Raw genomic sequence first — 107,767 nt, 5'->3', positions numbered from 1 at the left:
GACCAAAATGGTTTTTGGGGGGGGGGGGGGGGGGTCGGGGCTGTCCTGTGCCCTGCAGGACGTTTAGCAGCACCCTTGCTGCTCCTCCAGCCACTAGAGGCCAGCAGCGCACACCCTCACCCCCAAGCAAGGTCATCGAAAATGTCTCTAGAGATTTCCAAGTGGCCTCTAGGGGACAAAACCACCTTCCTGAGAACCACTGGTTTAGACAAAGCAGCAGACCTTCCACAGCGGGTAAAGAACCGAAGTGAGTTTGGCACAGTCATAACTGCAAAGTTTCCTCTGAGCACAGCAACGAGAGACAGGGAAGACAGGGGCCATGGGACCCGGGGCGGAAAAGGAGATCCTCCAGGAAAGAGCAAAGCAGGGATTCCTGAAAAGCTGTCACTGGAGAAGACACTTCCTCAGATGGTGCTGGCCTCAGTGGTGCGAAGAATTAGTCAGAAGTCAGAAAGTCCACCCTTCTGGAACCTGCCAGGGAAGACCTAGTCTTCATCTAAATTTGGCTCAAGGATGGCGTCCAAAGACCGTGGGAGTGTCTCTTTAATGAGCCTACATCACAGCTCTGCTTCCTGAAGGCAAAGTCTGGTCTTTTCCCCCAGGATGTGGCAAGGCAGAGGGAGGAAGAGTCACTTCCACTGCCTGCTTAGAGTTCTGTTCCTCGCCCAGCCCCCAAAAAAGCCCATACAAAATTTCATTCAAAAAAGAAATTGAACAACATTAAATACTGTAAAAAGGCAAAGTAGGCAGGCTCTGCTGTATAAAAAAGAACAGTCTGAATGAGAGAAAGAAGGCATAAAATGTGTGAAGAAGAAACGAGATGTGTGAGCTAAGAGCTTTATAAAACAAAATTTGTAAAGTCTGTATATTCTCTTACACACCCCACCCCTCAAAATAAGCCCGTAACCAAACCCCACACAAAGGCCCACAGTAGGACTCCCTCATCGACGTCCTATCACTGCACTTTCTTAAGAAATAACAAAATTTGTAAAGCCTCCCCCAATAAGTCCAACATATCAAAAACTGTTTTTCATAAAGATGAGAAGTTCAAGGCACTATGTCTCTTTGGGATACAAGAAGAGTATATTGCAGTTAAAAACAAAATATAAAATTTTCTTTGCAAAAGAAAGAAAAAAGTTCTTTTGATCTCCTTGAATGCAGCGCACACAAAAAGGGACGGCTGCCCCGGGCGCCCGGCTCCCCGGGGAATGGAGGAAGAAGCAGAGAGCAGGAGTGCAGAGCTTTCGTTCTCCAGGCCCAGGCCTGTGAAAAACGCTGCCCATGCGTTAGTCCTTCGCAGGGCCCACGGCAGGGCCCACGGCGGGTCAGCCCTCCGGAGTTCGGGAGCATCAGCCTCTCCAACGATCCGTCTGCCCAGGCACACCTCAGGGACCTTGCGGGCTCGGCTCCAGAGCGCTGCAACGAAGCAAACGTCACAATCAAGTCAGATGAACTTTCCGGTTCCCCAGTGCACACAAAGTATGCTTACACTATGCTGTAGCCTATTAAGTGTGCGACAGCAGTAGGTTTAAAAAAATAACATGCAGACCTCAATTCACAAATACTTTATTGCAGAAACTGTGAACTATCACCTGAACTTTCAGCAAGTCAGTCACTGATCACAGATCACCACGAATGCAATAAAAAAATCTGACATATATTTTTTAAGATTTTATTTATTTGAGAGAGAGAGAGAGCAGGGGGAGGGGCAGAGGGAGAACTGACTCCCCACTGAGCAGGGAGCCGGATGTGGGGTTCGATCCCAGGATCCTGAGATCAGAACCTGAGCTGAAGATCATGACGCTTAACCGACTGAGCCGCCTAGGCGCCCCAGAATTTGACATATTTTGAGAATCACCCAAATGTGACACAGAGACACGAAGTGAGTAAATGCCACTGGCACTGACAGACTTGCTCAAAGCAGGAAAAGCAGGGCTGCCACAAACCTTCAATTTGTTTAAAAAAAAAAAAAAAAAGGCAATATTTGCAAAGCTCAGTAAAGTAAAGCACAAGAAAAAGAGGGATGCCTGTAGTCTGCAGAGATGGGGAGGGAACCCCGGAGGAGGCGGAACCGGGGGCGGGGCACGACCACACGGAACCGTCTGGCGTCGGCGGCGTCCGCGGCGGCTCTTACCGCGGCTACTTGCTGAACTGGAACGAGTAGAGCCCGTGGTCCGAGGCGGCGTCCACCGGCACCTGAGTCTGCGGGCCGCCGCTCTCCTGCAGCACAGCCGAGGCGGGGGTCAGCCGGGCGCTCCTCTCGTCCCTTCCCACCGACGCGGCAGCCGCCCGGCGAGGCGCCCAGCCCGCCGGCACCACCGCGCGAGTGCGCGCACGCGCACGGCATCACCGCCCCGACACGCCAGCCCGCACCGGCACCACGGGCCGCCTGGCCGCAGGTGCGGAAGGGCCTCGTTCAAGGACACGCCAAGGACACAGTCGAGGTCGTTCCGTCCTGCCTTCATTCGCGTACCTGCCCGCTGACTGCGAGCACAGCGGGCACCCCCGTCAGAGGAAGACCCCGATGGGGCTACCTCCGCTCACTCTCCTAGCTCCGTCCGGGGACGAGCAAGCGCTTACCTCGGCGGCGACAGCGGAAGGAGGCACGGGGGTGTACGGGGACAGGTAAGCTCCCGGCACGGGGGCGGCCGCCGGCACGTACTAGAAAGCAAGCCATCCACGGCTCAGGGCGGTGGTGGGACCCCGGCCACGCCGACAGCACCCCCGGCAGCCTAGCTTGCATCCCCAGAGAGGCGAGTTTCATCGCCTTCCCCAGAGAGCCGCCGGGCTCCGAAGCACGCGGGCTGCGGGCTTCGACACACGTCAGCCTCCGGGGCTTCCCGTCCGTCCGTCCGTCCGTCCTGCCGCTTCCCTCCCAGCCACCGCGGCAGGCCTACGAGGGCCCTGCGGCGCGCGTCCGTTCTTCGCGTCAGCACGGTGTGAGGCTTTCTGGGCAGTGTGTGTGAGCTCCCGGGAAGCTGCGGTGTGGACAGCAGCACTACTGAGTCTCCTGAGCAGGACTCGGGTGGAAGGAGTGAGCTGGGCAGCGGAACGGCCAGACTGTTTACCTATTCTGAGCGCGCCTTCCACGACACTGAGGGGACCGACACCCTCACGCACAAGCTTCTACGCCGAAGAGCACCGCGTAGGTACTCCTCGCTCGCTCCGAGTCTAAAATCAGAACACCCCGCTTTACCGTGCCTGTGCTGCTGAGGGAGAGGTGCCCCAGTTGCTGGGTAAGAGGTCCCATCATGGAGGCCGGCTGCAGAGAAATGGGCTGATCCATCGCTGGCGGCAGCACGGAACCCTGGAGGCAGCAACAAAGGACAGGGTTCGCTGGCGCACCCGGCTAAGCCGCGGGGGTTCACGCCCACCAGGGCCGCGGCAGACAGACGCTTCCAAATCCTGGGAGCTGCCAGGCGAGTAGCAACCCGGCTATGCAACAGAAACAGGTGCTCTGCCATCCGTACGGAGGGCCGCCGCCGGGTTGCACAAGGGACTGAGCCAGAACTCACACCCACATCGTCTATCGTCAGGTGCCATTGTTTTTCTTTACATCGAACTGCCTCTTTGGCTCTTGCCCACGTGTGAACACTCACCGAAGGCTGCATGAGGTAGGACGGGTGGTGCGTCCAAGACGGGTTAGGCACTTGTAGAGGAGACGTCTGAGTTACTCTCTAAGGCGAACAAAAGAAACAGACACATCAACTGCCTAGAAACTACTGTTTCTCCCAGTGATCTGATGATGTGCAGCAAAACCCCAAAAAGGCTGGAGTGCCCCCTCACAAAATAGAAACATTAAGAATAAAATCCTTAAAAAAATATTAGCAACTCATTGATGTCAACAAATAACCCAATTTAAACATGGGCAAAAGATAGGAACAGATACTTCTCTAAGAAGATCCACAAATGGCCAGTAAGCACATGAGAGAGGCTCCCCGTCTTAGTCACCAGGGAAACGCAAATCAAAACCACGATGAGATACTACTTGACACCCACCAGGATGACTGTAGTTAGACGGACAGAGTAGGGGCACCTGGGGGGCTCAGGAGGTTAAGTGTCCGACTTTTGATTTCGGCTCAGGTCTTGCAGGGTCGTGGGATCCAGCCCCGCATCAGGCGCCTCAGTCAGCAGGGAGTCTGCTGGAGATTCTCTCTCCCCTTCTGCCTCCCCCTCCCCAACTCTCTCTCTTTCTCTCTAGAAAATAAATACATCTTAAAAAAAAAAAAAAAAAAGAGGACAGAATAACAAGTATCATACACCGTGGGCGGGAATGGAAAATGGTGCAGCAGCTCTGGAAAACAGTTTGGCATTTCCTCAGAAAGTTAAACACAGAGCTCCTCTGTAACCCAGCAAGTCCACTGGGGGTGTGCGCCCAAGAGAAACTCACACATGTGTTGACACAAAAATTGTACACAAATATTCAAAGCAGCATTATTCTAACAGCCAAAAGGTGCAAACAACTCAAAAGGCCATCAACTACTAAGTGGAGAACAAACGGGTATCGTCATACAATGGCAGGTGACTGACTCAGTCATAAAAAAGAATCAAGTACTGCCACGTGCTGCGACATGGGTAAACCGTGAAAGCCTGCTGAGTGAAAGGACCCCAAGAGATATACCTCATGCTTCCGTTTATACAAAGTATCCAGAGTAGGTAAATCTATAGCCATAGAAAGTATGTCAGTGGTTGCCAGGGGGTGGGGGTGAGGGAGAGTGGGCAAGGACTGCTAATGGGTACACAGCTTCTTCCCGAGGTAATAAAAATGTTCTGGAATTAGATAATGGTAATAGCTACATAACTCTGGAAAATATACTTGAAACTACTGACTTGTATACTTAAAGTAGGTGAATTTTATGGTATGTGAATTATCTCAATTTTTAAAAATTTATTTATTTTAGATTTTATTTATTTATTAGAGAGAGTACAAACAGGGGGAGCAGCAGAGGGAGAGGAAGAGAGAGAAGCAGAGTCTCCGCTGAGCAGGGAGCCTGATGTGGGGCTCAATCCCAGGACCCTGGGCTCATGACCTGAACCGAAGGCAGATGCTTAACCGACTGAGCCCCCCAGGCACCCCTGAATTATCTCAATTTTAAAATGAAAAAAACAAAAAAAAGAGCAATGAGAAGCTAGAAATAAACAAGCAGGTTTATTTCATAAATGTGAAGATTGTTCAAGATCAGAAACTCTATAAACATAAGTCAAAATTGAAGGAAAAAGCCATAATCTAATATGAGATGCCAAAGACATTGATAAAATCCAGCAGCAATTTATGGGGAAAACAACAACAAAAAAAAACCCAGTAAAATAAAGTCTAGAAAGAAACTACTTACATATATTAAAGGCTAGTACCAAAACCTAGCTGTTAACATTAACCCAAACAAAGAAATATTAAAGCCACTGCATTTATGATAATAATATGATAGTACGATCAAACAAATACAATTAGATAAGAATACAATTGGCATAAAATTGGAAAGGAAGAGAAAACTATGATTTTTGCACTGATGATATAACTATATGCCTAGAACACTTAAAAGACTCAGTAAAAAAAAAAATGCTAGTAGTAATAAGGACTTGGTACGTTAGCTGCATGCAAGATAGAGGAACAGAAAGCCACAGTTTTTCTTCAGTGTATCCACAGCATCTCAATCTTGGAGGCCATATGCATAATACAGGGACTGGGAAGACCTTTTGAATTAGGAAATTCAAAAGCTTTAGTGGAAAAGCAGACATATTTAACTATACTCAAATTTTAAACTTTGTAGTATTTTTTTTGTGGTGAAAATGAGCGATTCCCCAAGTCTGGTCCCTGGCCTGGCAGCAGGAGCATCGGGAAGGAGAAATACAGATCCTCGCCTCCTAGCCTAGACGTACGGAATCAGAAAGTCTCTGTGTGGTGCCCAATAGTTGGGGTTTGATAAGCTTCCCAAGTGATTCTGACAGACAGCTCAAGTTTGAGGACCACAACCCAGAGTCGACGGACACAAACTGAATCTGGGAAGAAATATGTGTAAGAAAGGTAACAGTCAGGGGCGCCTGGGTGGCACAGCGGTTAAGCGTCTGCCTTCAGCTCAGGGCGTGATCCCGGCGTTATGGGATCGAGCCCCACATCAGGCTCCTCCACTATGAGCCTGCTTCTTCCTCTCCCACCCCCCCTGCTTGTGTTCCCTCTCTCGCTGGCTGTCTCTATCTCTGTCGAATAAATAAATAAAATCTTAAAAAAAAAAAAAAGAAAGGTAACAGTCAGAGGGTGACTCCTTTCATAAGATGCAAATGCTTTTTGCAAGTTGATGGGAAATGAATAACCAAGCAGAAAAATGGGCCGAGCGTATGAAGAGCAGTCAGAGAAGAGTGAATCAAAACGACACCCATCAAAAGACACGCTTAAACTCAGCTGCAATCAGGGAAGTGCAAATTACACCTATGGAGACAGGAAAAACTTACAAAGACCAATGTCACTTATGGCTGGAGGGAAATGGCCCCAGAGAGTGCTAGTGGAAATGTGAGCTCACACAGCCTTTGCGGAAAGTAATTCGGCAACAACTGCACAACTCAAGGTCCAGATATCATCCAACCCAGCACTCCTTGGACTCTAGCCCCCGGAAATAACAGTACTCACATTTACGCACGTAGACATAAGAATCTTTACATATGCATGGTTTTATTTCTAGGAACTAGAGTCCAAGGAATAGGACTACTAGGTTGAATAATATACGGATGGAAGTATTATTTGTACCAGAAAACCCCTGAAATCCAACTGACAAGCCCTTCACGGAGGAAGGGTAGAAGAATTCTGGTCTTTCTGCAGCATGAAATAGAATGCAACTATTTAAAAAAAAGAAACAATTAAAACAAAAAATCTCAACATTAGCTACATCAGAATCACCTGGAGGGCTTGTTAAAAAACTCAGGTTGCTGTGGGGCGGGGAGGCACAGGAGGGTTGAAACAGGAGGGGATTAAGAGGTACAGAGTAGCAGGCAGAAGATACGTGAGTCACAGGGATGGAAAGCACCCCAGAGGGAAAACAGTCAATACCACTACAACAACTTTGTATGGTGACAGATGGTGACTACAAAAAAACAAAAAACAAAACAAAAAACAGATTGCTGGGACCCATCCCCAGAGTTTCTAATTCAGCAAATCTGGGGTGGAATCCAAGAATTTATGTTTTTGAAATTCCCAGGTGATACTGCTTGTCCAGGCACCAAACTTTGAGATTCACTGGTTTAAGATACTGTTAAGTGAGAGGAGTGAAGTGTAAGAAATATATTTAATCTGGCCAGATTTTTGTAAAATAAACAATGACTTCCAAAACCATATACATATGTATATATGCACATGAAGAAAAATCTGGAACTTTCTGAAATATATGGAATAATAGGAAATTAAAAATATAACACAGGTTTATTGGTGGGGTGGTAGACGGAGAGTAAGAGGGTGCTAGCACAACAGTCTGTATATATCATGTGATCACATGTTATGCTTTCATGTAAAATTATTTGTGAGCAGTACGTATAAGGAAAAACTAAAAAATAAGGAGTTTCCAGCCTTCTACTCCTTTACCTGAAGCACAGTGACAGGGAAAACCACCACACCCTTTTGCGGGCACAAACATACCTGATAGGTAGACACAGGAGATGGAAGGTACGGGGAGAGTGCAGACTGAGCAAGCATCCTGTTGGGGGTGATGTTGTAAGGAGCCGGGTAAAACCTGGAGGAAGGAACCTCATCAGTAAGTAAGGAGCCACAGGAAACCACAAGGTAAGGGCCCCACTGACAGACACAGCCACTTCCCACTAACTGCTGTTTAAAAATCAAGATGAAACGTCCCAGTGCCTGGACAGGCCGCTGTCATTGTCAGGGAGCCCAATTCTAGAAAACACCCTTACCCATTCTGAAGAGCCGTGGTGGGGTCATAGGTCAAGGCCATACCACCCTATAAAGGAAGAACACAGTGTTCATATTGCGAGCCTTTGGGGGAGAACAGGAGGAAGCCCCGAGTGTCCAGACTGGGATGTATCTGATTCAACAGATTAGAGTGAAGTCTGGACGTCCTACTACATCTGTTCCAGAATTTTTCTGGTTGTGCAGGCTGCAAAATCCCACGGGAGACCTACACTGGTGATCGTGTTAAGCAGCAGGCATCTCTCGGTTACTTACTGTAATTCTCAAGCTTGCCACTTAAACTCACAGAAATCAGGCCATGGTAATTTCCATTCCACGTCAATGTCCCTAGTACTCCTGTCTCCTCAGAGGTCCTCTCACCATATCTCCATTCCTTGGCCAGGCCCGTCCATTTTGCATATATTTCCCTTGATTCTGTCGTTTCTTTGGACCACCATCAGCAAATTTGCAAAGCAAGGGATCAGATGGGGCTGCCAAGAAAGAAAGCAAAGAGACAGCTGAGTCTCACCTCACTTAGTCCACTCACAGTCATGCAAAGCGCCTCCAGAATCTTCACTGGAAGTTAACAACCTACGGCTCCCTCAGCCTGATTCCCAGATGCCTCACCTGGTACTCCAGCAGGTGTCTTAATATATTTTCCATTAAAGTGGGTGATGATGGCTTCACACTTCTCTGTGGACTCCATCCTAAGGAGCACAAGAGGGGTTAGGCTCTAGCTTCTCCAGGGTCTGTGCTCCCCCTACATTCAAAGAGAAAGCTCTAAGTTCCCAGCCCACAAATGCTCCAAAAGTTGTGACTACAGAAACACAGTTTCCTCCACACAAATCCAAGGTATCTTGAAGAGGCAACCCTAGCTTCTAATGGAAATTCCCTCGACCGACTCCTGTAGGGCTCCTGCAACGGAAAATGAAGCTATGACTATTCCAAAGACACTGACGGATGGCCTACTATTAGGTCTGATTCATAAACAAGAAACAAGAACACAATAAACAGCGCCTGTCATCACCCTCGTCGTCATCATCGTTATTTTTTTAAGTAAGTTCTACGCCCAGTGTAGGGTTTGAACTCATGACTGAGATCAAGAGTCGCTCTACTCACTGAGCCAGCCAGGTGTCCCATGTCACCATTACTTTTTATTACAGAGTTCCTCATGGAAATTGTTCCCTCACTCCAATAAAACTGCACAGGCCAAGAACCTGCCAATGTTTAGTTTTTGCTTCTTATGAAACAAATTGTTATGATTATCAAGGTCTAATTACTACTGATAATATTAAGATTTCATTAAACTGTAGGAGAAAAGAGTAATAAGACAGTTCATGGTCTACAGTGATAGAAACAACAATTTTGGGAACTACGGAGTTAAAGTTATCTGGTTGGGGAAAGACAACTGAGTAAGGAATCAGAAAATCTAGATTCTTGCGCCAGGTCACTACACAAAATTCTGTGAGTCAGGACCCGCACAAAACCCGGCAGACCACCCCTCATTTCTGCCTTAGACGTAACACCCATCTACCCTGCTACAGATCAAATGAGACAATGTATTTTTATGTGTTCTAAAAATTTTAAGGGTCTGTAGGACATAAGTACAGTATCTTCCCCTCCTTCCTTATTTTATTTATTTATTTTTAAAAGATTTTATTTATTTACTTGAGAGAAAGAGAGCGCATGAGAGAGAGCGCACAAGCTGGGGGGAGTGGCAGAGGGAGAGGGGGAAGCAGACTCCCCACTGAGCAGGGAGCCCAAGAGGGGGCTCAATCCCAGGACCCCGGGATCATAACCTAAGCCAAAGGCACATGCTTAACCCACTGAGCCACCCAGGCACCCCTTCCTCCTTCCATATTTAAATAAATTCTCATTATATTTTCTATGCCAATAACCACTAAAAATATGAACCGGTCCTATGAAAGTGGCCACTAAAAAAAGGCCTCAAATGGTACCTTTCAGGGAAAACCCATGAGCCAGGTATCCCAGGGCAGCAGTCTTAGTTGGGTTACTTCTACTCCTTAATCTTCCACGGGGGTGAGCAGGCATGGGGACTTTTAAGAGAATTGCTTGCAGAGCCTCCACTTCCTCATAAGCTCCTTCCTAAAACCGGCTTGAGGACAGCTCGTGCTCCCCGAGGGCCCGGGGCCCTCTCACAGCCACTGCTCTGCCCTTCTTTCTCACGTACCCCAAACTCAACATGACGCAATGATGCCTGATTTTAAAGCTTTTTCTAGTTCTTTCAGCAAGCTGGACGACTCAGCAGGTTGTTAACGGACACATAAAAAAATCAATTTTGACCGATCAATCACCTTGGTTCTTGGCTTGTAATTGAGAAGGAGTTCAAAGAACGCCTATTTTAACAAAACTCTTCCCATTCCCATTTACTTACTTATGTGAACAAGGTTTCTCAGCATGAAAACAAAACACAGGAACAGAATTGATATTACAGCAATAAACAACAGTCATGGACGGCTACACGACCTAGTCAGAAAAAGTCCGCAAGACAAAACATCCATGCCGTAGGAGTAAGCTTTTCCAATAAAACTTACGTTATGTGTACAGTCTCGTACCCCAGGGAAAGGTCTCATTTATTGTATACACATATTTTTGTTGCAGAGAAGTACGACAGAATGATCCATAAAAAGACTTTCAACTATAAAAACATTCTATACTAGACTGCAATTCTGTACGGATATGAATGGAAATACAAGGTCAAGACCGAGAAAGGAACACTCTAATAACGGTGAGATGAGTTATGACTATTAAAAAAGAAATGCCCAAGGGGCGCCTGGGTAGCACAGTCGTTAAGCGTCTGCGTTCGGCTCAGGGCGTGATCCTGGCGTTCCGGGATCGAGTCCCACATCGGGCTCCTCGGCTGGGAGCCTGCTTCTTCCTCTCCCACTCCCCCTGCTTGTGTTCCCTCTCTCGCTGGCTGTCTCTCTGTCACATAAATAAATAAAATCTTTAAAAAAAAAAAAAAAAGAAATGCCCTGAGTATTTTTTTTAAAGTAGGCTCCACCCCCAGCTTGGAGCCCTACACAGGGCTTGAACTAACGACCCTGAGATCACTAAGTATTTTTAAATGGATGACTGTGTATTGAATTGCTACGACATTTCGATCTATTTGGATACATTTACGAATGACACGACAGTTTTATTTAAAATGTCAATATTTGTAATTTGCTGGAAATTAGGCTTCACGAGATCTAAATGTATGAAGAAAATGTGTAGATGGTAGCATAGGAACATGCAAGAGATTTCACGGGTTTTCAAGTCTTCAAAGCCACAGTTTCCAAACTGGGCTCTGACGCGCCCCGTGCCACTGGGGTGAGCTCACAGACGTACATGTAGGGGACTTTTTGAACTCTGGGAAGAAAATACAGCAACATCTATTGCATACTGTCTGGACTACTAACTCTTAAACAGGTCACCATTTCAACGCTGGATCACCCTACGATCCTTTTAATAACGTACTTTTGCAAAGCTGGTTTTTCCACAGTTGCCACAACAAAAGCAAATACCGTAAGAAAACAATGTGTGACAGGAAATGAGGGTGTAAGTGTCCAATCTGATTCCAAGGTTCGAGAAACTGTGCAGTGTTCAACAGGTGCACATCCCATTAGTAAGTTAGTAAGTATAGTTATTTAAGAATAGAATAAAAATCTTTTTCTTTCTTCTTTTTTTTTTTAAGATGTTTTTCATTTATTTACTTAAAACATGAGCGAGCGAGCAAGCGGGGGGAGGAGCAGAGGAAGAGGGACAAGTAGACTCTGTGCTGAGCACAGAGCCCGACATGGGGCCTGATCTCACAACCCTGAGATCATGACTTGAGCCGAAATCAAGAGTTGGATGCTTAACCGACTGAGCCACCCAGGTGCCCCCCCTTTTATTTTTTAAGTAAACTCTACTCCCAGTGTGGGACTTGAACTCAGGACCCCAGGATCAAGAGTCACATGCTCTACCAACTGAGCCAGCCAGGTGCCCCTTAAGTATTTCTTTTGGTCTAGAGAAAAAAAAAAAAATTATTGACACAACTTAAGGTGCCATGAACTGGAAAAGGTTGAGAACCTCTACTTTAAGAGAGTGTGGGAGCCAAACACAGTGAACTGAAGGAGCACCTGCACCCCAATACTTATAGCAGCAATGTCCACGACAGCCAAGATGTGGAAAGAGCCCAGATGTCCATCGACAGGTGAATGGATAAAGATGTGGTAAATATATACAATGGAACATGACTCAGCCATCAAAAAATGCAATCTTGCCATTTACAACAATGTGGATGGAACTAGAGGGTATTATGCTAAACAAAATAAGTCAATCAGAGAAAGACAATTACATGATCTCACTCATATGTGAAATTTAAGAAGAAAACAGAGGATCATAGGAGAAGGGAGGGAAAAATAAAACAAGACAAAATCAGAGAGGGAGGGAAACCATAAGAGACATTTAACTACAGGAAACAAACTGAGGGTTGCTAGAGGGGAGGTGGGGGGGATGGGGTAACTGGGTGATGGGCATTAAGGAGGGCACGTGATGTAATGAGCACTAGGTTTTATATGCAACTGATGAATCACTAAACTCTACCCCTGGAACTAATAATATAATATATGTTAATTAATTGAATTTAAATTTTAAAAAAAAGTGGGAGCCAAAACAGTTCGACAACCATACCCTAGGAACTCTCTTTTAGTTATACTTGGCATTGCCAGTAGGTGGTGCTGCCAGGCGTTGGCTAGGGAAGAGGCATATTCCTTGTTCCCAAGATCTGGAGAAACACTCCAGACAGAGTAAGAGAGTGTTCCTGGACCAGACAAGGTATTATAAAACAAAATGGGACCTTCGGATCACTTATTCCAATAGTTTTCAAACTTTCAGAAAAAGCAATAAATCTCCTTCCAAACAAAATCTTAAAGTACACCACGGCTCAGAAAGGTCTGATATCGGGGCGCCTGGGTGGCACAGCGGTTAAGCTTCTGCCTTCGGCTCAGGGCGTGATCCCGGCGATCTGGGATCGAGCCCCACATCAGGCTCTTCTGGTATGAGCCTGCTTCTTCCTCTCCCACTCCCCCTGCTTGTGTTCCCTCTCTCGCTGGCTGTCTCTATCTCTGTCAAATAAATAAAAAAAAAATCTTAAAAAAAAAAAAAAAAAAAGAAAGGTCTGATATCATAGGGGCAGTTAGTGGCAGGGTTGGTTCCAGAATCTAAGTCTCTCAACAGAACTGAAAAGGAAGACCAAATCTTCTACTTCATCCCACTGATCTTGAAGCCAGAAGGATTAGGGTTCTGTTCTACCACCCACTGCTGGGGGACCCTGGGCAAATCACTTCACAGTGGAGACTCTGGTTTCATTATCTATATAAAAAGATACAGAATTATTTTATTCTGCTTGGGTCTGCATCAAAGGAACAAACGCTAGAGTAGCAAGAAATAGTGGGGAAAGGATAAAGATTTGAGGGCAAATGGGTCTTTAAGTATTGTGACCTAATATTTATTATTTTTTTTTTAAGATTTTATTTATTTGAGAGAGAGAGAGAGGGAGGAAGGGAGGGAACACAGCAGGTGGAGTGGGAGAGGGAGAAGCAAGCTCCCCACCAAGCAGGGAGCCCCATGCAGGGCTCAATCCCAGGACCCTGGGATCATGACCTGAGGCAGACGCTCTGAGCCACCCAGGTGCCCCTGTGACCTATAGTTTAAATGAACTTCTGATTCACTGTCAAGTACTTTAGGCCAACAGTTTGGTCCCTTGAGGGAGGGGGCACAGATTTTCTCAGTAACCTTCTAAGGGACATTCTTCACTAGCCTCATCATTTCCCATTCTGGCATCCCTCACCTTGCAAAGCCAACTCCTCTGCTGGTCCCTCTGGTGTCTCGGAGGATTCGAGTGGAGATAACCTGGCCAAAGGGCTTCAGCATCCCCTCCAGTTCTTGCTCGTCCATTGACAGTGGAAGGTTTGATATGTATAAATTTGTGGGGTCCTGCTCCTGTTGCTATGGAGAAAAAGTGAGGCAGTGAAGCTCACATCTCTTATCCCTCCACCACCCTCAGCCCTCGTCACAGAATGGCATCTCAGAGAAGACATTGTAGGAAGGGGCCCACATAAACAAAGGGAATCTTAACTATTTAGAACACCTAGTCCCACTACCATGGATTGTACGTTGAGTCCAGGACAAAACAAAAAAGGCAGACTTAATATTTCTAGTACTTTACAAGCCCACTGATGAAGTTCTGGCTGTGTCTTTAAGAGCGCGGCAGAGCCCCGCTCCTCCCTCGCCGCCAACAGCCTATTCCCGGGCTGGATTCGCAGACCGCCGCTCCCCTGCTGGACGGATTGAAGTAACCCCCCTGCCTCCTCTTGGGCCGCGGCGGAAGCCTCGGAGTAGGAATGGCTGTGCGCTCCCCGGTGCACAGGAGGCAGGAACAGGGAGACCGGCAAAGGGCAGGCGACGGGGGCGGGCCCGCGCTGGGGGCCAGACTGGAGTCACTGGGTCACCACGCAGCCCGGAGAGCTCTCGTCTCATGGGAACTCTGGGGGCCCCTAAACTCCATCGTCAGGCTTTCCTCCAGAAAGAAGAGGCGGCAGAACCCCGCCAGGCGGCAGAATGCGCAAAATGGCCGTAATTCCCAGGGCTGTATTCTGAAGAACGGGAGCCGTCACTGCCCTAGACAGCGGCTCACCAGCAAGCTCAACCCCTCTCCTGCTCTTCCTCTCAGGACTTGGTCTCTCACCGGACGGCGAAGGGGGACTGGCAGGCCTGCCTCCTCAGCTCTACAAGTATTCACTACGACTCCAGGAAGGCCAGAGGGCGGGCCCACCTCAAAGAAGGGACGGAAGAGCCGCGAGTTTTCTGGTAGTTTGGATTAAAATAAAAGCTCCAGGAGATCTGACAAGGAGGGACGGTTTCCTTCCTAGCTGTGGCTTCCATCTCCCCGCCCAACAACTCTCCTACCTACCTCCCCCACCCTCCGAACCGGCGGCGGGGAGAAGCGCGGCGGCGGAGAGAAGCGGGCGGCGGGGAGAAGCGGGCGGCGGGGAGAAGCACGGGGAGGCGGCCGCACGTCTGAGTCGCACAGCCGCCTTCCGCAGAGGGTGCTGCAGAACTACCCGGCTGTCTGGAAGACAGGGAAGCGCGGCCAGGGCGGACACGGGGAAAGCGCGAGAGGAAGGGCAGCCTCTTGACCCTCTTACCTGATTCTATTACAGTACTTGATGAGAGGAACAGAGGCCTCAGAGCTACCTGCCACGGATTCCGGAGAACACTTCCCTCTGGCAGCCAAGGGGTGCTCAGTGGGACCCTGGCCCAGCCTGACTTTGGCCAGATAGAGTCAAAGTACCGTAGACAGCCCTTGCCCATCGAATTCATGGCCTTCACCCCTCTGGAAGCCTTAGAACTCGACCTCTGGTGCTAACCACAATCCCTCTGAGGAGCAGACACGGCCCGAAGCCTTACCTTTGCCATCTGTGCCTGTACACCACTGGCTTTCAGGGCCGTGACGGCTTTCTGTGCGGCTGAAGGACTGTCGAAGTCCACAAAGCCATAGCCTGGAACAGGGAAACAGCATCACTGGGAGGTGGGGGTGTAAGGGAGGTAGGAGGCCCAGGCTTTTCAGGAGACAGAGGAAGAGTTATGATCCATGGAACAGAAGTGGTAGGGAGAGAAAGAAATTAAGAGGTTTCAGGTGGTTATCCGTGTGCTCCTCAAACCCCATGAGACTTGGTCTGTTTTACAGCTAAGAATGCCAAGGGCAATGAAGTCCTTGTGTTCTTGCCTTTTTCCCTCCCCCCTAAGAAATGGGAGATTTCAGAAATTAGGCTCTTTTAACAATGTGCCCCCCAACAGAACTCCTTCCTGTTTTCTAGCCACATCCCAGGAATGCTAGGCATGTAGGGAATACAGCCTCTCCACGGCAGATAACCAGCTGCCTGGAAGAAGCCCTGCTCCACCCCAGCAGATCGTCCTTTCCCTCCTTCCACTCTTCATCCCCCCCACAGCTGCTCAAAATCTCAACAAAGCTATTCAAAGTAATACCCACTGCGTCACCCCACCACTGTCACCACCACAAGGCATTTACAAGGCTTTACTAAGTAGAAATAATCTTAACTACCCATACCAACCCTCCAAACTGGGGAATCTTCGTGGAAACATGAAGTCTAAAGTAAGCTCAAGGGACTCCCAGGCACTCTGCAGGCTTCTAGCCTTGGGTCCCCAAAATAGCATTTTCAGCTCTGGCTGTCTGGTCCCCAAACAACCTAAATATCTACTCGTCTTTTAAGCCTGAAAACCTTAGAGACTCCTCCCCAGCCCTGGGCCCTCGGAGCACTGCGCGGTACAGAGCAGAGGCAAGGGGTGGCCTCACTCGCAGTTGCTCTCCATCACCAAAGACAGCTGTTCTCTCACCTTTGCATTTGTTCGTGCTCTTGTCCAGTATGGCCTTAGTAGAGACAATCTTGCCATATCTAAGGGAAAAGAAAACGCAGGGATAATGTGGGGGCAGGGATTTGGAACAGGACAGAGACTGAGACATCTAGATGAACCCACGCCCTTTCTTCACAACTGTTCCCACTTAAACTTCATAAAAACAAGAAGAAATGAATTTAAAATGTCATACTTAACATACAAACCTATTCTCCAAAGGTGCCTACAAGAAATCAGGTAACTGTAGTCCTTACAAAAGCAACACATTTTTCTCTTCTTCCCCACCTAAGACTCAGATACGAGTTGGAAAGAGACTACTGTCTTCTGGGAAAGAAGCTTGGTGGTGTCCACATAGCAGAGTGTGTACGTGCAAAGCTCTGGCTGGAATTCCTTGCAGACTAACTATAATCATTAATAATTACTTATCTTCTTCTGGAGAAACACCATTCCTCCTAGGAAAAACCTTATAGACATTTCTCTTCTCCGACACCCCATTCCCCACCCCTGGGAGAAGGCTGACCTGAGCCAAACTGCGTTTGTTCAAACCCCGGTTCTGTCACTTTGTAGTTATCCGCCATCTTGGACAAGTCATTTAACCTTCCCGGGCCTCAGTCTCATCATCTGCAGAGACCGCATTGTTGGGAATATGAAATGAATTCATGAGTATAAAGCACTAATGTCTACCATACAGTAAACACTTGGAAGTTCTTAACTGATAGTATTATTGTTATTATATTCAAGGAAAATGCAAGCGATTCTCTCTTCTGCTTTACTTTATTCTAAGACTTCTATTTCTCACTGTCAAGACTTGAGCATGTTAAGGAGGCAAGTGGGCATAAGACCAGGTGCAACAACAGTCTTAGGAAAACTACCCAAAACATGATGATAAGACAAAATGAAGACTGCGCATCCTTTCAATGTCATTCTGGAACACTGTCTAAAATATATTTCATTATTTAGGGGGATTTTTCTTTGTTTAACTTACTATTTACTACTGATTAGTGTTCAGACCTTGCAAAAATACATATTAACTTGTAGATTTTGTCCAGTAGAAATGCAAATAGTATTTTTTTTTTAATTTTTAAAAAAGATTGTATTTATTTGGAGTGGGCCGAGAGAGAGGGATGAGTAGACTCCGTGGTGAGCATAGGGACCGATATAGGGCTCGATCCCACAGACATCGAGACCATAACCTGAGCCAAAATCTAGAGTCGGATAATCAACTGACTGAGCCACCCAGGTGCCCCAGTGCCAATAATTTCTGTCCAGGAGAAAAGAGAATCCCAAAGGTCACTGTTTTACAATGTCCTGTAGGATATGAACTAGTTTTGTATATAACTTAGCAATCTTATTCCAACATTCTTTCTTCAGTACCTACACTCAACCCCTCAAATGCTCTTCGAACCCATTTTACCATCCTGTCGGTTCCCTTATTAATGAATGAAATAAATCCTGAGCGTGTGTTTACCCATATTTGTAGGAGTCATGTTTCTCAACTTTTTGAAAATTATACTTTGGCAGCAGAGTCATGTGGAATTCCCCAAACTTGAGCAGTGCAGTATCACAGCTCAGGACTATTCTAGAAGTGTTCCACTAGAAAGAAGTCTCTATATTCCACTCTAGGAAAGTGAAAATATTAAAGATACAGGACAGAAATCACTAACAGAATCAGAAGTACAGGATTTAACTGAAAACAGCTGGCAGGGACTGAATACGAGACAAATACCCCAAACAAGTGTTGTTTTTCTCCCCCACCCCTCATCCCTAAAGAACATATGATGATTGATACGTTTGTTTTGCTCCGTGGCAGCCTCTCACGGACTTTTTCGGTGGGGCTCCTGTCACCCAATGGATTAGACGGAATAAGCCAAGCAGTGGTCTGGAGGTTGGGAAAAGAACACATTAAAAGGGGGGTGGAGATGAGTGTGGCGATCCCAGCCCTTCAGGGCTACCTATTTGGATTCTTTCCCAGATGTAGGCAAGAGAAGGGATACATGACACCGGCGGGAGGACACACACGCTGCTGTCCTTATCAAGGCCCCACGGTGGAGCCTGCCGTGGTCTGAGCGGCTTGAGCCTTAGAGCCCAGAGTTTCCAGCGCAGCTGGCACCAGCTGGGTTGCTGCTGCTTCCTCCTCAGCGGAAGGAGCCCCTCCAAGACAACCAGGGGTTCCAGTCTCAGACTCCATGCCTTTCCTGCCTGCCTAGCAGGGTTTAGCATCCAGCAACATTCACCTCCTCTACAACCCGAGACACAATTGGGACAAAAACAGAAGTCCCTCCATGCATGGTAAACACCCTTCCTAGAAGGTTCCAGCTCCAGGATGCTCGCAGCATCCATAAGGGTTCCAGCCAACTGATCTTCTGTCGTAATTCATCTGGCACCTAGTCTTTCCCTGCCTCATTTCTACCTCTCCGTGGTCCCCTCTCGGGCTGCTAGTTCTAGCCCGTATGATGACGCTGACTACTCTCCTCCCTTCAGACAACAAGTAAGGCAACTGTTGGGAAGAGCAAAATGAAAGTCTAAAAGTATAGTGAAGCAGAACGGAGGTTCTGTCTGTCTCGCAGAGTGAGAGGATTTTTGTAGTACATTATATTTAGTACAAGAAACAGACGGTACAGATATGATAGCCTTTTTCCTCATAAATCAACATTTCCGCCAATTTCCATTCCCCTCAAAAATTACTAGTCCTAGACTAAGTCCCCTCACTTCCATTTAAATACTTTTCTAGCAGGGTGAGCTGAGGAAAAGAAACCAGTTTTACACATATGCTGAGCCTTCAGAGACAGTTTCTGCAGCCCAGTGTGCGCAAAAATCCGTATGGTCTGCATGGACCAAATGTCAGAAGAATAAGGGACGTACAAAATATCTCCGAAGACTCCTACAACTACATTTTGGGGGCAGAATGTCCTGCCTTTCCAGGATTTGGAACAGCTGGAATTTACATACATATACTGTTATGGGAGTCTGAATTAGTTTAACCACTTCGGAAAATCATTTAGTAGTATCTGCAGAAGCTGAACGTATGTCTATCCTGTGACTCAGCAACCTTACTGCTAGGCACATACCCAACACAGACGTGCACACGTAGGTACCAGAAGCCACGCACAAGCGCATGGCGGCACTATTCACACTGATAACAGTCACAGACCGGAAACAATTCAGATGTCCAACATCAGACGACAGTAGAATGGGTAAATAAACGATGGCGTATGCCTGTGGAGGAATTCTATAAAGCAGTAAGAACACACAAAGTTTCAGGACATGCGCTGACTTGGAGCCATCTCACACATAACATGCGGCAGAAGCCGGAAGGGCACGTACAGCCCAGCACCGTCTTTACGTGAGGTTCAAACAAACCACACCAACCAATTGTTTAGAATCCAAACGGCAGACTGGTTGGGGGTAGCGGGGATAGAAACTGAGAGGTGGGCTTCAAAAGAGCTGGTAATGTTCTATTTCTTGACCTGGTTACAAGGGGCCGTTACGAGGGTACGTTCACTTTGTGAAGTCGCTGCTGTGTACACACTTAGGATTTGTACACTTTCCAATATGTTTGTTATATGCCAAGAAAAAGTTTTAAAAGATGGTAATTACACAGTGTAAGGTTCCTATTTCTACCACTCACTTACCCAAACTCAATGTTCCCCCTCCCCACCCCCAGACTTCTTCCTTTAACCATTCCCCCAAATATATCATTTGAAACACATATTTTTCTGCCAAACAGAATTGAGTTGGCATCTTTGGACTCTTGCAATTTTTCCAGCATTCCCAACGCGGCTGATTCCATGCTAGTTATCTCCACCTCGTGACTCAAATCTCCTGTGAAGAACCCCGAGGTCTGTAGGGGTAGATGCAGAGCGACGGCCTCCTTCTCCACCTTCTCCTTTATCCACTAATGCGAGAGCTCCTCTGGTTCACTGGGATTCTCTCCATCAGCAGAAACTCTCCTAAGCGTACGATTCGATTGGCTAGTCCCACTTCCTTCTATCCCCACTGCCAGCTCTCACTGCCTTCGAATCCATATCTTTAGGGATACTGAGCATTTCTATTTGAGGTGTAAGGACAGGAATCTTTCCACAAAGACCATCAGTTCTGGGAGCACGCTGGCAACAGTCACATACTAGGCTTCAAAGGCCAGCCCCACCCTGACTTTCCTCAGAGAAACACACAGTTTTTATATATCAGTAGCAGGTAGGATTTCTTTAAGAGGGGCTGCTAAGAAGTCTTGTTACAAAGAGGATTGCATTTCAGGACACGAGTATCTGGCAAGAAGCCAGTATCACCAAATCTGTAGTGGCCCTTGAAGCCTACCCACATGTCCCCCCACTTACGACTGGCACAATTTGACAAGGTCCTGGTCAGTAGTGCCTGGTTGCAATCCCCGGATATAGAGGTTGGTTTTGCTCAACTGGTCATTTCCATTGCTCCCACTGCTGCTGTTCGGGGTACTGTTGCTCGGACTTGGTGGTGCCATCTGCTGAGACAATGACACATATGGCTGCGGAGAGACATGAGGAATAGCAGGTCAGAAGATTATACATTTACATACTGGAGAGTGAGGAAGATCCTGGCTCCTTGGAAAGAACGACTCCAAACTTTAACAGCAATTAACTCAATAGAGAGTAAAAACAAAACTAACTAAAGGAATTCCTCTCTGCCATAGAATAAGAACATATATAACTGTCTTACTTATCTTTCATGAATAATGAGAGGCCAAAATAAGCTTGTTAAAGGTTTTGGAAAAAGGTAGTTTGTTATAGTAGAATGTTTTTATCACACTAATAGTGGAGAACACAGTGTATGCCTCTTAAGTAACCTATGTAATGAGACAGGGCTAATAAAGCCTAAGTTCTATTTAAAAATGATGATGATGAAATAATAAAACTTTATCAAATCATGAAGGTATGAATAAGTTTAACACAGATGACTCAAAACACTATAGAATGTGAGAACTGCAAAATCCCTGCAGGAGCTTGGACATTACTGTAAACTTAGACAAATAAAATGAAACACTAAAGACCTTGTAAAAATACTAATTACCAGTAAAAACTGAAATTTGTTACCATACTAATAGGGATTTAGTCCTAAGTTACTTGCAAATTTTTAAAAGTTTAAGTGAATGAATAATAGATACATTATGGTCAAGAAAACCCAAGATTTGGGACAAAGCATCCCTCATCTTTCACTACTGATACCAGGACAGGCAACCAGACTCTGCTACGTTTTTAGGGTACTTCTGTTAGAGGCAAATACCAAGTAGGCTGGAACACAGATCCATTCTTCATGGATGTTTTAAATCCTTTTGTTATAATCAGGCTTTTAGTGTTTACATTTATATTGGGTTCATAATACTCGAAATTTGCATAGTTACCTATAATATAATGCATTTTCCTACAGCATACTCATATCCCAGTTCTCCCTAGGCACAAAGCACTTTGTAATATTAATCTATTTGGAATTACTTCCCTCTCAAATGCTAGTTTGATCTCCAGGCTTTTCCCCCCTCTTTCTCTTTTTGGTGGTGGTATTGAGGGCAAGCAGTAGTAACAGAAGAAAAAGAGAGGCAATCTTCCCCCACAAAGAATCTTAATTAATGTGAAATGTGCCTCTTCAATCACTATACACAATAAAAACGTACACCCACTTGCATGCAGTTTATCCCTTGGCTCTATACTGCAGCAAAGAGACCCAAGACCACATTCTGAGATGGCCCAAAGACTCATGACCTACTACAGCTCCACACACCCGTTATATTTCCCATCCCTATCCCCCTTCTCTTTGCTAGCACTTATACTAGGATTTCCCACACAAAACAATCCATGTGCCGGCGGTGATAATGATCAGCCATGTGATGATGGTGACAGTCACATGATACAGTCAATAAGGGCAGGATGGTGCATGGGGCATGTATGTATTTTTAAGCAACTTTCAGACAAGACAAAAATAGGGCAAATAAACCTAAAAGTCATACATTCAGCTCTAGAAATGGCAGTACTTATTGTAAGAATGACATTGAAGGGGCACCTTTGTGGCTCAGTCTGTTAAGACTTTGGCTCAGGTCATAATCTCAGGGTTCTGGGATCGAGCCTCCACTCCCTGCTCAGTGGGGAGTCTGCTTCTCCCTCAGCCTCTGCTCCTCCCCCCAACTCGTGCCCGCTCTCTGTCTCAAATAAATAAATAAATAATCAATCAATCTTAGGGGAAAAAAAGAATGACACTGAAATCTCCACTGAATGACCAGATCTGCAATAACAATCAAATACCAGCAGGTCCAGGACGCTCCGTGATCATTACTATCATAACTGCAGCAGCTGATTTAAAGTACGGTCAAGACTGTGACCTATATTCTAATCATGACTGTTCCCAAGGTCAGAATAAGATTACTGCTGAGGATCTTTCAATAATGTATGTCTGTCCTTGTCTCCAAGGAATTACTATTATTTACCCTTGGCTGAGAAAGCCAAACTTTTTCTCCTGAATAAGAGATTGTAGGCCTGGGGTGATGACGTCAGCAGCAACAGTGACAGAAAAACCATCTCCAGTAGCATGAGACCATTTGCCTGAGTTTATCTATCCCCTTTCCCAATGGGAGAGAACATCTTTTTTTTTTTTTTTTAAGATTTTATTTATTTATTTGAGAGAGAGAGAGCGAGCGAGCACAAGCAGGGGGAGAGGGAGAAGCAGGCTCTCCGCTGAGCTGGGAGCCTGACGTAGGACTCAATCCCAGGACCCCGGGATCATGACCTGAGCCAAAGGCAGACGCTTCACTGACTGAGCCACCCAGGCGCCCCGAGAGAACATCTCTAAGAGAAAGTTTCAAAGATGCCAGGACTATCCAAACAAGAACACAAAGGTTACTGAGGAAAGAGAGAAACTAAAAAGACGTTACTGGTTTGCTACATAGCAATAACCTTGGTTTTAACACTAAGGTCTCAGCTATTAACTTAAAAATATGACTTAGTTGATAATAAACTCACTGCAAGGCCAGAAAAATTCCTAGGAAAAAAGATATGATTCAAAAAAACCCAAAAAAATCTTTTTTTTTTTTTTTTAAGATTTTATTTATTTGACAGAGAGAGAGCCAGTGAGAGAGGGAACACAAGGAGGGGGAGTGGAAGAGGAAGAAGCAGGCTCCCAGCAGAGGAGCCTGATGCGGGGCTCGATTCCAGAACTCCAGGATCACGCCCTGAGCCGAAGGCAGAAGCTTAACGACTGAGCCACCCAGGAGCCCCAAAAATCTTTTATCTCTTGATATTCCTATGTAGCTTCTGAAATTGCCACATAGGTTTGGCTCCAAAGAGAAATGGTAAAAATTAATTAATTAATTAATTAATAAAAAACTTGAGAAAGCCCCTAAGTAAAGCCTATCTGGCTTCACAAAAGAAACTATTTGGACAGACATAATAACTAATGTAAACTAAAAATCCATGTTTACCTATGTATGTAAGAGAGAAAAGGGTAGTATGTACAATGGTACAGAGAACTGAGATAGTTTTATGGGGGGGAAGGATAGTGTAGTATTGTCTCTCTTAACTCCTACGGAAATGGTTCTCTGAGGTCACTGGTCCTCTGTCAGGGCCTAGGCTAGAAACTGAAGAGCAAGATATTTCCTTAATCCTGCCGTCCTGTGGTAGATTTCATAAACCAAAGTTGACTCTAAATCTTAAAGCTAATTTGCTTTAATCACTTTGTCCTAAAAAATGTCATTTTCCTGTGAGGATCAAATCCAGGGTTATTAGAGAAGTTGAACTGGCTGAGTTATTACTACACGAGGTTTCTTTCAGGAAGGGACAGAAATCTATTACAGTATCTATCAGTTAACTACATCCCTTTGAATGCCATGTAGTTTTGTTTTGCTCCTAGAAGAAAAAGAAAAACTGGCAGGCTTTTACTGATAGCCTTGGTTCATCTTCACGCAGGTGGAACTCCTGAAGCCATCTGGATTCGTGGCCATTGCGGACAGGACTTGGAGGGCGCCTGGGTGGCTCAGTAGGTTAAGCATCTGCCTTCGGCTCAGGTCATGATCCTGGGGTCCTGGGATCCAGGTCCGTGTTGGGCTCCCTGCTCAGCGTGGAGTTGTCTTCTCCCTCTCTCTTTGCTCCTCCCTTTGCTCATGTGCGCACGCACGCGCGCTCTCTCTCCCTTTCAAATAAATAAATAAAATCTTTAAAAGAAAAAAAAAAGGACAAGACTTGGAACTGTACTATGGCCCATAATTCCAACATGTGAACTCTAAATAAGGGCCCTCACATTCGGCCTAGAATCCTAGATGCCTGAGATTAGTATATTTGCCTTCAGAAATCAAGGACAGTAGCATATTATGTATCAAAGGAAAATGGAAAGTGATCTCGTGGAAGAGCATACAGGTAAAGGTGCTCTTATGAAGGAGCTTTACTTCTGGGAGTGAATGGGAAACATTAATGGGTTTACAAGCAGAGAAATGATATCACATATCTCAGCTGCATTATCAAAGCTGGTTCAGAGAAGTGGGAGACCAGAGGTGGTGAGACTAGTTAGGAAATATTACACATGAAGGGAGGTAAAGAAAAAGCCTAAAGATTGGCGGGACAGTGTTTAAAGGATGCGCAGAGAATACACTGTGATATATCCCATAAGAATATCTGGGGATAACTAACTGTGTAATTCCTTCACCTTCATTCAGGAAAAAAAAAAAAATCAAACTCCCCTCTTTGCTGAGGCAGGAATTTTAGGTTTCCTGTCTTGCTGAGTTATAGGAAACTGGGAGACACGATAGTGTCCTTCCTTTTGTTCTCTTTCAAGAGATCATAATGGCAGAAATGACATAATGCCGACTTCCCAATCACTAAATTTTTATCAGATCTTTAAAAGAATGATCCAGTCAAATAAGCTACTTGTTAATTAAATTATAATGTAATAAAACATTATCTTTATTCTGAAAATTAGATTCTTTTTTTTTAAAGATATAATTTATTCATTTGAGGGAGAGAGAGAACACAAGCAGAGGGGAGAGGCAGAGGGAGAGGGAGAAGCAGGCTTCCCACCGAGCAGGGAGCCCGATGAGGGGCTCAAACCCAGGACCCTGAAATCATGACCTGAGCTAAAGGTAGATAGATGCTCAACCATTTGAGCCCCCCAGACACCCCTGAAAATTAGATTCTGAGCAAGTGTGCATTTTGCGCGGTTTAATAAAATTCAAAAATCCCGTATCTATTCATTTGTCATCAAAGTCATCCCCATCCTGGGCCCTTAACTTAATGTATTATCATCGGAGCAGGAGAAAACCCCATCCCACGCCTAGTGCTGAGCTAGCTAAGCTCCTGGCACATAGCATACAGTCATGGATATTTGCTAAAAGGGGTAAAACAAACTCAGGGGATATGCTAATTGTGTACCATTTTAATAAACCCCTAAAAAACTCACACATATACAATCCAGTGGCCTGACATCAAAATTCCTCTTCCAATTGGAGATGGATGATCTATAAGACATGTTCTGGGAGCCGGTGGTCTCTAGGACATACAACATATCAGAACTTTTTTTTTTTTTTTTTTAAGTAAACTCTACTCCACACATGGGGCTCAAACTCACAACCCCAAGATCAAGAGCTGCATGCTCTTCTGACTGAGCCAGCCAGGCGTCCCCATATCTGAACATTTTTGTCTAAAATACATTATTTCCCTGGTTTTATCACAATATCTCCTAATAAGAGAAAGTCCACTTTCCCTGAGAAATAACAGACCCCTTAATAATCACTCACGAGACCCTCTGCACTATTTGAGTCATTCAATCAATATCTGAATACCAACTATGTGCAAGCCCTATGTGATGCAGTGGGGACTCATAAATGCATAAGAGTGTGAGTGAAATATTTCATAATAAATTTAAACACACACCCACAGGAGCCATTAAGGGATCCACTAACCAGCGCTTACAATTTGGATAACTAGAAGAATGAAATATGTGTGCTAATGGGGATCCAAGCAAAATTGTATAAGCGTATGAAAGAAAAGACAGTTAATTCCTGCGGAGAAAGTTTCTCAAAAAAGACGGTTGTATCTTGAAGGATGTGTAGGATATTAAACTTTTAATGGGGAGCCATAGGGAAATGCAAATCAAAATCATAACGAGATACCATTTCATATCCACTAGGATGACTATAATAAAAAGATTATGGTTTCAAATCAAAATTGAATGCTATAATCAACAATAACAAGTGTTGGCAAGAATGTGAAGAATCTGGAACCCTTCTACGCTGCTGGAGGGCACGTAAAATGATATAGCTGCTTTGAAAAACAGCTTGACGGTTCCTAAAATGGTTAAACACACAGTTATCATATGGCCCAGCAATCCCACTCCTAAGAATACACCCAGGAGAACTGAAAACATGTGCCCACACAAAACCTGCACACAAATTTCACAGCAGCCTTATTTCTAATCGCCCAAAGTGGAAACAACACAAATGTCTATCAGCCGATGAACGGATCGAGAGTAGTACAGCCACACAGGAAACTCCTATTCAGCTGTAAGAAGGAATGAAGTACAGACCCCTGCCATAGCATCGGTGCACCTTCAAAACATGCAAAGTGGAAGAAAGTCACAAAGGAGCACATATTGTATGGTTCCATTCACATGAAATGTCTAGAACAGGCAAGTCTATAGAGACAGAAAGTAGATTAGTGACTACCTATGACTGGGAGCAGTGAGTACGGAGAGAATGGTGGTAGGGGAGTGGAAGGGGGTGGTGGCTAAGTTGGTGGGGTTTTTTTGGGGGGGTAATGGAAATATCCTAAAATTGATTATGATAATGGATACAAACTCTGTGAATACACTAAAAGCCACTGAATTGTACACTTTTCTTTAAAAAATATTTAACATATTTATTTGAGATACAGCAGGAGAGAGAGCACAAGGCAGGGGGAGTGGGCAGAGGGAGAGGGAAAAGCAGACTCCCCCCCCCCCCAATCAGGAAGCCTGATCCCAGCACCCTGGGATCATGACCCAAGCTGAAGGCAGATGCTTAACCGACTAAGCCACTTCCGCGCCCCTGAACTGTATACTCTCAATGGGGGAACTGTACGGTATGTGAGTTCTACTTCAATAAAACTGCTATAAAAATTTGATGGGGAGGTGCCTGGGCGGCTCAGTCAGTTAAGCGTCTGCCTTCAGCTCAGGTCATGATCTCAGGGTCCTGGGATCAAGTCCCACATCGGGATCCCTGCTCATTGGGGAGCGTGTTTCTCCCTCTCCCTCTGCCGCTCCCCCCCAATGTTCTCACTGGCTCTGCTCTAATAAAGAAATAAAAAATCTTTTTACAAAATTTGATGGGGATGGATGGAGAGAAGAGGGCATTCCAACCAGTGAAAACATCTTAAGCTATCAGGCAACCACAGGCTATTGGCATCAGCCTATTTCATTTCCAGACAGAAAAGTCCTGAGATTAATATATGTTCTTGACATTCCAGTGGAAATATAGATTAACCATAAATCATATCAGAGCAAGAAAGGGATATTTCCAGGGCGCCTGGCTGGCTCAGTCGAAAGACCATGCGGATCTCAGGGTTGTGAGTCCAAACCCCATGTTGGGTGTAGAGATTACTTAAAAAAAAAAAAAAAAAAAAAAAGCTTTAAAAAAAAGGGGGGGGATATTTCCTACAACCCGCATTTCCTAAAAAAATAAACACTAACAATATTAACAGCAAAACAGGACAAAAAGGCATCTCTGGAAAACGCAGAGCCTGACCCAGAGAACACATACCATGTGTCGGCCATGGCTACTTTTAAAAGCGGACTCAGCACTTTCTACTCTTTCCTCTTCAGTAAACCTGACACCATCTCCAGCTCATCTCCTCCTCTTCTTTCATGACTCTTCCTATGATAATAGCAATGTTTCCCGCATCCCTTGAATACCAAGACGGTAACAGTAAAGTGCACCAACCACACGGCCTCCAGAGAGTTACTTATGTTTATACCAGGTGGTGCTCTGACTGGGTCTGCAGTATACGGCTGATATTTAAAAACCCTCAGCCACAATAACTACAGAATCCTCAGTCAGGCATAAAGCCGCAGCATACTGCCCAGGAAACCACTTGCCTTTCCAGATCCGCTCACCACTCTTGCCCACCCCGCTTCGTGCACCAGGAAGCTGACCATATAGAGGCCACGCACAGGCTCCCTTGCCCTCTGGCTTCCAGCGGCATTTGGCTCAGCAGATGTACAGCAGTAGATTGAAGGGCAGGAGGAGAATGAGATCAGAGTATTTATTTCCCTAGCTCCTGCCAAAGCACCACGACTTGGCTGCATACTACTGAAGCCCACAGTCTTTCCATACAGCTACTCTCAGATTCTGAGGTAATCTCTCTCACTACTTTGCTTTATTAGATCTAGAGATAATGAGGTAATGTAGGCTCTGTAACTGCTGGCCATAGGGCACTCTGCTCTCTCTCACTGGTTTCCTGAAACCCCCTTGTAAATAGTCTCTTTATTAAATCTTTCTCAAATTACTCAATTTGGATATGCCATCTGTTTCCTTTTGGGACCCTGAATGATGAACCAACCATCCTACCTTGAAGACTCGGCTAGAAGATTTGTGTCAGAAGCTCTTGAGAAACTCTGCTTTCTTCAAAGCCGAATAAAACACCTCACAGTGCAAAAATCCTCAAGACACAACACAGAATTCTGTTCTCCATTGATTTGTCTAAACTTTATCAGTGTCCTAATTCTTTCACATTTATGATTTCATTTGATCTTCCTAACAACTCTGTGAGGTCGAACACGGGATGTGTTATTCTCTTTTGAAACTTAGAAACTGAGACTCAGGGGCGCCTGGGTGGCACAGCGGTTGGGCGTCTGCCTTCGGCTCAGGGCGTGATCCTGGCGTTGTGGGATCGAGCCCCACATCGGGCTCCTCCGCTATGAGCCTGCTTCTTCCTCTCCCACTCCCCCTGCTTGTGTTCCCTCTCTCGCTGGCTGTCTCTATCTCTGTCAAATAAATAAATAAATAAAATCTTTAAAAAAAGAAAAGAAAAGAAAAGAAACTGAGACTCAGTCTTATTTCACCATTCCCTCAATGTTATATCACTTTGCTTTTTGTTAAGCAGAACCAAGGTACAGAAAAGCCAAATACTGAAAGTACCTAAGCCAGTGCAAACCGCTGAATAAACACATAAAGCGGCCTTTTACATGACCTAATTCCTTTGTTTCTCTCCCTTCTGGAAAGAGAACAGTTCTAAGTTCCCAGGCAATAGGTAATGTCTAATCAGTGTAGAACATTTAAGGAACAAAGGTATTTGAACTGTGACTCAACTACACTAGAGGAAAATCTCTTATATAGACTGGTGCTTACAGAAACCAACTACAGCAAGAGCCCTCGACTGAAGTATATGGGCAATTCTATGGTGGGCAGAGCCCTTTTAGACACAGTGGCTTTAGGGAGCACAAGCCCATGCCTGCAACCCAAGTAATAACCAACCATGTCACCAGTTTGTGGGTACGTGTCAGTGTGGCAATACCTCGTATGCACCAGGAAACATACAGCAGAGAGTTTAATAACGTCTCAGGGTGACAGAAGAATCTTTAAAGGTTAAGCAGCTGAAGTCAGAACACGACAGCCAACTGCTTGGGAAGAAGAGGTGTGGGACACAACTGAGCCCCCGCTGAGTGTTACTCTGCATTACCGAACACCTCCACGATTCCGCTTGGCTGGTGGGTCGTCTGTGTTCAGGAGAATATACGGCCGGGGAAGGAACCGCTGAGTGAACAAGAACAGCAGCATCATTAGAGCTCCATGGCTCCAAGAGAAGTGTAGCTGCCTCTTCCACAATACAGCTGTTTCAGACAGAGAAAGGACAGGAAAAGAGAACGCCTGCCTACAGTCTGTTTTACCCTACCTCATCATTTACCACATTTTCATCTTTTGACATAATTTCATTTTAGACAGAAATAGATCAGAAACCCACAGGAAGTCAGGAAACACCAGCACTCCTCTCTTCCACCCTCACACTACCTGTTCAAAGAATACCCAGATTGGTAGATTGGGGCTCTGGTCTTTTTAAGACTCAAAGTCATGAAAAGATTCTGCTCATCTGGTCATTATAGATTTTTTTTCATTATAGAAATACTTCTGATTCACTAAATAATAAATATGGGCAATACTACATACCTGAAGGAACTGGCCTAACCCAATGATATGAAAGTCTATTTCCAGATCAAAATAAAAAGTATATATGAAACCAGCCAGCAATACACCAGGTATATCAAGTCCTTATCCTTGCTCTAGCCTGCTTTTTACAAGTCACAAAGACCTCACAACATCTAATATGTGTACAAGTTATCTCTAAAAAGATACAAGAGAAACAGTTGATAATTAAGGCTACTAGAAAGGAACTAGGCATATGGAGGACAGGGTGACAACACAGACTTTTTCTATATTTCTTTAATACCCATTTGAACCTATTGGGGTTTGGGGGGGGTTTGGGGGGGTCTTTAATTTTTTTTAAATTTAAATTCAATTAATTAGCATATAACGTATTATTAGTTTCAGAGGTAGAGCTCAGTGACTAATCAGTCTTATATAATATCCAGTGCTCAGGGGTGCCTGGGTGGCTCAGTTGGTTAAGCATTTGCCTTTGGCTCAGGTCATGGTCCCAGGGTCCTGGGATCAAGCCCCTCATCGGGCTCCTTGCTCAATGGGGACCCTGCTTCTCCCTCTCCCTCTCCCTGCCACTCCCCCTGCTTGTGCTCTCTCTTGCTATCTCTCTAATAAATAAATAAAATCTTAAAAAAAAAAATGCCCAGTGCTCATTCCATACAGTGCCCTCCTTAATCCCCATCACCCAGTTACCCCATCCCCTCACCCCCTCCCCTCCAGCAAGCCTCAGTCTGTTTCGTATGATTAAGAGTCTCTTATGGTTTGTCTCCCTCTCTGATTTTGTCTTGTTTTACTTTTCCCAGGTTTGTTTCTTTTACCAACTAGAATCATGCTGTACATATTATACTTTGATGTGCTTGTTGGAGATGGTCTCAGTCTAGAACACTCCTTTTATCCGTTATATATTCCACAGAAGTAGTGTCACTATTTGGGTTGCTTCATTCTGCTGTTATAATTAGGCCCACTTTTGTACACAAACTTGAGCACAGGGGCTGGAATTTGAGGGGAAGACTGTCAGTTTGATCTGAGCTGAAGGCATGTTGACTTGGCATTGAGCAGGTGGCAGGCCGTGCATGCTGACTCGGGCAGGAGGGCGGCTGGACTATGAATTTGGGATCCACGGGCCGATGGCATCGTGTGTGATGGGGACGTGGCTGGTTTTGCTCCTGGTCATGAATTCCTTTAACTTTTTTCTGGGAAATTCTCTCTCCCCTTCTATTCTGAATGAAAGCCTTGCTGGATAGAGTATTCTTGGCTGTAGATTTTCTTCCTTTTAGCACTTTGAATATATCATGCTGCTCCCTTCTGGCCTGAAAAGTTTCTGCTGAAAAATCCACTGATAGCCTTATGGGGTTTCCCTTGTATGTAACTGCTTTCCTTTCTCTTGCTGATTTTAAGATTCTCTCTTTATCACTTACTTTTGGCTGTCTTATTTACTTTGTGTCTGGGTGCAGACCTCTTTGGGTTGGTTTTGTTGGGGGATCTCTGTGCCTCCTAGATCTGGATTTCTCTTTCCTTCCCAGATTCAGTAAGTTTTCAGCTATCGTTTCTTCAAATAAATCTTCTGCCCCCTTTTCTCACTCTTCTCCTTCTGGGACCCCTATCACGCAACTGTTATGCTTGACAGTGTCGCTGAGTTCCCTGGGTCTATTCTCATTTTGCATATTTTCCCCCTCTCATCCGCTCAGCTTGATTACTTTCCATTACTCAGTACTCCAGGTGGCTGATCCATTCTTCTACTTCCTCTTGTTTGCTATTTATTCCAGGTGGTCTGTTTTTATTCTCATTTAGTGAGTTCATTATCTCTAGTTGGTTCTTTTTTAGGTCTCCTATCTCTTGGTGGAGGGCCTCATGGAGGTCCTGCACTCCTTTCTCAATTCTAGTGAGTATCTTTATGAGCATTACTTTAAATTCACCATCAGACATATTACTTCTCTCCACTTTGTTTAGGTCCCTTGCTATGATTTTGCTCCACTCTTTCATTTGGGACATATTCCTCTGTGTCATTTTGTCTGTTGCCGCGTCTGTTTCTATGTGTTAGGAAAGTCAGCTATGTCTCCAGCACTTGAAAGTAGTGGCTTTATGAAGAAGAGGTCCTGCAGTGCCCCACGGTGCAATGCCTCCTTTTCACCAGAAAATGATGCTTCACGGGCGTCTCCTTGTGTGTTATGTGCACCCTCCTATTGTGGCTGGGATGTGTTTGCCTTCAGTCCAGTCACAATGGCTCTCTTTGCCTGCTGCAGAGTCTGGTGCCTGCGGAGTTAGTGGGCCAGTCCAGGGCAGCCTTGGGCTTGAGTTGAGTCAGACCAGGTGTTCACCAGAGATGAAGTAGTACCAAACTGCAGGGCACTTCCACTGTGTTGTTCCCTGAGAGCTTTTATTGGTGGTGGCGGGGTGGGGGGTGGGGGGGGGAGGACCTGCAGTGAGACCAGGTACCTGCCCCCAGCCCACTGCTGGGGTCACAGTCAGACTGGTGTGTGCTTATCTTCCCCTCCCCCTGGAGCAGGACTCACTTCGGAGTGCTGTTGGCCCTTGACTGGGCTGCGAGCACACTGCCAGGCTTGTGGAACTGCTTTGATGGGATCTTGCCAAGAGCTTATCAGAGTGGGTGGATCTGCTTCGCTGTGGCCTCTTGTCTATGTCAGGCTGCGGAGAGTCTGTCCTGCCAGTCTTCAGGTTGCTTTCTGGGCTATTTATGCCAATGTGGGTGTTCTCTAGGTGGCCATGTGACAAGAGGTGAGCCCAGGGTCTTCCTACTCTGCCATCTTCCCAGCAGCCTCTGCCTGAACCTTTTGTTTTATACCAAGTCCATACATCTATTATCTATTTAAAAACAAATAAAAGTTGGGGCGCCTGGCTGGCTCAGTCAGTAGAGCATCCAACTCCTGATCTCAGGTCAAGAGTTTGGGCCCCACACTGGGTGTAGAGATTTTTTTTTAAAGTTTATTTTTTTAGTAATCTCTACACCCAACGTGGGGCTCGAACCCAAGACCTCAAGATCAAGAGTCAGATGCTCTTGTGATTGAGCCAGCCAGGTACCCCATGATTACTTTAAAATAAATAAATAAAACTCTCTTAAAAATCTGACATACTAGGGGTGCCTGGGTGGCTCAGTTGGTTGGGTGTCTGCCTTCAGCTCAGGTCATGATCCCAGGGTTCTGGGATCAAGCCTGGCATCGGGCTTCCTGCTGGACATGGAGTCTGCTTCTCGTTCTCCCTCTGCAGCTTCCCTGCTTATCCTCTCTCTGTCTCTCCCTCTCTCTCAAATAAATAAAATCTTCTAAAAAATCTGACATGCTATTTTTTTCAAAGTAGGATAGAATATTGGGGTACCTGGTGGCTCAGTCAGTTAAACATCTGCCTTCAGCTCAGGGTCCTGGGATCAAGCCCCACATTGGGCTCCTTGCTCAGCAGGGAGCCTGCTTCTCCCTCTCCCTGCCCCTCCCCCTGCTTGTACTCTCTCTGTCAAATAAATAAAATCTTTTTTAAAAAAGTCTCTTATGGTTTGCCTCCCTCTCTGTTTTTATCTTATTTCCTTTTTCCTCCCTTCCCCTATGTTCATCTGTTTTGTTTCTTAAATTCCACATATGAGTGAAATCATATGGTATTTGTCTTTCTCTGAATGAGAAAGTTCTATGCACTTCGTGGATAGCAATGTGTAAGATTATGGAAGGATTTCTGCAAGGTCGAGTATCCACAGTCACAAAAATATATACTATGTACATGACAGCTACAATATAGTAGCATCTATACGGAATACAGAAAAAGGGAAAATCCTTACTCCATTAAGCTGATATATTAAAACAAAACAGCTATTTTTCTTTTTCCTTATTACAAAATAATTTTGACAGAACTTATAGAACAGAATCTCCAGTTCCTACTTACCTACTAAAGGTGTCATTTGGAGGTGAAATTAGAAAAAAATTTAGAATGAGACTAAGGGACTTACACTTTAAGGCAAACTTCTACTGTCCCTGACTTCTTTCCTTTTCTCTAGTCTCCCTCTTCTCTCTTACTCCCTTTCTTACTCCATTTTTCCCCTTCTTTTCTACCTTTGCTAAGGCTTATTCCTGACAGTTTTGTTCAGTGATATCCTTAAGTAATAAGTAGCCTGGTTGTGGTATTAAAGTTGCTCACATCCTACCTATTAAAAAAAAAGAAGATGACACTCCTGGCAGACGACAGGAAGCAAAGTTTAATAATGAGAACTTTTTTTTTACGTTTTATAACAGAACATACATACAAAAGTAAACAAAAGAGTATAATGAGTCCTTACATACCTATCCTTTAGCTTCAACAATTATTCACGGACAAACTGCTTCATCTGTAGCTCTACGTATTTACCCTCCTCCCCTATGACTTCAAAGCAAATACTAAATATATCACGTCATTCTAAAATATTTCAGCAATGTAACCTGGAAAAAAAATATTTTTTTAAAGTTTATTTATTTACTTAAGCAATCTTTACACCCAATGTGGGGCTCAAACTCATAATCCTGAGACCAAGAGTTACATGCTCTTCAAACTGAGACAGCCAGGTGGCCCTGAAAAAACTATATTGTTTTTTATAAAACAAAGCACAGTATCATTATATCACCTAAAAAATTAGTAATTTCTGGGGTGCCTGGCAGGCACAGGTGGTAGAGCATAAGACGTTGATCCTAGGGTTTTAAGTTTGAACCCACACTGGGCACAGAGCTTACTAAAACACACACACACACACACACACACAAAAAGAAAAACTTTCAATTGTCTAATACATGTCAAATTTTTTGTTTTGTTTCATCTTGCAGTTTACTTGTTTGAAAATAGGATCCAAAGGATCCAAATAAGGTCCACATATTATGACTGGTTGCCACATCTGACAACTCTTAATTAATAGGCTCCCTATTCATTCTTTTTTTTTTTTTTTGCAATTTATTTATTAAGGAAATTGTGTTGGTCGGATATGTAGCAGTATAAATATTAAATCATTCAAAAAACATTTTTTTTAAAGATTTTATTTATTTGACAGAGAGACAGCCAGCAAGAGAGGGAACACAAGCAGGGGGAGTGGGAGAGGAAGAAGCAGGCTCCCAGCAGAGGAGCCTGATGTGGGGCTTGGTCCCAGGATCCTGGGATCACGCCCTGAGCCGAAGGCAGACGCTTAACGACTGAGCCACCCGGGTGCCCCTCAAAAAACATTTCTTAAGTGCCTACTATTTGGAGAATAAAACAAGCTATAACTGAAGAACTGGGGTGCCTGAGTGGCTCCGTTAGCTAAATGTCCAACTCTTGATTTTAACCCAGGTCATGATCTCAGGGTAGTGAGATAGAGCCCGAGCCCTTCATCGGGCTCTGTGCTTGGCATGGAGCCTGCTTAAAATTCTCTCTCTCCCTTCCTCTAACTCTGCCCCTCCCCCCTCTCTAAAAAAATAAATAATAAATATACATAACTGAACAATTATTGCTGTATCTTATGTACATGTAACATGTGGAGATGTTATGAAGAAATGCAAAATAAGAAAAGATTGGCCTTCAACGGGCATAAAATGTAACGCAAAAACAGAACAATGACATTAAAAAAAATCAAAACAAAAACTCATAATGACAATGTAAAAATGCCCCTGACCTAGGCTCTCAAAAGTGACTACTGAAGTTAATCTCAAAAAAAAAAAAAAAAGAAAGAAAGAAAGAAAGAAAGAAAAGAAAAAGAAAAAACACAACAAACAAAACTGGAAAAGTAAATACGAGAAAGTTGCAACTGACCGATTATTTTATTATCTTTTTGTCAGGCAAAGAGAAGGCAAAATAACATTTGCTGGCTATCTACCATATTCCAAGCCCTAGAGGATTTTGTTATCTAATATAATCCTTACAAAGAAGATAATAAGACAAGTATTATTTCCATTTTGGTTGTTATTGATTCAGAAACTGAGAATCAGACGTTTGTTGCTTCCCCAAGTTCACATAATTAATAAATAGTAGAACCTTATTCTTAACTCAGGATCACCTGGCTCACACACCCACAGCCTTTCCATTGCTGTTTCTTTGAAAAAGCAATGGCTTTCACAAACTATAAGCAAGGTCAACAATTAACCCCAATTATTAAAAAAAGAAAAATCAATTTCTAAAACGTCTTTAAGGGATGACCTGGGTGGCTCAACTGGTTAAGCATCTGCCTTTGGCTCAGGTCATGACTCCAGAGTCCTGGGATTGAGCCCCACATTGGAGCAGTGAGCCTGCTTCTTCCTCTGCCTGCCGCTCCCCACTGCTCATGCTGTCTCTCTCTCTCTCTCTGACAAATAAATAAATGAAGTATTTTTTAAAATACCCCATCCCCCTACCCCTTTCCCCTTTGATGTCGTTTTTTGACTCTTCATTTAAAGACATTTTATTTATTTATTTGAAAGCCTAAGGAGAGGGAGAGAGATGGGGGAAGAGCCAATGAAGCAGTCAGATCACACACACACAGCATTTATCAATTAAGTTCACCAACTTATATGGGTTCATGGCACCCAAAACAATTAAAATAGTAACATCAAAGGTCACTGATCACAGATTACCATAAACAATATAACAATTCAAAAAATTTGAAATATTGCAAGGATTACCAAAATGACACGAAGTGTTTGCTACTGGAAAAATGGAGCCAACTTGCTTAACACAGGGCTGCCACAAATTTTCAATTTGTAAAAAACACGATACCTGCAGAGTACAATACAGTGAAACACAACAGGATGAGGTACGCCTATACACATTCAGCTTTGCCACTCCACAATGGTTAAGTTTTTGGTTGTGTTTTGAGAGAGAGAGAGAGCACGAGTGGGGGGAGGGGCAAAGGGAGAGGGGGAGAGAGAATCCCAAGCAGGTTCCACACTCATTGAAGAGCCCAAGATGGGGATTGATCTCAAGACCCTGAGATCATGACCTGAGCGGAAACCAAGAGTCAGTCAGTTACCGGACTGTGCCACCCAGGTGCCCCTCCACACTGGTTAAGCTTTAAAGGGATGAGCCACCAGATGGGGAAGTCCACAGCTTTCCATTTGCTTTTTTTAATCATTGCTGTATCTAGGTAGATAAATCTGTCAATTCTGGGGTAGTATTAGAAACATACAGGCCCACAGATATAAGCTACCTTCTTGAATATTAGTTTTATTAATAATAAAGGTATTGTTTTTATTTCTAGCTCTCAAACTTTCTTATTTCTCATGTGGATTGGAGGAAGAGGAATGCGTCAAACTGAAACCCCTCAAACCTCAACATTCTTTAAGGGCAAGGCAAGTGTTATATTTGGTAGTTGAAATGAGAGGGGGAGGGGTAAAATATTAGCATGCCTGGCCCTCCCAGTTTGCAAATTCTATAATTATAAAATAATGATTTAATAATAATTCAACTTGGGTTAACAAAAAAAATCATTTTCTTTCCTTTATTTTACAAATGAGGAAAAATCAAATTCAGTTTTTACATAGGCACTCAATTATTCACTATTCATTTAGGAATTAAGTAGGCAACAAATCAATGTTCACTAAGTATTTTTTCAAAACTATCTTTCTTGATTATAGATCCCACTAACTAGCAGAAAGTGGTTAAAACAGGCTCAAAAATTACAAAGACTCAGGTTTAATTCTGGTGTGGCCATGTACTAGTGTGTGACTCTGGATAAGCTGTCTGACCTTACTTGTAAAATGAGGACAGTAACAGCACATGTGAAATAGAATTGTTATGGAGATGAAAATAAATACATGTAAAGCTCTTATAATAGCTCCTGAGATATAAAAAGAGTTCACATCCATTTATTCAACAAATATAGAATGACTGCTTTAGAGCACCTGGCAAGGACAGGTACCAAGGACAAAATGCTGAGCTACATGCACCAGAGATAGTCTTGGTCCTAGCATTTAGCGGAGATAAAGAGATTACTCAAATAATCATAAAGTAATTGCATAATTACCCACCATGATAAATGGGCTAGAAAGAAAAAGAACAGACAGCTGTGACCTACTTTAGTTAGTCTGATCAAAAGGTGATATTTAAGTGAAACTTCAAGGATGAGAAGAAACTAGCCATTCAGAGAATGAAAGAGATCATTTCAGAAAGAAGGAATGTGGGCAAAAGATATAAGGTGGGACTTTTTTTTTTTTAAGATTTTATTTATTTGACAGAGAGAGAGAGTGCAAGCACAAGCAGGGGGAGCTGCCGGCAGAGAGGGAGAAGCAGGCTCCCACTGACGACGAGGGGCTCGATCCCAGGACCTTGGGATCATGACCTGAGCAGAAGGCAGATGCTTAACTGACTGAGCCACCCAGGCGCCCCATAAGGTGGGACTTTCAAATGAATCTAAAAGGAACAGAAGGCCAGTGAAGCTGCAGTATAATGAAGGAAGGAGAGGGATGCAGAACTTTCTGGCCTGTGTTGCAAGTACTTGGTTTTCATTCTGAACGCATTAGAGAGTCAGTGAATAATTTTATGTAAGAAAGAAGTTATAAGATCTGATCAATGTTTTGAAAATATTACTGTGGCTACTATGGGAAGAACAAATTAGAGTGAGGCAGGAGTTGAAATGGGAAGATCAATTAGGCAGTCACTATAGTACCCAGACAAGAAACAATGCAGTCTATAACTGGAGAGATGGCAGTAAAGATTTTTAAAAAAAGAAAGTGGAAAGCTCTGAGAGTTAGTTTATAGGTAGAATCAATAGGACTAGTTAACAGACTGGGTGTAGGCAAGGACAGTGTCTAGCTTGAGTAACTGGATGGATGGCAGTATCTTTATAACATTGTAGAGATTAGGAGAGGGCAATTTGAGGACTACAAAGAAAGCATTACATTTTGAATATGTTAAATTTGAGGGGCACCTGGCTGGCTCAGTCAGTAGAACATCTGACTCTTGATCTCAGGGTCATGGGTTCGAGCCCCACACTGGGCCTAGAGCTTATGTAAAAAAAAACAAAAAACACAAAAACAAAACAAAACAACCAAACAAAAACAAAAACTTGAATAACCTGTGAGATTTCCAGGAAAAAAGTATCAATTAGGCAGTTGGATACACAGAGGAGAGGTCTGGTCTAGCAATTATAATCTGTAAATCTGTTAGCATAGTAGTAACTAAAATCTAGAAGAAAGTGTATTTAGACAGAAGGTAAGGCCTAAAGAACTCTAAATAATCAGAAACTGAATAAAGTAACTGACCAAAAGAGACCAAAAGAGAAGGACCAAAAGTGCAAGACCTAAAGTGGTTGTGCAACTGGAGGCAAGGAAAGAGAGTATTTCAAGAAATGGAGAATAGGGGCGCCTGGGTGGCACAGCGGTTAAGCGTCTGCCTTCGGCTCAGGGCGTGATCCCGGCGTTCTGGGATCGAGCCCCACATCAGGCTCCTCCGCTGTGAGCCTGCTTCTTCCTCTCCCACTCCCCCTGCTTGTGTTCCCTCTCTCGCTGGCTGTCTCTCTGTGTCAAATAAATAAATAAAATCTTAAAAAAAAAAAAAAAAAGAAATGGAGAATAGTCCCTAGCAAATGCTGCTAAGAGATTATGTAAATTGAAATCTCAAAACAAAACAAAAAAAACCTAGCAGGATCTGGCAACTTAAAAGTACCTTATGGACTAGATCAAACAAATGAATCAGTAAGCCTGAACAGTGATCATTTGAAATTAACCAGTCAGAAGAGAAAAAAGGAAAAAAGAGAATGAAAAGGAATGAAGAAAGCTTATGGAACTTATGGGACACAGTAACAGAAACAATTTATGCATCCCTAAAATCCCAGAAGGAGAAGAGAAAGGGGTAAAAGTTTATTCAAAGAAATAAAGCCTGAGAACTTCCCAAACTTGGAGATAGTTTTGCACATCCAATTCATGAAAGTCAAAGTACACCCAAAAATTCCAATCCAAAACAATCTTCTCCAAGATACACTATAAGAAAACTAAAATCAAAGACAAAGAGAGAATTTAAGGGGCTCCTGTGTGGCTCAGTCAGTTAAGCGTCTGACTCTTGACCTCAGCTCAGGTCTTGACCTCAGGGTCAAGAGTTAAAGCCATGCGCTGGGCTCCACACTGGGCATGGAGCCTACTTTAAAAAAAAGAGAGAGAATTTAATTCTTTTTAAAGTAAACTCTATTCCAATATGGGTTTGAACTCACGACCCTGAAATCAGGAATTGCATGCTCTACAGACTGCGCCAGCAAGGCGTCCTACAAAGAGAGAATTTTAAAATCAACAAGAAGGGGCACCTGGATGGCTCAGTTGGAAGAGTATGCAACTCTTGATCTGATGGTCATGAGTTCGAGCCCCACACTGGGTGTAGAGATTACTTAAATAAATAAAATTTTATTATTATTTTAAAAGATTTTATCCACTTATTTGACAGAGAGAGCGAGCGAGAGAGCGAGCACAAGCAGGGGAAGTGGCAGGCAGAGGGAGAGGGAGAAGCAGGCCCCCCACTAAGCAAAAAGCCTGATGCAAGACTCAATCTCAGGACTCTAGAATCATGTGAGACCCAAGCCAAAGACAGATGCCCAACGAACTGAGCCACCCAGGCACCCCTTAAACAAATAAAATTTTTAAATAAATAAATAAATTTTTAAAATCAGTAAAAAAAAAAAAAAAAAATTCTCTCATACAAGAAAGCCTCCATAAGGCTATTAGTAGATGTTTTAGCAGAAACCTTGCAGTCCAGGAGACAATGGGATCACATATTCAAAATGATGAAGAAAAAAGAAAAATGCCAACCAAGAATAATTTACCCAGAAAAGTGGTTCTTCAGAAATAAAGGTGAGAAACACTTTCCCTAACAAAGAAAATTCATCACCATTCAACCTAACTTATAAATGCTGGAGTTCCCTGAACTGAAATGAAAGGATGCTAACTGGCAGTATAAAAACATATGAAATACACAACACACTGGCAAAGCTAAACACATAATCAGATTCAGAATATTCTAATACTGTAATGTAGTCGTGTTAATCACTTAACTCTAGCATAAAGGTTAAAGAACAAAAGTACTGGGGTATCTGGCTGGCTCGGTCAATAAAGCATGGCGATTCTTGATCTTGGGGTCCTGAGTTCAAGCCCCATATTGGGTGTGGAGCCTACTTAAAAAAAATAAAAGTACTAAAAATAGCTATGGCTACAATAATTTGTCAATGGATACACAACATAAAAGATGCAAACTGTGATATAAAAACATAAAATGTCAGGGGGAGGGTAAAAGGGTAGGTTTTGTATCCAATCAAAGTCAAGCGTTATCAGCTTAAAAAAGACTTTTATGTATAAGATGTTTCAAATCTGAAGGTAACCACAACACAAAAACCTATAGTAAATACACATAAGATAAAGAGAAGCGAATCAAAGTATACCACTACAGAAAATCATCAATGCACAAAAAAAGACAGGAAGAAAGAAAGGAAGAAAAGAACTGTAAGACAGCCTGGCTGTCTCAGGGCGCCTGGCTGGCTCCACTGGTAGAGCAAGCGACCCTTGATTCTGAGGTTGTGAGTTCAAGCCCCATGTTGGCAGGTAGAGTTACTTACGGAGGGGAAGAAAAAAAAAAAAAAAGACAGCCAGAAACAATTAACAAGATGCCAATAAGAAGTCCTTACCTAGCAATAATTACTTTGAATGTAAAGGATCAAATTCTCTAATCAAAATGCACAGACTGGCTGAATGGATAAAAAAGCAAGACCCAACTCATATGTTGCTTACAAAAGACTCATAAAAACAAAGTGAAGGGCTGGAAAAAGATATTCCATGCAAATGGAAACCAAAAGAGAGCAAGATAACTACACTTACATCAGAAAAAATAGACATTCAGTAAAAAACTATAACAAGAGACAAAGATCATTATATAATGATAAAGCAGTCAATTCATCCAAAGGATATAAAAATTGTAAATATATATACACCCAACATCAAAGCACCTAAATATATTAAGCTAATACTAACAGATCGAAGAGAAAAATACACAACAGTACAATAACAGTAGGGGACTTCAATACCCTACTTTCAACAATGAATATTACCCAGCAGAAAATCAATACAGAAATGCAGGACTCAAACTGTACGTTAGACCAAATGGCCCTACCAGACACATATAAGATATTCCATCCAAGAGCAGAATACACATTCTTTTCAAGTACACATGGAACATACTCCAGGACAGAGCATGTATTAAATATCAAAATAAATCTTTACAAATTCAAAAATACTGAAATCATACCAAGTATCTTTTCTGGCCAAAATGGTATGAAACTAGAAATCTGTAACAGGAAGAAAATTAGAAAATTAACAAATAATGTGGAAATTAAACAATACACTCCTGAACAGCCTAATGAGTCAAAGATGAAATTTTTAAAGTGCTGAAGCAAATAAAAATGGTAATGTAACCTACCAAAATTCATGATATGCAGCAAAAATAATGCAAAGAGGGAAGTTTATAGCAATAAATGCCTACATTGAGAAACAAAAATCTCAAAAAACCTCAAGGAATTATTGAGAGAATGAAGATCAGAGCAGAAATAGAGAATAGACAAACAAGTGCTGGTTTTTTGAAAAGATAAACAAAATTGACCACACATTAGCTAGACTTACCAAGAAAAAGAGACCTCAAAATTATACATAAGAGACATTACAACTGACACCACAGAAATACAAAGGATCGTAAGAGATTGCCATGAACCATTATACACCACCAAATTCGATAACCTAGAAGAAATAGATAAATTCCTAGAAACATATAACCTACCAAGTCTTAATCATAAAAACAGACAAAATACACAGAAAATCTGAATAGACCAGTAACAACTGAGGAGACTGAATTAGTAATCAAACACCCCTCAACAAAGAAAAGCCCAGGACCACACAGCTTCATGGGAGAATTCTATCAAATACTGAAAGAAGAATTAACACCACTTCTTCTCAACTCTTCCAAAAACTGAAGAGGAGGAAACATTCCCAAACTCATTTTGTGAGGCCAGCATTACACTGATATCAAAGTCGGATGAGGACACTATGAGAAAACAACAGACCGGGGCGCCTGGGTGGCACAGCGGTTAAGCGTCTGCCTTCGGCTCAGGGCGTGATCCCGGCGTTATGGGATCGAGCCCCACATCAGGCTCCTCTGCTATGAGCCTGCTTCTTCCTCTCCCACTCCCCCTGCTTGTGTTCCCTCTCTCGCTGGCTGTCTCTCTGTCACATAAATAAATAAAATCTTTAAAAAAAAAAAAAAAAAAAAAAAACAGACCAAAATCCCTGATGAGTAAAGAAATAAAAATTCTCAACAAGATTCTAGCAAAATAAATTCAACAGCACATTAAAAAGACCATACACCATGATCAAGTCAGCTTTACTCCCAAGATGCAAGGATGTTTCAACATATAGGAATCAATAAATGTGATATATCGGGGCACCTGGGTGGCACAGCGGTTAAGCGTCTGCCTTCGGCTCAGGGCGTGATCCCGGCGTTATGGGATCGAGCCCCACATCAGGCTCCTCCACTATGAGCCTGCTTCTTCCTCTCCCACTCCCCCTGCTTGTGTTCCCTCTCTCGCTGGCTGTCTCTATCTCTGTCGAATAAAAAAAAAAAATCTTTAAAAAAATAAATAAACGTGATATATCACATTAATAGAATGAAAAACAAAAATCATACGATCATCTTGAGACAGGAAAAGAAACTGACAAGATTCAACTTCCTTTCATGATAAAAATGTTCAACAAATTGGATATAGAAGGAACATAACTCAACATAATAAAGGCCATATATGAACTGGACATCTACATGCAAAAAAAATTAAAGTGGACCACTTTCTTATACCCATACACAAAAATAAATTCAAAATGGATTAAAGATCTAAATGCGAGACATGAAACCATAAAACTCCTAGAAGAAAACATAGGCGGTAATTTCTTTGATATCAGCCTTAGCAGCATTTTTTTTTTTAAACATACTTAATCCTGAGGCAAGGAAAACAAAAGTAAAAATAAACTTTTGGGTCTACGTTAAAATAAAAAGCTTTTACACAGAGAAGGAAACCATCAACAAAATGAAAAGGCAACCTACTGAATGAAAGAAATATTTGCAAACTATATAGTTGATGAGGAGTTGGCATACAAAATATAAAAGGAACTCATACAAATCGATAGCAAAAAAATCCAATTAAAAAATGGGCAGAAAACTTAAATAGACATTTTTCCAAAGAATACATACAAATGGTCAACAGCTACATAAAAAAGTCCTCGATGTCACTAATCCTTAGGGAAACACCAATCAAAATCACTACAAGACATCACCTCACACCTGTTAGAATGACTATCATAAAAACAAGAGAGAACAAATGCTGGCAAGGATGAGGAGGAAAGGGAACTCTGGTGCACCACCGGTAGAAATGTAAATTAGTACATATGGAAAACAGTATGGAGGTTTCTCAGAAAATTAAAAATAGGGGCGCCTGGGTGGCTCATTCGGTTAAGCATCTGCCTTCGGCTCAGGTTATGGTCTCAGAGTCCTGGGATTGAGTTCCGCATCCGGCTCCTTGCTCAGCAGAGAGCCTGCTTGTCCCTCTGCCTGCTGCTCCCCCTGCTTATGTGCTCTCTCTCTCTTTCTCTCTGACAAATAAAATCTTTAAAATAATAAAAATTAAAAGAAAGAAAATTAAAAATAGAAATCCATGGAGCACCTGGGTGGCTCAGCCCATTGAGCATCTGACTCTTGGTTTCAGCTAGTTCATGAACTCAGGGTTGTGGGATCAAGCCCCCATTGGTCTCCACGGTCAGTGTGGAGTCTGCTTGAGATTCTTACCCTCTCCTTCTCCCTTTACCCTCCTCCCTCCCTGCTCACATGCGAGCACGCTCTCTCTCTCGTTCTCTGAAATAAACAAATAAAATCCTTAAAAGAAAGAAAGAAAGAAATCCATTAGATCTAGCAATCCCACTTCTGGATATATATCCAAAGGAGATAAAATCACTTTCTCAAAGAGATATCTGGAGTCCCATGTTCACTGAAACATCACTCACAATAGCCAACACATGGGACCAATCTAAGTGTCCACTGATGGATGAATGAACAAAAGGTTGTATACATACACAAAGGAATATTATTCAGCCATAAAAAGGTAATTCTGCTATTTGTGAAAACACGGACAGACTTGTACAGCATTATGCTAAGTGAAATAAGTCAGAGAGAGAAAGACAAATACTGTATGATCTCAGTTATATGTGGAATCTAAAAAACATCAAACTCATAGGAGCAGAGAGGAGAACGGTGGTTGCCAAGGGTTGAGGGGAGGAGCAAATAGGGAGCTACTGGTCAAAGGGTACAAACTTCCAGTTAGGAGACGAGCAAGTTCCAGGGATCTAATGTACAGCATGACGACTGTAGTTTAAAACTACTGTACTGTGTACTTCAAAGCTGCGAGGACAGTAGTGCTTTCATGTGCTCGTGGTAATAACAAAACGGTAATTATGTGAGGTGAAGGATATATTAACTAACTTTGGTGTGGCAAACCTTTGCAAAACAAATGTGTATCAAATCATCACGTTTTATACATTAAACTTACAGAATGTTATACGTCAATGATATCTCAATAAAACTGGGGTGGGGGGAAGCACCTGACAACTATGATGACCTACTTTAGAGCGGCAAAAGCTAGACTGAGGGGAATGAAGCATGAATAGAAGATTCTGAATTGAATGTATGTAATCATCTCTAGAGCCTCCCAAATCCCACTAAAATTATTGTAAAGGTTTAAAAAAGACACAGGGGTGCCTCTCGGTCAGAAGAGCATGTGACTCTTGGGGCGCCTGGGTGGCTCAGTCCTTAAGCGTCTGCCTTCGGCTCAGGGCGTGATCCTGGCGTTCTGGGATCGAGCCCCGCATCGGGCTCCTCCGCTGGGAGCCTGCTTCTTCCTCTCCCACTCCCCCTGCTTGTGTTCCCTCTCTCCCTGGCTGTCTCTATCTCTGTCAAATAAATAAATAAAATCTTAAAAAAAAAAAAAAAGAGCATGTGACTCTTGATTTCAGAGTCGTGAGTTCAAGGTCCACGTTGGGTGTAGAGATTAGTAAAAAAATAAATTAAAACTTTAAATAAATAAATTAATGAAAAATTTCAAAGGACATAGAAAACAGATAATCCCAACATTTTAGACCCTGGACACCAGATAGATAAGTGACATATAACTTAGAGGAGCAAAGAAAGCTAAAACCTTATAGGAAGCAAACTAGGAGAACGGTAATTCTGTAAAATTCCACAAACACTCAAAAACTAGAGGCACCAAGTACCTAAAAAGACAGAGGTGTTAGCCACACAATCAGGCTACCACTACCCCACTTCTATCTCTCCTCCACAAGACAACCAGTTTATTCTTTGGGGAGGTTGAACCAGAGGGACTCTGGTTTCATAGCCACCAAACAGAGCTGGGTGGGAATAAATAGAAAAATGAAAACATGAGGATTAAGCAATATTGTCAGCCATTTCTCCAACCCCACCCTTCTTAGGAGACTGGAGTATTTCCCTCTGGGGAAACACACCACCACAATAGAAAAGCTCTATAAATGATGATATTCAGGCCCCTCCCTATGCAACAGCTTTTATCACCTATAGTGAAGTCTACAATTTGGTAAGGTTTTCCCATGCCAACAGCATTTCCATCTGGTCTTTTAATGCCTTTCACTTAAACAGCCAAAAATCATAAGACATCTAAAGAAAACCTCTGAAGTCAAAGACTAAAACGAAAAAGAAACTCAAAAGAAAAAGAGACAAAAGAAGAAAACTTAATGAACAGTCTTAAGAGATTCAAACAAAACTTTTTTATCTATGAAGCGAAAACAGATTTCGACAGAAAAAGGAACATACAAATACAAAAAAAGTTCTTAGAAATTAACAGTATGACAGAAGATAACAAAAAAATCCATAGAAGGGCTAGAAGATAAACAGAAGATAGAGGAAATATCCCAGAAAATAAAGCTTTAAAAAAAAAAGGAAAATATTAAAGAAAATAGAAGGAAAATACTGATGTGGGAAGTCCTATACAAAAACAGGGCTTCAGGGGCACCTGGCTGGCTCAGTTGGTGGAGCATGGGACTCTTGATCTTGGGGTCATGACTGCGAGCCCCATGTTATGTGTTGAGATTACTTTAAAAAAATTTTTTTAATGTTATTTGTTATAAAAACAGAACAAAACAAAAAACAGGACTTCAAAAAGAACACACAGAGCAAAATGAAGGGAATAAATTACAACAAAAAACCCTAAAACCAAAGGATATGTATTTCCAGGTTGAAATTAGTATACAACTCTAAATAAATAAAACCCATACAAGGTTCATCATCATGAAATTTTTTAAACACTGGGCTAAAGATCCTAAAACCCTTGCAAGGGAAAGGAAAAGGTAGGTTTCTAACAAAAACAAAAACAAAACCAAAACCAATCAAATCCTTATCTTCTACAGCAGGAAGGCAATATACATCTAAAATTGGACAACTGGGTGGCTCAGTTGGTTAAACGTCTGCCTTCGGCTCAGGTCATGATCCCAGGGTCGTAGGATTGAGTCCCACATTGGCTCCTTGCTCAGCTGGGAGCCTGCTTCTCCCTCTGCCACCCCGCCCCCCTTGCTTGTGAGCTCTCTCTCTCTGACAAATAAATAAATAAAATCTTAAAAAAAGAAACAAAGAAAGAAACCAACCAACCAACCAACCAACCCTTGGACATATGGTCAAAGGATTTCAAGAAGAGTGCCAAGACCATTCAATGGGGAACGGACAGTCTTAAATAAATGACATTGGGAAAACTGAATATCCACCTGCAAAAGAATGAAGGTGGACCATTACTTAATACCATATATAAAGTTAACTTAAAATAGATCAAACACCTAAACGTAGAGTTAAAATTATAAAACTCTTAGAAAAAAACCTAGGAGGAGCACCTGGATGGCTCAGTTGGTTAATTAAGCATCTGCCTTCGACTCAGGTCATGATCTCAGGGTCCTGGGTTCCAGACCACTGTTGAGCCCCCTGCTCAGTGGAGAGTCTGCTTCTCCCGTTGCCCCTCCCCCTGCTCATGCTCTCTCTCTCTCTCCCTCAAATAAATAAAATCTTAAAAGAAGGAGAAGGAGAAAGAGGAGGAGGAGGAGGGATGGGGGGAAGGAGGAAGAGGAGGAAACATAGGAGAAAAGCCTCATGAAATTGGATTTAGCAATTTCTTGCCAAAAACACACACACCAAAAAGACAAACAGAAGTAAAAAACAAAAGAAAAAATAGATGAGTTGGACTATATCAAAATTAAAAACTTCTGTGCTTCAAAGGACACAATCAACAGAGTCAAAAGGCAGCCTACAGAATAAGAGAAAATATTTGCAAATCATATATCTAATAAGGAGTTAATATCCAAACTACAACTCATCAACAAAAAAATAATCCCATTTAAAAAATAGGCAAAAGACTCAGGCATTTCTCCAAAGAAGATATGCAACCAACCAACAAACACATGAAAAGATGTTCAATATCACTAATCATTAAAGAAATGTAAATCAAAACCATTACAAGAGGTGCCTGGTTGACTTAGTACAGCATGCAACCCTTGATATCCAGGTTCTTGATATCTAGGTTGTGAGTTCAAGCCCCACACTGGGCATAGGGCTCACCAAACAACAACAACAACAACAACAACAACAACAACAACAACACAATGAGATACCATCTTACACGCATTAGTAGCTACTATGAAAAAAACAGAAAGTAAGTGTTGGCAAAGATGTAAAGAAATCAGAACCCTTGTGTACTGTTGGTGCGAATGTAAAATGGTACAACTGCTATGGAAAACAACATGTTGATTCCACAAAAAATTAAAAATAGAATTACCATATGATCCAGCAATTCCACTTCTGGTAATATACCCAAGAAAACTGAAAGCAGAGTCTTGAAGAGATCTTTGTACACCCATGTTCACGTACCTTATCCATAATAGCCAAAAGATGGAAGGAACCCAAGTGTCCCTCACTTGGGTTGAATGGATAAATGGATGAACCACAACATGTGGTATATATATGATGAAATATTATTCAACCTTAAAAAGCAAGGAAATTCTACATTTTTTTCTAAAGATTTTTACTCATCTATTAGAGAGAGAGAAAGAGCACAGAGGGAAAGTGAGAGGGAGAAGGAGACTCCCTGCTGAGCAGAGAGCTTGATGCAGGGCAGGATTTCAAGACCCTGAGATCATGACCTGAGCTGAAGGCAGACACTTAAATGACTGAGCCACCCAGGTGCCCCAAAAGCAAGGAAATTCTGACATACGTTTCAACACAGATGAATCTTGAGGACACTATGTTAAGTGAAATAAGCCAATCACAAAAAGATAAATACTGTGTGATTCCACTTCTTTGAGATACTTAGAGAATTCATAGAGACACAAAGTAGAACAGTGTGTGCCAGGGACTGGAAGGAGGAGAGAATGGGAAATTGTTTAATGGGTACAGACTTTCAGTTCTGCAAGATGAAAAGAATTCTCAGATTGGTTGCACAATGATGTAATAAATTATTATTACATACTGTATACTTAAAAAATGGGTAAGATGGTAAATTTTGTTATATATATTGTACCATACCACAGTTAAAAATAAAAAATACAAAAATAAGAAAATGAGTGAGAAGTAAGGAAATGAAGACTTCATAGGAACTACTCTTTCAATAAGTTGTTTTTTTTTTTTAAGTAATCTCCACACCCAACATGGGGCTTGAACTCAAGACCCTGAGATCAAGGGTCACATGCTCTACCTACCGAGCCAGCCAGGCACTCCAGGAAGTTTGATTATGAAAGAGATCAGAGAAATGGGCAGTACTGGCAGGAGACATGGGATCAAAGCAGGGTATGGTTGCTTTGGGGTTGCTTTTGTTTGTTTAAGATGGGAAAAATTATAAGCTTGTTTATATGCAGATAGGAATAGGGGCACATGGCTGGGTCATTCAGTGGAGCATGTGACTCTCAATCTTGGAGTTGTAAATTTGAGTCCCATGTTGGGTGCAGAAATTACTTAAAAATAAAATCTTAAAAACAAAAGTTTTTGAACAAACTGAGGGTTGACGGAGGGGAGATGGGTGGGGGGTAGGCTAAATGAGTGATGTGTATTAAGGAAGGCACTTGTGTTGAGCATTGGGTGTTATATGTAAGTGATGAATCACTAAATTCTATTCCTAAATAAAAATTTAGGGGGAAAAAAAGTTTTTCATATGCAGATAGGAATAGAGAGAAGGGGACCATATTTTCCATGGATAGTTTGTTATAATTGCTAACTTTAATGATAATTTACTATGTACCAGGCATTAATTACTAACAGTCCAATAAAATAGGTACTAGTATTACACTATTAGACATGGGGCTGTATGAGAAAGAGAGAAGTATAACTCAAGCTTTTTGGCTGAGCACCTGAGAAAATGAAGTCACCATTTACGGAGATAGAGAAGATATTGAGGACAGTTTGGCAGGAAGATAGAAAGCAGGGAGGAGCTCTGTTTTAGCCATGTTAAGTTTGAAATGTCCAATAAACATCTAAGTGGAGATGTCAAGGATGATAATAGATATATGAATCTGGAATGCAAGAAGGCAGTCTAGGTCGGAAACACAATTTGAGAGTTCCCATGATATGAATGGTATTTAAAGCTATGAGACTGCATGAAGTTATGAAGGGAGAAGTAAAGACAGAAAAGAAACTCAAGGGGTGCCTAGGTGGCTCAGCAGATTAAGCATCCGACTCTTGATTTCGGCTCAGGTCATGATCTCAGCATCGTTAAGATCAAGCCCTATGTCAGGACCGTGGTGTCTGCTTAAGATTTTCTCCCTCTGCTCCTCCCCACCACTCCTCCTGTGGGCACACACGCACCTGCACGCATGCTCTCTTTCTCTTAAAAAAAAAAAAAAATTAAATTAAATTTTAAAAAGAAGAAAAAAGAAACTCAAGGACTGAATCCTGGGGAACTGCAGGGTTTAAAGATGAGAATAAAGTGGAACAAGCAAAGGAGCTTTAAGAGGAGAGGCCACAGGTACTAGAGGAACAGGAGAAATTGGTGTTCTGTAAAACAAATGAAGAAAGTGTTTCAAGGAATAGGGTGATCAACTGTGTCCATTTTGACAACAGATTAAATAAGATGAGGACACGAACTGACCATTCAAGAACATGAAAGTCACTCCAGACCTTTTTTTTTCCCTTTTTTTCTTTTTTTTTTAAGATTTTATTTATTTGAGAGAGAGAGCATGAGGGGGAAGGCAGAGTGAGAGGCAGGAGCAGACTCCCCGCCAAGCAGGGAGCCCAGTGCGGGACTTGATCCCAGGACCCTGGGACAATGACCTGAGCCAAAGCAGACGCTTAACCGACTGAGCCACCCAGGCACCCCTCACAGCAGACCTTCTTAAGAGCAGTTCTGGTAGAATGGCGGGAGTAAAAGCCTAATTAGATTAGGTTTAATAGAGAATGAACAAGTAGAGAGGATGGGAATCTACAATAAATTTTACAGAATGTGGAGAGGAACAAATCAGATACACTTGGAAAGCAATTTAGCATTACCTTTTTAAGGTGAATATTCACATACCTTATGACTCAGCAATCCAACTCCTGGGTACAAACACAAGAGAAATTCTTACACCAATGTACTACAAATATGAGAATGTTCAGTGCAGCAATGTTAGTAATAACAAACCTGGAAACAATCCAAAAACTCATTGGCAGGAGAATGGATAAATCATGGTATATTCACAAAATGAAATATCATACAGCATTGAAGAATGAATAAATCGTAGCTGTACAGAACATGAATCATGAAAATGTAATACAGAAGGGGGGGGGAAGGCCAGAGGACTATGTATTGCAATAAGGCAGTATGGTAGTGGTTGACATCATAGACTAGGAGCCAGACTATCTGAGTTCAAATCCTAACTGGGCTGTTCACTAGTAATGTGATTATTAAACTCTCTGTACCTGATTTTTTTTCTCATCTGTAAAATAGGGATAATAATGATGAAACAGTTATACGGATTAAGTGAGATAATATAAACAATTATACAACTATACACATAAAGTATTTAGAATAATGTAAACAAGCAGATTAAACATGATTTTTAACTATGTTTTTAAAAAGCAACAGAATGATAAATATAAAATTTAGGAGAATGGCTACCTCTAGAGGGGAGGTAGGCGAAGGGACAGGGAGATACTCATTAAGTATATGAGATTTATAGAAAATGATTCTAGTTCTTAAATTGGAAGGTGGGCTTACAGGTATTCATCTTTTTATTATGCTTTATAATTGCATGTAATCTTTTGTATTATCAAGTAATATATTAAAGATAATAAAAGAGGGGCGCCTGGGTGGCACAGTCTGTTAAGCGTCTGCCTTTGGCTCAGGTTCTGGGGTCCGGGTCCTGCCCCTGCCCCACACAGCACAGCATCTGGCTCCTCGCTCAATGGGGAGCCTGCTTTTCCCTCTTCCTCTGCCTGCCACTTCCCCTGTGTTTGTGCTCTATTAAATAATAAATTAACTAAATATTTCAAATAAATAAATGATAATAAAAGAAAAATAATGCAAGGAAATTAATGAGAGCAAGTATATACAACTCTTGAATAAACAACTCTTTCAAGATATTCTACTGTAAAGAGAAGAGAAATGGGGCAGCAGCTGGAGGAAGAAGTGGCATCAAGAAAAAAGGCTTTTTTTGATAAAAGAAATAACAGTTGGGGAGCCTAGCTGGCTCAAGTCAGTAGAACATGCGACTCTTAATCTTGGAGTCATGAGTTCAAGCCCCACGTTGGGCGTAGAGCTTATTAAAGAAAGAAAAGAAAAGAAAAGAAAAGAAAAGAAAAGAAAAGAAAAGAAAAGAAAAGAAAAGAAAAGAAAAGAAAAAAGAGAAGAGAAGAGAAGAGAAGAAAAGGAGAAGGAGAAGGGAGGGAGGGAGGGAGGGAAGAGAAGAGAAATAATAAGTCTATTTATCCACGCTGATGCAGGATTATAAATATTATCAAATATTACCGATTCTCAAAATAACCAATAAAGTATATCTGCACTTTAAGATGAAGAACTCAAGGTCAGAGAGCCTAAGAAACTTGCAACTAGTCACACAGCTAATAATGACAAAAGCCGCAATTAAATTCAGATCTAACTCCATATTTCATGATTTCATGAAATCAGATCTAACTCCATATTTCATGATAGAATATACATGCTGCTTTCTTTCATTTAACCTTAATTTAATGCCTAACATCAGCTTAATTACATTTATTAGAATACGTATTTTTCAGTATCTACTAGGTACGCTTAAGAGGCTGTTATCAGGTGTTTTGGAGGATAATAAACTGAATGACCCTGTCTCTACCTTTACAGTTTATATTCCAATAAAGATAAGACAATGACCTGATTCCAAAACAATGCAAAATTATATAAATTACCATATATGAAATACAAAATATTATAGAGGCTCAGGAAAGAAAAGTCGTATTGAGGGCTGGGAGGTAGAGGAACTAGGAGAAGCTTTCTAGAAGAGGTAACATTTCAGCTGAACTTGAGAGATAGATAGGGTTTTGCAAGATGGTTTTAACTGTGAGCTGTTGAACAGCCACGATCATGCCTTAGCCCCAGGGCCTAGCTTGCTGGAGCTGTTTAATGAATGTGGGTGGAGGGAACAAACAGAAAGGCCATTCCAAAAGGAAGGGAGGGCAACAACAACAAAGGATCAGAGAGGCTGAATAGTGGAGGCACAACAAAAACAAAAGTATCAGACAAAAGAAGGGAACAAGAACAGGAACATATGTATTTGGAAAATAAGTATCAAGTAACTCACCATTATTCTTTTTACATTTTGGCTCCCATGTCTCCCATCTTTAAGAAAATTCTCTCGATATCACCCCTATCCTCTTTCTGCCTTTCTCTCCTTTCTCTGTTCCCCATCTTTTTAAAATAACAACTTTATATATATATATAGGCATTTAGATCACAGGTTCACAGCCAATACCACAATTAATTTTAGAACATTTTTATGACCCCCCAAAAATTCCAATACCCATCACCAGTCACTCCCTATTTTCCCCCAACCATCCCCTTCTCCCCCAGACCTAGGCAACCACTAATCTGCTATCTCCATAGACTGGCCTATTCTGGACATTTCATATAAATGGAAGCATAAAATAGGTGGGCTTCGTGAGTGGCATCTTTGACCTAACATAATGTTTTTCGAGGTTCATCCATTTTGTAGAATGGATCAGCACTCTATTCCTTCTAATTGATGAATAAAATTCCAAAACTTCTATTGTATGGGTACGTACATACCGTATTTTATTTATCCATTCATCAGCTGGTGGATATCTGGATTGTTTCCACTTTTTGGCTATTATGAATACAGTTGCTATAAACACTGTGCACAGGTTTTTGTGTGGACATGTTTTAATTCCTCTTGGGTATATACCTAAGACTGCGTTTAACCTTTTTTATTTGTTTGTTTATTTATGAGAGAACGAGGGGGGGGAGAGAGAGAGAAAGAGAAAGCACGAGCGCACGCAGAGGTACGGGAGGAGGAGCAGAGGGACAAGCAGACTCCCCACTGAGCCAGGAGCCCGACGCAGCGCTGGACCCCAGGACCCTGAGGCCATGACCTGAGCAGAGACCACGACCTGAGCCAAAGTCAGAAGCCCAACCGACTGAGCCACCCAGGCACCCTGACTGGTTTAACCTTTTAAAGAACTGCCAAACTGTTTTCCAAAGCAGTTGCACCACTTTTATGTTCCCGCAAACAGTGTATGAAGAGTCCAATTACCCCATGTTATTACCTGTCTTTTTGATTATAGGCATCCTAGTGGGTGTGAAGTGGTATCTCATTGTGGTTTTGACTTGCATTTCCTTGATGGCTAATAATGCTGAGCACCTTTTTCAGGGCTATTTGTAGATCTTCTCTGAAGAAATACTTATTCATATATTTTGCCCATTTTTTTAATTGGGTTCTGCTCTCCATCTTAAAGGTCTTAAATTAGTCCATACACACCATCTATACTTCATTACCTTCTTATAATCATCAACCCACTACAACCTCACTTCTGCTCCCCACTCTGAAATAGCTTGTCAAAATTGCCAACCACCTCTACAGTGACAAAAATCAATGGGTACTGGGGCACCTGGGTGGCTCAATCAGTTGAGTGACTCTTGACTTCGGCTCAGGTCATGATCTCAGGGTCATGGGATCGAGCCCCACATTGGGCCTCACGTTCAGCGGGGAGTCTGTTTGAGATTCCCTCTCTCTTCTCTCTCTTCCCCTCCCCCCTCAAATAAATAAATCTTTAAAAAAATAAAATTAATAAAATTTAAAAAAAAAAACAAAAAACAATGGGTACTCTTCAGTCCTCATCTTCCAGGATAAAACTCTATAGTTTGCACATCTGCATTATAATTCCATCTGACCTCTTAATCTATATTTTATGTCATCCTGTTTCTTGTATTTTTCTGTCTTAACAGCATATTTTCTTATGGAACTAGAAGGTAAACCAGTAATCCAAGGGTATATCCAGAGAACTGCAGGTAAAACAACTGGGTAAAGCAGAGTGAAGATAATGGAATCAAGGGGGGCATAGGTGGGGGAGATAAGGAAAGCCTGGATAAGGGCACCTGGGTGGCTAGGTCGGTCAAGTCTGACTCTCTACCTCAGCTCATGTCTTGATCTCAGGGTTGTGAGTTCAAGCCCCGCAATGGGCTCTACACTGGGCATGGAGCCTACTTAAAAAAAAATTCAAAATAAAAATTAAGGGGTGCCTGGGTGGCTCAGCTGGTTAAGCATCTGCCTTTAGCTAAAATCATGATCCTGGGATCCTGGGATCCAGCCCCAATCACATCCAGTTCCTAATTCAGTGGGGAGCCTGCTTCTCCCTCTTCCTCTGCCTGCCCCTCACCCTGGTTGTGCTCTCTCTTGCTATCCCTCTATCAAATAAATAAATAAAATCTTTTAAAAAACAAAATTATTTTATTTTTTATTTTTTAAAAGATTTTATTTATTTGACAGAGAGAGACACAGCGAGAGAGGGAACACGAGCAGGGGGAGTATGAGAGGGAGAAGCAGGCTTCCCGCTGAGCAAGGAGCCCGATGCGGGGCTTGATCCCAGGGTTCTGGGATCATGACCTGAGCCGAAGGCAGATGCTTAACAACTGAGCCACCCAGGCACCCCACTAAAATTTTTTTAAATAAAAAAAAAAAAAAGGAAAGGCTGGATAAACAGTGGGTATTGGGCTAGGATGTGGGCTTTGCTTAGCAGGTAATATACAGCCATTAAAGGGTTTTATACAAGAAATGCTCAGCACTAGACTGACTGCTGGGATGTTGGAAGACTGTCATGGCAGCAAATATAAAGTCATTGGCTGGGGGGGGTGTGCCTCAGTGGCTCAGTCAGTTAAGTGACTGACTCTTGTTTTTCGCTCGGGTCATGATCTCAGGGTACTGAAATCGAGCCCCAGGGCGGGCTCTGTGCTAAGACCAGAGTTGGCTTGTCCCTCTCCCTCTGCTCCCCTGCTCTCATGTTTGCTCTCGTGCTCTCTCTCTCTCTCATAAATAAACAAAAAATCTTAAAAAAAAAATCCTTTAGGGGCGCCTGGGTGGCACAGCAGTTAAGCGTCTGCCTTCAGCTCAGGGCGTGATCCCAGCGTTATGGGATCGAGCCCCACATCAGGCTCCTCCGCTATGAGCCTGCTTCTTCCTCTCCCACTCCCCCTGCTTGTGCTCCCTCTCTCGCTGGCTGTCTCTATCTCTGTCAAATAAATAAATAAAATCTTAAAAAAAAAATCCTTTAAAGTTATTTGGGGGCAAGGCGGGGAGAACTAGGAGGCAAGGCTATCACGTGGGATACCTATTATAGTTGTAAAGATAATCAGTAATGAGTGCATAAATTAGTTTAGTAGGGCTCAAAAGGTAAGGGAGGGATCAAAGGAAAGGCATTACCACTCAACTTAAACTAACTGAATCAACTTTATTACGGACAACAGAATAGCTGCCCCCAGTCAAGAGATGCTAGACCTAAAAGTTCTTAGTCCTCAGTTTTAATAAGTCTGATTTGATGAAAACTAGCTGAAAATGTAGTAAACACACAAAAATCATCCTTCCCTGTTATAAGTATAAACGATTATAGCATTGCTTCCCACTTTCTTCTCTCTTGAGTAAATACTTAAAAACCTTCAGGTAACTCCTGCTTCTCAAAGAGTGAAGACCTAACAATGGCCACCAGTCAGTTCTACTCCCATCATTGCTTCCAACCCCCCCCCCACCACACTGGTCTTCAATATGTTAAGATCAAGAAGAAATAGAAATTTATGCAAAATAGGTTAGGCAAGGCAAATTATCCCAAGTTAAACACAATCTCTTTTCTTTTTTTTCCACAGGAAATAGTTGTTGATGCTCTGAGGAGTTAAATTATAATAACACATGCCAGGAAGATGATGTCAGGGAAGGCGTGGTTAGGCCCTTTACAAGTCTGAGATTCCTTTAGTTCCAAACATTTCCTCTTTCAGTCTCACCTATACTCAAATCTCTCTACCAAGGCAACTCTTTCAAACGTTGAAGAAAGTGTTGAGACCCTAGAACTCTGATCTTTTTACTTTTCATTTCTTTTAAATGAACCAAAGAGTAATTGAAGGCCATTAAAACAGACATTTTTAAAACAGGCACTACATTATGTTGCAGAATCAGACTCTGAAATCCACAATCCCCTTTCTGTGACTATTTGAATTCCAAGAAAAGAATGGATATTCAACACTACATCTTGAGAAAGAATCTGCCTTTATTAGGAATTATACACTCGCTGGTTGTATTCCTGTATTTACCACAGTCATAAACAGTAAGAAAACTGTGTCGTGGACTCCTCAGGTAACAACTTCCCCGACAAGTGGAGTATACAAATATGCTTCAAAATAAAACAATCCTACTTTTTAAAGTCAAGTAAATAAAATTAATACACTTTCAAAAAAGTCACAACACTGGTATATAAATAGCTCTTCTGAGCTTACTGGTGATTACTGCTACTCCACAAACTAGAAGTAATGACTATCGTAAATTCTGACGTAAAAATTCTCCTTCAAGAAAGCAGATCTCTGGGGCGCCTGGGTGGCACAGCGGTTGAGCATCTGCCTCCGGCTCAGGGCGTGATCCCAGCGTTCTGGGATCGAGCCCCACATCGGGCTCCTCTGCTATGAGCCTGCTTCTTCCTCTCCCACTCCCCCTGCTTGTGTTCCCTCTCTCGCTGGCTGTCTCTATCTCTGTTAAATAAATAAATAAATCTTTAAAAAAAAAAAAAAAAAAGAAAGAAAGAAAGCAGATCTCTACAATCGATTATACCTAGATTTTTGTATTACATAATGACAGACAATAAAAGCAGATATTTAGAATTTGTATTTTTCAAAAGTTTAAATTTTGGTTGTTCTTCTTCAGTTTTTCAAACATTTTGGACAGGTCTAAGAACTTTTTCACATAGATTTGATCTACTTGAGAAACTGAATTATTAATAGAAATGGCAAATAAGCCAATGTCAAAATTGAAACTTAACTTTGTCATAGAAAAGTCTAGTAGGATACATACACCAAATTGCTACCACTTATTTTCCTTGAGGGGTGGGATTTGGGTAAGAAACTTTAGGACAGGAAAGGAAGACTTAAACATTTTATTTTACATACCTCTTTATGCTTACTTTTTTTTTTTTAGTGGGCATGTCTTAAATTTATTACTAAAAACTAAAAATTATTTTAAAAATGTAACCTTGCCGGTGCCTGGTAGCACAGTTGGTTAAGCGGCTGACTCTTGGTTTTGGCTCAGGTCTTGATCTCAGGGTCCTGGGACCAAGCCCTGCAATGGCTCCAGGCTCAGCACAGAGTCTGCTTGAGGCTCTTTCTCCCTCTCGCTCTGCCCCTCCCCTCTTCACTCTCTCTCTCTAATAAATAAAATCTTTTTAAAAAGTGTGAAAAACGTAACTTTGGGTGTAAAAATTTACAAATTACATGAACAAATCCATCTAAACACTCTTCCTAAAAGAGAAACACATTAAGCACTGCATGTCAACACAAAGAGCAATGCAATAATGCTTTAAATATACTCAATATTTACCAACCTATGTACACATACGAGGAGTCATATATACAGCCACAAAGTGATGTCATCATAACACTGACCTGTAAGAACCCACACAACTCTTGATTGCTTCTCAAACCTTACAAGTTATCAGAAGAGATATGAGATGTGAATCCTAGACCACTATTATACCTCTTTATCCCCTACGGTATCCTAGATTTAGAAGGTGGTTAAATGGGGGCGCCTGGGTGACACAGTCGTTAAGCATCTGCCTTCGGCTCAGGGCGTGATCCCAGTGTTCTGGGATCGAGCCCCACATCAGGCTCCTCCGCTGGGAGCCTGCTTCTTCCTCTCCCACTCCCCCTGCTTGTGTTCCCTCTCTCGCTAGCTGTCTATGTCAAATAAATAAATAAAATCTTTAAAAAGAAAAAAATAGAAGGTGGTTAAATGTTTCCTACACTACAAGATAGAAAGGGAGTGAAGACAGCTAAGAGAAGATTTTAGATAGCACTGAATACGTGAAACCCCTAAGAGGAAAAAAACTAACTTTTGGAATTCTTTTTACTTTATCTTAATGGGTCTGGGTAACCTGAGAGACGTGAAGAAAAAAAATTAAGGAAAGTTTCATATAGTACTATATAAAATTTGAAAGGAATAAAAACAGATGAAATATCCTTCTGGGGGTGAGCAGGTGGCTCAGTTGGTTAAGCACCTGCCTTTGGCTTGTGTCATGATCTCAGGGTCCTGGGATGGAGCCCTGCATTGAGCACCACGTAGGTGGTGCTTCTCCCTCTCCCTCTGCCCCTCCCCCACCACTCGTGAGCTCTCTAAATCTTTTTTAAAAAATTCTTCTATCAAAATTATATATTCATATGTGTATGTGTATTATTGATAACCAACAAACATATATGGACCCATATTTCTTAAGGATATAAACAGAATGAATACCATTATAAACTGACACTAAGTGTTCTAGTTCTAAACATTACCCACTCCTTTCACTTTGTTTAAATTACCTATAACAGTATCTTTAGATATATGAGAAAGCAGCAGGAATCCTTCCAGAACCCTCCAACACTCCATCAGATGGGCAAAAGATCCCTACACCCATGACATCTTTTTTCTTCAAAGAACTACATGCCAAGAGAGAGGGTCAAGGGTCTTTCTCCTACATCATGAGGTTCCTCCTAATCAGGACTATGTGCCCTGAAATGCCAAGAAACTACCAAGGATATTCTCTGGTGAATGTCAGTATGATGGTCCACCTCTCATGAGACTGCCCATGCTCCCAAGCACACCACAATTCTCTGGCAACCGTGGGTTAATCACTAAGACTCTAAGGATCCCTGCTGAGCCTGGCTATCAGCAAAGGTCCAAGCACCAGCTCAGCAGCAGAACCCAAAGAATCATAGAGCTTTCTGCTGTATGTTCTCTCTTAGGACTCCCTCCCTATAGGAGGGGTGGGGTAGGGTCTCTACCTAGTCTAGAAGAGTATACCCAGTTCTTGACGAAGCTGTTGTGATTTCACGGACTATATATTTCAGCTACCTGATAATGCTGGTGGAGTGGGTAGAAAGAAAGGGGGGGTGCACATAGAAACAGTTCATCAAAAAGATCAAAATAACCTTGGAGGGAGTGGGCAGGGGACCAGGGTTCGAGATGACATATTATCCCAGTGGAGACTGGGTATATCAGCAGGAAGTCAAACTAACTTCATTCCACAAAGATACAAACTTACAAGCCTGATTCGTTTTTAATTCCCCCGCCTTCTCAGGCCTCACACACAAGGACTATAAGCTGCTGGAACTTCAAAACCAGGTGAGAAAAGATGCCGAAAGAAGAGCTGGAAAAGGGAGAGGCGCTGAGTGGAGAGAGGAATTTCGATCTCCTCTTAGGAAGAATGTTAAAGCCAAGGGCACTCCCGGATCCCCAGGAAAGGAAGTCGCTGGATTCCAAAAAAGCACTTTTCCCTACCTTCTTGTTGTTCTTGTTATAGCCAAAAGTCGAAATCCCAGGCCTGGAAGTCACTGATAGCAGCATTTTCTCTTTAATGTAAGGGAGCTGAGAGAGAGAAGAGGGAGAGGGAAAGGGAGGGGGAAGAGAGGGGGAAAGAGAAAATGAGAGGGAAAAGGGAGGGGGAGGAGAAAGGGGGAGAAAAGGAGCAAGAGGGAGAGGGATGGGGGGGTGGGTAGAGAATGAGCTAGGGCTGCTTGTTTACGTCACTGAGAGAAGTTAACCAAGAGTCTGAATGAGACACTTCCACTGGGTCCTAATGCCCCAGATGTTATTTTTCACAGTCTTGGTAGTTAAAGCAAAAAGAAAAGTCTTAGGTCTACCTCTTTCAACTCCATTCCTTTTCCAATAAGAACAAACTGATTCCCCTGAAAAGACACCAAGGATTTTTTTTTTTTTTTTTTTTGCCTTAGAGCTATAAGACTTAGAAGCAGCTTTCAAGCTTGATTTTAAAGGGGCCACTGGGACACACTGCCTCAGAGAACATGTGAGGACAGCCATACTGAGAACGGATATGTGAGATGAGCTCAGGGCTTTTCCCACACGTTACACTTACAGTGATCATGCGTGAAGAAGGAACAAACAGAAGAGCTCGCCAAAGAGCAGAGACAGAGTAGGGGAAGTAACTAGCTTCAGATCCTTGGATTGTTCTATTCCTCTTGGGTCACGCTGATGGGCTAATGCCTCTCACTCCTTTTCAGATTCCCCCAGGCATTTTTCATACTTAAGAAGGAATTATCAAACTGGACTAGGTCACAGATTTGGTGTCTAGTGGTTTATGTTCTTTCCCCCTAGCTTTACTGAGGCAACCCTGCCTACCTAGCAGTTTCTTCAACTGTAAGCTATCTTGTTTGACTCTTTATCCCCCCATTTTCTGTCTTCAAGATCCATGAAGCTCAAACAATTAAGAGTTACTCACCAAACCTGGAATTTATGCCCAAACTGAAGTTCACAGAGTTGGAATGTTTGCTTCAAGTTGTCTCTGAGCTGTAGGAAAAAATTACTTTTAAAAAGCATATGCTTCACAGAGAAGAAAATACAAAGTTCTTAGGGAAGAAGAACCTAACACAGTTGAGACCACACTCACCTCTAACAGTTTCAAAGTATGGCCTGTGGAAGTAGCCTTAATAAAAAACTTGTAGGAAAAAAAATTCGAGAATGATACCCAGTAACTCCTACCAATCCAAATGGAATAGGGATGTAAAATCAAAGCCTTCAAATCCCTTCTTCAGGTCACCGTGTGCCATCACAGATATTCCCTTTGTGTTATCACAGATAACACAAATTAACCCTGTCTGCTTTGCCACAGCAAACCTTAAGCCCAAACCCTGCCTTAAATGAAGTCCCAGTCTCTATTCCAGTTTTCCAGTCACCTTTTTGCTATGATAATGGGACAGACAGTACTAACAATGTGCAGAGTAAATACACACATACCACACACCACCCCCAATCTCTAACTTTCATTTCCAATAGGACAGGAAGTGCCTGCTCAGCTCAAGGGACACAGGAAGGGTGGGAACAGCCTCGATGTGGGAACTGCAACGGAGCCTGGAAGAACAGCAGCCGAATGCAGTAAATGAATTACTAACGGCATCTCTCAGGCCACCATATTGTTTTAAAGTCCCTTTTCGGCCCTCAGAGATTCTCATTCATTATATGCCAAGTCATCCTTGCCATTCAGGCCCTTAGTTGATTTCTTCTCCCTTAGCCTAACAACGTCATACAAAAACCTTAATCTCTAAGACCTGATTTATAATGGGATTTATAATGCCAGTCAACCTATTTTAACTTTTTAAAATCTCTAACATTCTCAACGTGTTTTGTTCTCCTACTTTATTCCTTAATGCCCAATGATATTTTAGAATTTAAAATAGGGGCGCCTGGGTAGCGCAGTCAGTAAATCGCCTGACTCTTGGTTTTGGCTCAGGTCGTGATCTCAGGGTCATGGGCCCCTCCTTGGGCTCTGAGCTCAGTGTAGAGTCTGCTTGAGATTCTCTCTCCCTCTCCCTCTGCCACTGGTGCTATCTCTCAAATAAAATAAATAAATCTAAAAAAAAAAAAGAATTTCAATAGTTAAAACCATGAGTTTTAGAGAAAGACAGACCATGAGTTCAAATGCTGACACCATCATTATTACTTAAGTGACTTTACATTAAGGTACTTAACATCTCTAAACCACTCATTTGCAAATAGAGATAATACCTATTTCATTAGCCTTTGGAATCAAATCTAAGTTGTAGTCCAGTTCTGTCACAAACTGAGTGACACAGAAAATTCCCTCATATGTCTGAATCTTTTCTCATCTGTAAAACAGGATAAAGAAAGAGTATCTATTTCCTAAAATTGTAGTGAAATAAGACAATACACATAAAGCCCTTAGGAAAGTCTTTGGCACTTGGTGAACACTCAACAGATATTAGCTCCATTATGATTAATTACTCTACTATCTCCCAGTGTGTATCCCTATGGGTACTGTATAATCCAGATTGGACGATGTGAAGTGAGTATTTCCAAAAACTAGTATCTTAGTTACATTCAAAAGATGATATTAGGACAAGGCAGGCTAAACTTTATAACTGGAACTACTGGATAAGAAGTTTCAGGAATCATCCATCCAATTTCTTTTCTTTCTCTACATTCTGTAAGTAAACAATCTGATCATTCAGAAATTCTTAACTTTGGTCAGAAATTGGTGGAACATCTCTCTCTTTTTTTAAGATTTTATTTATTTGACAGAGAGAGACACAGTGAGAGAGGGAACGCAAGCAGGGGGAGTGGGGAGGGAGAAGCAGGCTTCCCGCTGAGCGAGGAGCCTGATGTGGGGCTTGATCCCAGGATGCAGGGATCATGACCTGAGCTGAAGGCAGACGCTTAACAACTGAGCCACCCAGGCGCCCCTGGTGGAACATCTCTTATCCCTAGAAAAAAAGGAAACAAAATAATACAGAATCAAAGCTCAATAGATATGACACCCAGCTCCCATTTCTCTACAGTCCTACTACTCTAAGAAATAGAAATTGATCAAGAAAAGAAAAGAAAAAAGAAGGATCTTCATGCATCCTAACATTTAATACCATTTCTTCCTCTTAAAGTAGACAGTATCAGAAGGAGATTGGAAGATGGAGGCAGAGTAGGAGGACCCTAGACTCACTTATCCCACAAATACAACTAGATAATTATCAAATCATCCAAAGTAGGCCACAAATTGACCTGAAGACTGGCAGAATAAGCTCCACAACTAAAGGTAGGGAAGAGGCCACATCAAAGAAGACAAAAAAAAAAAAAAAATGCACTCACATATATTTAGTATTCATAAAAATTCTCAGAAATAAAATAGAAACTAAATCCAAAATGAATTTCATGTTCATATGATCTGGGAAAATATTAGGTATTACAATAAATTTAAGAATATTGATTTAATTAAAATAAAGTTTTCAGGGGACGCCTGGAAGGCTCTGTCAGTTAAGTGTCTGCCTTCCGCTTGGGGCATTAACCCCCAGCAGGGGATTGAGCCCAACACGGGACTCCTTGCTCAATGGGCAGTCTGCTTCTCCTTCTGCCTACTGCTCCCCTTGCTTGTGCTCTCTTTTTCTGACAAAAAAATAAATAAAATTAAAAAAAAAAAAGTTTTCAGGGACACCTGGCTGGCTCAGTTGGTGGAGCATGTGTGACTTGATATTGGTGTTATGAGTTCGAGCCCCAAGTCGGGTGTAGAGATTAAATTTTAAAAAATACAGTCCTTAAAAAAATTTTAAATTAAGAAATGAAAAGTAAATTTTTAAAAATAGAATTTTCAGTCTTAAAACTTTGCAGTTATCAGCCTTAAAATTAAAACTTTTATTTTTCCTGTGAAAAGAAAAAAGAAAAGAAAAGAAAAGGTGGGGTACATGGCTGGCTCAGTCAGTAGAGCATGCAATTCTTCACCTGGGAGTTGTAAATTTAAGCTCCACATTGGGTATAGAGATTACTTAAAAATAAAATCTTTAAAAAATGTAAAAATAAAAATAAAGTAAAAGTAGACAGCCTATCAGATAGAAGGGAGATAAAGAAGAATCCAATTAAATAAATTCTGTTTTATGTGAGCTAATACAAAAATCTAAGTATTTATAGTCTGTCTAGTAAGTTCAGGGCCATAGAAGGAAAATGACCTAGGTTTGTGAACTGATGCTAGAGGCTAATTAGGTCAAAGAGCACCAACAAGACCACAAACTACATCCTTTATTCTGGTAAGTATATTTTTTAAGGAGGTTATGGAATTTTGTGGAAGTGACAGAGAATGTAATAGAGATCCATGGTTAGATTCAGGAGACACAGGAGAGGAGGAAGAATCCTATTTCTTCAGTGTGTTTGACACCCATGCCCATCTCCTTTGCCCATTATTATATTGCCCACATTTTTCTAGATCTAATCAATGCCTCTCAAATTCTTGATTCTCATGGGCCCAGCACTAAAGAGTTGTTTTGAGGGGAAAAAGTAAAATAGGAGATGTTGAAGACTTGTCTTGGAAAGAGACATTTCCACCTGTGATTCAAGATAGCCTGGTTTTTTATTTCTCCAAAAAAACAACACTTTTAAAGAAGTGTCTCGAGTAAAGGATCTGGGGCTAGATCAAGTCTGATCTGTATGTTGAAAGATGTTTGCATGCAACTATCGGCCCCTCCACATCAGGGTGGAGAACTCACGAGAACGTATTCCTTGCAGATGTACTAGATCCTAAATAGACATTCAGCTGCAGCCAGGCTGGTGCAGCACATGCCTATGAAAGCAGTGAGACAGGGACAGTTTGCTAGCGAAATTCTGAATTTGGTTCAGAAACCTGAACAAAGTATACTAGGGCCAAGGATGCTTTTTCCCCCGCTAGCTATTAATATTCTCTTATGGATTATCTTTCCTCCCTTTGATTAACTTTTGTGTCCAAAGACTAGATAATGGAAAGATACCAAAAAGTTGAATTTATTTCATGGTAAAAAGATGAGGTAATACCTTAGGAAGAAGTGAAAAAAAAGAGTATATTTAACACATCGTCTTCCTTAAGAAGGAAAACTAAGGGAGCTGCACGCAACAACAAAGGAGAGGTTAGCCCCACCCCCTTCTGATGTACCATGGAATGACAAAATTGACTTAAAACTAGAAATTGGGGAAGTCTGGCTTCTTAACTCCTTGAGTCAGTCCACTGGAAAACAGGGAAAAGGACAACTCTGAAGATTTACCTCAGACTCTATATCAGGGCTTAGAGTACATTCTCTTCTCCTACAGCAACAGATACTTTTGGCCAAAAATTATTGTAGGGAATATCCTACCAAAATTTTCAAGTAGACTTTTCCTTTGCCAGACACTAAAGAAATACAGGAATCAAATCATAACTGGGCCAGAACATTAGCATAATGTAAAAAGAATAGACTGGATTCTATGCATACCCAGAATGAACTGCATTGATTATATGGTAATATTATATCCTCTAAATGTGTATTTCCTTTGCACCTGACACATTAATTTTACTTAGCCTCAGCTATCCCTAAAATAAATAACTCAGATGATCCCAGTAGGGACCACAACTGAATTCAACAATTAGGCTGAACAAATGAAATCGTTGTTTCTCTAGGTCAAATAAGAATATCTTCAAATAGACGAATACTGGCAATTTCATATCGTTAAATCTAACACTGCAAAAAGTGTACGACTATGAGGATGATACAGAGTCAGAATACTAATTAATTTGTATAGTTCCTTTCCTTTCTCCTCTCTCATTTTCAGAGGAAAAAACAAACTTAGGGGTACCTGGGTAGCTCAGTCGCTAAGCATCTGCCTTCAGTTCAGGTCATGATCCCAGCGTTCATGATCCCAGCGTTCTGAGATCGAGCCCCGCATTGGGCTTCCTGCTCAGCTGGAAGCCTGCTTCTCCCTCTTCCACTCCCCCTGCTGTGCTCCCTCCCTCCCTGCCTCTCTCTGTAAAATAAATAAAATCTTAAAACAAACAAACAAACAAAAACCTAGAGGGGCGCCAGGGGGGCTCATTTGGTTGAGAGTCTGACTCTTGATTTCGGCTCAGGTCATGATCTCAGGGTCGTGAGACTGAGCCCCACAACAGGCTTCATGCTTAGCGTGGAGTCTGCTTGCCCCTCTCCCTCTGCTTCTCACCCCTGCTCTCTCTCTCCCTCTCAAATAAATTTTAAAAATCTTTAAAAAAAAATAATAACTAGAGAGATAAACTTACTTGCAAAGGTCATGGCAGTCAAATAATGCCATAACTGACACCGGAATCCAGACTTTCTGTCTCTCAGTTCAAACTCCTTTCCATATCAATCGGATTTGCCTATAAAATTAAAAATTCTGAGAGGGACCCTGGCTGGCTCAGTCTGTGGAGCACAAGACTCCTGATCTCAGGGTCATGAATTCAGGTGCCCACATGGGTGTGGAGCCCATTTAAAAATTTTTTTTTAATTAAAAAATAAAAATTCTGATAAACATATAGAAGTAACAAAGGAATAATCCTAGGATTCCAGAGGTGAAAGTTCAACTATTCTCCTCAAACCAGCTCTTTATCTCAAGTAGCGGTGAGGAACAATATTTTGGCCTATTATTAAATTGCATAATGGACAATATTTCTAGGAATAAACTTACCACGGAAACAAAAAGATTTGTAGAAAACTACAGCTGTTGGACAGACACATGAAAACATGCTCAATATCACTCATCATTAGGGAAATGCAAATCAAAATCACACTGAGATCTCACCTTATACCTGTCAGAATGGCTAAAATAAAAAACTCAAGGAATAAGTGTTGATGAGGATGTGGAGAAATAAGAACCCTCATGCACTGCTGGTGGGAATGCAAACTGGTACAGCCACTGTGGAAAAGAGTATGGATGTTACTCAAAAAGTTAAAAACAGAACTACCCTACAATCCACTAATTGCACTACTGGGTATTCACCCAAAAAATACAAAAACACTAATTCAAAGGGATGCATGCACCCCTATGTTTATAGCAGCATTATTCACAATAGCCAAATTATGGAAGCAGCCCCAAGTGTCCACAGATTGATGAATGGATAAATAGAAGATGTGGTGTATATATATATAATGGAATACTATTCAGCCATAAAAAGAATGAAATTTTGCCATCTGCAATGACACGACAGAGCTAGGAGTATAATGTTAAGTGAAATAAATCAGTCAGAGAAAGACAAATACCATATGATTTCATTCATATGTGAAAATTTTTTAAAGATTTTATTTATTCATTTGACAGAGAGAGAGAGACAGCCAGGGAGAGAAGGAACACAAGCAGGGGGAGTAGGAGAGGAAGAAGCAGGCTCCCAGCGGAGCAGGAAGCCCAGTGCAGGGCTCGATCCCATGACTTTGGGATCACGCCTTGGGCCAAAGGCAGACACTTAACAACTGAGCCACCCAGGCACCCCCATATGCGGAATTTAAGAAACAAAGGAGCAAAGTAAAAAAAAGAGAAAAAGAGAGAGACACACACACACAAACCAAAATCAGACAACTACAGAGAACAAATTGACGGCTACCAGAGGGGAAGTGGAAGGAGGGTAGGAGAGAAACAGGTGATGTGGATTTAAAAATATACTTATGATGAGTGCTGAGTAATGTATAAGAATTGTAGAATCAGGGGCGCCTAGGCAGCTCAGTCGTTAAGCCTCTGCCTTCAGCTTAGGTCCTGATCCCAGGGTCCTGGGATGGAGCCCTGCATCTGGCTCCCTGCTCAGGGGGAAGGAAAGCCTGCTTCTCCCTCCCCCACTCCCCCTGCTGTATTCCCTCTCTCGCTGTCTCTCTGTCAAATAAATAAATAAAATCTTAAAAAAAAAAAAAGAATTGTAGAATCACTATATTGTACACCTGAAACTAATATAACACTACTTTTTAATAACACTGTATGTTAACTACACTGGAATTAAAATACAAAGCTTAATAATTTTTAAAAAACCTACAGTTGTTGGAAAGTACCGCTAATTAACTATTCAAGATTCTACCTACGGTCTGATTTACTATATATTTAGAAGGTAATTTGTTTAAATTCTGCTTTCCTTCTGGTGATAACTTGTACCATATCCTGAAACTCAGATGAAACATAAGATTTGAACATAAAAAATAGTTCCTAAAATATCTACATCCTATGTTATCATCTACAATTTACAATACAATCTACAATCTATATTATTTATGAGGCCACTAGTCACTTGGGGGTTTTACCAGAAGCATATAAGCTTGACGAGGACAGGGACAGGGATGTGAACCCTGGGGCCTTTAGACCTGCTTCTCCCTCTCCCTCTGCCTCTGCCCCTGTTCATGTGCTCTCTCTCTCACTCACTCTGTCTCTCGAATAAATAAAATCTTGGAAAAAAAATAAAATTTAAAAAAATTAAAAAACATAAAAAGACACTCAAAACATCTATCATAAATTCGTATTCCTATGGCACTTTGTACAAAATTTCAGCAGGCTTTTAATTCTGTTTGACTGTCTCATTTCTTGTGTACACTACTATATCCCTTGCATTTAACAATATCTGGCTAATTTATTTTCTTTAAGATTTTATCTATTTGAGAAAGAGAGAGAGAGAGAACAGGAGAGGGGCAGAGGGAGAGAGAGAAGCAGACTCCCCACTGAGCAGGAAGCCCAACGTTGCAGGGCTCAGTCCCAGGACCCCGAGATCATGACCTCAGGAAAAGTCAGATGCTTAACCAACTAAGCCACCCAACTACCCCCATCTGGCTAATTTAAAATTAAAACGTATTTCTCCAAGAATGAATGGGAATATCTTGAACATTAAATTTACATCTGAAAAGAATACTCATTAAAAATGCTGAAAATAGTGTTGAAAGTGATGGAATACAAGTTAGGATATCTAGGAGCTTTTTCTTTTATATTTACAATAGACATTATTTTCCTTTTATTGTTCATTTTGTGTCATTAGGCAGTCAGAAAGCTTGAATTTACTTGCATCACTCATCTGTGTGCTAGATAAAACTATACTTCCACTATTACATTAAAAAGACTACTGGAGGGGCACCTGGGTGGCACAGCGGTTAAGCGTCTGCCTTTGGCTCAGGGCGTGATCCCGGTGTTATGGGATCGAGCCCCACATCGGGCTCCTCTGCTATGAGCCTGCTTCTTCCTCTCCCACTCCCCCTGCTGTGTTCCCTCTCTCGCTGGCTGTCTCTCTACGTCAAATAAATAAATAAAATCTTAAAAAAAAAAAAAAAAAGACTACTGGAGGGGCGTCTGGGTGGCGCAGTCGTTAAGCATCTGCCTTCAGCTCAGGGCGTGATCCCGGTGTTCTGGGATCAGCCCCACATCAGGCTCCTCGGCTGGGAGCCTGCTTCTTCCTCTCCCACTCCCCCTGCTTGTGTTCCCTCTCTCGCTGGCTGTCTCTCTCTCTGTCAAATAAATAAATAAAATCTTTAAAAAAATAAAATAAAAAAATAAAAAGACTACACAAGGAGCACCTGGGTGGCTCAGTCAGTCAAGCATCTGCCTTCCACTTGAGTTGTGATCCTGGCGTCTTTGGACCTGCTTCTTCCTCTCCCTCTGCCCCTGCTCATGAGCTCTCTTTCTCTCACTCACTCTCTCAAATAAAATATAAAATCTTTTATAAAAAATAAAATTTTTAAAAATTAAAAACATAAAAAGACACTCAAAAGGTCTATCGTAAATTTGTATTCCTATGGCATTTTGTACAAAATTTTAGTAGGCTTTAATTCTACTTGACTGTCCCATTTCTTGCACCCAGATTGTGAGCTCCTAGGACGCAAGCACCAACTTTACTAACCTTTTTATCTTTAACACCCAAACATAATTCATGCTCAAGAATTAGCTGAAAGAATACAATTTTCACTTCCATTTAAATTCGTCCAATGGGAAAGTGAATTCCCAATGAATATTAAGATAACACTGCCGCCTCCTGGGGAATATAGGTCATGCAACCTTTTGCCAGCAAGGGAAACAGAGCATACAATCTGTCCGTAGGTACAGGTAGATCAGAAGTTTGAAACGTAGGGGCGCCTGGGTGGCACAGCGGTTAAGCTCTGCCTTCGGCTCAGGGTGTGATCCCGGCGTTATGGGATCAAGCCCCACATCAGGCTCCTCCACTGGGAGCCTGCTTCTTCCTTTCCCACTCCCCCTGCTTGTGTTCCCTCTCTCGCTGGCTATCTCTGTCGAATAAATAAACAAAATCTTAAAAAAAAAAAAAAGAAGTTTGAAACGTAAACCCAGCTCTACCATTTTCTGTGTTAAAGTGGAAAATCAAACTTTTTAAAAGATTTTATTTTTTAAGTAATCTCTACACCCAACGTGGGGCTCAAACTTCCAACCCCAAGATCAAAAGTCACGTGTCCTACTGAGTCTGCCAGGCACTCCGAAATCTCAATCTTTTAAAACATTCCCTCTGCCCCTCTCCCACCACACATGTGCTCTCTCTAAAAATAATAAATAAATTTCAAAAAGAAATGATTGGGGTGCCTGGCTGGCTCAGTCAGTTAAGAGCATGCAACTCTTGATCTCAAGGTCATGAGTTTGAGCCTCACGACTGGCATAGAAATTACTTTAAAAAAATATTAGATTGTTGTGATGGCTGCATAACTTTGTAAATCTACAAAAAGTCATTAAATTGTACTCTTAAAATGAGTGAATTTTTAAAAATTAGAAATAAAAATAAATTTAAAAAATAAAAATAAATGTGTGTTGTTTCTTTTTTAAGATTTTATTTATTTCTTTGTCAGAGAGACAGAGAAAGGGAGAGAACACAAGTAGGGGGAGCAGCAGGCAGAGGGAGAAGCAGGCTCCCCACTGAGCAAAGACCCTGATGCAGGACTGCAGGACATGATCCCAGGATCATGACCCAAGCCAAAGGCATATGCTTAACAGACTGAGCCACACAGGCATCCCAAAAATAAATGTTTGTTACTGCCAATTGATGATAGTTAAAAGTTGAATGAAGATTTTTTAAAAATTATTTTTAAAAATATGCTAAAATTAAAACTACACAGAGATACCATTTCTCATCTACTACACTGGTAAAAATCCAAAAGCTTGACCACAAACTTAAAAATAAAATCTTAAAAAAAAATTTTAATTACTCTCTCATTTTCAGTCATACTCTAATGATTCCAACAAGTTAATGTCCTAACTTCTAAGATATGCATCAAAGCTAGAAACATTAAAAATCCTATAAGGGGTCACCTGGCTGGCTTAGTTGGAAGAGTATGGGACTCTTGATCTCAGGAGTTGTAAGTTTGAGCCTCACAAAGGGTGTAGAGATTACTTAAATAAATAAAACTTAAAAAAAAAAAAACAACCTTATATGGTCCTGGGAGAGTTTTCATTTAATTGTTCATTAAAGAAACATTTATTTTCCTATTGTAAGAAGTGTGAAGTGTTTCTATTTTAAATAAAAGAATGTCAACCATCAAAAATAATCCACAAACTACTAGGGTTGTGTCAAAAGATTCAAGAGTCGGGGCGCCTGGGTGGCACAGCAGTTAAGCGTCTGCCTTCGGCTCAGGGCGTGATCCCGGCGTTATGGGATCGAGCCCCATATCAGGCTCCTCCTCTATGAGCCTGCTTCTTCCTCTCCCACTCCCCCTGCTTGTGTTCCCTCTCTCGCTGGCTGTCTCTATCTCTGTCGAATAAATAAATAAAATCTTTAAAAAAAAAAAAAAAAAGATTCAAGAGTCAACTTCAGGGAACTTTCAGTGTCTAAAGTAAGACAACCTGAGCATTAAAATAAAATAAATTTTAAAAAATTGACAATGTAAACATATTGAAATTATTAAAATTCATAAATTCATAATAAGTTTTTAAAAGTCTAACTGAGCACTTTTAGAGGATATTATAGAATCAACTTATTCTGAAAATTAACAAGTAAAGAGAAACAAATCAAATATATAGCCTATCTTTTCCATTTGAACCATTATCCCTAGTTGTAGAAGCAAAGTCCTTCTTTACAGAATTCAAAACAATAAAGAAATAAGGAATGACAGGAGAGCACCACTTTGCAACCCCTAGTGAATCTAGGCAATGATTTTCAAAGATTACTAAAACCAGGAGTGCCTGGCTGGCTCAGTTGGAAAAGCATCTGACTCTTAACCTCAGGGTCATTAGTTTGAGCCCTGCGTTCGGTGTAGAGATTACTTGAGGAAAAAAAAAACGGTTTACTAAGACCATCAGGTTGAAAAATGATTTGGTATCATAAGAAAAAAAACCCAACTATATACAAATATCCTTCATGGATACAGATGTAAGTAACCTTAACAAAATATTAGTAAACTGAACTCCAAAACATATATAAAAGGGTTTATAACACCACGACCAACTGTTATTTATTCCAGGAATGCAAGGCTGGTTAAACATCCAAACATCAAGGAATGATATGGCATATTAATAAAGGACAAAATGCATGGGTTATCGTAGATGTAGAAAACATTTGGCAAAATCTTTGATTATCTATTCATGATAATATCTCTCAACTAATAATAAAAGGGAATTTCCTCAATTTGATAGATAAGGAACAGTTATAAAAACCCTACAGCTAACATAATACTTATTGCTGCAAGACTGAATTCATTCCTCCCAAAGTCAAAAACAAAGCAAGGGTGCCTGCTCTCATAATTCCTATTCAACATTATGTTAGAACTTCTACACAAGGCACTAAAGAAAAACAAACAACATCAAAACCAAATAGCTTAAAGACATCCAGATTGGAAAGGAAGAAGTAAAACTGTGTTAGGGCACCTGGGAAGTTCAGTTGGTTGAGCAGCCAACTCTTGATTTTGGTTCAAGTCATGATCTCAGGATGCTGGGATCCAGCCCCATGATGGGCTCTTCACTCAGTGCTCAGTGGGGAGGCTGCTTGAGATTCTATTTCCCTCTGCGCCCCCCCCCCACCCAGCCCCCTGTGTGCACACACACTCTCTCTCAAATAAATAATCTTTTTAAAAAGATTTTCAAATTTTATTTCTTTTTGAGAGAGCATGCATGAAGGCACAAGCGGGGGTTAGGGGGGGAGGGGCAGAGGGAGCAGACCTCCCGCTGAGCAGGGAGTGGAAGCTGGGACTCTATCCCAGGACCCGGAGATCATGACCCGAGCAGAAGGCAGATGCTTAACTGACTGAGCCACCCAGGCTCCCTCAAATAAATAATCTTTTTTTAAAAAAAGGTAGTAAGGGCGCCTGGGTGGCGCAGTCGTTAAAGCGTCTGCTTTCGGCTCAGGGCGTGATCCCGGCGTTCCGGGATCAAGTCCCACATCGGGCTCCTCCGCTGGGAGCCTGCTTCTTCCTCTCTCACTCGCCTGCTGTGTTCCCTCTCTCGCTGGCTGTCTCTCTGTCACATAAATAAATAAAATCTTTAAAAAATAAAAATAAAAAATAAAAATAAAAAAGGTAGTAAAACTGTCTTTATTCATAAACAACATAACTGTCCATGTAGAAAATCCTAAGGAACCCATAATAATATTAGAATAAATGAGTCCAGCAAGGTCATAGGCTACAAGATCAATATATAAATTTCAACTTTATGTCTATTCACTAGCAATAAACAGACTGAAATGAAATTAAGAAAACAATTCCATTCACATAGCATCAAAAGGAATTAAATATTTAGAAATAAATTTAACAAAGCAAATGTAAGATTTATACACTGAAAATTATAAAAGATCAAGAGAAATTAAAGGAGTAATTGTTAAAATGGTCATTTTCCCCAAATCGATATATATGTAGTTTCGATGCAATTCCTATCAAAATCTTAGCTGGGTTCTCTATAGAGGTTGACAAGCTGATAGAAACGAAAAGTACCTAGGAGAACCAAAACAATTTTGAAAAGAAAAAAAGCTGCAAAAGAAAAAAAGAATGAAAAAAGTTGAAAGATTTACACTAATTGATTTAAAACCTTACTAAAAGCTAAAGCGAACAAGAGAATATGGTATTGGTGTAAAGACAGGAATGTCGGTTAACAGAATAGAATGGAAACCAGAAAGAAACCCTTATATTTATGGTCAATTAATTTTCAACAAAGGAGCCGAGACAATTCAATGAGTAAAGAATTTTCCACAAACAATGCTGGGATAATTGGACATCCACATGTAAAAAAACACCAAAAAAACAAAAACTTAGATCCTTACCTCAAACCATACACAAAAATTAACTCAAAATTGATCACAGAGTTAAATGTAAAAACTAAAACTGTAGTCTTCCATAAGAAAACATAGGAGAAAATCTTCACGACTCTGCGCTAGCAGAGTTCTTAGACACAACATCAAAAACATGAGCATAAAAGAAAAATATGATAAAATAGATTTCATTAAAATTTAAAACTTTTGATTTTCAGGGCGGCTGTGTGGCTCAGTTGGTGAAGTGTCTGCCTTAGGTTCAGGTCATGATCCCAAGGTCCTGGGATGGAGTCCCACATCAGGGTCCTTGCTCAACAGGGAGCCTGCTTCTCCCTCTGCCTACTGCTCCCTCTGGTTGTGCATGCTCGCTCGCTCTCTCTCTGACAAATAAATAAATAAAATCGTTTAAAATAAATAAAAATAAAACTTTTGACTTCCACAGGATACTGCAAAGAAAATGAAAAAACAAGTCACTGGCTGCAAGAAAACATTACAGATGACATATCTGATAAAAGACCTGCATCTAGGAGCGCCTGGGTGGCGCAGTCGTTGTGGTTGTGCATGCTCACTCGCTCTCTCTCTGACAAATAAATAAATAAAATCGTTTAAAATAAATAAAAATAAAACTTTTGACTTCCACAGGATACTGCAAAGAAAATGAAAAAACAAGTCACTGGCTGCAAGAAAACATTACAGATGACATATCTGATAAAAGACCTGCATCTAGGAGCGCCTGGGTGGCGCAGTCGTTAAGCGTCTGCCTTCGGCTCAGGGCGTGATCCCAGCGTTCTACATCAGGCTCCTCCGCTGGGAGTCTGCTTCTTCCTCTCCCATTCCCCCTGCCTGTGTTCCCTCTCTCGCTGGCTGTCTCTCTCTGTCAAATAAATAAATAAAATCTTAAAAAAAAAAAAAAAAAAGACCTGCATCTATAATATATAAAGAATCCTTACAACTCAATACTAAAACAATAACCCAATTAAAAAATGGGCAAACACTTAAAGAGACATTTCACATCCAAGTAACTAATAGGCACATGAAAAGGCACTCAGAATCATTAGGCATTAGGGAAATGCAAATTAAAACCACAGTAAGATACTTACTTGAACAGCTATAATAAAAAAGACAATAGCAGGCTGGCTCAGATGGTTAAGCATCTGCCTTCTGCTTAGGTCATGATCCCAGAACCCTCGGATCAAGCCCTGAGCCCCCCACCCCAGCATTGGGCTCCCTGCTCAGCAGGGAGTCTGCTCCTCCCTTTCCCTGGCCTGCTGATTTCCCTGCTTCTACAGTGTGTCAAATAAATAAATAAAACCTTAAAAAAAAAAAAAAAAGACAATAGCAAATGTTGATGAGAATGGAGAGAAACTAGAACCTTCATACATTGCTGGTGGAAAAAGTAAAATGGTACAGCCACTTTGAAAAACTATTTGGCAGTTTCTTAAAAAGTTAATCACAGCTTTACCACACAGTTTTATAAAAAGTTTTGAGGGGTGCCTGGGTGGCTCAGTTGATTTAAGGGTCCGCCTCTTGATTTCGACTCAGGTAGAAATCTCAGGGTCATGAGATCAAGCCCCATGTTGGGCTACATGCTGAGCGTGGAGCCTGCTTAAGATTCTCTCTCTCCTCTCCCTCTGCCCTCCTCCTGCTTACACTCCACATGCCCCCCCACACCCGCTCTCTCAAAAAAATTTTTTTTTAAAGTTTTGGGGCACCTGGGTGCTTCCGTTGGTTAAGGGTCTGCCTTCAGCTCAGGTCATGATCCCAGGGGCCTGGGATCCAGTCCCACGTCAGGCTTCCTACTCATCAGGGAGCCTGCTTCTCCCTCCCCCTCTGCCTGCCGTTCCCCCTGCTTGTGCGCTCGCACGCGCTCTCTCTCTCTCTCTCTCTGTCAAGTAAATAAATAAATAAAATCAATAAAAAAAAGTTTTGATATCCCATGAAGAAGTCCAACTCCATCATCCTTTTTCAAAATTATCTTGGCTTCTCTTAGCTGTTTTGTCCTCCATAAAAATTTTAGGTTTCAAAAAAAATTTTTTTTAGGTTTCTTACCAATTCTTTGCAAAACCCTGTTGAGATTTTGACTGGAATTGTTTAAATTTATCAGTCACTCTGGAGACAGTTTCCACCTTTTTGATGCTGAATGTTTTCCTCCACTGAAGGTGGTATATCAGTTATCTATTGCTACATAACAATATTACTGCATGCAAACTTAGGGGTGCAAAACAACACATATTTATAATCTCTCAGTTCCTATGGGTCAGGTGTCTGGACGTGCCTTTGCTGGGCTGCAATCAAAGTGCCGTCCAAGGCTCAGCTCTCACATGAGGCACAAGTGGGGAAGGATCCACTTCTGTGACTTGATTTTCGGCAGCATTCAGTTCCTTGCAGGCTGTTGATCCGAGGGCCTTCCTTTCTTACTGAATGTTGGCTGGGAGATGCCTTCAGTTCCTTGCCATGAGGTCCTCTCCTGAGGGCGGCTCACAACCACAACATCGTTGCTTGCTTCTTTATAGCCAACAAGACACAGTCACCTCTGCCATATTCTATTCGTGAGCAGGAAATCGCAGGTCCCATTTATACTCAAGAGGAGCGGCTTACACAAAGGCATGAATATCAGGAGTCAGGGATCAGGGTAGCCAGACTTGAGTTTGCAATGTATGGTATACCTTTCCATTTAATAATTTCTCTATAAAATTCTTATATGCCCTGTATTAGGTTTATTCATATGCACTTTTCAGTTTTTAATGCTATCATAAATGTAGTGTTTTTTTTAAAAAATAGGCATAATTATTCAGCATAGGAACACTACTAAATTTTGGATACTGATCTTTTATCTAGCAATCTTGTTGAAGTGTCTCTCTCTCTCTCTCTTTTTTTTTTTATTTTTGGGGTGACACAGTTGCTTAAGTGTCTGCCTTTGGCTCAGGCCATGATCCAGGACAGTCCCAGGATCCAGCCCCATGTTGGGCTCCCTGCTCAGTGGGGAGTCTGCTTCTCCTCTCTCTGCCTCTACCCCTGCTCCTTCTCTCTCTCGCTCGCTCTCTCTCTCAAATACATAAGTAAAATCTTTAAAAAATAAATAAAGGGGGGGGGCGCGCCTGGGTGGCTCAGTCGTTAAGCATCTGCCTTCAGCTCAGGTCAAGATCCCACGAGCCCCACATCAAGCCCCGCATCGGGCTCCCTGCTCGGCAGGAAGCCTGCTTCTCCCTCTCCCACTCGCTCTGCTTGTGTTCCCTCTCTCGCTGTCTGTCAAATAAATAATTTTTTTTTAAAAGAGTTTATTTTTAAGTAATCTCTACACCCAGTGTGGGGCTCAAACTCACAACCCCAGGATCAAGAGTCACATGCTCCACAGACTGAGCCAGCCAGGTGCCCCTGAATTCTCTTTTTAGCCCCGACAATTTACCTGTAGATTCACTTGGATTTTCCTAATGAATACCATTTGTGAATGACAATTTTTGTTTCTTATAATCCTTACACCATTTATTTCTTTTTCTTATTGGACAATAAGATGTCCAACGTCCAATAAAACAGTTAACAGAAATTGTGATATTGGCCCTGTTCCCTGATAAACTTCTATTTTTTGAAGTAAGCTCTACACCCAAGGTGGGGCTTGAACTCACCAATGCAATATCGAGAGTCCCATGCTCTACAGACTAAGCCAGCCAGGGCACCCCCGATAAACTCTTTATCAGGTTTATCATGATGTTCCTTTTCTTGCCTAGTTTGCTGAGAGCTTTGGAGATGAACAGGCATTTAGTTTTATCAGATACATTTTCCTGCAATGACCAGGAGGATCGAATAGGTTTTCTCTTTTAATATGTTGATGTGGTTAATTATGCATATTTTCCAATGTTAAACCATTCTAGCATCCTTCAGATATATTCTACTTGGTCATAAATACATGTTTTATGACTTTTACATGTATATCTTTGTTATTTTTCTCATACTGTCCTTGTGTGCTTTTGGTTTTAAAGTGATACTAATTTAAGGGTGCCTGGCTGGCTCACTTGGTAGAAATGCAACTCCTGATCTTGGGGTCATAAATTCTAACCCCATACTGGGAGTTATGCTAATTTAACAAAACAAGTTGTGAAGTTTCCCTTTTTTTCTAATTTTTTGGAACAAAGTGCGTAAAATTGGGATTATCTGTTCTTTGTTTCATAATATTCCCACATAAAACTATTTGTATTTATTTTCTGTATAAATGTTTAAACTACAAAACTTCTAATCTCAGCAGGCTCTTACCATTTTCCAACACTCCTTCAAGACTCTAGTTCTAGAGTTTTCTCTTAGTCTCCACAATAGTTATTCTAAATATTTACCATTCTCAAGTTTTCTACCTATTTCTCCCTATATTCTTAGCACGTAGTATTCATCTATCTTCAACCTTTTTATCTTACTGGCTACCTTCCCCAGCATATTGATGATTATTTTTTTAAAGATAAAAAACACATACAAGTAACAAACAAAAGCCCCTTCCCTGAAAACTAGGTTCTCCTCTATCTATTTTTTAAGATTTTGTTTATTTGAGAGAAAGAGAGAGACAGAGAGAGCACGAGCATGGGGAGGGGCAAAGGGAGAGGGAAAGGGACAAGCAGACTCCCCTCTAAGGGAGGAGCCCAACGAGGGGCTCAATCCCAGGACCCTGAGATCATTTACCTGAGCCAAAGTTAGAAGCTTAACAGACTGAGCCACCCAGGTGCCCCAAGCTATTCTTGTTCTTTTCATTTTCTCCATAGTTTAGGGCACCTGGCTGGCTCAGTTGGGAAAGCTTGCAACTTTTTTTTTTTTTTTTTTAACATGCAACTCTTGATCTTGGGGTTGTGAGTTCGAGCCCCACATTTGTAGGGATTACTTAAATAAATAAAATAAAAATAATTGTCCCATAGTTAGAGTAATCTATATTTACTAAGTGTCCTCATCTCTTATTTGTTTTTTCACTACACATTTTTTTACTGTATTTTATGTACTGTTGGAGTTGGGAAATCATTAGTGGGTTATATAAAAATACAACATGTGGGGCACCTGGCTGGCTCAGTCAGAAGGGTGTGTGACTCTTGATCTTGGCGTCGTGAGTTCAAGCCCCATGTTGGGTGTAGAGATTATTTAAATAAATAAAATTTTTTTTGAAAAAAGAAAAAAAAGATTAAAAAATTCCTACATAGTAAAAACCACAAAAGGAAAACCAAAAGTCAAAAATGATAAACCAGGGGGCGCCTGGGTGGCGCAGTCATTAAGCGTCTGCCTTTGGCCCAGGGTATGATCCCAGCGTTCCGGGATCGAGCCCCACATCAGGCTCCTCTGCTGGGAGCCTGCTTCTTCCTCTCCCACTCCCCTGCTGTGTTCCCTCTCTCGCTGGCTGTCTCTGTCAAATAAATAAATAAAATCTTAAAAAAAAAAAAAGATAAACCAGGATGAGGAGAGGAAATGTATGCAACTCATCTTATACAAGGCTTATTTCCAAAATATGTTAGGAGTTCCTATAAATCAATATAAAAATTCTAATACCCAACAGAAAATGGGAAAATTTTTGAATAATTCATTAAAAAATAAATAATTCTTAAACTTACATAAAGATGTACAACCTCATAATTATAAAAAGTTAAAATAAAAACAAACACTTAGAAATGATCTTATACCTACTGAAATGGGAAACATTAAAAAAAAGTGATAATCACCTGAGATGAGGGCAGAAAAACAAGCACTCTGCTACACGGCTGGTGAGACTACGGCTGGTGAGACTATAAAATGGTATGACCAGTATGGAAGCAATTTGGCAACATCAAAATTACAAAAGTATACACCTTCTGACTCAGCAATTCTAATTCTAGGAATTTATCCTACAGTTATATTTGCAAACCCGCAAAATGATAAGATATTTAGTATTACTCACTGCAGCACTGTAATACCTAGAGTAACCATAAAACATATTGTCCAAACTGGGACACTTTTTTTAAGATTTTATTTGACAGGGAGCGTACAAGCAGGCAGAGAGGCAGGCAGAGAGAGAGGGGAGAAGCAGCTCCCCGCTGAGCAGAGAGCCCAACATGGGGCTTGATCCCAGGACCCTGGGATCATAACCCGAGCTGACAGCACATGCCTAACCAACTGAGCCACCCAGGAGCCCCCAAATTGGGACACTTTTATAAGAGAAAAAAGGTACTATTAATATTTAAGCTATGGCAACTGGCATAGCTGAGACTGTCCCAAGCAAACCAGGAAATATGGTCACTCATAATAACAAAAGATGGAAAATGACACAAATATTCACCAATAGGGGATTTTAAAATAATAATAATACACCCAGATAATCGAATACTACATAGCCATAAAAGAGCATTATATAGTGATTTGGAAAGTTCTCCAAGATGTATAGTAAAACAAAATTTTAAGGGAAAATATAAAACAATGTTTATAGGATGCTACCATTTGTGTAAAAGAGGAAAAAGAATATAATCACTTAGATATGGATAAAATATATAGAGGAAAGACATACAGACAACCGATTACAATAGTTGCTTCTGGGTAAAGTGGGTAGCTAGGAACAGAGAGGAGGATAACTTCACTATATGCCCTTTTGTACCTTCTATATTTTGAACCAAAACTCAGATGAGTAAATAAAATTGTAGAAGAGTCCCAGCAATGAATTTTAATTGCTAAGTTTTACGATCTATATTTTCCCCCTGCCTGAGCTTCTATGCTCAATAATAAAAATTCTCTTAAACATTGTGATCCTATAGTTTCCTAGTTTTTTTTCATAGTTTCCTAGTTTTTAAATCATTTTAATTCTGCTATAAATACATGAGAATTGTGCAAAACAAAATACTTAAGAACAATTTTAAATCAAGTACCACTATTGTCAGTAACTATGAACAGAAATATGTATATGTATTACTTTTTTTCCAATTTGTGTTTAATAATTCTCACAAAACAGCAATTATATTAATAATCATTTTCATACACCATAAATTTGGCACCTTCTGTACTTTTTCTGTGATTTTTCATCTAAATTAAATGGAACTAAACTGGAATAATAAATACAAATAAGCGAGTCAATATACTTACCCTTGAAAATCTCTTACCTAAGTGGTAGTTACTATACAAATTACCTGATAATCTAAAATTGTTTTATCTGGGGAAGGTAGGCAGGGGTATGGGTTAAATAGGTGATGGAGTTTAAGGAGCGCACTTGTTGAGATGAGCACTATCAGATGTTTTAAGTGATGAGTCACTAAACTCTACACCTGAAACTAGTATCACACTGTATGTTAACTAACTGGAATTTAAATAAAAACTTGAAAAAGAAAAAATTATAATAAAATTGTTTCTCTAAAAGTTTCCCAAAATAAGACTTATAACAATAGCTTTTAGCAAATGGACAGGCAAAAGTGGATGATGTAAAATTTTTCAAACTACATAAAATCCTGAGAAATTATGGTTTATGGAGTGTTAAGTAGGTGAATGTAGTTAAAATTAACTTTACTTAGTTTTTTAGAGAACGGTTTTGTTTACTGTATGGTAACACAACTGTTGTGGTAACACATCATCTTTCATGTTCTTTAGGTTAAAAAAACAAGTATTAAAATGTTACCAACCACAACCACCCACAAAAGGTTTTTTCTTTTTGCTACTTCAAATTCTTTCAAATTAGCCTTAGTCTATTAAGAGTTTGTTTGTTTGTTTTTTTATCTTTTTTTAGGGACCCTGGCAAAATCTACATTCTCTCAGCATATTATAATGATTCAGACTTGCTATAATCTATTCTTATGGCCATCAAAGAAACCAATTTACAGGAGGCATTATTTGGCAAAACAGAGAAAATGTGTATTAGGCATTGTAAATTTGACCAGTGTGGTGATATATTGTGATTTTTTTACATGCTCATGTGTATTTTTTCAGTCCTATAAAATTTAGTTCTGTAATTATTAACCCAAACAGGAATTAGAAACACACACTGGGATAGATCATAGATACATCTGAATTTATATGAAATTTCATTTACTCCATGAAGGTCTAACATCAAGTTAAAACATGTGCACCAGCACCAGAGTGTTAGTCTAGCCAGAATCTAAATCCTATTCAAATACATGCGCTTACTAATAATGACTTAGCAATTTTTAAATGTATAACATATTTAGTGGCCTTGATTAATACCATTTAAACTTTCAACTCCAGTGAATCCCTTAAAGCCCATGAACCCAAAGCAACACAAGAGCAGCAGCAGCTTAGTTTCACCACTATCAAGGACAGAATGAGAAAAGAAGTGGTAAATGTAATGACTTTTTCCAAAAACTTGGTGGAAGGAATACAGGTAAGAGACAAAATATATCAATTTATCTCAATTTTTTAAAAAAGAATAAAAGCAATACTGATGGAAAATCTGAGTTGCATAAAGCTGCTTAACTGAATTAGATTTTTTGTTTAAAGATTTTATTTATTTATGTGACAGAGAGACAGCCAGCGAGAGAGGGAACACAAGCAGGGGGAGTGGGAGAGGAAGAAGCAGGCTCCCAGCGGAGAAGCCCGATGTGGGACTCGATCCCGGAATGCCGGGATCACGCCCTGAGCCGAAGGCAGACACTTAACGACTGCACTACCCAGGCGCCCCAACTCAAATAGATTTTTATTTAATTAAACACAGAAAGAGTCAAAATATACTTAGTGATTGCTTCTTAAGATGGCAAAGACTCGAACGAACAATTAAACGGTGAAAGATGGATTCATTACAGGAAAGAAGTTGAAAAATACAGCAAACCTAAGTGGAGAGATTAACCTGAGAGTAGTGGAAGGATTTCCTCTTCAACGGTATCTGGAGGAATAGATATGGGCTATAAATGTAATGGCAGGAAACTGAGGGCTTCTTTGTGAAGCAATGAGGTGGTGAGCTCAAATGAAGTAGAGATTAGAAAGAAGACTGACTAGGAGTTCCCTTTAGGATGAAAACAATTTAACCATAGGGTTCAAAACTCCCTGGCTGGCTCCTGGCTGGCTCAGTTGGTAGAGCATGAGACCCTTCAAGTCCCATAATGGGCATGGAGCCTACTCAAAAAAATAAATAAAATACTCTATAACAAGGCCCCCACCTATATGCTCTGCTCCACTGATCCATATATTCTCACACCCAACCAAACTTTCACTCCAACCAACTGATCCAGAGCCCCTCAAATGTTCCTCTCATGCTATGTTTGTTACTGCAGAGCTCTGTCTGGAACACCTTTCTCCTCATCTCCAGCAAACACTTCTCATTCTTTAAGAGTTGGCTCCCATCATCCAACATTTCTTGAGGTCCCTTTGCCTTTATCTCAGCTACCCTTTACCCTGATCCTGGATGGTGCCCCTTCTTTATACTTCTTTCTGCATCTCTCTTCGTCTCAGCATTTTTCACTGGAAATTTTATTTTATTTTTTTAATTTTATTTATTTATTTGACAGAGAGTGAGAGAGCACAGCTGGGGGAGCAGCAGGCAGAGGGAGGGAGAAGCAGGCTCCCCACTGAGCAGGGAGCCTGATGCGGGACTCGATCCCAGGACCCCGAGATCATGACCTGAGCCAAAGGCAGATGCTTAACCGACTGAGCCACCCAGGCGCCCTCACTGGGAATTTTAAACACAGCTTCCTTTTTTTTTTTAAAAGATTTTATTGATTGATTGATTTACTGGAGAATGAGCGAGCATGTGATGGGGGGTGGGGGGAGGACCAGAGGGAGAGGGACAAGCAGATTCCGCCCTGAGCCCAGGGCTTGATCCCACAACCCTGAGATCACGACCCAATCCGAAGTCAAGAGTCAGACCCCCAACTGACTGAGCCACCCAGGCACCCCAAACACTGCTTTCTCATTTCTTCCAATAGTCACAAACTGGATTTGTTTGGTTTTGCTTAATTTCTACATTCCCTAGCTCTACGCCTGGCGCATAACAGGCCAATGAACACATATTCACTGAATGAATGGAAGATGACTATGTCAGAGCCCCCGGGACTTATATTTTAACCAGTAAAATACAAGATTACCTTTTGTAAATGGAAAAACTAAAGTAGGAAGGCATGTGCACCAGTAATAACATTAGCAGAACAAAGATTTACGAAAAACAACAACAACAACAACAACAAACTGGGGCACCTGGGTGGCTCAGTCGGTTGAGCATCTGCCTTTGGCTCCGGTCATGATCTCAGGGTCCTGGGATTGAGCCCACCCCCACACCCGTCGGGCCCCCTGCTCAGCAGCAAGCCTGCTTTTCCCTCTCCCTCTGCCTGCTGCTCCCCCTGCTGTGCTTTCTCTGTCTCTCTCTCTCTCTGTCAAATAAATTAATAAAATCTTAAAAACCTAAAAAAAAAATACCTTACGTGAAATCTTCCACTTGCACTAATTAACATCATTGATACAATCTAAAGAGTAGAACAAATGAGAATCTCTAAATCATAACAAATAAACATTCCTCAAACACAAACATCAAGTCTCCAATTTTGTACCACAGAGGATTTAGCTTTTCTGATTTAAGGTTCAAAATCATTAAGACCAATCCTCCCCCATACACCACAAAACTCTGGCACAACCAGGGACTGACCTATAAACCTACTATTAGACATGACAGAGGATTTTTTTCACATTATGAAAAGCCTCATTTCTAGCTGGCCATGTCACAGCTGGCTAATACTTTTCGCACAGATTTAACTAGATGGGTCTTTTTCAAATCTGAAACCAAAAAAGGATCTGACAACGCCAAGCTTTAACTACCTGGGATGACAAACTTATTCTTCAATATCGTACACTTTACACAATACTGCGTGCCTCCCAGATCACTAGTTCATGCTCCATCCTTATGCAAATTTAGCAATAATGTAGTGGAAGAAGAATCACTCCAAAGGTCAAAGGGCAGCTGGAAGCTAGTTCTCTATGCAAAGAACCTCCCCCTCCTACAGGCAGATTTTCTTCACAGCCCCACCGATGGGCTCCTCTAATCAGAGAGAACTGGGAGGAAGACTGAGGACCTTATCACTGACTCCGATCAAGGTTGATTCATAAAAGCAGAATGGGGAATAAAAGGAAGCAAACGACTTCTAGGTAATGGTTAGAAATCCCTAACACGCAGTATCTCTCTCGACAGCTTAAAAAGCTTCAGAGGAATTGCATTCCGGTGAAAAAGGATAAGATTAGCTTTATTTGGAAAAACGGATGCTGGCTTGTGTTTATACTGCCAGAACTCTCTTTAAAAAAACTTGTTTTACTTATTTATTTGGGGGGGTGGGCACAAGCAAGGGGAGGGGCAAAGGGAGGGGCAGAAGCAGACACCCTGCTGAGCAGGAAGCTGGTGCTGGCTCCATCCCAGGACCCTGGGATCATGACCTGAGCTGAAGGCAGATGCTTAACTGAGCCACCCAGGCGCCCCTACCAGAACTTTCTTAAAGTCATGGGCAAAGCCATGCAGGAGGGAGCTGAGGGCAAGCTAGAGTTCCTGAATTAGAGAGTCCCAATAGGAGAGAGAGGGTAGATAGTGAATGACTGCCAGAGGGAAAAACAAACAAAAACAAAAGAAAGGTCACTCTATCTTGTTTCAAACCAAATAAACCCTCCAACCCTAACCAAAACAAGGAGAACCGCTTTTCCACAAACCACACCAGAGTATGGTTTTGATATTTATTCTTCCACAGTTAGCCTTGATGCTCATTTTAATCCCCCAAAGTGATGGTAAAGTGGGCAAATCTTGATCTCAGGGTTGTAAGTTCGAGCCCCACACTGGGTGTAGAGATTACTTAAAATTAAAAATATATATGTATATTTAAAAGAAAAGAGTTTGTGATACGGCCAGCCTCTAGACAACTCCCAGTACTGTACTATAAGGATTCCACATAAAATGCTTCTTTTAGGGATGGGGTCATTTCCTGGGATAATTCAGTTCAACAGTTAATTTGGGGAAGAGTTTCATGATGGAGAAAGCCTTGTAGTCAGAGACTTACTTGAGTCTGATTCCTGGCTCTGATACTAAATTACAACTGGGCTACCTTATTCAAAGAAGTCCTACTTCTTAGTCTTAGTTTGCTCATCTTCCAAATGGGACTAATAATAACTACTTTGAAGACTCTGATAAGTGGGAGCAATAGACTACATAAAATCCACCATAAACACTAGATGATAGCTAATATTTACATAGTTTCTATTAAATATAGATGCTGTGTTAGGCACCGTGAAGATACAGATGAATGCTTTCCTAGTTGCAAATGATAAAATTCCTGAATGTGCTTAGTTTTCAAAATTCTTTTTCTCGATCACCTCTTTTCCATGAGGAATACAGGGGCAAGCAATTAAAATAACTAAAATTTGGGGAGCACTTAAAGGTTTATAAAATGTGTAAGGGCCCAGTCAAGAGCAACGCAAATCCTCAACAGCAGCCAAGTAACTGGTGGAGATAAAACGTGAACCCAGGTCACCTAGTAAGCACCAGTCTGACCTTTTCAACCGCCTCCGGACCTCCCTGAAGGGCCCCGGGGCTGTTTCTGGTCCGGCTCTTTTCCAGCCATCTGACTCCTCACTCACCAATACCGCGTGCTGGAGACTAGGCGTTCATTTGACTTCCATGCGGGTTACTGTGTTCGGTTCTGGCCTTCGAATGTTGAAGGTCACTAGGTGGCCTCTTGAAAAGGGCTCACTCTTATCCGAGTGTGGAGAGGTACTGCTCCCCTGTCTTTCCGACAGCTCCATCGTTCTAACGCCGCCGAGTCCCCCGGGAGCTCGCCAGGCTTCGCAAAGCTCCAAGCCTCGGCTTTCCCGCCCTCAACGGCCGCACGCAAGGCCGCCGCAAGGTGCGCCGGGCACCAAGGAATTCACAAGGCTTCTGCGGACAGCCCACGGCCTTGCTCTCATTGGGTAGCCTCATCTTTTCTCCGCCCCCAGGGTCTCTGCTTCCCCGATGATTGGACCTGGGGGTTGTCCATCCCAACTTCGGGCACCGCCCTATTTTTTTAGCATCCACTAAACGCCCTCCGCCCCATATTCTCTCCTATCCACTCCTCGCCCATCCCGTGTCTAGGGGCGATCGAGTGCACCTCGCAGTGGTCCGAGATGTTTAGGGACCGGCCCCTCCCCCTGCTCCAACCCCACCCACTGGGCCCCTCCCCTCCACATCCTAGGCTCCGCGCTCTAACACCGAGCTCCCCCCACCTTGCGGTGTTCGCGATTCCTCCGCCCCTCCCTCCAACCAACGCTCAGACTCCTCGGGCGCTCTGACTGAGCGGGAGGCGCGCTGGGGGGATGCGCTCTCTGAGGGCTCTGCAGAATGCGCTGAGCGGGGCCGGCAGTCACTGCTGGCTGGGAGGCTGGGGTCACCTGAGCCGGAGCCCTCTCCTTGGCGGGGGCGTCCGGCACCACCACAGTGAGGCCGCGGCGCTGGGCAGGGAGACGCCGCACAGCCACCAGCCGCAGCACCAGGATCAGTAAGGCTTGCGGGACAGGGGCAGGGGACAGGCTCGCTCGCACTCCCACTGTCGTTCTCGCCAGCTCCCGAGTCCCCTTACCCCGAGAGCGCATCTCATCTCCCCTCTCTTCTCCCCGCTCACTAGCCTGCGATGCCTTTTCCTTTAGATTTGGGGCTTTGGGTCCGCCGCATTCGGGCGGTAACGTGCCGTCCGCCCGGGAGGGCGTTTGGGCAGGTCGGTCCTCGGGATGGTGCCTGTCCAAGGTGCGTACTTAACTGGGAACGCAGATGGGCGCGGAGTGTTGCTTGGTGCACGTGTCTGAGTGCAGGGCCGTGTGAGCACCGCGCATCCTCACCCTCCCTCTCCTCCTAGGTCCACGGGTGTATTTTAGGGGATGAATGGGTAGGGAACAGCCTCCTGTCTCGAGTCCTGGTGTACTTGGGTCTGTCCAACTGTGTGGTGTGTCTGTGTTTCGGCATGTCCTCGGCGTGTAATGTGTGACGCGCGTGTATTATTAGTGCGCGGGTATGTGCGTGTGTCGTTTGCTTATGTGTTGGATATGGGCGTTGTCCGGGCTCGCAAATCTGTAGAATAAGGGTAGTTTCCAATTGGTTGTTGAATGAGGAAAGTCGTAATGGGGAAAAAATCAGAAGCAGATTTCCCAAACGAGAACCAGCCAGAGCCGTTGCTTGTGCTGCTCAGGCTCCCTGATTTAAAGGGTTCTCTAAAAAAAAAAAAAATAATAATAATAATAATAATTTTAAAAATAATAAAGGGTCCTCTTCCCTTGGGCTATTATTCTGCCCTAGAGGCTGCACCTCTCTCCTCCACCACCCAGGAACACTTGGTGGCTGAGCCTCTTTTCTCCGAAATGCAGACGGAGCAGAGCAGGAAATTTTGTCCTTTCCAGAAGCCAACACAGACACTGACAAGTAGCCCCTGCTCTATTATAGCAGGAACAGAAAATGGACCATCTCCCTGTCATTGACATGTACTGATGACATTCAGAAAGACATGCATATCATAATTAAAGTAGCCAAACAGCCACAGCACTCACTGTCTCACCATCACCGGAGCCTCTGTCCTGACAGGTAACAGACCAGTAAGGTATGATTTACTTATTAATTTTTAGGCTATACATGTCCATCAGCCTCTTCTCAAGGAAACACGGAACATTCAAACTTTAAAGGATAAGCCCTGGGGCGCCTGGGTGGCTCAGTCGGTTAAACGTCTGTCTTCAGCTTAGGTCGTGAACTCAGGGTCCTGGGATCGAGGCCCACATTGGGTTCCCTGCTCAGGAGGGAGCCTGCTTCTCCCTCTCCCACTCCCCCTGCGTGTTCCCTCTCTCACTGTCTCTCTGTGTAAAATAAATGAATAAAATATTCAAAAAAAAAAAAAAGAAAGAAAGAATAAGCCCTCTCTCTCCCATTCTACTCTCTACTCCAACTTTTCCCAAATAATCACCATGGGAGAAATGGTGGGATAGAGCAAAGCCTTAACCTCCCTCACCTTCAAACCTTCTGTGGGGTGGTGAGCAAGTGGTATCCCTGATTCCTTCTGCACACACTTCCTAATCCAGTGGAGTCAGGTGATGGAAGTGTTTTGGGGAACCTTGATCCTCCTGCCTCTCTGACTGTCTGTGCTCCCGGGGAATTCTTGGTAGGGGCCTTGATCTGGTGTTCCCTTGGGCAGAAGGAGTTGAAAGCACTGGCAGGGGATAGGCTCTGGAAATGTAATACCAGGTTTGGGAGGAGTTCTTGTGTTTGATGGGGGGAAAGGAAGGCAGAAAAGAGAAAATGACCTGTTATTCAGGTTCTCGTTTGTTTTTTAGTATTTAGCTTTCTTATTTCTGATTATAAAAGAAAAACAAGATAAAGTACAAGAAGAAAATAAAGATCCCAATATTAGAGGTAACCGATAATATCGTGATATCTATCCATATATACCCTATATACGTATGTATAAAATTTAACATAAATAGGATCATAGTATTCATAATCTTTGGTAACCCATCTTTTTCGTTTACTAACAGCTTTTAATATTGAATATGTGTGTGTGACATTGTCATTTTAATGGCTGCTATTTAGCCATTTTAAGGTTACATGTATGAGGTATCATAATTTATTTAACCAATCTTCAGTCTGGTTACTGCATATTCTTGCGCACCTGTTCAATTATTTCTTCGAGTAAATTCCTAGCAAATTTTGCTTCACAGAGACATGTCATTGATATATTGTATAACCTTCTAGAGATATTTTATGCATGTATCAGCCAATACATGTTGATATTATCTTCCGTTCTTTTTTTATGAATATGGTGTCATGCTGTACACATTGTTCTGCACCTTGCTTTTTCCCCCCTCAACATTATAGTGTAGATCAATCCATATCTGGGCCAAAGGGTATGCAGTTTTCTTAAGGCTTGTGATACCTCGGTGGTATGGCATTATTTCCTGTCTTCCATCAGCTTCCAGGCACAGAGGCCTGCCCTAAAGTGTTCCTACATAATTGCCTTCTTGAGTTATTCCTTCTTTTTCCATCCTTCTATCACCACATGGATCCTGTCTTCCCTATAGGCACTAGCCTGACTTTTTCCTCAGAAAAAGAAACTCCCCTCTCCTGGTATTCCTCCTGGCCCTAAATACATATGTGCCTGGTCTATGCCAGCTTCTTGAGAAACTTTTTTTTTTTAATGCATTGTTTCAATGGGTAGTATGTCCATATTCACATATACATATTCAATGAATAATGTACACATATTCATATAGTTCAAAATTCAAAATATGCAAAAAGATATGTAGTGGGCAGTGTCCCTCCCACTCCTTTTGCCCAGCACCTGCTTCATCACCCTAGAGGAAGGTAAATCAGGCTTACAGTCTTCTTTCTTTCTTTTTTTCTTTTTATAGGTTTCTGATATATCCTTCCAGAAATATTTTGTGCCTGAAGAGGCAAATATATTTTTTTCCTTTTAACATAAATAGTACCATACTATGAACATTGTTCTACAGCTTGCTTATTTGTTTAATATGACATCTTAGAGATCATTCTATATCAGTACTTAAAGAACTCTCTTTCATTTTTTTATGCTGCACAATATTTCATTACATGAATACACCATAATTTACCTAACCAGTTCCGTGTTGAGGCACATTTAGGTTGTTTCCAGTCTTACTAACGATGCAGTAAATGTGAATATGTTACTTTGCAGGTGTGTAAGTACACTTAGAGCATAAATACCTGGAAGTCAAATTGTTGGGTCAAAGAGTTGTAGATGGTCTAAATCTCAAATAGCTGTCAAATTTGGAATGATCTGAAAAAATATTTCCTCTAAATCTGTTAACATATTAATAGTAGAACCAAGTCTTCAGTGCCTGGAATTTTAAGTGCTATAGGCTAGCAAAAGAGATACTTTGGGAAACAGGGACCTTCCTAAAAAATGTAACTTGGCAATTCTTTATTGAAGACCCACTGCGTGCTAGGGACTTTGCTCAATGTTAGAAAGACAAAGATATATAGAGGAGGTATACAGATATAGATACAGATATATAAAGATATATAAAGAGGGAGAGGGTGGGAGAATGGGCCAAAATGGGTGGGGAAGTGGGAGATACAGCCTTAAAAAAAAAAAATGTTAGTTTTCTAATTTCAAACCGGAAGAATTGGAATTAGAAATCTTTATAGAAAGAAAGAAAGAAGGAAAGAAAGAAAGAAAGAAAGAAAGAAAGAAAAGAAAAGAAAAGAAAAGAAAGAAAAGAAAAGAAAAGAAAAGAAAAGAAAAGAAAAGAAAAGGAAAGGAAAGAATAACTCTTACATCTTGGGGAGCCTGGCTGGAACATGCAGCTCTTGATCTCTGTATCATGAGTTTGATCCCCCTTTTGGGTCTAGAGATTACTTAAAAATAAAATCTTTTTTTTTTTAAATTTATTTGACAGAGAGAGCGACAGCCAGCGAGAGAGGGAACACAAGCAAGGGGAGTGGGAGAGGAATAAGCAGGCTCCCAGCAGAGCAGGGAGCCCGATGCGGGGCTCGATCCCAGGACCCTGGGATCACGCCCTGAGCCAAAGGCAGATACTTAATGACTGAGCCACCCAGGCGCCCCTAAAAATAAAATCTTTAAAAAAACAAAGAAATTTTTGTATCTTTTTATTCTGAATTTAATCTATAATCCAAAATATCATATCTATTTAGACTTTGCAGCGTACTTCTAATTTAGAAAAATAATGAATGTAGACTCTAAAACAAAGCAAAAAAACCCACAAAGACCTAACAGTGGAGCAAGGGAGACGGTGGGTTGTGTCATACCAGCAGCATAAACAATATTGGGAAGTTTGAGGAAGCCTTTACAGAATTAGGACATTTGATCTGGACCTTGAAGGATGAGCAGGACTGTCCCAAGTGAAGGAGAAAAAGGTCATTCTGTGCAGAAGTGGAAGCATAAGCAAAGGCCAGGAAGCCTGAAATGCCCGGCCCATTTGGACACTTACTTATTACCTGGCATAACTGGAGTGTCAGGGTATGGTGGAGAATAGGAAAGGAATGTTGGCAGAGTTGTGGGGTTTTTTTGTTTTTTGTTTTTTAAGAGTTATTTATTTGAGAGAGAGCGTGTGCATGTCGGACGAGGGGCAGAGGGCAAGACTCTTCAAGAAGATTCCCCGCTAAGCGCAGAGCCCAACTCAGGGCTTGACTCATGAGATCATGACCTGAGCCAAAACCAAGAGTCCAACTCTTAACCAACTGAGCTACCCAGGTGCCCCTGTTGGCAGGTTTTAAAGAGCTGTGAATGCCATACCAAGAAATAAGAATTTATCTTGTAGGCACTGGGGAGCTATCAAAGATTTTTGAGTAGAGAAATGATATTTGAGTTTTCAAAAGAACTGGCACATTGTGGGAGATGGGTTGGAAGTCAAGGGAGTGTAGTAGCAGTTGGGGAATAGACAATATGGACTGATGATAAAGAAGCATGGTTTACTGAGCATTTACTTTGTGAAAGACTTTTTCACAAAATGTTATGTTAATTAAGCCTATTTCACCCATGTGAAGTAGACATTACTACCCTTATCTTACAGATGAGGAAGCAGATTCAGCAATATTAAGTAACCTGACTTACTATCCCTATTAAGGTCACACAGCTTTTAAGGGGCAAATTCTGGCATGCTGGCACAGGACAAGAAAAGAGGGTGGATTTGAAAGACATTATGGTGGTTACCATAATGTGGGTACCAACTGAACATGGATGTAAGGTATGGGGATTTTCCAAATGATTCCACGTTTCCAGCTTGGCACCTGGGTGAGTGATGCCACTATTAACCCAAATGGGGAGCACGGGAAGAGGAGCAGAGGGAGGGAGGCGAGATAATGTCAGGTTTGGACATTTTGAGTTGGTGGTTCCTATGGGACATCTAGTAATGGAAGTGTCTAGAAGGCAGCTAGAAGTAAAGTCTGAAGGTTAGGAACAAAAGAAAGCTAGAGAGTAAGATTTAAGACTTCCCAGGAAAGATGTGAAAGTTGGAATTATAGGGAGAGATCAGATGATTCAGGCAGGAGGCTTGAGTGAGGTAGAGTGAGGACACCTACCTACCTACCTATTTATTTATTTATTTATTTTAAAAATTTTATTTATTTCAGGCAGAGAGAGTAAGTGAGAGAGAGAGTGCACAAGTTGGGGGGGGGGCAGAGAGAGAAGCAGACAAACAGGCTCCCCACTGACCAGGGAGCCAGACGTGGGCCAGTCCCAGGACCCTGGGATCATGACCTGAGCCAAAGGCAGATGCTTAATGGACTGAGCCACTCAGGCACCCCAGGGACACCTACCTATTTATAAGGCCCTGTTCTAGGAGGAGAAGTAGGGAGCAGTTCTCATGTTTCTATCCTCCTTCCCTGTCTGTGCCCCCAAACAGTGACTCGTCAGAGAGTGGCATGCTGTCCCGCCTGGGTGACCTGCTCTTCTACACTATTGCCGAAGGACAGGAAAGAATCCCTATCCACAAGTTCACTACTGTAAGTTCCTCTCTATCTGCTCAGAATGCTGAGCCCTCAGAATCTCTGCAAAGCGGGAAAAGGAGGACAGGACAAGTGTAGGGCAGCTAATGGGTTGCTTCAGGAGGGTGAAAAATGGCAGATGGCAGTGGGTGTCTCAGCTCAAACGGCAATCCCGTCTCTGCTCCAGGCTGGGAAGATTAAACCCTCTGACTGTACCCATATTCTTGGTTTGGGACTTTGACCCAAGTGGTTCAGAAACCAGCTGCCTTGATGAAAAAGGGCAGGAAACCCTTGTTAGCCTTCAAAGCTGCACCATGCCCTCCTTTCTTAGTCTGCAAACCCATTTTTTCCACCTGTTGGAGTAGTCGCGGTTGAGCTCATTGTTATCCATTGGGAAAGAATATTAGGATTGCATTACTGTCCTTGTAGTTGACCTTACCAGGCTTCTTCTTTCCCCTAAAGGCACTGAAGGCCACTGGCCTGCAGACATCAGATCCCCGGCTCCGGGACTGCATGAGCCAGATGCGCCGCATGGTTCGAGAGTCCAGCAGTGGTGGCCTCTTGGACCGAGATCTCTTCCAAAAGTGAGGGCCCCAGAATCAAGGGCACCATTCTTCAAACTGTTCTGTGGACATAGACTATATCAGCAGGGAGGGCTCTTGGGGATTGGATAGTCCAGCTCCTCACTGCATTACTTATTACGCAAGTAACATATGAATGTTCATATGCTCATTCTAAAAGTGCAAACAATATAGAAATACATCTTCTCCTTTGCCTGTCTCCCCAGTCCTCGTACCTTTTCCCAGAAGTAAACATTGTTAACCGATTCGTGGGTCTCTTCTAGATAAGGTCCTATGCATTTATGTACATACAGGAATATATGTAAATATACTTACATGATTTAGGATTTTTAAAATATTAAGGTGACCCACTATACATATTTGGGTATTTATTTTTTTCTCATATCCCAAGACGCTGTGTCTTGGGCTATCTTTCCACATCATTACAATCCCTCATTTTAGGGGCAAAAGAAACTTGAGACCCAGAAAGATAAAGTGACATGCTAAAGGTCATACAGCTGTTGGTCCCAAACCTAATGACCACTCACACTTTCCCTGTTCCCGACTTCCATGGCTCCAGAGCGAGTCACAGTTGCATCTCTTCAGCCCCCTAACCCAATCGTGTCTGGGATCCAGGTGTGTGAGCAGCAACATTGTGCTCCTGACTCAGGCATTCCGAAAGAAGTTTGTCATTCCTGATTTTGAGGAGTTCACGAGCCATGTGGATCGCATCTTTGAGGATGCCAAAGAGCTCACTGGAGGCAAAGTGAGGGTCAGGGGACTAAGGGAGGGGCAAGGGCTCTGGGCCAGATATACCTTGCTTCTTGGAAATGTCCTGGGGCTGGGAATCCATGATTGAGAGATGAGAAGCAGAACCTCTAAACGTGGGGACAAGGGCTTTATGTATTTCTATACGTGTGATTTCTAAAGCAGCTGAGAGAATCCAAAGTTTCGAAGGGGACAATTGGCATAAAGGTTTCAATAGAACTTTGAAAGAGACCTCTGGGGTAATTAAGCCTAAGACCCGAAAAGGGAAGCTGACCCCAGAATTCTCCTCTTTTTACCTTCCATAGGCTTTACTGCCATCTCTATAGGAGTAGGGCTACAGAAAGATAAGGCCTTCTTGAACTTAAGGCTTGGGTGGCCCTGGGAACAACAGGCAGGAGGAAACCCTGTTACCCTGCAGAAGACAGAATTTTCACTTTTATCTGAAAGATTCTCCTGACCCTGAACCTCAGCTCTCTTCCCCCTATCTACATCCGTATCTCCATTCTGTCTGTTTTCTCTCCCCACTCATGCCCAGGTGGCGGCCTATATCCCTCAGCTGGCCAAGTCCAATCCAGACCTGTGGGGTGTCTCCCTGTGCACTGTGGATGGTCAGCGGTGAGATGCTGGGTGAGAGGAAGGGGAGGCAGGGCACAGGTGCCGAACATAGGCTGACCCCTTTCGCGGCACCTGTCTGCCTCCAGGCACTCCGTGGGCCACACAAAGATTCCCTTCTGCCTGCAGTCCTGTGTGAAGCCCCTCACCTATGCCATCTCCATAAGTACCCTAGGCACTGACTACGTGCACAAGTTTGTGGGCAAGGAGCCCAGTGGCCTACGCTACAACAAGCTCTCCCTCAATGAGGAAGGTGAGCCCCAGCAGGGTTCAGACCAGACTCATAGATGTCCCCTTTCTTATTCCCACCTAGCCCTGCAGCCCTGTTTGTTTCCCTGACCTTCCTGATTAGCTCTGTTGTTTCATCTTCCCTGGCAAAGAAGTCTTTCTTGTCTAGCCTGCAGAGTGGGTGGGCTGTAAAGGAGGCTTTGTGCAGTAGCTAATAAGACTGGGTGGTTTGTGTTTCCTAGGAATCCCCCATAACCCCATGGTCAATGCTGGTGCCATTGTCGTGAGCTCCCTGATCAAGGTCAGTGCCATCCTAGCCTTCTGGAAGGTACTATTCTCTAAACCCCCTTGTTCCTGTATTCCTCGTATCTGCGCAGCTCTTCAGGGGGATTGCTGGGGCTTTGATTCCTTTGAGCGTCCCCAGGAGGCAATGAGGGCACAGCAAGGACCCACATATGTTGAAGATGTTAGTAAAAGGAACTGTATCTCTGCCCCCACCCGTGAGTCTGGAGCCCAGAGCTTCCTGGCCCTTAGAGAAGGGAGCAGGTCTTGACCCCTGCCTAGGACCAAGGGCCACATGCCAGACACAGGGGGAGGACAGCACTATTGGGCACTGATTGGCCACTTCTGGGTGAGGGACACAGAAAGAAGGGTGAATGGCCAGGCCAGGGCAGCTATTCACGTCACCTGAAACTGTGAGTTGGCCTTGAGCAAGGGTATCAGGCTGGCCTGTCAGCTGTAGGTCTCCCAGGGCTTGAGCAAGAACCTGAGAACAGTGTGGGCAGCAACACTCCATAGCCAATCACAGTCCCTCCTGAGGAAGGTGGTGTTAGGAACCCTTCCCCCAGGGACTCAGGTGTCAGAGTCCCTATGGTGTTGACACTATAGTTGACATGTGTAGGAAGCAACGAGGTGTGGTGGGGGCGGGGTGGGAGACCAGGCTCAGGCTCTCCCCTTGCCCTGGGATAGCTCTGTCTACAGCCCTGTAAGCAGCACCTGCCTCATGCTAGTCCCATCTAAGCAGGCCTTACTGCACCAGACTCTCAGCTAAAATCTTCAGCTTTATTTCAGTTATCAATATAATCGATATAACAATATTATGTGCAACACACCTCTCATCCCATTGCTGTCAGTCCAGTTGGAGATGGCTATGGGAGACAAGGATACAATAGACTGGCTCCAGCCTGGGCTGTAAGGGATGAGGATGGGGATCAGGAATAGGAGTGGGGCTTGGGGGCAGGACTGCAATCAGGAGAATGGAAGTGAGAGTCAGGGATGAGGGCTGGGACTGAGGATGGAATTGGAAGTGAGACTCGGGTGGGTGAGACTCATGGATGGGGTGAAGTTATCTGTACTCATTACTTGATAATAAAATCTAAATGGTCTGGTTTTTAAGATCACTAGATCTGCAGGCATACAAAACATCTGTCATTAAAAAAAAAAGTCATTATAAAATGTAAAATATTCCCAGTAGCAAAACTAGTGTTAAGACATTAAACTCCACTAGGTCTTCCTGACACTCCCGTCATCATCCTAGACTTGGAATGCTGATCTCTCTCTCTCTCTCCCTCTTGTCCCTCTCTCTCTCTCTTTGCAGATGGACTGTAACAAAGCAGAGAAGTTTGATTTTGTAAGTTCCCTTGCGACTCAGCCCCTGGCTGCTTTTCTCCATAGCATGTTGTCCCCTCCAGCTGCCCCAGCGCCTGGCTCTAACCCCACTCTGATAGTGCACCAGCCCATACTAGTGAGCGTTATTGCCAGAGGTGTGGGCATCTGTGGCCTCAGAGGGGAAAACCTCCGAGTCCCTGCTGGGATAAAGACTTAGGAGTTCAGAAGGGTTAGTCAGGCTAGGATGTGTTTAATAGGGGTCCTCCCCCACGTGATGCCTTTCATGCTCCTTTTTCTCTTTTAGGTGTTACAGTATCTGAACAAAATGGCTGGGAACGAATACATGGGTTTCAGCAATGCCACGTAAGGCCCCGTTTGCAGGACTGGCGGAGTCTATCGTGGGATATATGCACGTGCGATAGAGAAGGGGGATGACACCATCTTAAGAGGAAGAAATCCGGGGGAATTTTGGCTACCCAGCTTCCTCTGAGCCGTCACTGACATTTGTTTACTTTGTAAAAGAACTTGTTCCATTTCTATTTAGTATGTAGAGAGGCGGCGTGAGGGTTTATTCCTAAGCCCTTTCTTGCCAAGCCTCTCAGAGCCAAAAACCTCATCAGTTTTTTCAAACTAGATGACTAGGCAGTCTGAGGTTTGGGGGTTTCCTTTTTACATTTTACAATAAAGCTATGCCCAGTGCTTGCTCAGGGTCAGAAGTTTCCTCCAGCATTACCATGAGGATTTATACAGGGGCTGATTTAGTTTGACATGTGTGATCTAGTTGTGTCTCTCTCAGGGAAGGTATTTTTTCCCCTTCTCCTTAAACCCACCCCTCAAACGTCAAGTACTAAATTGGGTGTTTGCTTCAGATTCCAGTCAGAGAAGGAAACAGGGGATCGGAATTATGCCATCGGCTATTATCTAAAGGAAAAGAAGGTAACTGGGAGAGGCCGGTAGAGAAAGTCCCTGGGAATTCTGCAGCTGCTGGAAGGGCACATGGGGCTGGAGATTTCGGTTGAGATCCTGGCAGTGTGACAGGGTCTGCTGATGGCCTGAAAAGAAATGCTCTCCCTTCTTCTTCCTTACAGTGCTTTCCCAAGGGGGTGGACATGATGGCTGCCCTTGATCTCTATTTCCAGGTGAGCAAACGCTGCTCTCCAGCTCAGGCAGGGCCAAGGGAACAGGACAGACTGCCATCCTTGCTCCTCTCCAGTGGTTCTGGTGTCCTTCAGAAACACCAGGGGAGCTTTTTGAAAGATCGGGATGCCAAGAACATGGCTCTACGCCCCAGACACAGGGTTCATGATCCACACCACACCCTCACCTGTGCCTTGTCTCCATAGCTGTGCTCCGTGGAGGTGACCTGTGAATCAGGCAGTGTCATGGCAGCCACCCTGGCCAATGGCGGGATCTGCCCCATCACAGGAGAGAGCGTACTGAGCGCTGAAGCAGTGCGCAACACCCTCAGCCTCATGCACTCCTGCGGCATGTACGACTTCTCAGGCCAGTTTGCCTTCCATGTGAGTGCTTCTGGCCCTGCCATCCGTTTGCCACTGGTCCAGAGCCACGAAGTGAGGACACGGAGTCTCTGAAGGTGGAGGCTGGAAGCTGGTTCCTGCCTCTCTCTCCTTCACTCACTTCCGGCCAGGCAATTAGGCTGAGAGTCCTTAGGGGAGTTTGTCAAACACAGTGAGTCCCTCAAACACATCAATACGTGATGTTGCAGCTTCTGAACCCCACTTCTACCACCCTTCGTGGACCTGGCGCCTCTCCTCTAGGCCTCCGTGTAGAGGTCACTTCCTCAGAGAGGCTTTGCTGACCATCCAGTAGGCCCCCTCCCACTGCATTCTCTATCACAGCACCGTGCTTCCTTCCTCCTGGGTTTTCTCGTAAGCTGTGATTCTTTTTGTCTGTTGTCTGTCTCCTACCACCAGAATGAAGTCAGAAGGGACTGTCCTAGTTCTAGGGCAGCATCAGGCACAGCTTAGACGCCAACAAGTATTTCCTTACTGAAGCCAGGCATTTAAGGGGGACAGGACAGGAGAGGAGTAAGAAAAGAAGCTAATTAACGAGCCAAGAAGTTGACGTGACTTTGCCCGTGCAGTCATTTGGGATAGACTAATTTACTAATCCAGACTTGAGGGCACCTCTAGCTCATCCTCAGTCTCAACTTTATCCCCAAGGTGGGCCTGCCGGCCAAGTCAGCTGTGTCCGGAGCCATCCTCCTAGTGGTACCCAACGTCATGGGAATGATGTGCCTGTCACCTCCACTGGACAAGCTAGGGAACAGCCACAGGGGCATCAGGTTCTGCCAGGCGAGTTACTCTGCATGAAGCTCTTAATGGTTTTGAGTGAGTAAATGAAACAATTTTGAGCTCCTACTAAGTGCAGGGAATAAGTAAACAATCTCTTTGGCTTACGATTCTAGAAGTTGGTGTCGCTCTTCAATTTTCACAACTATGACAACCTGAGGCACTGTGCTCGCAAGTTAGACCCACGGCGAGAAGGGGGAGAAGTTCGGGTAAGGAAAACCCCAGGCGGCTTTGTAAGAATATTTCAGGAAAGAACATTCCATTAATGCTTTAGCAATACCCTTGGCTAAGCATCTTCGGAGAAGGGTCACAGGGCAGAGCTGGGCACGAGCTCAAAGTCACAGTTAATCTCAGATGGGTATTTGTTTTCCAGAACAAGACTGTGGTGAACCTGTTATTCGCTGCCTATAGTGGAGATGTCTCAGCCCTTCGAAGGTACCAAATAAACACAGTAAAATCCTCCTGGTCAGAGATCTCATTAGGAGTCAACACAGCAAAATAGTTAAGTGCTTCAGCTTTAGAGCCAGATAGAATGGATACAGACTGCATTTAAATGAGATTATTTTAAGTACAGTGACTGCCGTGTGATAAGAATTTAAATAATGGCAGCCACGTTATGATTACTCTGGGTGTTAAGAGCAGAGTCCTGGGAGGTAAGGAAGGACCCTGCCTCAGGTAGATCGCCAACATCAACGAACATGTACTGGACACCTACCACAGGTAGGCAGTGATGTTTCTGGAAGCATCACACCCGTCTGATTTGGAAGTAACAGTCTCATCTGGGTATGGGACATGATTATGCAGGGTCTACAGATCTTAGCAGGCTCTGTTTTACTTTTTCTGGAACCCATCATCTGGAACCCCACTTCAGAAAAGACACTAGTGATTCTAGGCTGATCTGGGTAACTCCAGCTGCTTTCCACTACCCTCAGGTTTGCGTTGTCAGCCATGGACATGGAACAGAAAGACTATGACTCCCGCACAGCCCTGCATGTTGCTGCAGCTGAAGGTATCTAAGGTTAAATAAAAGGGGAAGCAGATCTTAAGACCCTTTCTTTTTCTTTTTTTTAAATATTTTATTCTTTTCTTTCTTTTTTTTTTTTTAAGTAAACTCTCCTCCCAACGTGGGGCTCAAACTCACAACCCTGAGATCAAAAGTCACATGCTCTACCAACTGAGCCAGCTAGGCACCCCCAGTCCCCTTCTTTTCTACCAAGAGTACTCCCTGTTGTATATGCCCTTAAGGTTACAGGGGCAGCAGCTAGTTTTGTCCAGATGCCCTGCATTTTGCCGGCCAACTATTATTGGGTGCCACAGGGAGCAAAATGGGAAGAGGCCTTTCCCACTCCCCGCTTGGCTCAGGCTCCAGCTGCCAAGGTCTGTACTAATGTTGACACCAAAAGGCTGAGGATCTGTACCATCTCATTTTCCTTCTGCTCATATTCCTAGGACACATCGAAGTTGTTAAATTCCTGATTGAAGCTTGCAAAGTGAATCCTTTTGTCAAAGACAGGTAAGTAAGATTAAGCTAAAAAGGCAGGGGGTGTGGGGGGTGTGGGGCAGCAGCTTCCCTACCGCTGCCCTCCAACCACCACAGTCACGTATACAACCATAGCACTGTCGATGTCTTCTTTGCCTGATCATGGTCTTCCTTCCTTTTAGGTGGGGCAACATTCCCCTGGATGATGCTGTGCAGTTCAACCACCTGGAGGTGGTGAAACTGCTTCAGGATTACCAGGACTCCTACACACCATCTGAGACTCAGGCCGAGGCAGCGGCTGAGGCTCTGTCCAAAGAGAATTTAGAGAGCATGGTGTGAACATAGGACATGCACGTAGTCCCCGCCCAAGGAAAAGCACGAGCTGGCCACACACTCAATCCATAACCACTAAACATGCTACGGAGAGCCACGCTGCTTCAGTGGGGACCAAGACTTAGGCCACTGCTTTCTGTGAGAGTGAAAATACCCCATTCCCTTGGCAGACAGAGTATAGAGAAGTGCCTTGGTGGACACATGCAGCAGAGCAGTCCATGGAGACGATGAGCTTCCTCGAGGTACAGCCTAATGGTCTGGCCCACTCAGAATCATCCCAGATCTTCACCCAGGTCCCCTCTCCCTCTCCCTAAAGAAACCATCATGAGAGAGACAAAGATACTCTGATAAAGGGGCCCTAGCCACCATGCACAGGTATATATTCACAGAGGAAGTGGGACAGTCACGTACCAGGCTTTAATAGTCTGGACAGGTCTGCCCTCCTTGGCTGGGAAGTACTGCTGCTACTGCTAATTTTATAGACAGAGAAAGTATTTTGTGCTCAAATAAACTTTAATTACACAAATTATTATTGTTGTTAAACCCAGTCTTTCTCCCTCTCCCTTAGGGGTATCCAGCTGCATCGCCATCATAAAGGTAGAATAAGAGGGAACCACAAGGTCAAACAGAGCCTGAAAATACCTATTTCACATACATACTCAACCCACCACATTTTCCTCAACCCTAAATATTACTGTAGGTTAACTGTATTCTGTTGCCGGGGGGGGGGGGGGGANGTGATACATGAGGGTTTGGGGCTGAGCAGGCCCAAAAATGGATTGTGCAAGACCTTAGGCCTCCCTCCTCCCTCTGGAAGTTCCAACTGTGGCAAAAGTATCTTGTCTCCTCTGGTCATGGTTGTAACTGGCCCAGTGATTATAACAGATTGACCAAATGTCAGAGGTGTGCAGATTAAGGCAGGTGGACTCTGGGTGGTAATAGCTGCAGCTGTGTGGGGCTGAGAGCCTGGCACTGAGGTACTGGGGAAGGAGGGCTCTGTTTCATTCAGACATGGTAAAGCACTTCCTGAGGGAGCCAGAGCCCAAACTCTATGTGCTATAGAAAGGGCCAAGTCATTGACTACACCACTCCTCCAGCCAGAGGTAGAAAGGATTTACTCTGAAAAGATCCTATAGAGCTTCAAGAGGGAAAAAAAAATTACATGGGGGTAAAGGGAGGCAGAGGTATCACAGTAATGAATAAATTCAAACGAAGTTAAAAGCTAAGACCCCAGGACTGAATGCAGTCTGAGAAAGGTCTGGGCACAGGGAGGCAGAGGGACTGAAGGAAGCCAGTCAGGCAAAGTACACTCATGATAGTTTAGGAAATTGGCAGTAGTTTGGGGCAGGGGAGGGTGGCTGTATGCCCAGCTTCCACAGGGTATGGGAGAGGAACATAACTAAGATATTGCACAGAGGACCCAACACTGCATTTCGAGAATTAGAGATTGCTTGGTGGCAAAATTAAAAGGTTTCCAACACTTTCAGAGGAGACTGGCCAAGGGCATGATTAGGGACTCCAGTGAGGGACATACTAAAGGCCTTCAGGCACCTCAAGCCCTGAGTGGGTCAGCAGCTCTCCATCCCAGAGTGCAAAGGCAGGTACCACTGGACCTTGGAAATCTGTCTTTAGCGTGTGGACCACAGCGACCCTGCTCACATCCACCAGGCTCAGCTTCTGGGCCTCATACTCCAACAGCAGCCCCACCTTCTCTGGCTGCCCGATGCCCTCAACAGGGGCTTTTTCATTGGCCAACATGGTGTACCACTTGCGCTGGGCATAGGTGAACACCCAGGAACGATCGTCAACACCGATGCAACTATCCCGGGACATGTCCACATCTGCCACTCCTATCCGGAACTGGTGGGAGCGTTTCACTGTCACCTCCCAGTAGTGCCTGCCACTGGTGACCGCTGTGTCTGCCAGCACCACTGCCCACTCCCGGAAGCGCTCCACATTTAGGGCCAACTTGGTGGGCTCCAATCCCACTATGCCATATTTGACACCTGTGTCACCTTTGAAGAGCGCCAGGCTGCTGTGGGCGGTTTTTTCTTCCAGTCTGAAGCTGATGCCTGCGAGCAGAGCAAAGAGATTGGAATGATGACGGGGGTTAGAACCCTAGATCTGGTGATCCATACATATTACGATCTGAAAGGCAGTCATGAGTTCACGAGTACACGGGAAAGAGTCAGAGTGTCACGCGGGCAAGAGTGGGGCACTTTAACATGGGCCTTCGGACTAGGGACGCCTCGAGATAAAAAAACAAAAACAGATTATGTCCCATGTTTGGACTCTGAAGACCAACGCAGATCGGGAGGGGAAATGACCCAAGAAGGCTCCCGGGAATAATGGAAACCATTCTGGAGGTAAAAGAGAGTAAAAGGAAATAACCTTACCTCTGCGAGCTTCGGCTGCGGCAACCCCCAATCGTTTGGCTCCCCAGCGGCAAAGGCAGAGCGAACGTGCAAAAGGCAGCGCCATCTTGCGCCAGGGATGAACAGGGCACGCCCCCCAGCCTGAGACCTCGCCATCTGCCGCCTGCCCCTTTCCGACGTGGTGCGCGAGAGGCCGCCGCGCAGTGTGATGACGTAAGGGAGCCAGCGCCCATTAGGAGAGCCGCCATTTTAGTGAATTCTGCCCAAATTGGACCTGGTTGGTACAGTTCATTTAGTTTTTTCCCCGCGGGGCATGTAGCTCACGTTTTTACCAACTAGGACCTTTAAAAAGATGGTGTAGCAAGTTATCGAAAGTATATATTTTAGAAATAAGCAATGATCAAATTCGAACCCAGGGCCACTGTGTGACTTTGGGCAAATCACCTTCTCCGAGCCTTAGTGTTTCCATTTGTAAAACAAAAATAACCCTTTAGACCTTGGTAAATATTAAATGAGAGGAAAACCTAGAATACAACTTGATAAATAGCAATCACTAGGTTAAGTGGCAGGTTGTTTTAATAAATAATAATCTGTAGATATTGTAAATGTTCGTTTTGTATTTTCAGGGTTATTGGAGAATTTCTACTGTATGTTTCTTTCCTGATTTGCAGATTTGTATATCCAACTGATGGGGTTTTGGGATATCGGTGAGGTGAGGTTCAGTGCGGTGGAGTCCAGAGCCCACGACCAAGAAAGAATTCTTGAGACGCGTTTGGTGCAAAATGGTGGTTTATTAAAGCACGAGGACAGGACCCATGGGCAGAAAGAGCTGCTGCCCCAGAGTTGTGAGGGGTGGCTGATTATATACTATGGTGTTGGGGGAGGTAAGGAAAAGTGTTTCAAAAGGATTTTCATATGTTAAAGAAGACTCACAGGATACCAGAGGCCTTGCCAAAGTCAAGTTAAGGTGGTTTTTCCCTCTAGCAAGGCATTTACTTGAAGATAGTTGGGAGCTTCCTGGAGGAACATTACATTCTGCCCACTTCAAGTATCTGTCAATGGGCTGCCCATTAGAAGGACATTTAATTGTATCTACATTTCCTTCTGGAAGCTAGGTAATTGATAGAAATGCTTTGTTCCTGTAAATCCCTAAGACATTTGTAAACTGAGGGAGACTCCTGTCTTGCGGGATTGTGATCTCTGTAAGTTTAACTATTTGTTTTTCCTTTCCTTAGCTTTGGACCAGCCAGGAGTGCATGAGGAATGTCACATGGGGGGGGGGGGTTGTGGGGTGTCAGCTTCTGCTTTATCCTCAGCTTGCCTTCTGTTCCCTCATCACTGGGATCATGACCCTAGCCGAAGGCAGATGCTTAACGAACTGAGGCACCCAGGCACCCAACCTGTTAGGTTCTTAAGGATAGGGATTAAAATGGGTTCTTAAGAATTCTTAGGAATGGGGATTAAGTCCTTTGTTCTCTGTATTACCCTTAGCACAGAGTAAGTGTACTGTTGTTTTTTAATTAATGAATGAGGATGAAGGAAGAAAGCTTTGTGCCCACGTTCTTGGAGTGCAGTGGCTGGTTCATTCTCCACCAGGGGTCAGCCTGGTCCAGCCTTTACATCCTGCCTAATGTGTGAGAAGAGAGGTTTCTGTTCCTCTTAAGTCTAGGAGCAAAGGCATGGAGGACAGAAAAGTCCTGCTCTGTCAATACTTTGCATCTTGGTGGTAATGAGAGGAAAGTTCCTGGGTTCTGTTTCTGTAGTTTTTCTCCTTAGGTTCCATCCTAGATGCGAGAGCTAAAGCAATCACTGCACATTCCTCATGCTGTCATTTAAACACACCTCTGTTACTTTATTCCCACTCAGGAAATAGCTTCTTGCCTGTCACCTATTACATTATTTCGCTTTCGCAGACTGACCATCCACCTGAAAACTCACCTTCATCATTCAGATGATTTATCTACCTTGTTACTAATATACAAGTAATTCATTCTTAACATTTCCATGCATCATAATTAAGTGATAGAAGTTCACTTGACAGACAAAAGGGGAAAAGACATTGAAGGTGTAGGGAGCAGCTTCTGCTAAACCACTGGGTAATGAAATAGAGTGAGGTTTTGAGGAGCCACAGGAAGCGCAAAATTGTAAGGGTCTCATGCTGGGGAGAAACGGAGGACAGTTGGAAAAGTTGAGGCTGAATTAGGAAGAGTCGTGTATTCATAGTAAGAATGTCTTTCAGGTATTTGGGAACTGTTGAAGGGACACAGGGAGATGACAAATTACAGGTACTTTTATTTTATTAAAGATTTTATTTGGGGGCGCCTGGGAGGCTCAGTCGTTAAGCGTCTGCCTTCAGCTCAGGGCATGATCCCGGCGTTATGGGATCGAGCCCCACATCGGGCTCCTCCGCTGGGAGCCTGCTTCTTCCTCTCGTACTCCCCTGCTTGTGTTCCGTCTCTCGCTGGCTGTCTCTCTCTCTCTGTCAAATAAACAAAT

General features: G+C 42.7%; 3 protein-coding genes and 1 non-coding gene across 7 annotated transcripts; 1 reads left to right on the top strand and 3 right to left on the bottom strand.

Moving 5' to 3' along the window:
- Window positions 1-821: 821 nt before the first annotated feature.
- Window positions 822-61,625, bottom strand: RBMS2 (RNA binding motif single stranded interacting protein 2). Of its 4 annotated transcripts, XM_040637137.1 has the most exons (14): window positions 61,448-61,607; window positions 20,644-20,810; window positions 16,292-16,350; window positions 15,344-15,435; window positions 13,725-13,882; window positions 8,516-8,595; window positions 8,270-8,379; window positions 7,894-7,940; window positions 7,622-7,715; window positions 3,600-3,677; window positions 3,197-3,307; window positions 2,581-2,661; window positions 2,135-2,220; window positions 822-1,416 (listed from the first exon to the last, which is right to left on the bottom strand). In XM_040637137.1, exons 1-13 carry the CDS (start codon window positions 61,511-61,513, stop codon window positions 2,140-2,142), a joined length of 1,224 nt encoding a protein of 407 aa, XP_040493071.1. In that variant the 5' UTR covers window positions 61,514-61,607; the 3' UTR covers window positions 822-1,416; window positions 2,135-2,139. The 4 variants fall into 4 exon arrangements, with proteins under 4 accessions (XP_040493071.1, XP_040493072.1, XP_040493073.1 ...); XM_040637138.1 differs by lacking the exon at window positions 2,581-2,661; XM_040637139.1 differs by lacking the exons at window positions 822-1,416; window positions 2,135-2,220; window positions 2,581-2,661 and adding an exon at window positions 2,668-2,978 and having other exon boundaries at window positions 61,448-61,625.
- A 27,224-nt stretch (window positions 61,626-88,849) lies between these two features.
- On the top strand, window positions 88,850-103,277 carry GLS2 (glutaminase 2). Its single transcript, XM_008683633.2, has 18 exons — window positions 88,850-89,035; window positions 94,914-95,013; window positions 95,458-95,579; window positions 96,192-96,321; window positions 96,859-96,938; window positions 97,025-97,188; window positions 97,406-97,464; window positions 98,761-98,793; window positions 99,076-99,134; window positions 99,641-99,707; window positions 99,860-99,910; window positions 100,115-100,291; window positions 100,955-101,086; window positions 101,200-101,292; window positions 101,457-101,518; window positions 102,016-102,092; window positions 102,533-102,596; window positions 102,746-103,277. Exons 1-18 carry the CDS (start codon window positions 88,854-88,856, stop codon window positions 102,900-102,902), a joined length of 1,809 nt encoding a protein of 602 aa, XP_008681855.2. The 5' UTR covers window positions 88,850-88,853; the 3' UTR covers window positions 102,903-103,277.
- On the bottom strand, window positions 102,200-102,272 carry TRNAK-UUU. The gene has a single exon. It is a non-coding gene; the product is annotated as a tRNA-Lys (tRNA).
- A 716-nt stretch (window positions 103,278-103,993) lies between the features above and the next one.
- SPRYD4 (SPRY domain containing 4) lies at window positions 103,994-105,454 on the bottom strand. The gene is made up of 2 exons (XM_008683621.2): window positions 105,293-105,454; window positions 103,994-104,968 (listed from the first exon to the last, which is right to left on the bottom strand). Exons 1-2 carry the CDS (start codon window positions 105,375-105,377, stop codon window positions 104,430-104,432), a joined length of 624 nt encoding a protein of 207 aa, XP_008681843.1. The 5' UTR covers window positions 105,378-105,454; the 3' UTR covers window positions 103,994-104,429.
- Window positions 105,455-107,767: the final 2,313 nt, after the last annotated feature.

The sequence above is a fragment of the Ursus maritimus genome, unplaced genomic scaffold (genome assembly GCF_017311325.1).
Source record: "Ursus maritimus isolate PB19 unplaced genomic scaffold, ASM1731132v1 scaffold_21, whole genome shotgun sequence".
NCBI classification, from domain to species: Eukaryota; Metazoa; Chordata; class Mammalia; order Carnivora; family Ursidae; genus Ursus; species Ursus maritimus.
The sequence above is the reverse complement of the archived record's forward strand: the minus strand, read 5'-3'. Positions and strand labels throughout refer to the sequence as shown.

Coding starts and splice junctions, on each gene's coding strand:
- RBMS2 (XM_040637139.1), bottom strand. CDS start 61,513: ATGCTGCTATCAGTGACTTCCAGGCCTGGGATTTCGACTTTTGGCTAT. Junction 7,941..8,269: donor GGCCAAGGAATGGAGATATG/GTGAGAGGACCT, acceptor CTTCCTTTATAG/GGTGGTATGGCCTTGACCTA. Junction 3,308..3,599: donor CCTACCTCATGCAGCCTTCG/GTGAGTGTTCAC, acceptor TGCTGCCTCCAG/GGTTCCGTGCTGCCGCCAGC.
- GLS2 (XM_008683633.2), top strand. CDS start 88,854: ATGCGCTCTCTGAGGGCTCTGCAGAATGCGCTGAGCGGGGCCGGCAGT. Junction 95,580..96,191: donor GACCGAGATCTCTTCCAAAA/GTGAGGGCCCCA, acceptor TCTGGGATCCAG/GTGTGTGAGCAGCAACATTG. Junction 100,292..100,954: donor CAGGCCAGTTTGCCTTCCAT/GTGAGTGCTTCT, acceptor TTTATCCCCAAG/GTGGGCCTGCCGGCCAAGTC.
- SPRYD4 (XM_008683621.2), bottom strand. CDS start 105,377: ATGGCGCTGCCTTTTGCACGTTCGCTCTGCCTTTGCCGCTGGGGAGCC. Junction 104,969..105,292: donor CGCAGCCGAAGCTCGCAGAG/GTAAGGTTATTT, acceptor CTCTGCTCGCAG/GCATCAGCTTCAGACTGGAA.